General features: G+C 55.8%; 3 protein-coding genes and 1 long non-coding RNA gene across 12 annotated transcripts; 2 read left to right on the top strand and 2 right to left on the bottom strand.

The window, feature by feature from the left end:
* Nucleotides 1-13,047: 13,047 nt before the first annotated feature.
* On the bottom strand, nucleotides 13,048-34,256 carry LOC138822837 (large neutral amino acids transporter small subunit 1). The gene is made up of 10 exons (XM_070015784.1): nucleotides 33,653-34,256; nucleotides 23,621-23,746; nucleotides 19,367-19,472; nucleotides 19,233-19,277; nucleotides 18,488-18,611; nucleotides 17,780-17,883; nucleotides 17,379-17,475; nucleotides 16,523-16,672; nucleotides 15,353-15,530; nucleotides 13,048-14,516 (listed from the first exon to the last, which is right to left on the bottom strand). The coding sequence occupies exons 1-10, from the start codon at nucleotides 34,191-34,193 to the stop codon at nucleotides 14,461-14,463; spliced, it is 1,527 nt and encodes a 508-aa protein (XP_069871885.1). The 5' UTR covers nucleotides 34,194-34,256; the 3' UTR covers nucleotides 13,048-14,460.
* Nucleotides 34,257-34,876: 620 nt separating this feature from the next.
* LOC138822800 (uncharacterized) lies at nucleotides 34,877-40,281 on the top strand. The gene is made up of 4 exons (XR_011370632.1): nucleotides 34,877-35,083; nucleotides 36,346-36,418; nucleotides 37,882-38,583; nucleotides 39,104-40,281. It is a non-coding gene; the product is annotated as an uncharacterized lncRNA (long non-coding RNA).
* A 2,639-nt stretch (nucleotides 40,282-42,920) lies between these two features.
* On the bottom strand, nucleotides 42,921-61,711 carry LOC138822836 (carbonic anhydrase 5A, mitochondrial-like). Of its 4 annotated transcripts, none has more exons than XM_070015779.1 (7): nucleotides 61,373-61,708; nucleotides 56,902-57,108; nucleotides 49,778-49,923; nucleotides 48,923-49,018; nucleotides 48,732-48,794; nucleotides 45,819-45,974; nucleotides 42,921-44,687 (listed from the first exon to the last, which is right to left on the bottom strand). In XM_070015779.1, the coding sequence occupies exons 1-7, from the start codon at nucleotides 61,527-61,529 to the stop codon at nucleotides 44,517-44,519; spliced, it is 996 nt and encodes a 331-aa protein (XP_069871880.1). In that variant the 5' UTR covers nucleotides 61,530-61,708; the 3' UTR covers nucleotides 42,921-44,516. The 4 variants fall into 4 exon arrangements, with proteins under 4 accessions (XP_069871880.1, XP_069871881.1, XP_069871883.1 ...); XM_070015780.1 differs by having other exon boundaries at nucleotides 49,778-49,896; nucleotides 61,373-61,703; XM_070015782.1 differs by having other exon boundaries at nucleotides 44,538-44,650; nucleotides 61,373-61,710.
* A 2,448-nt stretch (nucleotides 61,712-64,159) lies between these two features.
* On the top strand, nucleotides 64,160-121,989 carry LOC138822835 (protein BANP). Of its 6 annotated transcripts, XM_070015776.1 has the most exons (14): nucleotides 64,160-64,250; nucleotides 81,315-81,440; nucleotides 85,221-85,312; nucleotides 86,575-86,774; nucleotides 93,062-93,178; nucleotides 94,710-94,885; nucleotides 100,126-100,365; nucleotides 106,817-106,990; nucleotides 110,947-111,077; nucleotides 112,732-112,803; nucleotides 113,489-113,527; nucleotides 119,708-119,851; nucleotides 121,010-121,077; nucleotides 121,445-121,989. In XM_070015776.1, exons 2-13 carry the CDS (start codon nucleotides 81,371-81,373, stop codon nucleotides 121,046-121,048), a joined length of 1,494 nt encoding a protein of 497 aa, XP_069871877.1. In that variant the 5' UTR covers nucleotides 64,160-64,250; nucleotides 81,315-81,370; the 3' UTR covers nucleotides 121,049-121,077; nucleotides 121,445-121,989. The 6 variants fall into 6 exon arrangements, with proteins under 6 accessions (XP_069871877.1, XP_069871876.1, XP_069871874.1 ...); XM_070015775.1 differs by lacking the exon at nucleotides 121,010-121,077 and having other exon boundaries at nucleotides 112,741-112,803; XM_070015773.1 differs by lacking the exon at nucleotides 121,010-121,077.
* Nucleotides 121,990-129,122: the final 7,133 nt, after the last annotated feature.

The raw sequence follows: 129,122 nt of genomic DNA, 5'->3' as shown, positions 1-129,122 counted from the left end.
GAGGGGCGGGGGGCGCAGGGCTACGGGCGGCTCCCCCCTCCATGCACCTGGGCCCCGCGCGGGAGGGGGGCTCTGCAGCTGCCTGGACCCATCATCAGAAAGGATGGTCAGCAACCATGGGGCAAAAAAAAGCAGACGCTTTCCAGGTGCCCCAATGTTATGACAAACTGACCGAGAGGAGCAGCAGGCGGCCTCTCCTGCAGGAGTTCACTTTGCGGAGGGCACGGTGTGGGGAGGGATCCTGAGATCTCTGCTCACAGCCCGAGCTGCCCAGTGGGACGGTTTCTGACGCTGAGCAAACAGTCCCCCCCCCCCGCCGTGTGCCCCAGAAAGGCCTGGCTCCCATCCCATCGGCCACACGGGCCCGGGGGACGCTCACTGGCCTCCCTTTGCCATTCTGCCAGGCTGCTTGCTTGCGGCGGGGTCCTGGCCACCGCGCAGCCATCTCCTGCCCAGCGGCGGGGTCTCTGGAGGCCTGCATCCTGCCTTGCGCTCCCGTGCTGGTCCGCAGGCAGGCCACAGCCCCCACCCCCGGCGGGGCATTCCACTCTGGGCCTGGCCAAGGACACCGCCCCTCATCCCAAGAGACCATGGCTCATTTTTATCATCTGTTTCCTTGTTAAGCCCTACATAAGCCCACCCCCAAATCAAGACCCTGGCACGACCTCCAAACCCGCAGGAAGGTCTGTACCCCTCGCTGTTCCTCAAGCAACAGTCCTTGCCTGGGGGAGATCGAGTCTGGCCTAGTCCTTTTCCATTCTCCTCCGTGTTCCCAACAGTCTCCCTGGCCTAGAGGAAACCCCAGGCCTCCCCCACGACTCTTGGAATGGGGCGTTGGGGGCGTTCAGGTAGGGTTGGAGGACCCGCAGTTAGGGCAGGAATCCAAGCCCCGACCAGGAGCCAAGAGACTCCGTGCGGAGTCTCCAATGGCAATGGCCACACCCAGGCCAAAGCGGGCTCCAGCGCACGGGTGCAGGCTGAGACACCTGCACCCCTCTGCCCGAGGCCGAGCCCTTCGGGAAAGGCCAGGAAGTGTGACCCTCACTTCCTTGTCGGTCTTTATCCCAGGCCTCCAGGCACGGGAAGGCCCTCATGCTTCTGCGGTGTCCAGACTTGTCCAGATGGTTGGCCCCCAGCGGCCCTCCTCACCCCTGGAGGTGCAATTCCACCGAGCTGAGGAATCTCGCCTTGCTCGCGGCCTGTTCTTCAAGGTGTTTTGTCATATCCGGGACAGAGTCCTAACCTTAGGCTCTGTCCACTAACTGAGGAGCACTAGACCTCCCCAATGTGACAGCTGCAGAGCACATTCTGGGGTTCACCCTGCACCCTCCAGGAGGTCCTGAGGTAGGGGAGTAAAGGGTCCACTCTGGGAGCCAGGCAGGGACTCAGCGCAGAAGCGGAACAGACAGAGCACCAGGCCAGGAAATCATAAAAACCCCAGCTCTCTCCACAAAGGGCCGAAGGGCGCGGCTCGGTAGTTAAAACCAGGAAGTCAAGTGCAAAAGCAGTTATGCTCCCCGGGTTTTCCTCATTTTTAAGGCTAAATGACCAGATTGGGCGCTGCAGGGGGGGTGTCTAAAATGCCATCTCCTTTCAAATGTTAAAAACCTGGAAAAGCCCTAGAACTGGCAGAGAAAGAAAGGATTGCCTGACAAAAGGCAGTCGAGAGGCTCACCCGTGTGGGGCTCCCCTCCCCCACACCGCCGCCTGAGGCTTCGCAGTGGCTGGCGACCTGCCCCAGCCACAGGTGCGAAATCCACGGGTAAGAAGGGCCATTTCAGTCTTTAACTTCCATTTCCTGCTTCTGCTCCCCTTTCACGGCATTTCTCCTGCTTTTACCCTGTGATACTGAAATAAATAAATTTTGGCTAAAATGTGAGACCCCTTTTTGAAAACTGCTTTTCCTGAGTGCATCTCACGGACCTGAGACTTTGTGTGGGCGCCTCACCTCCGGTGACCAGCGGCAGCCCTGGCTGCCAGCTTTGGCTGAGCTTTGGCTGGAATGTCCTCCATTCCAGCCCTGCTGGCCCGGGCAGGTGAAGACCTGGATGATGACAGAGAGCTCGATGTTCACGGAAAGGCGTGCGAGACCCGGAGCCAGCCCGCGCAGCCCCGCCCCAGCCCCGCCCACCTTCCAGTGGCCTTCCTAAGCCATTCAGCTTCAGGCCGATGTGTTGGCCGCCAATCACTGGTGGTCTGGTGGGGACTAAAACAGGTCCTGCTAGGGCACAGGTGGTTACGGGCACCCGCAGAAGGGGTCTCCAGAGGACACGGCCTGTGTGGGAGCTGGACTTGGACGGGGCCAGGCCAGGCGCCCAGGAAGCCCGTTGGTGTCTGACAGAACATTCCAGGCCCTGGAGGGGGTTGGGCAACCTCTGTGGCTCATGGTGCCATCTTGGGCACTGACCACTCTCAGGGCTTCCCTCAGCCTCCTGGGCCCCAGAAAGCTCAGGGCCAGGCCCTGAGCGCCCGCTGTGCCCCTTCCAGCCCCGCCCCAGCCCGCCAGGCCCCTCCCCTGCCCACAGGGACCAGACCCCCGGAGGGAGGATGGGGGGCATCGGAGAACCCAGCCTAGCCGCTCGTCCCCAGTGATGAAATCTGCGCGGCTCTCCTAACTCCATGTTGCTCTCCAGACTTGGCCCACCACCCTCCCTGCCTTCCTAAAATTGTCCAGCCTGGAGCACTACTCTAAGTGTGAAAGCTACTCCCTGCCCCCTGCCCCCCAGCCCTCCCCAGCCCCCATCCGTCCCACGCCTGAGTTCCTCCAGTCAGGCTGTAACCACCTGTTCAGGCCAGTACCACCATGAGCAATCCCACAAGGCTGTTTGCTCTCCAGCTGCCTCCCACCCACCCCCACCCCACCTGGAACCCCTGTCACCAGTGTGCCTCACCTCTGTCTCCTGACACCCCCCCGCCCCCCCCCCCCGTCACCTTGTCCCCCTTTGACCTTCCGAGTTTGCATTCTGCCCTTTCCTTATTTGAATACGGCATGCGGCTTCCTTTGGCTCACTTTCCTAGCCCCGCCCCCACAGAGCCACAGGTGTCCCCCAACCTCCCTGTGCTTGGCCCTGGGCTGTGTGGTCCTGCCTCTGACTCTTCTCTTTTTTTTGGTCTGTTGTGGGTGTTAGGAAAATGGAGGAGGAGAACAGAAAAGAAAATAGACCGGACAGTAGGCTGAGACTGCTTACTGCCAGCAAGTGGCAGACCTTTGGGGGCTGGGGTCATTCTCCTGGGAGCCCAGGGCCGTGTCCTTGGCCGGGCCCGCAGTGGAATGCCGAATGCCGTGCCTGGGGTGATTGGGACTTCCTGCAGCTGAGGTGGGGGGGGCAGCAGATGAGCATGTGCCCGGTGCTCTGCTTGACCTGGAGGAAGAAGGCCGGGGTCCGTCCTTCAGTGGGGCTTGAACTCTGGGCCTGGGCGCTGTCCCTGAGCTCTTCAGCTCATGGCTAGTGCTCTACCATGTTGAACCCCAGCAACACTTCCGGTTTTCTGGTGGTTCATTGGAGAAGAATCTCACGGACTTTCCTGCCCAGGCTGGCTTTGAACCGCGATCCTCAGATCTCAGACTCCTGAGTAGTTGGGATGACACCAGTGCCCGGCCCCAAGGGAATCTTTCTCAGCACCCCTCGTCCAGGCCTTGATGATTTCCCAGTCACCAGGCCCAGGATGGGAGCTTCCCATTGCCTGCTCCCCCTGACGTACCCCGTTTTCGGACACCCCCGCACAGACCACCGGAGGCCACGGTCGAGCAAACAGCAGAGAGTCGTTTATTGCCAGCTGGAGCTTGGTCCTCCGTGCACTCGGCAACCGGTGACGCTAAGAGGCCCCGAGCACAGAATCAACACAGTTTCTACATAAGAAATTACATGATTGGTTAACATTTAAAGCAAGCTAAGCTGGGCAAATATGATTGGTTGACCTTTACAGAAAAATGTCCTTGGTCCATAGCTTGACCAAAAACAGTTATGAGTCACACCAGGACCAACAGAATGCATGGCATGTCTCGCCCTGGGCTCTGAAGAACCGGTTGGTCAAAAACTCTTAGTCCTAGGTGGCTGGGGGGCAACACCACTTGGGGGCTAACACCTGTCTTAAGCAGACGCCATCTATGGCTCCAAGAATTGTGCATGGCTTTCTGTCATAAATCCCTAGGATTGGGGCTAAAGTGGGCCACGAGTCAAGTCGCAGAACTGAGATGGAGTGTTAAATAAGAATGGGGTTGCTTAGGTTTCTCACCCCGTTCTGTCCTGGGGCTGTGTGCTATGCGGCTGCTGCTGCTGGGGGCGGGGGGGGGGATGAGAGACCTGACAGAGAGTCCTACCCAGGACTTCCAGCTTGTCACTGTCTCAGAAAGAATCCAAAGTAAGGACTAAGACGCTGAGGGAGCTGCACTGTAGCACAAAGGGGTGCAGCTTTTCCGCAGAGAGGGTCACTCAGATTCTGGTGAGGCTCAGGATGCTGAGAGACCATCACAATGAGGTAAACTGTTAGCACTTGTGGGCGGGGGGGGGCAGTTCGGGTGGTCTTGTTTTTCCACCTGTGAGTGTCACGTGACATCCCGCTGCCCCTCGGCTCGGTGGTGTGTGCGCAGCCTGGCAGCCGCCTGGGCTTTCCTGGGTGGAGCAGAGTCCCCCTCACCACAGCTCCAGGCAAACCCTTTCTCAGGCCTGCTGAGGATGGACACTTGTGTCCGTGTCTCACGGGGCATCAGGAGTGGAGAGGGCTCAGGACAGGGCTGCCACAGCGCAGGCCCGGCTCTGTGGCCCCACGCTGCTCATCCATCATGGCAGGAGCCCCTGGACCCCTCTGTCTACTCCTGGATTGGCGCCTGTGCGCCTGGAGATGAGTGCTGCCCGAACATGCTGTTCTTCCCTGGCCAGGACAAAGCTCCGAGTCGCACCCGGGGCCGGGGGGGCGGGTGAAGCTGCTCCCTGCTCCTCCTCGGTGACGCACCCAGTGCCATCCTTCCGCCCTTAACCCTCGAGGTGCTTGGAGCCAGTCCCCCTCTGCTTGTGGTGGGGCAGGATGGAGGTACCGGAAGGGGGAGACATTTTCGGTTATCACAGTTCCCTGGGTGGAGGCCAGAGGTGCTGCTGAAGGTCCAAGTGTGCGACCACAATCAATCACAGCAATCAATCAAGTCACAACAGAAGCGGCCGGCCGGAGAAACCTGAACTTAAAGCAAGAGTGCTGTCATTGATTGGTCATTCCTGTCACGGATAGGGGAGAGCCACAGTGCACATCTGTCCATCTGCAATCCCAGTCCTGCTGGTCCAGCACCAGCAAGGAGAAAGAAAGAAGAGATGGTTCTAGCCTCTGGCCTTTCCACACACACTACCTGCCATGCTGTCTCCTCCAGGAGGCTGAGGAGAGGAGGGCAGGGAAGGGAGGGGAGGGAAGAGGAGAGGAGAGGAGAGAGAGGAGAGGGGAGGGGAGGGGAGGGGAGAGGAGGGGAGGAGAGGAGAGGAGAAGAGAGGGGAGGGGAGGAGAGGGGAGGGCCTTTACTTCAGGTTGCTTTCTTTTTTCTTTTTCCCATTCCAATTCACATTTATTAACATGTGTGTGTGGTGTGTGGTGTGTGTGTGTGTGTGTGTGTGTGTGTGTGTGTGTGTGTGTGTGTGGTAAAAAATATTTTAATTACTGACATTTTACCAACTACTACCCGTCTTTCTGGAGGGGATTCTGACATGAGTCACAAGGTAGGATTTCACCCTGGAGACAAATGAATGAGTCTGGGCATCTCACACGTCCTGGGAGTCCGGAGAGGGAGAGGGTTGGAGGAGACAAAGCACACAGCCAGGCCCCTCCCTGGCCGCGGCTGGGCACTCTGCTCACCCCCGGTGCTGCGGAGGTGCAGCCTCGCATTGCTTAGCCTTTGGATTTTGTGGCTGCTGGTGGTGGTGTTATTGGCTTGAGGCCGGCAGAGTATCTCTAACCAGGAACTCTCACTCCTCTGGGCTTGCCTCCTCAGGCTGGGCTGCAGTGCTGCACCACCACACTGTTAGGTTTTTAAAAGAGGTAGCCGAGTAAGAACTGCACCACGCACGTGGTATTCAGGTGAGGGGTAGGTTTATTCAGTAGACCTGCTGGGACCAGGCAAGGGTGGCACTCCACGCGGCTGGGAAAGGCCTGGGAATGAGAGAGAGCTGGGAAGAGAGGAAAGAGCTAGAGCAGAAAGAGCTAGAAAAGAGCAGAGAGAGAGGTAAGAACAGAGCCGCAAGAGCCTGGGTCGGTGCTAGGCCTTATCTAGGGTAGGGCGGAGAAAGGTGTGGCCACATCAAATTCAGATGTGACCTCAGTGGATGCGGATGTGACCTCTTCCAGGTGTCCCAGTTGCCTAGGTAACGCAGGTACTGGGCGAGGTCTGTTTGCCGTCCAGGAATGGACCTTACACACGCCAGATGTTTTGCTTGTCTATTTCGGGGGGGTGGGGGCAGGGGTTGAACTCAGGGCCTGAGTGTTATCGCTAAGCTTTTTTGTTCAAGGCTACCACTTGAGCCACAGCTCCACTCCCAGCTTTTTGGTGACTCATTCATTGGACTTCAAACCAGCCTCCTGAGTAGCTAGGATGACAGGCATGAGCCACCGGCACCCAGCAATATTTGCTTCTTTAAATGTGACAAGTCACAATTTTTGAATGTCAGCGTAAAGTGTTTTTAAGTGCTCAGTGGGGAGAAAGGGGCTCTGTGGGTCCAGACCTGCTGGCATTGGGCAGTCTCTGGTCCAGGTATGGCCAGTGGAGGCCCAGCCGCCCACTGACCCCAGACATCTCAGCGGCAGAGACACATTGAGCCCAGAGGATGGCAAACCTCAGCTGCCCGGCTGCCCCAGGCGCACAGCCGGAGCAGGACGCTGACTTTCAGGGCAGGAGCCTTCCAGGCAGGAGGGAGCAGAGAGGGAGGGGCGAGGAGCCCATGGCTCTCAGGCTGGACCCAGTCCATACCTGCCGCCCTTTAAGACAGTCTGAGCTTGCCCAACGCCCACCACCCTGGGATGTGTGTGGTTCTGTACGAATCTTTTTTTTTTTTTAATGTTCTTTATCTTGGGTGGGGGTTGAGTTGCCAAGTGTGAGCATGTGTCACCACTCACCAAGTAGTTGCTGATGGGGACAGTGGAGATAGGAATGATTTAGGGATGATAAAAATGTTCTAGATAGAGGTCATGGGTGCCTGATCTTGAGAATGTACCAAATATACCACTTTACAATTGTTAATATATGTGTGTGCATATGTATATATATACTGCCAGTCCTGGGGCTTGAGCTCAGGGCCTGGGCGCTGTCCCTCAGCTCTTCAGCTTAAGGCTAGCGCTCTACCACTTGAGCCACAGCACCACTTCCGGCTTTTTCTGTGTATGTGGTGCTGAGGAATGGAACCCAGGGCTTCATGCATGCTAGGCAAGCACTCTACCACTCAGCCATGTTCCCAGCCCAACATATTTTTTATATTTTTATTTTACTTTCATTGTACAGAGGGGTTACTGTTACACAAGTAAGGTAATGAGTGTACATTTCTTTTCGAGCAGTGTTACCTGCTCCCTTGTTTTCTCTCCCCCATAAAGTGGTTAGTTTTGTGTTATGTGAATTACACCTCATGTTTGAAAAAAACCTCCTTTATTGTTATTATTTTATGTATTTGTTAGCTTTTTGGTGGTACTGGGGTTGAACTCAGAGCTTTGCTTCTGCTAGGCTGGAGCTCTACTGCTTTGAGCCACACTTTCAATCCTTTTTGCCCAGGCCAACTTGGGCTGTGATTTTATTTATGTCTCCTTAATGCCTTTATTTATGTTTCCTTAATGATGGGTGTGAAGCACCATGCCCAGTTTTTATTGGTTGAAATGGGAGGTCTTTTTGGGGGGGGAGTCAGTTGTGAGTCTTGAGCTCAGGGCCTGGGCACTGTCCCTGAGCTTTTGTGCTCAACCCTAGCACTCTACCACTTTGAGCCCCAGTCCAGTTCTCTGGTGGTTCATTGGAGGTGAGAGTCTCACAGCTTCTCCTTCCTGGGCTGGCAGCCCCCTGAATAGCCGGGATTACAGGCGCGAGACATCAGCTCCCAGAGGGAGGGTCTGGTGAATTTCCCCCCAAGACTAGCCTAGACCGGTGATCCCTCGGCTCTCAGCCTCTCATTAGCTAAGATTTCAGATGTGAGCTCCTACACCCGGAGCCTTTAAAAAATATGTGTGTATGTACGCATGTATGTATGTATGGTCTTGGGGCTTGAACTCAGGTCCTGGGCTCTCTATCCCTGATCTTTTTGCTCAAGGCTAGCACTCTACCACATGACCCACAGCGCCATTTCAGAGTTCTTTTTGGTAGTTCAGTGATGATAAGAATCTCACAGACTTTCCTGACTGGGCTGACTTCTTGCAATCCTCCTGAATAACCAGGATGACAGACAGACAGACGTGAGCTTCTACACTCAGCTGATCCTTTTTTTTTTTTTTTTTTTTTTTTTAGAGGAAACTAGGAGGGAAGATTCTGGAATGTTTTAGCCCTCCCAGCTGAGACTGGTGAAGGGCAGCAATGTGGAGCAGAAGTCTTACGATGTTTGGCAATGGGGTGCGGGCACAGACAGGCCGAGAAGAGAGGGGAGCCCGGGGCAGGTGACGAAAGGCTCCCCCAGCCCAGGTCAAGCACCTGGTCAGGAACTGCCTTGGGCCGCTCACCTGTTCCCAGGCCCAGGGCTCCTTGGCCAGGGCTCCAGCTGTGGGCAAACAATGGACCGCGTGGGGAGGCTGCCCTGAGAGCCTGCCTGTGACATCCGCAGACATGGGCTGTTGCCAAACCCTGATACCCAGGGGTGATGTGCCCTGTGCCGGCCGGGACGCCCCTGCAGGCAGGACTTCAGCCCCTCCCCCACTGGAGGAGCCATCGCCAGAAGGGTCCTCCCACCCAGGGCCCAGGGCTGCAGGCCGGCAGGGTGGGGCCTGGACTCAGACCCCAGCACAGGCCGCGGGCGCCCGGGCTCACGCGGTGCAGCCGGAGGCCTTGGGAGCTCCAGAAGGGAGTGGCCGGGCTCACCTTGGGGTTCTGGCGTGGCGCCCGAGCGCCCAGGTCTCAGAATCGGGCAGGGCCGGGCACAGGCAGGGGAGGCCGCAGCTCCCAGCGCTGCCCCTCCCTCTTGTGTGGGGCTTCACTTTCCAAACATTATGACTCTTGCCAGCCCCACTGCAGGCATGGTGACCCCCAGAGGGGACCTCGCAGGAGCCAGCGCCTGCCTGCCCCACACCTCACGTCTGCCTTGTCACCAGAGTGTCCCATCTGGGTACCGTGGAAGTGCTGGGAATCGCCACATATAACCCTCACAGGGCTGAAGACATGCGTGATGCCCTGCATCTCCTCCCTAGTAACACATACACACACACACACACACACACACCATATACACACATACCATACCACACACACACATACACACATACACCATATACACACATACCATACCATACACACACCATATTATACCACACACACATACCACACCATGCCACACCACACACACACCATATACACACATACCATACCATACCACACACAAACACCACACCACACATACATATACACACTATATACACACATACCACACCACACACACACACACACACACACACACACACCCCATACACTTACACAGGCTAGGAATGTGGCCAAGTAGTAGAGTGCTTGCATGAAGCCCTGGGTTTGATTCCTCAGTACCACATACACAGAAAAATCCAGAAGTGGTGCTGTGGCTCAAGTGGTAGAGTGCTAGCTTTGAGCAAAAGATCAGGGACAGTGTCCAGGACTGGCAACACACACACACACACACACACACACATACACACACACACACACACACACACATACACCCCCCCCACACACACCCCAACTCCCCACCCCATCACAGACACCACACAACAAGAGGGGGGGAGTGGCCCCCTTCTCACCCCAGACCCCCCATTGAGGCTGGGGCTGTTGGGGTGAAGGGACTTTGTAGCCACTGGCCAAGGGTGGGGTGGCTGTGGGCAGCCAGGGCTGCGTGTGAGAACCGGGAGGGATGGCAGAGGCCTCGTGAGCACTTGCCTGGCCATAAAGGGCCAGAGCTCTCTTTGAGGTAAAGCCCAGGCAGACCTCCACTCCGCCCTACAGAGGTGGAGTCAGAAGAAACTTCTGGAACCTTCTGCCACCCATTTGATCCAGGGAGGACCCAGTCTGCAATGAAACAGGCAGAGACCAGTCTGGGAAGGGTCTGTCTGCCTGGGCCCTGAGAGTTTGAAGCTGTCTTTTGTCATGTTGGTTGAGTTGCTACTTGCAGGATTTAATCACTCTCTAGCTTCAAGAAAAGCCCTGGATCCTGTTGGAACTGGACCTGGAGAAGTGAAGACCGGGGCTGTGCTTTGCAAGGGCCTTGCACAAACAAGCAACGGCAGGAGGGCACAGCCTGGAGCAGTGCGTGGGAGAGCCCTGGGGGGACTGGTCTGCTTTCCCTGGAGGCTGCAGCAGTGACTGGCGGGCCGCGGCCGGGCTGGGGAAGAGCCAGGCCTCAGGGAAGGCCGCTCCTGTGGGGAGCCGGGCCTGGGCCCCGCAGCTGCAGAGGTGCGGGGTCCCCTCCTCGCTGCCCCAGCGTGCCTTGTTCCAGCTGCTCCTCCTGGCTCCTGGCTCAGGTTCCTGGGTGAGGGAACTCTGGGAGCTCAGTCTCTCCTTTGAGATGGGCAAGACCATCGCTCCCGGACGCAGCCGCCTGCCGGGGTGGACCCGCCGTCTCCAGGATGTAGAACAGACCCCCACTGGGGGAGCCAGGGCTCCCGGGACTCTGGTGGAGGGGGCCGTCTGGGGGGAGAGGCCCGAGGGAGGCAGCATCTGGGGGCTCACCCCAGGTGAGCTTCCAGAGCCCCCAGCCTGGAGGCACGGGGCAGGCAGGTTCCCCTTCACTACGATGAGGTCTCGGAGGGAGTCCAAGGGTGTATAAAGCTTTCAGAGACCAAAGCCGGGCCATGTTTGGAGATCTTGTCCAGCTCTGAGAGGCAGAGGACCCCACTAGCCCAGAACTCAGCTCACCCCCGCCCCCCCCCCCGCAGTGTTCTACACCCCTGTCTCCTTGCCTCTCCGTGGACAGGACAGCTCGTTGAACTGAGCTGGACCCGGGGATGGATAGGAGCATCTTCCCCTGAAGGGAGAGTGGAGGTGGGCAGCATGGTGCCAGGCTGGTCTGCCTGGTCACACATGTCTGGACAACAGAATAGAAGGCTGGCTGGGAGCAGCCCTGAAAACTCTGCCTAATGCTGACCCCTCACAGAGCAGAGGTCCCATGCAGCAATCCTGCAGAAAGTGGTGTGTGTGTGTGTGTGTGTGTGTGTGTGTGTGTGTGTGTGTGTGTGTGAGATGGGGCTTGGACTTGGGGCCTGGGTGCTGTCCCTCTTTGAGCCACAGCGCCACTTCCAGTTTTCTGGTGGTTCGCTGGAGGTAAGGGTTTCACAAACTTTCCTGCCTGACCGGGCTTCAAACCACAATCCTTAGACCTCAGCCTCTCCTGAGTAGCTGGGATTGCAGGCGGATGGCAGGTGAGCCGCCAGCGCCAGCCAACTGCTCGAGGTCCCCAGCCAGCTCTGCCCCAGCTCTGCACGTGCCTTTTGCTGCCTGTCCGTATCCTTCCCAGTGTCGGCGTGCCCCTCAAAGTCAGCCTGTGTCCCGGGCCAGCTGCGGGGACCCCAGGGAGCCCCGGCCTCAGCTAGACTTCTAGTGTGCTGGGAACCCTCAGGAGCCGGAAGAGCCGGCACCCGCGCACGCTGGCTCTGAGCCCAGGCAGCGGGCAGAGCCAGCAGGGAGAGTGGCAGCGTGGAGTCAGTAAGTCAGCATGGAGGGAGGACACCGCACCCAGCCGTGGGGCTGGCTTTGCCTGGCCTGGCCGGGGGCCGGGACCTGCTTGAGGCCCTGAGGAAGGTGCTTCTTTTCAGCATGTTTGTAGGACATGAAGTGGGTGCTTGTTAGCCAGACTTGTCTGAAGGTCAGCGTGGATGTCATCAGGAAGTGCTGGGGGTGGGGCGGGTGGCCACCCCTCCTCCTGAGGGTGACCAGAATGCCCATCTGGGGGGCATGGGAACGCACAGATGGCTGCCCAGAGTCGGGGCGCTTCTCAGCCCCACGTGCCGGGCTGAGAAGAGCCCAGAGGCTCCTCCTTGCTGATGCCCAGTGGGCCAGGAGCCCCAGGGCGCTTTCTGGGGCCTAGCCCGGCCTGGATATGGTGCCTGCAGCTCGCCAGCTGCCTTTTGGGACAGTCCTGGGGGCCAGGGTCAAAGGCTGACACCAGGAGGTGGTGGCGAGCAGGCCCAGAGCCCTGAGGACAGCCTGACTCCGCGGGCCGGCTCGGGAGCCCGCCTCCCCGCGTCTGGGAACAGGGTTCCCCCCTGCCTCCCCCCCCCCCCCCCCCGAACAGGGCTGAGCATGCCATCAGCCCTCACCTGCCTGCCTTTGGGTGGCACTGCTGAGGTCTGCGGCTTCCCTTCCCGATTGCAGGGACACCATCACATCCTCAAGAGGCCGCAGCAGGGGTAGGTGAGGACACAGGGTCGGGGCTCGCTCGAGTGCCCCGCCCACCCCAGCGCGTGGCTGGGCCTTCGCCCTTTCTGCAGTGGAGCTGGCTTCCAGGGAGCCGGGCCGCCCTTTCTGCAGGGGAGCTGGCTTCCGGGGAGCCGGGCCGCCCTTTCTGCAGGGGAGCTGGGTCCGGGGAGCCGGGCTTTGGGGTTTGGAGGCGGCCCTGTTAGGGTTCTGGCTGTCCCATCCCCAGGGCACTGCTGGCCCTCAGGGTCTGACCTTTGACCTCAGCTCTCTGAAGGGTGTTTCAGAAATGAAGAGAAGAGCGGCCTCCTTCCTTGCTGTGCTCCCTGCCCCCCACCTGTGCCAGGGCTGGTGTCTGTGGCTCACAATCTTTCCAGCTCACTGCTCGGCCAGGCCATGCCCCTCCCACCACAGCCCAGGGAGCACTCCAGAAGGAAGAGCACATGGTGCATGTGGTAAAGGGGTGGCCAGGCACCCTCACCCCAAACCTGATGCCAAAGAAAACACTGAAGACATTCAATTTCCAACTGCTTTTCTTTAAAAACAAAATCCCACAAAACAGAACTAGCAGAACTCTATCCCACCCTACCCTCGTGTAACAGGTTAGCCATTAACAAGAAAAGAACAATGTCATCAATGCTGGATGTCACAGTGGATGGCCCAGGATGGGGCCCGACACAGCCACACAGACCCACACCAGAGAGCCCGCAGCCTGGCCACTGGATGAACAGAAAGCGCAGTAAGACGTTAGGACAAAACAGAAAGGCAAAGGGATGGGCGCGATGCTTGTTAGGTGCCGCCAGGCCCGAAGCGGCCACGGTCTGTGCAGACGCTCCAGCAGTCCCGGCTGAGTGCGGCTGTCCAACCCCCAGGCAGGCCAGGCCCACGGGGAGTCTGTCTTGAAGGTGCTACAAGCCGCCCTGTGGCTTTCCAGGGACTTCAGGATTCGGCGTGGTTGGACGAGCTGGGCTGGCCCTGCCGGGGAGGAGGCGGCACGCAGCCAGGCAGGAGGGGTCACTTGGTTCCATCTGCTTGAAAAGCGGCTGCAGACAACCAGGCAGGAGACAGCGACACCTGGGCTAGGGGCTGCGCGGGTGATCTGTCCAGCTGGCAGAGAGCCAGGCTCATAAGCAGTGCCAGGTCCCCAGGGTCTCCAGGAATGCACAGCGCCGCGGATGGAGACCCCGGGTCTGCTGTGCCGGCTCCGCTCGGTCGGGGGAGCTGGATGTGGCCTGTGGGAGCCAGGGGTGTCCCCCCCGGCCACAGAACATGTGCACACAGGGCAGCACGGCTGTCTCCCACCTCCGGCCACTCAGGGCAGGTGCCAGCTCTTCCCGCCAAGCCATCAGCCAGTCAGCCGTGCTCTGAGATTCCTCTAGGACTTTCAGACAGACAGAAGCCCAGGGGGTCAATAGAGCGAGCCTGGCATGCAGGAAGCCCTGGGCACCATCCCCAGGACCTCAGAAGAACAAAAGCCTAGTGTTGGGGTCCAGCGGTCAGCGGAGTCCTCGGTGTGGCTGTGACTGTGGCGTCTCAGTAGTTCTGTCTCGGCAACAGTGATCTGGTCCCTGGGTGCGGGCCGAGCCGCGGGCATGCTGCCCATCTCCCGCCCCATTTCTTTTAAAAATCACCTTGGTGGCCTTAACCAAGATGCTGCGTCAGACGCAAAAACTTAAGTTAAAACAAAAACTAGAACCACAAACAAGGGCCGGGCATGACAGCGCCAGCCGGGCCGCCGGGCGCACGGCTCGCGCAAGGCCAGGGAGCTACCGCTGATGTTCCTTGTCCGAAACTCGTACCAGAACGTTCTCAGTGCCTTGAGTGCCTGGCCCGCAGGGTGGTGAGGAGAGGCCAGAGGCGCTGGCCTGTGGGCGAGGCGTCTGGGAACGGGTGCGGTGTCCTCTCCCAGCGGTGCCTGGGCCTCGGCGCTAGTTCTCCTGTGGGACCACCTGCATGAGCTTCTGACACAGGACAGTGGTGGAGACTGCAGGGAAAGAGAGAGGCGGCGAGTGAGCGAGGGGCCGTCCCCGCCACGGCCTCCTTGCAAGTGTGGCCCACAGCCCAGCTGCTGCTGGGGGAAAACTCAGACCCCCCCCGCCCCCCCACGACAGGAGTCACATGTGCCGTGGACAGCAGGTGCTCGCCCCGGACTCCCGGTCAGCTCCCCAGAAGTGCACAAGTGGCCCAGCTGCCGAGGCTGGGAGGGAGAGTGGTGAGGGGCAGGGGTGGAGCAAGCCCTGGGGCCTGGCAGCCTGCTAGTGTGGCAGCCGGGAGCCGGCGTCCTCCCCAGCCAGGCGGCGGGGACCCGGCTGGACTGCCTGCCTGCCTGCGGAGAGCTGTGCACACACATCACCCGGCCAAGAAAGCATGCGGGAGGGGGAATCGGGGCTCAGGGTGCGGCGTCTCTGCTTCAGACTCCTGGTCTATCACTGTGCGTGTGCGTACACTCTGTTACTGTGAGCACTGAGGAACCTCAATTCCCTGGAGACAAGGGCAGGGGCCTGGCCTTTTGTAGCGGGCGAGGTGGGGCCTCCCCCCTTCCCCCCGGCCGGAGCCAGGCCTGGGAAGGCCCCGCCCTCCTGGCTCAGCCTTTCTGGGTCAGGCGGCCTGTTAAGCTGGTGGCTGACGTGGGGTGTTACTTGGCAGAGGCTGCGGGGCTCTCTGCATCCCTATTCTGAGAATAGCCAGTGCCGAGCCTCATCCCTGGAACACACGGCCTGCCTGGCTGCCAACACCAGGGCCCTGGGCCTCGGAGCTGCGGCCAGGCCGGACCGGCGCTCCGTGGTGCGGGCAGGGCGGGGCAGGGCCCGGGACACTCACAGATGCCCTGCAGGAGCCACTTGGGCTTGTTTTTCCACCAGACACCGAAGTAGTAGATGGGCAGGCCGCTGAGGATGATGGCGAAGCCGATGCCGCACTCCACCGGCGTCTTCCAGAAGGACACGGCGATCAGGAACAGGCAGGCCAGGATGAAGAACACCGGGAGGGCCAGGTTCACCTGCGGCGCCACATTGGGGAGGTGACAGGTTCTCCACACTGCCGAGCGAGTGCCCGGCCACCGGCCCCGCCCCACTCTGGGCCCCTGGGGCCGCTTTCTTCCAAGACCCAGCTGCACCTCCGGGCCCTGGGGCCCCCCACCCTCCTCTCCTTCCGAGTCCACTCCTCACAGGGCCGGTGCTCTGCTTTGGAGCAGGCGGGACGGCTGTTTAACCTGGACTTGGCTGTGATGCCCAGTGTGGCAGGGAACCAGCCCAGCCGACCTGACGGCAAGGCCTTGCGAGGGCGTGGGAGCCTGGCCCTGCCAGCCCCACAGCAGCACCGGCGGTGGCCCTGCCAGCCCCACAGCAGCACCGGCGGTGGCGGCCCAGCACTTCTGGGCAGACCCTGGCCACTCCTCAGAGTCACTTGCGATGGTCCAAGCAGAAGGCCCCCGACCCCACAGCTGCGGGGTGCAGGCAGCGGCTGTGAGGGCCGGTGGGCTGGGGGCTGGGTCTGCCACTGGAGTGTCACTGTGGACGGGACTTGTCAGAGTTCGACTGCACTAACCCTGTAGACGGCCAGGCCACCCTCGGCAATGGGTCACAGGCCTGGGTTGCCAGACACCACCCCCGACCCTTCCCCAACAGCGCCACCCCTGTGCTGGTCACCATGAAGGGTGGCCCCTCCCGCCTCCTCAGGACTGGCCGACTTCACACTGGCCGTCGGAGACATGCTCTGGCTCAATGGGCAGTCTGCCCGCAGCCCCCAGAAACAAACCAGGAGCAGGGGGAGCCGGGCTGCCCTGTCATCTCCAGGCAGCCCCTGGACTCTCTGGCTGCGCACTTATACACACTGCCTCACCCAGTTCTCCCCAGAACCAGCTCAGAAGGCAAGGGCAGGACCCAGAGGCTGTGTGGGCTGCTGCTGCTCTCTATGAGCCTGATGACTTGGGACCTCGTGGCCAGGATGTCCACCGGGACCCCACAGCCAGAACATCCCCCAGACACTCACCTTGATGGGCCGCTCCAGCTCTGGCTTCTTAAAGCGAAGCCACATCATGCCAATGATGGCCAGGGCCACACAGAGCCAGTTGAAGAAGCTGAAGAAGTTGATGACGGAGAAGATGTCTTTGGAGAAGGCGTACAGCAGTGTCATGGCGCACTGGAAGCGGAGACAGGTCGGTGAGCCCGGCCCACTGTGGCTGGCCGGCCCGGGGCGGGGGGATGCACGGCCCAGAGGACGCCCAGCTGGGCGCTACCCGTCCAGCTATGTCAGCAAGTCTACCTCAGGAGCCGCAGCTAACCCTCTCCTTCAGGCACGCTGTGCAAAGACTCGACTCTAACCAAGCCAGGTGGGCACAGCGGGTGTGACCAGAGGCCAGGACCGGTCGGCATAATGCTCAGGTGAGGTGGAGACTGCTGGCCCCAGCGTGGGAGGCAACCCGTTAATCCCTGCCCAGCCCCAAAGCCACCTGCACTACAGCCTCCCGTGGGCCTGAGCTTCTGTGCAGACGAGTGACTGTTACAGTGACACAGACCTAGCACCGCATGCACACAGACGAGCTGGGAAGGAAGATGGAGCCCATCAGGAAGAACACGTGTGCAGCGGGTGACCTCAGCCAGGCACCAGAGGCCACAGCAAAGACCGTGTGAGCTGGCTCCCTGGGGAGGGTGGGGGGCGTGGCACGGCTCACAGGCTTCTGGGCTTTTTGAATTGACAGCTGTCCCTTGGTAAGGATCACATATTACATATGGAATTAAAACTGAGCAATCGTAGCCAGGCCTGGAACTGCAGCGTGTGGCCTGGGACCCCAGGTCCTGGGGCGGGGATGGTGGGGTTGCAGGTACCGGGCGTGGACCAGGCTTACCGTGAACACAAGGGAGGGCACAGGAGTCAGGAGCTTCGGGTGGATCATGGAGAGGACCGATGGCAGGTGGCCCTCCCTGGACCCCACAAAGAACAGCCTGTGGACAGAGCAGCAGGGCTTCAGCCCAGGCCTGGCCATGATACATGGCCCGGAGAGGGCAGTGGTGGGGTGAAGGCTCCTGGAGCAGAGGGGGGAGGGCAGAGTAGGGAGGGCGGGGGGAAGGGGGACGGCAGAGTGGGCAGGGCAGGAAGGGCAGAGTGGGGAGGGCCCGAGTCCCCGACCACATGGGCGGCAGGGTGGACACGTGGGAGGCCCGCTCTAGCTGCAGCTCCCTCTCAGCCACGTTCTCCAGGAGCAGAGCGCCGCCTGGCAGAGCTGGTGTGGCCTCTGCGAACACTCACCTGGAGGACGTGAACAGGGACCCGTTGACAGAGCCGAAGCAGGACAAGCCCACGAAGACCGGGATGATCCAGGACATGACTCCCAGGTGGTAGTTTCCGAAGTCCTGGGGGACACAGCAAGTCAGACTTCCCTGCCTGGCCTGTCCCCTGCGCTTCCCCAAGGGGAGGCTCTGCCTCCACTGGTCCAGAATCCTCCGCGGTGCCTAGCGAGCGGCAGCGGGCGCCTGGCTCCGCAGGGCTGGCAGTCCCCGTGTGGACGGGGCTGGGGCTCTGGGTCAACACTTGTAGACTGGTCCAGAATCCTCCGTGGTGCCTAGCGAGCGGCAGCGGGCGCCTGGCTCCGCAGGGCTGGCAGTCCCCGTGTGGACGGGGCTGGGGCTCTGGGTCAACACTTGTAGACTGGGCTGCTCCTTGGGGAAGCAGTGGCAGCCAGATCTGTGGCAGCCCCCCCCCCCCCCATGGTGCTGCCAGAACCCCCCCCGCCCCCCGTAGGCCTCTGCCCAGATGCAGGGTTTTTAAACCCAGGGCAAGGATCTTGACCACACAGCCGGCGGCCCTCTGCAGTCACTTTAGCAGAGATCCATGGCAACTATGGGGCCCCCCGAGTGAAGCAAGACTCGGGCACAGAGCAGCCTGCGGTTGGCCCCGGGCTGGGGGTACGGGCTGCCTCGGTCTCTGTGGCCAGGGGATGCTGGAGCGCTGTCTCACCACAGCCACGGCCTCAGACGCCAGCATCTGCTCGGTGGACAGGGTGGTGAAGTAGGCCAGGTTGGTCAGCACGTACACCAGCGTGACGATGGGCAGGGAAATGATGATGGCCAGGGGCAGGTTTCTGGAAGGAACGGCGGGGCCCCTCGTTCAGGAAAGCCTGGACTACTTCCCACTGCAGCCGCTCTGTCTGGGCTTCACTCCCCAGGCCAACGGTTCAGACTACCACTGGCACCGCAGGCCGCGGGACACGCGTGCATCCGGGCTGGGGGAGCTGGGTGAGCCTTCTACCCCAGGGAACAAGGGCACCTCCCAGGGGACCGCGAGCACTGGGAGCCGAGCTGCCCTGAGCTGCCCTGCCCGCTAGCTGGGCCACTGACCAGTCCCCACCGTGGAGGACTAGAGCCATAGCCCACACCCCACGGGAGCCCCTCTGACACTGTGCACGCCTACATGCACACACACGCGCGCGCACACACACACAGGCGTGTGTGCGCAGAAGGGGGAGCAGGCGGGGCCACCCATGGGCATCAGACTCAGCCTGGGGCCCCCAGGCACGTGTGGCCCACCCTCGGGTGAATCTCCTTCCAGGTCACAGTCCTAGGAACCAGTCCTGTCCGGCGCCATCCTAACCATGCCCCTGCACCCAACTCTGGAGGCGGGCTGAGCCCACCAATGGCTTCCCGTGAAGTGTCTCTTCTCATGGTAAAATGACGAAGAGCTGTCTCCGCAGGTCTCCACGTACCTGTAGGGGTTGATCATCTCCTCCGTGACAAAATTCAGGTAGTTCCTAGAATTCAGACAATTGTTTGTTATCCACCACTCCCATAGGGGTCTACGCACGTCAGGGCCACAAGATGCAGACTTTATGGAGCCTACCATCCTCCATAGGCGAAGAGGCCACTGTACAGGGCCAGCACGATGTTCCCCACGTCCAGCTTGGTGCCTTCAAAGGAGAACTTGGGGTCCAGATTGGACACATCACCTAGGAAACACCGACAGAAGAATGCTGGTTAGAGGTCATGCTGCAAGTTCTGGAATGTTCTTGGAGCAATATATTGTAACAAACAAAGGCGGTCTGAGGGCTTTTCCTTAAGGCAAGTTGCATTCACTTGGTGAGACATCTGACCACAGCCCCAGCTTCCCTGGGGCTGGGCCCCGTCCTCGTGGTCCAAGCCACCCTGAGGGTGGTGGAGCCAGCCCCTCAGCCCTGCCGGAACCCACCACAGGCCACCCCAGCCCCAGCGGATGGTGCAGAGGACAGGGAAGGAATGAGCAGCCCTGTCCCTTCCAGAACACTTCCCTAGGCCCAGAGATGTGAACATCAAGCCATATGGAGTCAGCTGGGACACCAGGGGCTCGAACTGCGGCCTCCCTGATCTGTTTGAGCTCGGGGCAGGTCTCTTGGAGGCCGGAGGCAGGCGGCCCTGTACCACGCATGTGAGAAGCAGCCCGTGAGGACAGTGGGCGAGCAGACTTGTGCACACACTTCCTGTGCAGCGTGTCACCTCAATAGCATCGCAGAGACCCCTTTCCCAAAAAGGGCTCCAGGAGATGTGACTGAGCCACGGAAGGAGGGACAGCTCTGAATGGGGTTTCAGGGAGTCACCTGTTTGCGAAGTGACCCTAGTTAGGCGCGGTGAGTCTCGCTGTTTCCTGCGTCTGAGAAGCAGGCACTGACAGACACAGGGAGGTTCCTGAGGCCGAGGGGTCACTTGGTGACTCTCGGGGACACATCCTCTCCACCATGCAAAAACACAGCGAGGAGGCCCACCCCCCCCAGGCAGCACCGGCTGTCTGGCGCCTCCACAGTGTCAGCCCAGTCCGCTTCCCCGGGCTGGGCCGGCCGGCCGCAGGCGCCGAGAGCTTCCTCGCTGGGTGTGAAGTGGCTCTCAGCGCTCACCTGGAGCCGAGGGTCCCACGACTGGCCAGCGCCCCCCTGCCGTCCCTTCCAGACACTAGCGAGTCCCAGGCAGCTCTGCACAGATACCACCCCTGCCTGCTGCTGGCTTCACCTGTGCGTGAAGCTGGGAGGAGTGGGGGTGTAAGGTGGAAAGTGGTATGCCTTTGGGGGTGCCTTCCAGAACATTCCACAGTAATGGATCAGCAGGCCAGTGATCTTGGCCATCCCGGTGACTGTCCACGGATTTGCTCTGAGACAGGGTCTTGCTATGTAGCCTCCTGAGGGCTGGGATTCTAGGCGTGAGCCACCACTCCAGACATCCCCCAACTTTGCCGCCAGGCTCTCCAGCATCTTCCATGTCCCCATGGACCCAGGGGCAGACGAAGCGGACTGAGTTGGCAGCCTACACACCATGCCTGTGGTCACGGTGGGGCCTGCTGCGCAGCGAGCGGCGTCCTGGGGGAGCCTGCGGGGCGCCTGGTGATGTTCCCCAGCCCCGCGCGGCCATGCGCCCCACGCTGCTGGGAGGGGCTGAGGCTGCCCACGCGCTTGGGAGGGAGGACAAACCTCCATGATGAACGTGGGAGGACTGTCCAATCCCCGTCCTGCCCGGGAGATTAGCGTGCTCTGCCACCGGGTGGGCAGCGCGGGCAGAAGCACAATGGGGCATTGTGTGTCCTCCTGGGGAGCGGCCCCTGCAGGCCCAGAGGAAGCCTCCCGCACCCCACTCCCACGCTGGCCTCAGAGACAAAGGCCTGGCCCACGTGTGTCTGGGAACATCCTGATCTCCCACTGTAGCCCCTGCCAGGCTCAGTGGGCGAGGGGCCAGCTGACAAGGAAGGGACGCAGCAGGCAAAGGCAGTGGGTGCCCACTCTCCATGCCTGCCCACCTGCCTGCTCCTGGCCCCCAGGCTCCGCCCCAGGAGCTGACCCTCTCCCGGCCATCCCGTTGGACGGAGCGAATCCAGACATGACTGGCCTGAAGCTCTCCATGTCCCCAGTCCCCTGTGCCAGCAGAGTGGGGGGTCCAAAGCTCCTTCAACACCGAGGGGAGAGAGACCGTCCACCAGAGCCTCGGGGCTTTTCTGGCTCAATCAGCAGCCTTCCCTTGCACGGGATCGACAGCTCCTGGAAGCCCCCGCATGACACCAGCTGTGGAGAGCAGGTCACGTCCTCTGCAGTGGGAACCACGGGGAAGCACAGTGGACAACTGTCCACAGGTGTGGACCTTCCCGAGAGGCAGGAGGTCTGCGCAAGGAAATGGCGCTGCGGACAACGGCCCCCGCCAGGCCCTCAGCATGTGCGAGGGCTGCTGCAGCCAGGGGCTCTTCTCCTCAAAGCGCCCAGGTACTGTGGGTCAGTGCCCTTGGCGTGGAGGACCCTGGCTGCCCAGACCACTGCCACGGGAGCAAGGTGCCAGCATTCCGTCACGCCCCCAGTGGGGCGTCCATCTGGACACAGGGGCCGGCCGGAGAATATCACACGGGAATTCTGCAGACGCCGCAACTGCGCACAATGCTCAGAAAGTGCTTCTGGGTATGTGTGTGGGGGGTGGGGGGGCATCCAGAGCCACTGGAATTATGCACACTGTGTATTCAAGCTGAACAGAAGCTCCTTGCCATCCCTACCGGTCTCTAGTCACAGCAGCTGCGCAGGTGCCCCGGCTCCCGTCCCCCGTGCCCCTCCTGCTGCAAGATGAGGCACAGGCGCCCCTCCCCACGGCCAGCCTCCCTGTGGCTGGGCTCCCGAGACAGCCTCACCTGGCAACCTTACCCCGAGCCTCAGAGGGCCTTGACAGCCAGGGTCCCAAAGGCTCGAGCAGGGACTGGTCTGTCTTGAACCTGAAGGCTCCTTCATCGCCCCAAGGGGGGAGAGGCGTGGCAGGCTGGAGCCAGGACTATAAGAAGGTCCTGTGCCCCACGTGACCCCGAGAGTCCCCGTGCGGACACTTATGGGACCAGGTCAGGCTCGGAGTCAGCAAGGCCACCTTCCATGGTAGCAAACGTGACTCGACTGGGCCCTTGTGCGGGCAGGGTCCAGGACCCCGCACACCACTGGGGTCCAGACTTGCCCCCCTTCCCCTGTCGTGATGACGGTGGCGTGGATGTCTGCACCTCGTGGCTCTCGAGGGAGCTTGTATCTGGGAAATGACAGGCCCAGGCAGGCAGGGCCTAGCATGCTGGGGAGGGGCTGATGACGGGGGAAGGTGTGAAGTCCCCCAGCCCCAGCCCCCACTGCCTGTGGGGCTGGCTCCGAGTCCCAGCTGCCCTAGGACGTGCACGTGTGCGCTCCTGCTCTCCCAGCCCATGCGAAGGTGGCCAGCGAGCCGCTGCCGGAGTCACACAGGAGCACACCTGAGGAGCCCAGGGCGGCTGGAACCCAGGGCCTGGTATTTGGGGGGTGGGGTGGGCTGGAACCAGTCTTGTCCGTGCTAGGCAGGGAGTCTACCGCTTGAGCGGTAGACTGGCCCCAGTCCTTTTTCTTTTTAAATCTTTTTCTTTTTCTTTTTGCTTATGTGGTACTGAGGAATCGAACCCAGGTCCTCATGCATGCAAGGCAAGCACTTTACCACTGAGCCACCTTCCCAGCCCCCCCCCCCATCAGGCTCTGTGCTGATGCCTGGCCTGGACCTTCCTACTTTAGCTTCATCGTAGTGGGCATGGCAGTCATGTACCACTGTGCCCAGCTTTAACTGCCTGAGGAGGGTCTAAACTGTTAACCCTACTTGGCCTCAGATGCTTTAACATGGCTTCCCATGGAGGACCTGCATGACCTCTTCAGGTCAAGGTCAAGGCCAAGGTCCAGAGAGCGGCGTGCTCTGTCTCGTGCGTGCAGCAGTACCTCGGGCAGACCCTGGCCCCAGCTCTGGTCCTCCCAACCCCACGTCCTGCCTGTGCGCTGGCCCAGCCACCAAAGCCACCAAGAGCCCGTTCTCTAGGTGTCTCTGGGCCTCATTCCACCGCCAGAGGGGCAGAGACAACCCCACACAGCCCCAGATGGTAAATGGTACCGTGAGGCAGCCCAGCCAGTGTGGGGGAGGAAGAGGAGCGTCCCCCACGAAGACGGGCGGGTGTGAGGCAGGAGAGGCCCACTCTGAGGCCTGCCCTGCACACACAGGACTCACCAAAGGGACAGGGAGGGGCCGCAGGCAGGAGAGGCTAGGCCTCACCCCAGGCCGTGCGTACCTGGCCGGGTGGTCCCTCCCCACGGACAGGGTCGGGCTCACTTACCCCTTCCGATCTGGACGAAGCCGAGCAGGATGATCAAGGCCAGGGCCAGCAGCTTGGCGGCGGCGAAGGCGTCCTGCACGCGGGTGGCGGCCTTCACACTGTAGCAGTTCACAGCCGTGAGCAGCACTGCAGGGAGAGGCCAGCAAGCCTGCGTCAGCCAGGCCACCCAGTGTAACGGCTCAGCACGGAGCGGGCAAGGTCAAGGGCCCCACTAATGGAAATGGTTTGCAGCCAGACAGTTTGCAGGCCCACCCATGGTTTTTCTTTTTCTTTTATTGGTCGGTTGTGGGGCCTGAACTCAGGGCCTGGGCGCTGTCCCTCAGCTCTTCAGCTCAAGGCAAGCACTCTACCACTGAGCCACCTTCCAGCCCTCCCTGAGTTTCTTTTGCTCAAGGCAAGTGGTCTACCACTTGAACCACAGTGCCACCTCTGGCCTTTTCTGCTTATGTGGGGCAGAGGAATCGAGCCCAGGGCCTCATGCACGCAAGGCGAGCGCTCTACCACTGAGCCACCTTCCCAGCCCCCCACCCATGGTTTTTCTTCTCTTTGCCAGTATTGACTTGAATTCAGCCTCATGACTGCTTATGGGCTTGCTGATGGCTGGTGTTATATCTACCACTTAAGCCATGCCCCCAGCCCAGCATTTTGCTAATTGTAGACAAAGTCTCAAAGATTTTTCTACACAGGCTAGCTCTGAACTTTGATCCTCCAGGTCTCAGTCTCCATAGCAACTAGGATTACAGATATAAGCCACCAGTGTCTGGCAAGATTTCCTTTTTAGTGACTGGATGTCAGCCTCCTAAGGGACTTTCTGTGACTACCACAGCTCCTGTGGGAGCTGGTGTCCCTGCAGAAAAGCAGCTCCCTCTGGGTCAACTTGGAGGGGGAGTGCTGCTCTGCCACTGTCCCTGCCAGCCAAAAGGCACAGCTCCTCTTGCCTAAGACAACAAGGCCGCCGGTCCCATGGGTCCATCTGGCAAGTCCAGAGCAGCGGTGAGGACCCAGGCTGTGCCGGAGAGGTGTCGGCCAGGAGGCCTGCTCCCAAGGCATAGCCAGCCTCAGTGGGCCGGGAGTGGAGGGAGACTGATACCTGCTCCCAAGGCATAGCCAGCCTCAGTGGGCCGGGAGTGGAGGGAGACAGATACGTGCCCCATTTTGTTCCTGTCTGAAATCACACGGAATGTCTCCCAGACTCCAGAGCAACTGGCACCCAGACAACCTTGAACTCTGCATCCCAGAAACAGGAGGCTCACTGAAGACTGGAGGCCAGGGCCAACAGATTTGCAGACCTGGGCCAGAGCCGGCTGTGGGAGGCTCAGGGAGCTGCGGCCCCGTAGTCCCCCCCCCCCCCCCGTTCTACTGCGGAAAATGATACAGCCCCTTCCTGTTCCACCACCTCCTAGGATTAGGGGCTGAGACTGGGGTGGGGCTGCGCTGCCAGCCTCCCCAGCTCCACTGGCCTGGTGGCCGGAATCAAACATAAACCCGTGAAGGGCACAGCGCCGTCCGGTGGACCACCACGGCTCACCCCGCCCCACCCCCCTCCGCCACACAGCCACAGCCAGCTCAGGCCGCAAGACGCCGGGCTGGACTAATTACATGTCATTTTGCTATTTGAAGAACAGACTTCAAAGAACTAAATCCACACTAATTAACTGGATGTGGCCTGACGTCCCAGGTGAAGGCCCCGGAAGGCCCCGGAGCTGGGCAGGATGCAGCCCGCCGGCTGCCCCTCTCTGATGCTGACCAGAGGTGGAGGGACAGGGGACGGAGAGCAGTTGTTCTGGCTGGTTCTCCTCCATGGGCAGGCTTCCCCAGAGCCCCAGGGTGAAGCAGGGAGGGTGGATGAACAGCGGAAGTCTCTTCCCAGGAAGAGGAAAATGTGTCTGTTAGGCACTGAGCCGAGCCAAACTGTCACCTAGCAGCCATGGCTCAGCCCCTTGGGCCCAGGCACTCTGCGGGGGGAGGGGGGGAGGGAAGGGGGGGAAGGGAAGGGGGGAAAAGCCACCTGACTGTCCCTGACTCTCACGTTTCCTGAAAGGTGAGTGTGACCACAAAGAAGCAAGCGTGTGCCAGGCTGCCCACTCCCCCGCCTCCCGGATGCAGCAAGCAGCCAGGCGATTGCATCAGTTGCCCATTTGGGCGGGTGGCAGCGGTGGAGGTGTGGCTGCCAGGCCGCCGCCACGCCCACTGGCCATGCCCACTGGCAGGTCGACTATTTCCCATCTCAACTCTGGAGGGAGAGGAGTGGTGCAGACGCTCCCGCCCCGGGTGGGAGGAGGCAGGTGCGGCCGGGCACAGCCGTGTCAGTGCAGCGGTAACCAGGGACCCTCCTCGGCCAAAAAGTTTCATGCCAGTGCCAAGGTCAGGCGTTCCGAGGAAGGTGACGGTGCCCCTCAAGAAGCCGTGTGTGCGCACACGCACTGTAAACAGCAAGGATTCCACGCCTGCTGGAAGCAGGTCCTCCCCAGGGTTACAAGCACGGCCACAGAGCAGCGAGGCCGGGTGGAGTTGGTGCCCGGCACTGGGTGCGGATAGCTGGGCAGGCCCGGCCCCCTCCCACAGGCCCCGAGCACCTCAAGTCTGTCTCCTGCTTCTAACCTTGCTCTAACATCTAAGAGCAGGGCCACCCTGCTGACTCAGAGCGGGGCCATGTTCCCTTGGTGACAGCAGGCTGGAGGGTCCTATGGCCAGGCTCCTAACAGTACGTCCCAGCCAGGCCTGCCCTCGCTCAGACGGAGACTCAGGCACTGAGGCCGGGCCCGGATGCACCGATGTCCTGTCAAATAGCCGCCTGTCTAAACAGACACCTCCCCAAAGGCATCTATTTAGAGATGGGCATGCGCTGCTGGGGGGGGTCGGGTCTCTGCCAGAGGAACGCCATGTCACAGGACTGGCGACACTCACCAGTTCTGCCACTGGCAGCACAGCCAGCTGGCTCCCCAGGGCACAGGAAAATGGCAGCCAGCGCCTAGGCGGAGCAGCGCTGGCCCACTGCATCACAGCTGGCCGGAGACCTAGGCCCAGGCCGGCCCCGGGTCCCTGCAGGTGGCCACAGCTTGATCTGAGTCCTCCCAGCACACAGGAACTGAGCTTAGAGGGTGTCCAGTGACCGTGGGGCTTCCCAAAGCTCAGTACCGCCACCCCTCCCCCACAGGCCCAGGGGTGGAGATTTGCCAATTTGGGAGGGCTGACCCACTTCCTGCCCTGCCTACACTCACTCACTCACCACCACAGGAGAGGGCACGGCCGTGCCAGCCAGCCCCGTGGCCCGCCCCTGACCCGAATCCCCAGACACTGACCCGGGCTCCCTGACCATCTCACCAGGCAGGACCACAGCGAGACCAGAAGCCTCGGGCCCCAAGTCCCCAGGCACTGGGCGCCCACTCGGAGGTAACGGCCATGGCTGGAAGCATCCTTTCCTGGCTCCAGAGGCCACAAGCCATCCCTGCCTGGACCCAACTGCCCCGGTCCCCGCTGTCCACCAAGGGGAAGATCAGAACCAGACCGGTTTGGAGACCAGGAGGTTAAGTCACGCCTGCTGGCAGTCAGCAGGGGACCCGGCCCTTCCCGGGCCAGGCTGTCCAGTGGCAGAGGCACTGCCTGTGCTGGGTGGAGGGGTATCTTACTCCTGTGCCTCCCTCGGGGGAGAAACTAGTGATGCAGAGGCTGGTGGTGTGCTTGAATTTCAGCCCTCCTGCTCCTGTCTCCGTACTTCCGTTCCGTAGGGTGTTGGCTGGAGCCCAGGCCCTGAGCGTGCCACACCATAGCTATCTCCCGTCTCCAGTCTACCCAGGGTGGCTCCTGCCTAAGCACTCAGTTCTTGCCTGCCAGGGGTAGAGGTGTCAGTGACTGGACACAGGGCTGGCCTATCTCTAAGTCACGCTATAAGAAGACAAGCTAAATAAGCCACAAGAAATCTGCCAACCCGGACACACTAGCCACCCCCTCACCAGGCTCTTCTGAAGCCAGCTCCGGGGGACCTGGACCGTCATGGGCATGCACAGCTGTTAGCTGAGTGGGGACAGGCTGTGTGGCCTTGGGCACGGTCCCTAACCCCTGAGCCTGCTTCCCCTCCAGCACTTGTAGGTGAATGGCAGGCCAGTGCGCCCTGCGGCGTCTGTCCTCAGCCCGTTCACTGCGCTCTATCTCTGGAGCACACAAGGCCCTGTGTGCACATGATAAGATGTCTCCCCCTCCAGTTCCATGCTGAGCCTTGCATGTCCCTGCCACACCAGCACCCTCATTTACAGCTGGGGTAAACAGAGCAGAGCCGGGTGAGCCTGCGCACTGTGGAAAGTCTACTGCAGGCTCTGGGGAGGGCCCCACTCCCAGGTTTCCCTAATGTATACAGGGCGGGCAGTCCAGCCAGGGGCCTCTCCTCCCTGCCCAGCCACTGACCGGGAAAAGGCTCGGAGGCCTGGGCTGAGCGAGGGAGTGGCCGACTGGAGCGGGCCGTGAGGCCACCTCAGGAGGGGCCATGCTGCAGCAGGCTGCCGGCCGCCCGGTGCTCCAGGCCCCCTCCCCAGCCTGCGCACCCTGCCCTGCTTCCAGCTGGGACACACAGGACCCAGGGGATGGCCACAGCTTGAGGGTCCACCCTGACCAGGCCCAGTCAGAACTCCTCAGCAGCCCAAGGTCCTCCTAGATAAATCCACTGATGAGTCCCACGGGAACCTGGGAGTTGTGGAAGCTGCACCACCTGACCTGGAGGCATGTCCAGACCGGTGAGCTGGATGCAGGGCCTGAGCTGGACGCAGGGCCCGAGCTGGCGATGGGCAGTTCGGGGCTGTGCTGGCCAGAGGCTCTCACACTGTTTGAGCCTGGGCAGTGACAGATGCCCGCCAGCCCAGCTCAGGTGACCTGTGAAATCAGGTTGCCAGCCCCAGGCTCTTAGCCCTGGTGGAAGTCAGAGCTACCTCTGCACATAGCTGGCAAATCCTGGCACAGGAGGGCAGGGCTGGGCACAGCCAGGGGACCGTCCCACCTGGCCATCCATCGGAGGACAGGGGTCAGGAAGACAGCTCAGGTGCTCAGCTTCCCACACATGGCTGCTTTGACACCTTCCAGAACCTCCAGAGACTTCTAGATGCAGGATCAACACGGAGCTGAGGGTACGAGTCCTCCTGCAGGGTCAGGGCAGGGGACCCGAAAGGACCATGCAGGGCAGCCCTGCAGGGCCATCCTGTAGAACGCAGGTCCTGTTGCTGCAGACAGGATGGGGGCACGGGGCAGGACGGTGTGCTCTGAGCAGCTCCCCACAGCTCTGGGAGGGAGGAGAGCACATGGGCTCCTCCCTCGGGGGGGGGGGGAGGGTCGGGGTTCATTCCCTGCCCTGTCGTGCTGGGAGTTCATTTTCACCATGGAGATGGCTGAGGCTCAGACAACTCCCTGTGGGAAATCAGCTCACACTGTGTGGGGAGCACGTCCTGTGGAGTCCAGACACAAATAAGCATCTGACCCGCAGTGTCCCTCCCTACTTTGGCTAATTGGGCTTCCTGGACATGGTATCACCTAGGCCACTCCAGACCCCTGGCAGGTGCCTGGCTCTGGGCTCCCACCTGCTCCGGCCTGGGTTTCCCTAGCTGGAGGACCAGGGTGGAACACTGATTTCAATCCTTGGGCAGAGCACGTGAGGAGAGGCGCACGGTCACGGTGCTGTGGGGGACAGGATCTCACCCTACTCCGGGCCCAAGGCGCGGCTCTGCTGCGGGGAGGCCCCTGGCAGGCACTCTGGGCAGAGATCCTGCTTGCACTAGGGCTTACCCAGGGGTCTGTGACCCAGAAAAAAAGGGGTGAGAAATGCCTGCCCCCCTCCCACCCACCTCTGCGGTCACATGCTTCGCCTTAGGCCAGGTCCCATGACTGACAAGGTCCGCTCAGGCGTGCCTCGCTTTCATGCTGCCGGAAGAGTGGGTTTTGGGGCTAATGACCAGGCTGCTGGCCATGCTGACTCAGCCCGAGATGCTGGGGGGGGAAGCGGGGGGTGGAGGGGGGCTGGGGGTGTGCTTTGAAAACACAGACCCTGACTTGTTCAGGTCCCAGCTGTGGCTGTGGGCAGGTCCAGAATCCTCTGATCTGGTTTAGGTTTCCTAAGGCCTCACTGGATGGACCCAGATGGGGGAGCAAGGCCCCTGGGGGGCAGGGGGGGGGATGGAGACCAGCTATCGGCCTGAAAACAGGGAGTGAAGACACTCCTTCACACACCATCCTCATCACTAGACAGTCAGCTGACGCCCTGGAGCCCTGTGGCCATCAAGACCCATCTCTTGCCCCAGCCCTCCAGGGAGGGGCCTGACAGTTCTCCATCCAGCCTGCCCTGTTACCTGGCCGGCTCAGGGGAAGAGAGAGCTTCTCTCCTCCTTCCCTCCTTTTGCTCGATGAGCAGGGCCAGTTCTGGGGCTGCTGCAGAGCACGGGGCCAGGTGTGTGGAGAAGGCCCGAAATGCCCGTGTTGCACATTAAATAAAATCCCCATCAACACCGGGGCAGGGCTGGGACAATCCGTTTTAGGTGTGGTGATGGAGGCTCAGAGGCCCCATGGATTTAAGAACATTATTCTTGGTTTGACAAAGGCAGAAAAGTATCTCCCCCCAGAAGTTCCTGGATGGGGAAGGCTGGTGAGCTCTGGCTCTCCGGAGCCTTGGGGAAGTGGCCACTGCCTCAAGAGCCAGCAGAGCTCATCTGCAGGAGGACCGGGTCCGTGAGCATGAACCCTCCAGAGTGGGTCCACAGGCCGGGTGCCACCCTCTGCCCAACAACCGTGTGGGTGTGAGGAACCACAGCCTGGAGGCCACAGCCCTGACACTGCAGGCCGGGTAAGTGGCACCAGGACAGCGGAGCCGGGAGCCCGGTCGGACCCCTTCTCCCAAGAGCTCCCCAGGGTGGGGAAGGAGGTGGTGTCACGCACTGGGAGCTTGGAGCTCCCCAGGAGGCTATGTCCTCCCCAGGCCAGCCTCCGCTCCTACACCACCCTCTTCACCAACCGTGAATTTAGGTAAGCTTCTGGATCAAATCCCAGCCCAGCCAGACTTGAAGCTCCAGTCTGTGACTTCCATCGAGAAGGTAAACTCTAGCACCAGCGGAGCTCCAAGGAAATATCACCAAGTTCTCGGCAATAAACAAGCCACACAAACCACTCCTGAGACCCTGCACACGGCCCTCCGGAGGGAGCTAGGTCTGCCTTTTCAGCTGAGCAGGGCTAGCAGACACACTAGCACCTGCCCATAAAGACCTCATCTTTAGACTTCCCACATCAGCGCCGCAGAGAGGCCCTCTCTCCACCCTCTGTGCCAAGGCCAAGGCACACTTCACAACACAATTTTAACAAGCAGAAGCTAGAGGCTCTGACAGAAGAACTTTGCTCTAGAATGCATGCCCTCAGGCTGAGAATGTGGCTCAGTGGCAGAGTGCTTGCCTGGCATGCACAAAGCCCTGGGCTCCATTCCTCAGTACCACCTACACAGAAAAAGCCAGAAGTGGTGCTGAGGTTCAAGTGGTAGAGCACTAGCCTTGAGCAAAAGAAGCTCAGGGATAGTGTCCAGGCCCTGAGTTCAAGCCCCAGGACGGGACGGGCAAAAAAACCAAAAAAACAAAAAAAAAAGCGTGCCCCTGTGCAGCCAAGGTTTTCCGGAGGCGTCGGGGGCACAGCACCGGGAGGGAGACTGTGCCCTTGCGTGCCAGCAGGCCACAGGACGATGGGCAACAGTGCTCTTTTCTCTCTCGAGTCATGTGGAGTCCCGCTCTATGGAGACCACAAAATGCACTAAAACTCACTCCCCAACAGCAGTGTTCACAGGCCATAGGGGCTGTCTGCCTGCCCTTCAGCGCTGTAGGCTGCTCCACCAAGGCCACATGCCCCCTCCCCTGAAAACCCCGTTCCAACAACAGCAGGATAGCAACACGCACATAAGCAGTCGGGGGAACAACTGTTGAGTGTGGAACAGCACATACGAGGCATGGCACCACTGGATGGAAGACTCTGCCCGTTCGGGGGCCACAAGGGCTGTCTGGATCCCCCATCCCTCACAGCTGGTACTCCACCACTCTTCTTTAAGAAATAAAGGAAAGGGGCTGGGAAGGTGGCACAGTGGTAGAGCACTTGCCTTGCATGCAAGAGGCCCTGAGTTCGATTCCTCAGCACCACATAAGCAGAAAAAAGTCAGAAGTGGTTCTGTGGCTCAAGTGGTAGTGTGCTAGCCTTGAGCTGAAGAGCTGAGGGACAGTGCCCAGGCCCAGAGTTCAGGCCCCATGACTGGCAAAAGAAAGAAAGAAAGGAAAAAAGGCCTATGAAGAAAGCTGTGAGCGGCAGTCAGGCACGTGATGCATATCTACACAGACAACACTTGGGGGGGGGGAGGAGGGGGCCTAAAGTAGAAAGGTCTTGAGTTCCAGGCCAGCCTGGGTTACTCACTAATACATTAAGGGGGAAAAAAAAGAAGGAGCTGGAGGCTCATGCCTGCAATCCTTAGCTACTCAGGAGGCTGAGATCTGAAGATCTCAGTTTGAAGCCAGCCCGGGAAGAAAAGTTGGCAAGACTATCTCCAATTAGCCAACAAAATGACACTTGGAAACATGGATCAAGTGGTATAGCACTAACCTGAGTGAAAAAGCCGAACAAGAGCTTGAAACCCTGAACTTAAGCCCAGGTACTGGCGCATGCATGCAACTCAGAAAAGAAAACAACAGTCTACAATCTGCGTGTCTGGCTTGGCAGAGCCTCTTGGGAAGGCGTGTGGCTAATCTTAGAACCCACACACCCTTCTGCTGTCTGGTCAAAGCACACGTGTGGAGCACATTTGCTGGGGCGTAAAGGAAGCGGTCCTGAGAGGCAGGAGCCTCTGGACCGACGTGCGAACACCGCAGTATCACTCCAGGCTTTTCAGAAAGCAGGAGAACACGCTGTATTTATGACCCAATTGAGATTGAAGAGAAAGTACTAAGAGCTGCCAGCAGAGGCTGGGGAGCACTCGGCCAGGGCCCGGAGTGAACTGTGATCCCATGCTTGCTCCACACACGTCCTGCCTGTAATTTTTCACCCCACCACGTACCTGTGTGCTACTTGGTCACTAGAAAGAGGATTAGAAAACGCTCCATCCTAGCCCATGCTGTTTGCTAAGGCAGCATTTCCCACACCTTCCAGTGCGCGCACACCACCAGAAGGCAATCTCAGCTTTCCATTCCCACAGCCAAGCACACAGGTCCTTAAAAGGCACTTTGGCTGGGTGCTGGTGGCTCACACCCATAATCCTAGCTGCTCAAGAGGCTGAGATCTGAGGACAGTGGTTCAAAGCCAGCCTGGGCAAAAAAGCCCTTGATACTTTTATCTACAATAACTACTCAGAAAATGCTGGAAGTGGCGCTGTGGCCTTGAGCACAAAGCGGCTCAGGAAGAGTGCTCAGGCCCGGGGTTGGAAGCCTAGCACCGGCTCAGCCCCCATTTCCGAGGTTGGCCTGCTACCCCGCGCGGGCGCCCACTGTAAAGGTCCGGGCAGGCTCTGGCATCAAGTCTGCTCCGACGCAAACACACGGTGTTAGATGCCGCGGCTCCTCGTAAGGACGATCCCGAGAACTGCTAGGAGCCTCGGGAACGCATCGCACGGCCGGTGCACACTCTCCCGGAAGCCTAACTTGCACCAGCGAACTGTCTCGCCAGGGGGGCGGTGGTCTCCGGGCCCGCGCCGCCGCCGGCCGGCCGCGCGTCAGCCGGCGCGCCTCCCGACAGGCCGGCTTGGAGGACGAGGCGGCGGCGATCTAGGGCGCAGCTGCCCTTTTAACGAGCAGGCGGCACAAGGAAGCTGGAGCAGGAAGCGCGCGGTGCGGCGCTCCGCGTGGCGCCGGCCGGACCCCAGGCGGGCACCGGACTTGGGTCCGGATGAGGCGGGGAAGGGGACCGCCCCGCCCGGCGGGGACGCCGTCCAGGAATGAATGGACGCGCGTGGGTTCTGGAACCAGTGATCTTGGTCCAGAACTTCGGGAAGGGTGCGGGGCTGGGGGGGTCCCGGCCGCCCCCCGCCCCCCTCCCCGCACTCACGCACGCAGAGGCAGCCCACGAGCTTGGCGGCCTCCTCGGGCACCGGGCAGCTGGGGAAGACCGGCTTGAGCAGGTAGGTGGCGAAGACGAGCGCCACGATGTACTGCGAGGAGGGCCGGATGATGAGCAGCTCGATCCAGAGCTTGAGGAAGGCGGGCAGCGAGCCGTAGACCTCCAGCATGTAGGCGTAGTCGCCGCCCGACTTGGAGATGGTGGTGCCCAGCTCGGCGTAGCAGAGCGCGCCCACGATGGAGAAGACGCCGCACGCGGCCCACACCACGAGCGCCAGCCCCGGCGAGCCCGCCTCCTTCAGCACGCCGGTGGGCGTCACGAAGATGCCCGAGCCGATGATGGTGCCCACGATGATGGCCACGCCGTTGAGCAGCGTGATGCTGCGCTGCAGGGCCACGCCCTCGTCCGCGCCCGCCGCGCCCGCGCCCGCCGCGGCCCCGCGCCGCGCCTCCAGCATCTTCTCCCGCGCCTGCCGCTCCTCCTCCGCCGGGGCGGCCGGCCCGCGCCGCTTGGCGCCGGCGCCCGCCATGCTCGCCGCTCCGGAGGCCGGGCCTGCACTCAGCGAGCGAGCGAGCGAGGAGCGCGCGGCCGGGGAACTCGGCGCGCCCGGGCCCGCTGCGTCTGGCTCCGCGCCGCCCGCGCGCCTCCTTTTATCTCCGCGCCCGCAGGCCCCGCCCCCGGCTGCCGTTAGGCGCCGCCCGGCCGCTGCCGTTGGTCCGCCTCGGAGGGCCCCGCCCCCGAGAGGCCCCGCCCGCGGCGATGGACGCTCGCCCCGCGGGCCCCGCCCCCGGCCCCGCCCTCTGGGCCAGCTCGGAGCACGTGGAGCGGCGCGCCCAGCCCGGGCGTCCCCGGACCCGCGGCCTCGGTGTCCGGGTTCGAATTCCCGGCCGAGCCGGGCCCGGGCCCCGGCCCGCCCGCCCTCCCCCAGCCCCCGCCGGCTGGGCCCGGGCGGCAGCGGGTGGCGCTGGAAGCTCAGGGAGGGGGGGTGCGGCCTGCGGTGCCCGGTGCCGCCCACCCCCCGCTGGGACCCCCGGCTTTGTCCCCAGTCCCCGGGCCCGCAAGCAGCGGTCCCCCCTCCCGAAGGCCGCCCTGCGGGGACCCGGGCGCGGGCCCCAGCCTGCCGAGCTGGAGCCAGGAACTCGTGCCTACGCTGGCCGGGTCCATGCCACGAGCGTGGCGGGTGCGAAGCGGGTGGCAGGGTAACGACAAATGTCAGGGGCAGCCGCGGGGCGAGGGGTAAGGCTGGCACGGCCACCCTGGCCTGGCCGGCACGACCACCCCAGCCTGGACGGCATGACCACTGCAGCCTGGCCGGCACGACCACCCAGCCTGGACAGCATGACCATCCCGGCCTGGACGGCATGACCACCCCGGCCTGGGCGCAGGAAGGGACAGCAGACACCTGATCTCTAGTCACAGGTCTGGGTGGGTGTGGTCACTTTGGCCTTCCTTTCTGCGCTTCTCCTCCTGGGCTCTGGGGAAAGCTCACTAGATGCTGGAGCAGGCCAAGGGGGTGGGCCACAGCTGCCCAGGGCACACCTGTGGGAATGTAGATCCCAGAGATGAACAGCAGCAATCTGCAGAGCAGATGCTTCTAGAGGTGAACTCCGGAGTTCTGATGCACAGCCATGGCAGGTAGAGGTCAGACAGCCTCCATCCCTGGACTTCTCACTGAAGCCAAGAATGGCCTGGCTGGACTTGAAGATCCATGGCAGGAATGTTCAGCCAATGACTGACCGGACCTGCCATTCCGGACCCCTCTCCTCCCTCCATCCCAGAATGCCGGTCATTCATTTGTCTGCAACAAGGAGACAAGTAGAAATGTTTGTAGCCCAAGTAGCCAGAAGCAGAGAAGAGGAAAGGTCACACAAACATTAACTCGCAGTACTGTGTAATGTGTACGTGGTGACTCAGGGAAGATTTAAAAAGCTGTCCCCTTTGTTAGACATCGGTGGCTCATGTGTGGAATCCTAGTTATCACAGGAGGCTGAGATCTGAGGATTAAGGTTCGAAGCCAGCCCGGGCAGAGAAGTCTGTGAGACTTTTACCTCCAGTTAGTCATCAAAGAGCTCGAAGTAGAGCTGTAACTCAAGTGGTAGAGCACTAACCCTGTGTGAGAAAGCCGAGGTACTGCACCCAGGCCCTGGATTCAAGTGGATGAGTGCATATACAAACGATTTCTCTGTCTTGCAGCTTGTGACTTGTCTTTACATACAACAGTCCATTTACACCCTAGCTCCTTTACCTGTGGCTTATTTACTTTTAGACCTTATTTTGGTTTCACAAGTAAGACAACTATCTATAAAGCTCAGAGGGGAGCCCCCGCAGCCACCCGCTGCAGGGGCACACGTGCATGGTGCCTCTTCCGTATAGGTGTCCATGCATGCAAACTGTGGAGGCTTTGTAAACCGAGAACACTACCAGAGACAGAGAGTCGGTCTTGGGGAGCCAGGCAGGACAGGAGGGAGAGGCAGGACCCGGCCTTCTGAGCACAGAAGCCCTGGGCAGTTGGGGGACAGTCGCAGTAGACTTGTGCAGGAAGAGGGACAGGGCCCCGAGAGAGTTCTCAGGCACCACAGCCTGCCACTGTCGATTTGCACCTACTTCTGACGGGTAAGTTCCTAGACTTATTCCTGTACATTTGCTTTGGTATATATGTACTTCTATTTCCTTACCTTAAGGTAAAACAAGTCTTGCTTGCTCCTTTCCGGACTGCTAAAATGCGAAAAGCTTTGCAAGCGGCGCCATCTAATGGTGAGTCCAGGTGTCGGTTCCTTTCAAACAGACTCCCTCCAAGCACTCTGGGCCCACTGTGTGTAGAGCACCCTCCACACCTGACTGTGGCAGACAGTTATTAAAAGTTATTAAAAAGGCTGGTGAGGACAACGACCAGACATCTCTATGGATGGAAATGGTGATTGCTATCAAAAACCTTCAAACCGTGACCCAGAGCGATCATAAGGGTATGTGTGGTGTTTTGTCTATATGGTTATTATATCTCTGAAAGACAATTACTGGAGATAAAATGCTCAGCGTATTGTTTTGGTAAAGGCTACTTTATCCACATGGAAGAATAGAGTACATGCCAGCTTTAAGTCCTCCGCTGTGGAAGTGTTGATGGGGACCATGGGTGTGCAGTTCCAAGGCACTGCTGGGGACTGGCGGGTGGTCTCACATGAGACCCCCTGACTTATGTTTTGAGGATGAGAAATGCTGTTGCTTTGGGAAGATTTTGTCCCTGGGGTAGCAGGTGTGGGTCTGGAAAAAAGGGCCTTCCAGAATCTTGAGTAGATCTGGGGGTAACTCCATGTCTGTTGTATTGGGCTACAGTTATGTCTTTAGGGACCACAGCTGCCCTTCTTTTTTTTTTGGTCAGTCGTGGGTCTTGAACTCTGGGCCTGGGTGCTGTCCCTGCACTCTTCAGCTCAAGGTGAGTGCTCTACCTCTTGAGCCACAGCGCCACTTCTGGTTTTCTAGTGGTTTATTGGAGATAAGAGTCTCACATGGGTTGGGATGTAACTCAGTGGCAAAGCGCTTGCTTAGCAAGTGCAACATCCTGGGTTCGATCCCCAGTACCAAAAGAGAAAAGAAAAGAAAAAAAAGAGTCTCACAGACTTTCCTTGCCCGGGCTGGCTTTGAACCGTGATCCTCAGATCTCAGCCTCCTGAGTAGCTAGGGTGACAGGCGTGAGCCACCAGCGCCCGCTCACGGCTGCCCTTATTGCAGAAGTAACAACAAAACAGCCAAGCAAGTCCCTGTCGCCGTGTGTGAGTGTGTGTGTGTGTGTGTAGGGGGGCTCAAGGCCCTGTGGCCTTGCATTTGAACAATGGCTGCACCTACCTGGGCACACACAGGGGGAGTGATTTCTGCCCCCACGTATAAGCTTTTTTATTGTCAAATAAACTCCAGATTCTTGACGATGAAGCTGGGCAGGAAGGAGACTTCCGGCAGTGTAATCCAGGCATAGGAGGTTGGTGTGCCCCAGGGTGACCCCGGGGTGACCTTTGCGCAGAGCTTTGGGAAGAGTCCAGCCATGTCTCACCCTGAAAGTTGGCCTCCTGCAAGACGGGAACTGATGCCGGCCAGGCTCCGGGCCCATGGGCCGGGACCAGAGTTCACAGCTTGCTCTTTGTAGACCTCTCATTGCGTCTGAACTCTTCAGCAATGTTTTTCTTTCACCTTGCTAATCACTTGTTCTTTTATATCCGTTTTTGCAGGCCCCCAAGCCTGAAGGAAAACATAGCAGTTGAGCCATGTGTGCGTTGGTGGCTGAACAGAGCAGCGGATCTCTTCACGCTTCCAGCCCCGCCTTCTGATCCCTCCTCCCCAGAGCAGCCTCTGCCACCTGCAGCCACCCCCGCACCTCTGGGCCTCTGCAGGACCGGACAGACTCCGATCCTTTCAGCCTTGGGCAAGACGAAGTGTGGTCCCCTTGCCAAGCCCGGCTGAATGGCCTTGAGGACCTTCTTATTCACTGGGACAGATTTGTTTCTGGTACTAATCCTCTGGACAGGACGGCCCCAGGTCCGGCGTGCTTCCCGAGAAGCAGGCCTGTTGTTTCTGTAAGGGGGCCTAGGCACTGGCAAAACTAAACCCTGGAGTGACTTTCCAACCAGCCTTGCAGAGGCTCGCTTGCTGGCCGGCGGCCCCCTGTCACCGCTGCCATCTTGACTAGCTTCTGCTTTCTGCTAGGGACCCGCGCTCTCTCGTGGCTCGAGGGGTCTCAGCCCTCATCACTCTGCCATACAGATCTGGCTGCAATCTCCCTGTCTTCGCAGACCTTTCTCCTCCTTTTGAGTGGTATCCTTTGCCCAGGAAATGATCTACTTGGCACACCTCGGAGCCCGGGCCTGTCCCTGCCTGCCTTCCTGTGTGAGCCCCGCTCTGCCTGTTCCCACGTGGAACTTTCAACATAGCAGGTATCCCTCCATGTGAAGCATGGTTTTCAGGGCTCGCTCCTAACTTACTCTCCAAAGCTGGTCTTTCCTGTCTGCGCCCCAGGACGAGGCTGCAGCATGGGAGGGCCCGGTACACGTGTGTCTCGAATGCCCAGGCCCGGCCTCTGCTGGGCTGGGCACCTAGGCCCCTTTGGTGGTCCTTGTTGATGGCTGAGCCCCGGGCAGGCCCAGGTGTGGCCTCCATTCCAGTGTTCTGCTGGGGCCACGTCCACCGTGCCCACCACCCAGGCTCCACCAACTCGTGGCCTCTGGCCCCTGGCAAACTTCATAACTTCACCCCTGGGTGGAAGTAACCTGCCTTTCTTGAAAAGACTCTAGGAGGTCTAAAGTTTCCTGAAGTTCCTGTGGGTAGGAAGCAGAAACAGTATCCATAGCTGAAGATAAGACCCAAGCATAAAGTTAGAGGTCATCACAGATACATTGTTTTACTTGAGTCAAAATAGGTTAAAAAAAAAAAAAAACATTTTGCCTTTGATTTCAGCCTGTGTGCGGGTCATCTGAGGTCCTCTGCTTTGTCCCCGACCTACAGCCTGTGGTCCCTCTCAGGAAAGTGAAGTTGAGCCAGGCTGAGTAAAACACAGTCCACCACCCAAGACCACACTTGGAAGAGCACGTTTCTGCCAGCTGTCAGGAAGGGCAAGTCCCAGATCCGGGAGGCAGATGGTGGGGTGGGGGAGAGGGTGGCTGACTTCTCCTGCGGTCACAGAGGCGGTGGGCTCTGATGCTGTGACCTTGGCTCTCAGCCCGATAGAGGATGGGGACCCCCACCCCAGCCCCGCCCGCCACTACCCAAGTGTATCTTCCAGGGCCAGAGGTCACCCGCCGAGTGCCTGGGCCCCTCTGGACTGGGGCTGGGTGCACGGGGACTGTGGGGGAATGGACACTGGTGGACAATGCTTCCTGCGCCTTGGTGAACAGTGAGCCTGCCCGTGCTGTCTGCGGCCGGACTCATGTTCTTTCTCATCAGTGGCCCTGGAAATGCATCTGTCTGGCTGTGCACCCCCACGCCCCCCACACTGGGTCCTGCACACACTGGACCCTTCGTGGCCTGTGGCCGTGGACGCACCCCTCTTGGGGAGGTCTCCTCCCTCCTGCAGCTGAAGTCTGGGGTGTCAAGAGCCCATCAAGGCCTATCTCCGGCCTTGGTTAACCGTCCCCAGATGTTGGACACATTGGCTCTTCTGTGAAAGGGTCGGGGGGGGGTTACCCCAAAGGCCATGAGAGACGAACCAGAAGGTGGGTTTTAGAGCCTCCAGGCTCAGTGTGGTTTCTTGGCCGGGCAGAGTGCGCCCCATGACCCGGCCCGCTGCTGCGGGTGGAGCTGCAGCTCCACCGGCACGTGGAAGACCCCTTCCAGGACCTCGGCGTGGCCACTGCAGTCAGCGGTGGACGTCAGCGGTCAGCATGAGGCCGCTTGGAGTAGTGTGACTCAGTAGCCTCAGAGGACAGTCTGAGAAGAGACCCAGAGGAGGCCGCACGGAGACAAGGACAGACACGGCCTTACTCACACGGCCGGCAACGCCAAGGCTGCTGGGAGCGGGGCAAGGCCGGAGGGTCCCCACAGCCTCTGTCCTGCTCTTACCGGGTGCCCTGATTGCTCAATAAACAGCTGTTGGGTGGTGAATTGGAATGAAGTTGCATAGTTATGAAATAAAACAAACAAAAGGTTATGTCACCTGCATGTCCTTCTGAATGGAGGCTCACCCCACCGGTGTTTGATGTCTGTTTGGTTCCTGTTTGCATTGGAGCACCTGTGTGTAGAGCGGCTCTCTCTGAATTTCCAGAATCCAGTAAAAAGGCTCTGCAAGGTTCACATTTCTTAAAAAGAACTTCTAAGTTCAGAAACTGAAGTCTGTAAGTCTGATAGACTTTCCTACCCAGGCTGGCTTTGAACCGTGACCCTCAGCTCTCAGCCTCCTGAGTAGCTAGGACTACAGGCATGAGTCACCAGTGCCCGGCTCACTTTGAGACTTCATAGCTCAGGGTTCAACTCTTAACTTTGGAACGTGCTGTGCTGAGGGTGACCACTGTCCTTCTCAAGGCCTGCTGAGAGGGCCTGGGAAAGCGAGCTGCTCCCCTGCCCTGTGTTCCCAGCTCAGGAAGAGGACTCCGGAGGTGGAGGAGGGGCAAGGGTGGGCAGCAGCAATGTGTGCAGACGGCTATGGGGGTCAAGCAACGGCAGGAGAGCCAGGGGCAGCGCTGACTGGGGTGAAGGAAGGAAACAACATAAAGGGTCCACGCTGTGTCTCAAGAACCAACGGCAAACAACAAGCAAACCAAGAAATCTTTCCCCACTCAGAGGAGGTGGATTTGGGAAGGAGGAGACGCTGGCCAGGAGGAAGGGGAAAGGCTAAGCCAGATGGCAAGGGACCCCGGCCAGACTGTGGCACAGGAAGCCACAGGAGGCCCAGCAGAAGGAGGAGATGTGGAAGAGGCCCTCACTTGGGGTTTGGTCAGCAGGACCTGCTGAAGCCATAGCACCATGACTAAGATGACGAGACCTGCAGGGCCTCCCTGAGTCTGGCGTTGGTCCAATTTAACACCTTCTACATGGAAGCGTGTTAGCAGGATGTCTAACGCCAGGCTACGCAACCCAGTCAATACTTGGGTGGACGGAAGAGTGTTTGCTTGAGAGGGCCAACAGGTGCTGGGGGGGAGGGGCGCGTGTAGAACTTGGTTCCTGCCCGTTATTGTGAGTGTGCTGGGCGTTCACGGGAGGGGGAGGGGAGGGGAGGGGAGGCAGCCACCGCATGTGCCAGGAACGAGCAGCGGTTCTCACGCATTTGTATTCTTACAAAACGAGAAAATAACATGAAAGCCAAGGGAGGAAGCCTTGAACTTCAAAAGTTGGACCAGAAATTCTCCAGGACAAAAGTGAGGTGGAGTTCCTTCACCATGGAAGCCCGCCCTCCCATTCAGGCCCGTGTGGGGGCCTCTTTCTTTTGTTTACTTAGTGTGTGTGTGTGTGTGTGTGTGTGTGTGAACGTGCGCACACACACACACACGTGCATGCACTGTTGCTTTGAGGGCTGAAACCAACAACTCTTCCTTGGGCTTCTTTGTGGTCTTGTAGCCATGTGTCCAGGCCTGGTCCACATCCTGGGAATATCTCAGGTCTCAGGGGGAACAGGTCTTGTTTTTCGCAATAATGGACAAATGAGAACGTGATTCAGGAGGCACAGAGCCCAGGGGACATCCCCAAATCAATGAAGAGATGAACAAAGCCAGTCCCCACCTCCACCTGCTCTTCCAGCCCCAGTGGGTGTGTCAGTCCACAGAGGTGTGCGGCCTCCCCTGCTGACACCTGCTCTGTCTTTCTCAGTCTCAAGTCCCTGTGGGGGTGGACGGCCAACAGAGGGGGGTCATGAGCTTCCACACTGCTTCATCCCGGCCTCAGGTCCCAGGATCTAACCCCAGCCCCATCTCCCTCCACAGCGCAACACAGCCCGCCGCTCTCGGAGCCTGGCCATCGTCTGTGGCCGGTTTCCTATCCATGCCCAGCTGCAGAGCCTTGCGAGAGCCCCTGTTCTCCCTCCCAGTCCCGAGAGGTCACGTGCTGGGGCCGGGGGCAGGGAGCAGAGGTGGGTGAGGGGAAGCACCCAGGAGCCAGGCCATGCTTGGCAGGCTGCGGTTTTAATTTCTGATCTAAAGGATCCTATTTGGAGGGCTTCAGGAAGACTTCTGTTTTGAAAACACAATCTGGAGTTGTTCTCAAGCTATCTCAAAATAATTGCCCCTGTGTATGTAAAGAAAGACCATTGGCTCTGCTGGTGGACGGTATAATCTCTGCTGATGAGCTTCTGTTCCTCCTGCAGGGCTTGAGATGCCTTTCAGGTGCCCCTGGGATCACAGCCCGCAGACCCCACTGCGGGGCAGACCTCTGCGGTGGAGTGCAGACCCCATTGCGGGGGACCTCTGTGGCGGAAAGCAGACCCCACTGCGGGGCGGACCTCTGCGGCGGAATCACAGCCCGCAGACCCCACTGCGGGGGACCTCTGCGGCGGAAAGCAGATCCCACTGCAGGGCGGACCTCTGCGGCGGAATCACAGCCCGCAGACCCCACTGCGGGGCAGACCTCTGTGGCGCAGTGCAGACCCCACTGCGGGGGGACCTCTGAGGCAGAATGCAGCTCGGCAGAGCCCGGTGCAGGGCCTGCCACGTGGCCTTGGAAAGGGCAAATCCTTGGGCCAGAGGGTGGAAGAGCCACGTGATCGGCACACACGTTTGTGAGGATGAACGTGAACACGCAGACCACCCTCAACAACATCATCGTTTTCTGTATTTTTTTTCTCTGTGTCTCAAACAAACGCTTTAGATTTTTGCTATGGGACCTTATCATTATTACACCGCATGCAATTTTTAAGAATTAAATAAAGACTTGGTAGTTCAGGGAAGTATTTCCACAGATACAACCAACCGCCATAGAGAACTAGTGAAGTGACTTGACAGGGAAGAAAAGAAAAAGAAGAAGAAAAAAGAGCGTGGAGCCCCTGCCAGCTCAGACACCGCAGCTGCGCCGTGCAATCCCGGGACGGGAGAGAAGCGAAGCCCTGCCAAAGCAAACTCGCCGCTCGCTTTGATTTTAGAGGCTATTTGTGGATCAGAGTGGTGTTTATTCTTTATCTTCCACAAAGAAATGCAGTTCATCACGGTACCTTGAGAGACACAAGTGTGTTTGCTTATTTTTCTATGCCGTTTCTCATTGTTTATCTGACGGTAAGGAAATGTTCCAAGATAACACAATCAGGTTGCTTATAGAACTTTGTCTTTACCGAGAGGGAAAATATTTTCATCCTATGAAAGTATTGATTGTGTGTGTGTGTGTGTGTGTGTGTGTGTGTGTGTGTGTGTGTGTGTATGCCAGGACTGGGGCTTGAATTTAGGGGCTTCGCGCTGTCCCTTAGCTTTTTTTTTTTTTTTTTTTGCTTAAGACCAAAGTTGTCCTACTTGAGCCAACCTTCCACGTCTGGCTTTCCACTGGTTAACTGGAGATAAGAGTCTCACAGGTTTTCTTGCCCACGCTGGCTTTGAACCTCAACCCTCAGATCTCAGCCTCCTGAAAAACCAAGCTGGTACCCAGCTTGATTGGAATATTTTTGCCCCAAGTAAATAATAAGAGAAAAGAAACCCAGACTGTCTGAGGTGAAAGGGTTCTATTGGCTTCTGTGACTGCCTGGGTAGAGCCTCAGGCAGACTCGACCCAGAGCATAGATGGTGCCTAAGCCCCATTTCCCTTTGCTTCATGATGCCACTGTGTCTTTTAGGAGGACCCAGCCCTTCGATGGAGAGAGAACTCTCAGGGCAAGGCCGCCCTGACTCCTTCACGTCATAATGTCTTCTGGGGTCCTGCTGTGTGTCAGGCTCTGTTGTTGCTGGTGGGGACACAGGCTAGGCCATCCTGGGGTGGACTGGCTCTATCCCTCGGAGCGGACATTCTAGGAGGCCAGGTGGGACGGAGCATGCTGTGTTGGATGGCGAGTCACAGGAGAGGTGCCAGAGGCGAGCAACGGAGCTGGGCTCCGGTGCCGTCAACCAGGGTGCTGGGATGGTTTGGGGAAACGAACAAGGGTCTCGAGCCTCTGAGGGCAGAGAACCGGGGCACACAGGACGCTGCACACAGGGGATCTGGAACTAGAGCAGGTGCCAGCCTGTCTCTGTGTCACCGGGAACTCCAGAGTGGGCTGGGAGGGGACAAACAGAAGACACCTTGTGCGGAGAAGGGGAGAATGGCGTGGACAGAGGCCGAGCGCATGGCCTGGGGCGAGGTGGCTTTGATGCCCCAGAGTCCCCTTGCAGCTGCCGTGGGCCGCCCGAGACACAGCCCGACGCGGTGATTGGCGTTTGCGGTTTAATCCCGGGTCCTGTGTGACTCCCCTGGGAAGCGCGCCGCCCTTTCAGTTAGTTCTCCCAGCCTGGGCGGAGCTGGTGGCCTCAGCACCCTCAGGGGTCCGGAAGGACGCACGGACCTTCCGGTCCAGCAGGGGCTGCAGCGGGCGGCGGTTGTTGGCCATCATCTCCTCTTCCCCGCCTTGGGCAGAGAACAGGAGCTTTCGGAATGCGGACAGCTACAACAGAGAACAGCCAGGGTGCTGGGCAGCGCGGGGTCACCCAGCTCCCAGGACCGAAGTCAGCTTCCAAGGCCCTGTCCCCTCCCCTCCCTCCCACGGTGACAGTGGCTCTGAGGGGCAGAAGGGACTACCACTTGAGCCAAGCCCCACTTCCGGTTTTCTGGTGGTTGGAGATAAGAGTTTCAAGGACATTCTTGCTCGGGCTGGCTTCGAGCTGCGACCCTCAGAACTCAGCCTCCTGAGTAGCTGGGATGACCGGCGTGAGCCACCTGTGCCTGGCTGTTTTCAGGTCTTTAGACCATTTGCTTTGGGGGAAGCAAGGTTCCCTGAGCTCCAGCAGCCCTGTAAAGAGGCCCGAGTGGAGGGAAACTGAGGCCAGCCAGGAGCCAGCTCACATTCACCAGCCGCTCCATCGAGTCATGGTGGGAAGAGAGTCCCCTTCTGGGGACAGTAATGGGGACTGAAGTGAGGCTACGCAGATGTTCTGCTGCTTACGCCACGTCCCAGCCTCACCGGCCTTGGTTCGTTTGAGGTCGACCCTCTCATCTTGTCCAGGCCCCCCTGGGCTTTGATCCTCCTGCATACCCTTCCCTGATAGCTGGGATGACATCGGTGCACTGCTGTGCTCAGCCACCCAGCCACCCAATTGCAGAATGAGATGGAGTCTTGAGAACTTTTTGCCCTGGCTGGCCTTAACCCATGATCCTCCAATCTCCGCCTCCCAAGCAGCTAGCGTCACAGGCTTGAGCTGCCGTGCTCAGCTCTCCCTTCTGGACTTTTACAGCATCTCATCCCCACACAACCAAGGGCCACTGCCCACTGCCTGACCGCAAGCCCTGGGACGCGCTAGCCAGGCTGGACCCTGAACCCCGATCACAGGGCGCATGCTGGGCTGGCGCCCCAGCATGTCTCCCCCACTGCCACGGTTGACATCTCCACATCAGCACAAGGGTGGGGAACGAGGGGTCCAACTCCCTGACCCCTGTGTCAGCAGAGTTCTCCCAGGAGACACAGGACCACTCAAGATGCACCAATGGTGAACTGGGGAACTGTGTGTGCCCGTCGTGGTGTCCTGCCGGGACGGTCCCTCCCAGGACCGCAGCCCCGCAGCCCCGCAGCCCCGCTCACCTGGCTGGGGGCCACTTCGATGGGCTGCTTCTGAATGATCCAGGTGACAGACTCAGCCAGCGGTGGCGTGGTGAGGGAGCCGGCGTAGGTCCAGTAGTCCCGGCAGTCGGGCAGCAGGCACGTGGGGTCAAAGGGGCCCACGGCTGACCAGGTATCCTGAGAGGGAGAAGCGCAGGGCGGTGGGTGCTGCGCAGAGTTGGGGAGAAGGGAACGGAGGAGGGTAGAGCCTCCGGCTCACGGGGACGGAGATGTGTTTTCAGGTGGTGGGCGGGCGTGTGCCCCCACCGTCCCAGGGAGAAGCAGAAGTAAGAAAAGCCCTCTAGACACCAGCCCACCTCCTCATGTGCACACGCACATGTGCGCCCACCTGCCTGTGTGGTGCTGGGGCTCGAACTCGGGGCCTCACACAGGCAAGTGCTCTACCATGTGAGCAACACCCCCGCCTGGTATTTTTCCTTCTCTGTCTGCCTTGGTGGTGGAGGTGGTACCGGGTTTACTGAGACAGAAGAGTGTATGTAGAAGTGGCCATCTTTGCCATGGTAAGTGCGAGCTTGGCGGTGACTAGGGCCATCCGCGCCCCTGTGCCTTCCTCTCCATGGCTGATGGCCTCCCACTGAGGCCTGGCACCTGCGATGTGTATTCACCCCTCAGCATTTGGGGTGCTACTATGAATAGTGCTGCGACCACAGAGGACACTGCCCCGGCTGGAGCTGCTCCCGATCTCGGGTGAGCACACCTGTGTAGCATTGTGGGTCGCTTTCCTTCTCGTGGGCGCTGGGGGGCTCACCCTGGTGAGGTGTGCCCACCGGGCTTGGCACTCCACCTGGCCCAGGTGGGTGCTCGGTGGGCACGTGAGAATGATGCTTTGTGACCTTGGAGCTCAGGGCATGGAAGGAGGCTGCATGCACCTGGCAGTTCCTGGGACATGGTTCCAGGACGCTGTGCATCACAGGGAAGCAGCCATCCTGCGCTCAGGTGCTGGAGTGACCTCAGGGAGAGGGGGCGCCTGGGTGCTCTGCCCATTGACTCTTCCACGCCCAGTGCCGGGAGAGAGCCCAGACTCAGGGCAGCCCTCCGCCGGCCGCAGGGGAGACAGTGGTGAGGGGATGGGGCTCTGGGCCCAGGCAGGCGTTCCCCGCGGCCGCACACTGGCGGAGGCGTCTGCGGTGAACCCGCTCCTGAGGAACCACCGGCCAGGTCCTCGGGGGAGCACCAGCACTGGGACTGCACGCCGAGCCCGCCCATCTGACCTGGGCCAGCTCCCACCTCGACCCCGTCCCGACACCGTCCTTCCCTGCTGCCTTCCACCAGTGATTCAGAGCCAACCAGGCACGCAGCCTCTCCCGTGGCCAGGGCCTGGCATTCTATCACATGCAAGGTGCCCAGGGTCGCAGGGCAGACGTGCATGTCTGTGAGCCCTCCTCTCATCTGTGCCATGCTGGTGCCAGGCCCAGAGGAAGGGGACCACCTATGTCCCGTTCTGTCTGAGAAGAATGACCCCGTGTCTACCACTAATGCACTGGATTCACAGAGGGGAACGGGAGGCGCTCGGAGGTGAGTCACTTGCTCAAAGCCACAAGCTCAGACCTGGTGGGTCAGAGTCGTGGATCGGGCAGGAAGGCCGAGGGGATGTCCTACACACATGCTGTGGTGGGCATGTCCTGATGTCCTAGGCTGGTGGATGGACGGAGGCTCACTGGGCACTTGAGGCTGGGGGCCTCCAGTCTCCTCTGGCCCTGGCCTGGGTAGCCCTCCAAGGCCGACTTGTTCTTTGGAGAAAATGGAGGCCCAGAGAGCAACGTCAGGACCAGACCTTACCCCGAGTGATGCTTCTTTTATGTTCCTTCTTCCCCGCCTCCTCCCCCCCTCCCTGCCTGCCACGACTCCCCTTTGCTCAGAAAATTGTTAGCTGGAGGAGGAGATGTTCCAAGGCCTTCCGGGGAAGGAGTGGGGTCAGATCCGGGCGAGCCTCACTCCAGGGTGGCTGGGGACCGCTGGGCCCCAGGTTTATTCTGGCTGTGGCCCAGTGAGGAAGGGGATGCGGCCCAGGGACACTGAGCACCTTGGCCTTGAGGTGTTCCTGAGCCCAGGACAGAATAGAGGGGGGCGATCTCTTGGTCCCGGGGGGCGGCCAGGAGGTCAACATCAAGAGAACGCGTCGCACAGATCAAAGGGCCCGCGAGCTGGCGAGGAAGCGCCGGCGGCTCTCACCATTGTCTGCCCACATCTGACGGCCACCCCCTCCCGCCGTGGGACGCTTTTGTGTGGTAGTGAATAAATAAACTCCACTTCTCCTTCGCAGCCCTTCTGGGCTGGTCTTGGAGGGAGGCGACACAGTCACGCTTGTCATGCTTCTGAGCCTCCCTCTGACCCCAAGGCGATCAAAGGCTGAAAGGCCAAGCCTGGTGGTGGCCACGCCGTGGGCAGTAGGGCGGCTTTCCCAGACAACACGTTCTCCTTGGACAGGGATGACCTTAATGCAGTTCTTCACCAAAGGGGTGCGGGGTACACTGGTCAAATCCCAAATGTTAGCAGGTACGCATTTCAATCTGTCTGAAAATAAACGTTATCTGCTGGGTGCCTATGGCTTATGCCTGCAATCCTAGCTACTCAGGAGGCTGAGATCTGAGAATCAAGGTTCAAAGCCAGCCTGGGCAGACAAATCTGAGAGATTCTTATCTCCAATGAACCACAAGAAAACCTGAAGTGGCCTGTAGTCACGTCCCAAACCTAGCTCACAGTACCCCTGGAGTACTCCTGGAGTTGGCTCCTTGTAGTTCTGTCACCAGAACCGGAGCTTCATGTTTTCTCCAAAGTTCATTCTACTAAACCATGGCATGTCCTTGCAAGTTAGCCTTTGCTCTCAGCAACTCTGCTCATCAGACAAGGCCTTGTTTTAGAGATGTCGCTCACCTTATGCTTTATCTCTGGCAAGATGTCCACCAATTTCTGCAGGGCCTGATGCCGGGCCCCGAGCTGCACAGCACAGACATGGGAGCGTTAGCGTGGGAAGGCCATGGACTGGGTGAAGGTGCGCCTTGCTCTGGGCAGACGGTGTGCAGAACCATTCCTTTGCAGGAGAGCCACGCCCAGCAAGCCGTTACCTTTAAAAACACACCGATCACAGCCAGGCCATTCTCCCCCGTCACAGCCTCCTGGTAATGTGCATATTTCACACAATTCCAGTGAACTAAATGCAGCTGAAACACAGTACAAAGAGAATGGACGTCTATCACTCTGATTTCTGTCTGGGAATTTCAATGAGCCAAGCGTGGCGGCACGGCCCCCAGGTGCCCCCTGCAGCGGTGCTCCAGGGGCACGGGGCCTCGGACCCCACCAGTACCAGCCTCTGCCATCCAGGCGGGAGAGGAAGAAGACTGCTCTGGGTCCTTGAGCCGCAGCAGGCAGTTCCATGGGGTGGTAGTCATACCACTCTGGACTGCCAGAGGGAACACAGGGTTTAGTGAAAGTGATTCCTAATACCAGGTCCCTTCCTGAGTCTGGACCTGGCCTTGGCCTCGGCCAGTGTGGGCCTGTCACTCCTCCCGACTCTCCGAGGAGTGGGTGGGAGAAAGTCACAGCAGGACTGAGCTCCCAGGAGCACAGGCCCCGGTTGAGCTGTGGTTTGGTAAAGATGTGGTGGCTTCATCTAGAAGGGGCCTTCTGCCTTAACTCTCCCCGAGCGACTGCGCACGTGGTGCGGGGCCTGCAGGGCCCCAAGAGGGGCCTCTGGAGCATGACGTCGCAAACTCAGAGGGTGTGGGACGGGAGGCGGGTGGGCGGGGGTGGGGGTATGACAGGGTCCACTGGCCCAGGGCCACCCCAGGACCAAGATGGTTCTAGCGCCCCCTTTGGACAGTGTGCGCAAGTGGTCTGGTGGTGCTGTGCGGTGTTTTTGGGCGGGGCACCGTGGCGGGGGCGGGGGGCAGGGGGGCACCGGCGCCCTGGCGTCTGCAAACCTCTGCCGGGAACATGTGGTCGTCCACCGTGTGCTCCGAGCCGCACTCGTTCCCGGCTCCCCAGTGGAAGTGGAACTGCCTGAGTCGGTAGTGGTTTTCCAAGGGTCCGCCGCTGATGCCTACGGAGGGGCAGGGAGACCAGTCGCCTGTGTGGTGCGGGGGGAGAGGGGCTGAGCTGGCTACACTGTCCACCGTCTGCGGGTGGCTGCGCAGTAGCACTGCCAAGGGAGGGTGCACTTCGAAGCGCCCAGTCATAAGGCGGCTGTGGGAAAGGCGGGGTCTCGTCTGTCCTGGTCACCTCCCCCACAGGCCTAGCTCAGTGTACCATGTGGGGTACACGGCCGGACCCTGTGTGTGTGGGGGGGGTCCCCGGAACTGCTGGACTGGAGGCAGGAGCTGATCCCTGCTGCCGCTAGGTGGCGGTAAGGACCCCGCTCCCGGCACTTCTGAGATTGTGAGAATCCTCAGAGGGTTTCCAGGGTTATGTAGGGCATGTCCTATACCTCATGCCCAAATACCGTGTGTAACAGCTCGGTGTCGACACGGCCAGGTTCTGAGACGTGCCGTGCCCGCCACCCCCTCCTCTTCTCAGCAGGAGGCAGAAATGGAGGGCCGGCATGCCTTCCCACGACCCCCCTCCCCCCCAGTGCTCCTCCGCAGCTCACACCAAGTAGGGCATCTGGCCATGAACAAGGACTTGCTTGTTTTGTAGCGGACACCCAGGACACCAAGAGGGCTCACAAAACCCCAAAAGGCTGCTGAATATGCAAACAGAAACAAGGGTGAGACGTGTTGGGCTTTCCCGGTGGCTGTGTGAACAGGCAGGGCCTCTGTCCTCTGGCCCAGGAAGGTGCTGGAGGGGCATGTGCCACCCAGACTGGACCGGGGGAGCACAGAGGGCTCCAGCCAAGCACTGCCTCTTTTTTTTTTTTGTGGCCAGCCCTGGGGCTTGAACTCAGGGCCTGGGCACTGTCCCTGAGCTTCTTTTGCTCTAGGCTAGCACTCTACCACTTGAGCCACAGTGCCACTTCTGGCTTTTTCTGGGTATGTGGTGCTGAGGAATCGAGCCAGGCTTCATGCATGTCAGGCGAGCACTCCACCACGGAGCCACATTCCCAGTCCAAGCACAGCGTCTTCATTCCAAGGTCCCTGAGACACACTGCCCAGGAGCCTGGCTGGCAGAGCCTGGCTCCGCCGTGGCCATCAAGAGCCCTGTCAAGTTGGAACGGAAGATGCGACTGTGATGTCTCACAGTGAGAGCTGTCATCAGCCAGCAAAGCGGCAAGCTACATTTTGAGCCAGGTGCTGGTGGCTCACGCCTGTCATCCAGGCTACTGAGATCTGAGGATCACAGTTTGAAGCCAGACAGGGTAGGAAAGCCTGTGAGACCCTTATCTCCAATGAACCACCAGAAAACCAGAAGTGGCCTGTGGCTCAAGGGGTAGAGCGCTCGCCTTGAGCTCAGGGACAGCACCTAGGCCCAGGGTTCAAGCTCCATGACTGAAAAAAAAAAAACAAACCCAAAACAAAAAACGACGTTTTGTGGAAAGTCATGCATTGTGGCTGTCTCCACAGGCAGCACAGTGCGGTGTCCAGGACTGGGTTAGAGTCAGGCTTGCTTTCTCTACCTGCCAAGCAGGGGGGCTCTCCTGGGATAGGGCTGCTGTAAGTGAAGTTCTCAAAACAACACGGGATCGTAGGGAGTCAGCCAAGGAACGCACGACATTGGCTCGCCATGGGCAGTCTGTATGGGATGCAGTAGCTCACGGAGGACCTAGCCATCAGCCGTGTCTCCACACCGTGGGCATACCGCCTCCTGTCCACCGGCAGCGCACATCCTTATCTGTGAGGGAGAACTCTCTGCACATGTCAGGAGTGACTGGCAAGCTAGCATTCACTGAACACCTGCTACTGGATGCAGAACTTCCATCTCGAGGAACTTGCTCCTCACCTGGGCCCCGGGCCCCGTGCAGGAGCTCAGAGGAGTTAATTCACCTGCTCTGGGTCACTCAGAGCCCAAGCCCTGCTCAGGCCTGCAAGATCCTTCGGCCCTTCAGCTACGGTAGTAAGGATCGGCTTTAAGGTTATTTATAGACTGATAAAACAATTTCAATGGACTTTTCACATAATACAGTGATAAGGTAACTTCCTCTAATTAAAAAATAGGCAGGCCCAAGTTGTGAGGAGGCCTTCCGCTAGCCAGTCCCTTGGGACTGTCAACCGCGGTTTGTCATGCATGGCGTGACCATCCATCACCTGGTGTTCCCATCCATCCCCCCTTGCTGAGCAGGTGCGGCTGAGATAGTGGCACTCGCAGAGATACAACTGCGTAATTGCATCAGTCAGAGCCGGAGCCCCCAGATAAAACAGCAGCTGTCAGTCAAGGCCGGGCCCCTGCTGGCTGTCTGGTCTCAGATAATATTGTGTCTGCTGTTCAAACAGGTCCCGGAGAACAGAACAGACACCTACACTGGCTCCAGGATGAGTGGGCTTTTGGTGGGCACGGAGGTTTTAAGGCTTAAAATTAACGTAAGAAAAGTTGGAGATGTTCCCATTGGTAGGAACTGCCAGTAACGTGGCCTCATAGAAAGTCTAGCCTGTTCCTGGCTGGTTCCTGGTGGCTCCGGAAGTAGCCAGTGTCCAAGCTGTGAAGCGCAGGGCAGAGGGCTCTCCCTTCACAGAAGGTCTTTGTAACTCTGTCCGGGCAAGCTGGAGTCCAGCAAGGTGGGCGTCTGTGCTGTTGGGGCCCCATGAGCCCAGCCCAGAACTCGGGGCCATGGAGCACCCTCTGCTTCCTGCAGGAGACGGTGTGCCTATCACATACTGGCTCTGGTTTGAAGGGTGGGTGCGCCTGAACGCAAGCCTTGATTTCACACGGAGAGGCCCTGAGTGGTTATTTCTCTCTCTGAGTCTCAGACCTGACATCTGTTCAAGGATAATGATGCAAATTTCATGGGAACAAGGCACCAATCAAACATGGCGATATTTACCAAGTGCTTCCTGAGTCAAGTCCCTGGACCTGCCCGCTGTGACTGACTACTGAGTCCCGGCGACCATCAACGCGGGAGATCCGCTGCCGTCTGACACATCTGCCATTCCTCCAAGACAGGACCCACAAGCACTGGTGGCTCATTCCTGTAATCCTAGCTACTCAGGAGGCCGAGATCTAAGGATTGTGGATTGAAGCCAGGTTGGGCAGGAAAGTCCAAGAGACTCTTATCTTCAGTTAGCCACCAAAAAGCTGTAAGCGGAGCTGTGGCTTAAGAGGTAGAGTGCTATCCTTGAGCAAAAAAGTTCAGGGACAGGGCACAGGCCCTGAGTTCAAGCCCTAGGACACAACACAAAAGACCCACAGATACAAGATCATGCAAGGCCATCACCCATTTGACTCTTCAACCCCCTTGGCTCTGATTCCAAACTCTAGCTGGCATGGATCACCGCTAATAAAGGACTACACTGCTAACAAATGCCTGGCCACTAGCAGTGAGTCTCGAGTGGCCAGCCTGTAACCTGAGCACTTACAGCTATAATTCTCTGGCCTCAAAAGCCTGGCAATGTGGTTCTAGCTTTCACTAGACAGGACAGGGAACAGTGGGCTCCTGTGTGCCCAGCCCCTAAGTATTTCACACTCAAGGGCCCAGGTTTGCCAACACTGGGGGAGCTACTCCTTAGCTACTGGTGATTTCTGCCCAATTAGACCCAAAGGACCCTCACCAGAGGACTGGTGACACGTGTACTCCTGTTCCCGCGTAGGGACTGACCGCGCAGGCTCTGCACGTGTCAGGGGCGGGGCTTGGAAAGGGACTCTGGCTTGAGAGGCCAGAGGGAGGGCTGAATTCTGGTCAACTCTAGAGATAGTCCTGGCTGGAAGAGAAAACCACCTGGTAGCAGCTTGGTTGGGATGGAAAACACTTTGGTGTTCATGCCGTGGTGTAGCCACCTGCCGACACACTCTTCGCGAAGTGATGATTTGGTGCAGGATTGCTCCCGCGTGTCTTTGTGGATAGAAGAGTCCAGGCTGCGCTCTTCCATCTCACTGGGGGGGGGGGGGGAGGGGGGCTTTGGACCGAGCTCCTGGCAATCCCACCGCGTTGAGTCTCGGGGTGCCTAGCCCACAGCCCCGCTGTAGAGTGGCCGCGCCTCCTGGAGCCTCATCATGGTCTCTCCTGGCGCCCCAGTGCCTGGCGGGGCCCCGGGAAGGCTCCTTCCTTCAGGCTCCAATCTCCCTCGGTGGCACAGAGGTTGGAGGGCTGGAGAAACAGGGCCTGCTATTGTGTTCCTGCCCTGTCTCCGGGCCATCTGTCCAGGTGAGGGCCCCACATTTTCTTGGGTGCCTATTTTATGTTGTTCTTACTGTGTCTCTGATCTGTCACCAAAGATCCCTGACAGAAATCTGTAAACTTTAAACTCCTGTCTGCCTCCTCGGCTAGGAACAAAGGTTCATTGAACTCCTGCATCTGCGCAGGGGCTGATGGGGAAAGGCCTTCCGCTGCCGGGGTGCTGGGCCTCTTGACACAGAGCCTCTTGATCCATTGCAGGCGGCTCAGAGGCCCTAGTGAGCCCTACTGATGAATTTGCGTGACTTCAAGTTGGCGTTAACGTTGGAAGCCTGGCAGTAGGCACGAACGAGGCCTCCATGTCCGCTGCTGGCCTTCAGAGCGGCCTTCGGAGGCCCGTGAGCCACTGTGCTGCCACGGGGCCCCGAGTTTCTGCGGGTCAGCCACGTGCCACAAATGCGCCACGTTCCCCCACTCAGAGGAAGCCGGAGCTGGGCCTGGGCGGCTGCGGTTTCTGTGCTTCTCTGTGCTCCTGTGGTGGGAGCACGCGGCCTGCACCCCTCAGGTGAGGTGACCCACGTCCACCACACGCCCTCCAGCAGCGCACCTGTCACCCCACGCAGGCCCCTCTTCAATTCCTCCAGTGCCCTGCACGGCCAGTACTGGTCCAGAGGACACAAGGGGTCAGAGAGGTCAGCCGGCTTTTCATGCCACTGGCAGCGGCAGAGCACCCGGGACACACAGCGGCCCCGCTCTGCTGCCTGTGGTGCCCTCCGCCGTGGACAGGTCTGTGAAGGAGGCCCCGCGCGCCGTCCGTGTGGGCGTCACTGCCGCTCTGCGTTGCGGTTTCCTCTCCTCTCCGCACGCTGGCCTCCGTCTCTCTTCCTCCCTCTGTCCTGCTCCGCCTCCTAGGCCAGTCCTTCTTCCCTGGGCCTCCAGCAGCTCACATTCCTGGAACTATTCCTCTCCCCTGCCACCCTCCCCTCCCGGACAAGCCCGGGACGCTCGTGCTGACCGGCCGAAACCTCCTCGGCCTCTTGCTCCAACTTTGCTCGTAGTGTCTGGCACCCCTCTGTTGCTGTAGCCCAGCCCCAAAGCATCATATTTTATGCAAAATTGTTTCTGTGCCACGTACCTTCTCCGCTCACTTCCTGACTTGCTTATGAGCCCTCTCCTCCTCCTCCTCCTCCTCCTTTTCTTCTTTAATTTCCTTTCCTTTATCCAGTTTTTTTTTCCTTAAACGTTTGGGAGAGTCTCCTTAGTCTTATTTTCTGGCTGAAAGCCCGTGCAGCCCTCCCCATCTTCCAGCTGTGTCTTCCAATTGATTTTTGCTCCCAGTTTCCAATGGAAGAGAATGAAGAGAACAGAAAACCTGGAAAGGGGCAACGGGAGCCGGCGGTGGAGGGTGGCCAAGCCGGGAGGGGCGCAGCGGCCGTGGCCGTGAAAGCGAGTAGGACAGATGGAAAAGGGGAACTGGCTTTCTGGGAAAACAGAGAAGAAAGTAAAACCAGATTGATCCAAAGGGACGCGAGCCACCCGGGATTAGCCAACTAATTCATATGGCAAGAGAGACACCCAGTTAATTTTTTCGGTCTGTGGCAAGGGAGGGTGCGCCCTTTGACCCAGATGGGGACGGGGAAGCCAGGTCGGGTGAGGATGAGGTCAGCGGTGGGCCTGCTGCCTGGAGGAAGCGCAAAGCCTTGAAGCACCAATCTAGGGTGAGCTCAGGGCAACGGACAAGGCCGATGTCCACAGGAGAGCACCCGGCTGGCTCTCAGCCCCTGCCTCCCCCCGGGGAGCAGCGGCCCACGGTCCTATGGAGTCCATTTACTCCCTTCTCTCTCTCCAGGGCAGCTCAGCCTCCAGCTGGCCAGGGACTGCTCCACCCAGACTGGTGGTCACCGTGGGGACACACATCAGCCAGCAAGGGGCTCTTTCTTGGTCCACCTGCTGAGAGGCCGAGCTGATTCCTGGCCTCTACTAGGGAATCTCCAGCTGAGCAAGACTCCACCGGGAAAAAGTGGAGCAAGACGGAGGAGAGGGCCCTCAGCTCCCCCTGGCATCTTCTGGAGCCCCAGCCAGTGGCGCCCTGCCCTCTGCAGGACCCGAGTGGACGCATTTCCCACGGGCGAAGCCCATCGGGGCTGGGCTTTTGTCATGCGCCACCTCAGGTCTTCCTCAGTGCAGGGGATTGTTCACTGGTGGAGTAAAGATGAGATCAGAGAGCACCGGCGGGGCGGTGCCAGAGCGGCCTGCACCGGCCCAGGGTGACCGCATGAATCCGCTCCCCTGCTGGAGCCCACTGTGCCCGAGCAGTGACACCACGCACACACTGAAGTCAGGACTGCTGTCCCTCTGCCCAGCCCCAGTCACTGGCCTCATTCCAACACTCACAGCTGTGTGTGTGTGTGTGTGTGTGTGTGTGTGTGTGTGTGCGCGCGCGCGCGTGCGTATACATACAGACCCTGGCAACCTGAGCACAGTCCCTAAGCTTTTGTGCTCAAGGCTAGCGCTCTACTACTTGAGCCACAGCTGCACTTAGGCTTTTTGGTAATTGGCTGGAGATGAGTCTCATGGACTTTCCTGCCCAGGTTGCCTTTGAACCGGGATCCTCAGACCTCAGCCTCCTGACTAGCAAGGATTACAGGTATGAGCCACTGGCACCTGGCCTTACTCACTCACAACTTTTATCAACTCATCTTCATCCTGCCCTGGGATGGAAGCTGAGGAGGGAAGGGGCTTTACGTTCCTTGTGGCTTCCCGTGTGACCGTGCCCACGCGTGTGCCTCTCCCTGCTCCCGGCCAGCGGGTGGCTTGGGGAGGGCCTCAAAAGCCGGCTCGGCTCACCTGACCTCTCCGCGGCGGCGGCAGCATCGTCGAACTCCACCTGGAAGAAGTAGCCGGTATTCCAGACATAGCGGCAGGATGCAGGGTGGTAGGAGATGCTGAGAGGCTCCAGCTGTGGGTCGTACAATGCGTCTCTCGACTGGATGTTGACAGGAGACTGCCGGGTGCCCCCAGGCACAGGGGCTGGTCCTGTCCAGAAAGGGTGCCCTGGGAACAGGGGAGACTGGGGCTGAGGCACTGGCCGGAGGTGGCCGGGGCGGGACAGAGGCCCTGAAGTACTGGGCTTGGGGGAAGTAGGCCCAGTGGGGAGCCCTGCCCCCCCCTGCTGCTTCTTCCTTGTGCACTATGCCTCCCCTTGGTGCACGCCCCGTACTGAATGTTCTGGGCCATGGGTGCTCCTTCTACTGGGCCCTTGACTTGACAGCTGTGATGCTAGTATGTGCCATTGCTGCTCCTGCTGGAGAGCAGGCCTTGCAAGACTCCCGTGGGTGTGTGTGGGGGAGGCAACTAAGCCCCAGCACAGGCCGTCTCCACCCCGAGGGCCTGGGGCCAGGCTCTAGCTTCTGAATCTTGCAGCACAGACCCCTAGCTCGTAGGGCTTGCCAGTCCAGCCCAGGCCTGGGGAAGTCACAGCCAGGGCTGCCCACCCTGGACAACCTTCTCTTCACCTACTCACAATCTCCATCGAGACAGAGCACTAGGACCCGCCCGCGGACTCCTCGGCGCTGGGCAGGGTGCCTGGCCCTGCAGAGGTGCTGCAGGGTGAGGAGGAGCTGAGGGCTGAGTTTGTGCTGGGAGGCGGCTGGCTCTGAAGGGTTCTGATTTACATCCCGCCCTGCCTGCCCAGGCCTGTTCCCTCTCCAGAAGGGTGACAAGGCTTGGGGAGCTGCCACGGAGCCCTGGAAGGCTCAGTCGCTCCTGTCTGTCTCCCAGGCCACGCGGTGCTGCTCTTCCCCGGCCTGTGCTCTGCGCGGTGGGGCGGCACACATCCAGATGACAGCAGCCAGGCGAGGATCACACCACATCCGGTCCTCCCAGCGCACGGTGCGAATTTAACACAGCTGTACCAACCTTAATTTAGACCAAACCTGGGGGCGGGGGTGAGGCACCAGACCCCCTAAGAGGCCCCTGTTCAACATGGAAGTGCAAGTCTCCCAGACTCAGAAATGTGGGTATTTTAGGATTCTGTCTGCTGTGATGATAATAAATGAGACCACCAACAGGGAGACATCTGTGCGGAGCTGGTGTCTGCCACCCCGAGAGGCCGCTGCCCACTGCTCTGGGCAGGGGAGGAGACGCCACCTGACTACTGTACCCACCGCAAACAGCTACTATTGTAGGCTGTGCCAACAAAGCGAGTCCCAGGAGGAAGTCGTGAAAATAAAACAGGATCCTCTCTCACCACTATTTAACACGTGTGCGCAGAGCGCTTGCTAAGGGGCAGTGGCCAGGAGCTGCGGGCATCCATGACACTGGTATTACTGATTTTTTGCCAGTTCTGGAGCTTGAGCTTGTAAGGTCCGCTCCTGGATGGCCAGCAGACTCCACCCTCCTCGCAGCAGTCTCCACCCAGTACCTGCATTACCTAGGCAACTGGGACACCTGGAAGAGGTCACATCTGCATCCGCTGAGGTCACATCTGAATTTGATGTGGCCACACCTTTCTCCACCCATACCCTACATAAGGGCTAGCCCAGGCCCAGACTCTCCCTTTTTTCTCTCTCTCTGTTCGTTTCTAGCTCTTGCTGTTCTTTTCTTGCTCTCTCTCTTTCCCAGCCACGTGGAGTGCCAACCTTGCCTGGTCCCAGCAGATCTACCCCTTACCTGAATACCACGTGAGTGCTACTGTTCTTACCCCTCTCTCTCTGCTCTTTTCTCTCTCTTTCCTCTCTTCCCAGCTCTCTCTCATTCCCAGGCCTTTCCCAGCCACGTGGAGTGCCACCCTTGCCTGGTCCAAGCAGGTCTACTGAATAAACCTACCCCTTATCTGAATACCACGTGCGTGCTGGTGCGGTTCTCACCTACCTCTTTTTAAAAACCTAACAGAGCTCAGGGCCTGGGCTCTGTCCTCGGCCTCTGTGCTCAAGGATAGCGCAATGCCACTTGAACCACAGTGCCACTTCTTTCTGCCCAGGCTTTTTCTGCCCAGGCTGGCTTTGAACGGCGATCCTCAGATCTCAGCATCCTGAGTAGTTAGGATAACAGGCGCGAGCCACCGGTGCGCGCTGAGATGAGGGAGAACCCCTCTCCTTACACACGTTGTCCCCTGTCTGGGGACTCCAGGATCAAGAATACTGATCCACTCCCTCCCTTCACCCCTGGGGAAGCAATCCCCACCCCACTGTCCCTGGGCCTCTGGCTTCCAGCTGCTTCCTGCTGATCAGAGGCTTGATCCTGAATACAGGGGCTTGGAACATGTTTGCACGGTGAGGAGACTGCAGTGCAGAGGGCTGCTGGTCAGGGAGGAGATCTGGACCCACCCACAGCCCAGGGCCTGGTCCAGCCAAGCCCAGCCTGGACAGAGCCAGACTAAGAAGGTCCACACAGGACTGAGCATCAAGTACCTATTACAACAATGGTCAGGAATGTGCAGCTGGGGTCCAGCCAGTATTTAATAATCGGCTCTCCCAGGCAATGAAAGTGTTTATTGTGTCTCCATTCCCATGGTTAGGTGTTCCCTATGGGATGGGGCTCACCCACCACAGGTGGGACTGGGGAGTGCGTGGGTTAAGGGGCTCTCCCACTTACTGTGCTCCTACAGAGACGGTCATTAACCAATCCCAACGTTCTGTCCTCCCAAAGCCACACCCCCAGTGCTTTCCATTGATCAAACCAATCCAAGCATTCTATCCTCCCAAAGCCACACCCCCAGCGCTTTCCATTGATCAAACCAATCCAAGCATTCTATCCTCCCAAAGCCACACCCCCAGTGCTTTCCATTGATCAAACCAATCCGAGCATTCTATCCTCCCAAAGCCACACCCCCAGCGCTTTCCATTGATCAAACCAATCCAAGCATTCTATCCTCCCAAAGCCACACCCCCAGCGCTTTCCATTGATCAAACCAATCCAAGCATTCTATCCTCCCAAAGCCACACCCCTGTGTTTTCCATTGTTAGTAGCAAACTTCTTTCCTCTAGACAAACAGTGTGCAGAATGACAATGAATAAAACACCAGAAGACAGCAATGAATAACTTGGATAAAGTCTTTCCTGCTTGGCAGAATGCACTAGGCTCATGGTGAGACTGGGAAATGCTTGGCCACCGTGCCAGTCCGGTCCCAGTGTGGAGTATGCTAGCTAAAGACTGGCTGCCACCGGATGTCACCAGCAGGGTGATGTGCAAGGAAAGGCTGGACCCTCAGTGTGGCCGCCCAGGGCCAAGTAACAGCTGGTGCTTGCTAGGGACCGTCACTGGTCTAAGCTCCTCTAGCAACGGGGACAGGTCCCGGTCACTGGTTCCAAATACTGGCAGAGTGTTGGAGCTGCCCAGCCGAAGGGTCCTGAGGGTGGTGACCCCAGCCACTGTCCCAGCCTGAGGGCCCCAATGCTCTAGGGGCAAAAGCCGCGCCTCTGGGGACTATCAAAGCTGCCCTAACCCAAGGCCATTCAGAAGCTGTAACCCAGCAGGCACCACTGGAAGGTCACAAAAGCCATTCTAGTGCTGCTGGTGGCTGCAGCCCAGAGCTGTTGGCCCCCAGGCCTTGGGAACTCAAGGGCCCAGGACTGCTAACTTCTCTTCTACCCACAGTTCCTATCTGGATAGAGTGAAAGGTCCCAGACAGCTGCTGGTAAAGCAATCACCTCATGTCATTCTCCAATAAATGCTACATGGTAAGTACTGCTATGAATCACCTTGCGCAGATGATGAAACTAGGGTCAAAGAAGTTAAGACACCTTCTAATGGACACACAGTTACAAAGTGAGGATGTGAAGATTCCAAGTGAAGTCTTGTGGCCTTGACCATCCTAAGGGTCAATGAGCACAGGGGGAGAAAGGTGTTGATGCCTCAGGAAAGAAAACAAGGCACAGAGCACCAAGACCAGGACAGGCTGCGCAGAAGGGCAGTTTGGCCAAATTCTTGTCTCTCTCCAGTGTTATTAGTGTCCACAGACAGTGGGTGTCTGTCTGGGCCTTTCCAACCGCCAAAGCCCAGGAAGTAATTAGGGTGCTGAGTTAGAACAGAACCCAGCAGCCATGCATGCAACGCCCACCCTGTTCTTACAGGGGAAGCGCTTGAGGTCAGGAAGAGGAAGGCCTGGCCCAAGGTGGCGGTGTGCATACTGCTCGCTGCCCCTGAAAACCTAACCACGGTGACTGTGAGCGGTGTTAAATGACTTGCTCAGGGCCACCAGAGATGGGCCAAAATTCAGAACCCAAGCAGCTGGCCGGCAACCGTCTCTCATCTCAAAAGGTCCTGAGAACCATCCAAGCCTGGAATCACATCGGGAGGAATCTGGGGGCCTACTTACAAGTACCACTTCCGTCTCCCAGTGTGCAGTAGTGCTGGGGACTCCATTGCCCCTGCCCTGCGGCAGGGCTTCGGGGAGACTCCCACATCTTCCTGACCAGGGAGAGGGTCCTGGGGGGCCGGCAGGCGACCCTCCCCAGCACCATGGCCCTGAGCATCTCGATCACCAAGAGGGCTACTGTCCCGCTGTCTGGTTGTGCCCAGGATAGCTGTGGTATGGGGTATACCCATCTTTCTGAAGCTCACAGAGAAACCCCTGAGCCTGGTGGTTAAATTTCAACCCTGGCCTGTCCCAGGTGTGGGACACCGTTTGGTCTGGCAGCAGGGAAGCATGTGGGACCTGTCGCCTTCACTGGGTACAGGCCTTGGGTCATTGTGACATTCCCGGATTACACCACGGCCTCTGCATAAACATTAATCATGTCCCTTTCCTGCACAAGGGTCTGTGTTGTTTGGACAATGTGCTATGTGGTCATTCTGGCGTACCCACCTGAGATCTTTGTCCTTGTGGACATCAGGTCACAGGAAGCCCTCTCTGGCCTGGGCAGCGGCTCATCCCAGTGTCTTTTCTTGGGTGACAGAGCCCATGAAGACAGGGCAGCGTTATGCTTGCAGTGATTCTTAGTTTAAGCTTTCTGTCTCTTGCCCAGAGGGACCGGCTGACTATTAGATTGTAGAATCTTAGATCTGCAACTCCAGCCCTCCTCACCGACTCTCTCAAGAGGGATGGGGACAGAGCACAAGTCAGCTGGGGTCCCTACCAACTTCCCCAGAGTGGAGACATGGGTACACACAGAGACTGCTCACCTCACCACTCACAATCACAGAAACCTACAAGCCAAGCCGGGTCCTAGTGACCCATGCCTGAAATCTGAGGAAGCTGGACCATGCATCTGCTCCACCCCCAGGCACGGTGAATCTTTCCCTGTGCCCAGCTCTGTTTAGATCAAATGGTTTGGATTTTGTTGTAATTAGGATCATGATGTTGGGGCTCATAACTCATAATGAGAAGAGTACACATCAAGATTTCATTACTTAGGGGGCCCAACATGTCAGGAATTTTGGTGCATGGGTTGGTTGCAAGGTTTACCAAGAGGAGCAAGTAGAAGTGGGGTTATTTGTTTAGGCACTGCCAAGAGTGCCAGTGGGCAGCCCAGCATGAGTGCTACTGTGTGAGGGCCTGGGAGGTTTAGCAAAGCAAAGGAAGGCCCATTTGCCAGTGGGAGACTGGACAGACTGATGGAACAACGCATTGCAGGTCCTGGTACCGGAAGCTTTTGCTGGGGTCTGCAGTGTGCAGACACCACCAGCTCGTGTGTCATTAACTCTAAGAGCCTGGGCTGTGTGTCATCAACACCTCCCACGGCCTGGGGGAGCGGTGGGGTTGCTGGGGTCGGGCTAGAGCTGTTATCTTCTGTGAGCTCCAGGGGCTGCTGTGTCACAAGTTGATCGGTGGCCATCCGCAGTCCAGTTCCAGCTGTGACTGACAGCGGGTGGCTGAGGCGTACCTGCACAGCCCAGTGTGCCCTGCTCCCCTCCGGGCGGGCGGGCGGACGGACGGGCAGGCTGCACCCAGCAGCCCCAGGGCCAGCGGTCGGCAGGACAAGCTTGTGTAGGAGGGCGTATCTGGATGGGCCACAGCGAGGCGCTGGGAGGAGGAATGGGGCTGGACGTTGCCCTCGGTGACTATTCTGGTATAGAAAGCATCCAATTGGCGCGCAAGGCAATGTGCGATTGCAAGCATTCACCCGGGACCCAAACCCTGGCTTCCCTCTACCAGCCTCGAGCCCCGCCGAGACGCTTCCCCGTCTCGGGGCGGGGCAGGTCTCCGGCGCGCGGGGCTCAGCGGGGGCTCGGTCCGGGAAGGCCCGGCGGGCGCCGCGCCGCTCCCCCGGGTCCCCCGGGCCCCCCGGCCGGCCGGGCCCCCGCGGCGAGGCCGCCCGGGGTCGCGCAGCCGGCGGCCGCACAGGGAAGTGGGCGGGCAGCGCGAATCAAGCCTCCTCCTCTCCGGAGTCCCGGTTCCAGGCGAGGAGCGACGCCGGGCCCGGCGCGGCCCAGGCGGGAGCCCCGGGATGGAGCCGCGGGGTGCAGCCCCGGGGCGGGCGGCGCCGGGGCGGCTGCACGGGCGGCGCGTCCCACCTCCACGAGGCCTTCCTCCGGCACACGCTGGTGGCCGGCATCCGCCCGGGGCAGATAAGCGACCCGGGCCGTTACGAGTCCCTTTAAGGTACGCGCCACCCCGAGACTCCGGAGCCCCAAGCCCGACGGCAGGCCAGGCGCGTGGGACTGGCTGGGGGACGCGCAGCCCACCAGCGTCTGCGGCACTACAAGTCCCAGCAGTCCTCGGGGCGGGGACGGGGCGCGAAGGCCCGAGTCTGAACCGACTACAAATCCCGGCAGGCACACCACAGACACCTCCCCCGGGACTACGGCTCCCAGAAGGCACCGCGCTGAGCGCCCAGGGCACCCTGGGAAGTGTAGTCGTCGCTTGAACGCCGACGCCTCAGAGAGGGTGTACGAGCCTCAGATGGCCCACAGAGAAGACTTTCTCTGTGTCGGCAGGCGGCGTGAGCGCACGGCCCAGGAAAGGGCACCCCGGGGAGACAACCCTCGGCCGGAGGGCACGACTCTTGCGCATGCTCGCCTGAACCGGCCGGAGGAGGCGCGCGCGTGGGGGGGGGGGAGGCGGTGCGCAAGCCCCGCCTCCTCCCCTTGGCCCCGCCCCGCTGCCGGAGCCCAGCGAGGCTGCGCAGAAGGCGGGCCGCGGGCCGCGGGGAGGCGCCGGCGACGCCTGCGCAGAGCGGCGGCTTCTCTCGCGAGGACGGACGCCATTATCGCATCTCCCCGACAAACACCACGAGAATTCCGCAGCCCACACGGTAATTGCAGCTCCCGCAGCCGGTCGCGCCTCCACTCCCCCTTCCCGCGGGGCGAGAGCGAGAGCGAGATCTCCGTCGGCCCCCGCCCCGCCCCGCCGCCCGCCAACCGCCGCCAACGGCTTCGGCCCTCACGCCGGCCGGGGCGCGCTGGGCCGGGGCGGGGCGGGGCGGGGGCCGAGCGCGCCGCGGGGCCGGGGCCGGGGCCGGGCCGGGCGCGCCTGGGCCGCCGCCCCCCGCTCCCGCCCGCCCGGAGGGGGCGCCGGACCCGCGCCCTGCCCGCCGCGCGGCCTCGGCGGCCCCAGGCGCGGCAGCGGGCCGCCCGCACCTCCGCGTCAGCCCGGACCTGCGGGAGCAACGAGGACGCGTTGTGCGGTGGCCGGTGTCACTGCGGCCCCGCGTGCGCGCCCGCAGCCCTCCCGGGCTCTGTGAGCGGCGGGGCGAGCGGCGGGCCCGGCCTCCGCGGGCCCCCCGGCCCCGCGCCCCCCGGCCCCTCGCCCCCCGGCCCCTCGCCCCCCGGCCCCGCGCCCCCCGGCCTCCGCGGGCCCCCCAGCCCCGCGCCCCCCGGCCTCCGCGGGCCCCCCGGCCCCGCGCCCGCTCCCGTCGGCGTTCGGGCTGCGGGGAGCGCCCTCCCCGCCCGCGGCGCCCCCCGCCCGGCAGCTTTTGTTTTCCCCGCAGTTGGCCCAGGCCTTTTCCCGCTGCTGCGGGCTTCCCCCGGTGCTGCGGGCCGGGGTGGCGTCCGTGCCCGCTCCGCCCGCTCCCCTGCGGGCCCGGCCGCCGGCCGTCCCCGGGGTCTCGCTCCCGATGGGATCCCGGCCGGGGCCGAGGCTGGGCTTTCCTTGGAGCATTGGAGAACCGATTGCTCTGACTTTGTCTCCCAGGACACGCGTGGATCCACCCCTCGGGTCTCTTGTCTTTATCCTTCTTGTCCCCTTTCAAACTCCCTGTTCTGGGAAAGGGGTTCAGCCTTGTTTTTTAATTTCCAGTCCCACTTCTAATTCTTCTTTACTAAGATTTGAAGTCAGAGTTTTGTGCTTGCTAGGAAGTTGCTCTACTACTTGAGCCACTACACCAGACCTTTTGCTTTAGTTATTTCTTGGATGGGGTGCTGTGGGACGCCCCCCCTCCCCTCCTCCCCCGTCTCCCCCCCCCCCGCCCCCTCTTCTTGACTGCCATCTCCTACCTGCCTGCCCATTCTCCCACCTCCCACCTACATGCTTCTGAGTATTTGGTTGGGATTACAGGCTTTTACTGTCAGCCCTGGCCCTGAAGCTCCCAATTTCTGCCTTTGTCATAGTGTTTCTTGGGAATGCATTATCACCTCCAGGCTGAGGAAGTAAGGGTTCTTTTCAATCCTCTTCTGATTTCTTCTTTACTCTAGTAAATAGTACTTTTCTTTGGTAAATGTTGGCTTCTTGCTTTGCATATTAGGACTGCCTCCAGTACTGGTAATTATTATCCTTAGAGCAAGTGAAAGCTGGTAGCTTGGGAATGGACTGGTCTTGGAAATGGCTTTCCCTCTGATGATTGGGAGTGTGTTCTTTGCACCTGGAGCAGCAGATAGAGACATTCTCTGGGCTGTTCCTCTTTAAGGAGCCCTTTTGGTCTGGGAGCTGTTCTGCTTTGTTGGGCTATGGAAATTGGTCTGCTGCTGAGGGTCCTAGTCTGCAGAGGATTAGGGTTCTCAGACTCAGTGTCCTACTTTGTGTGCTCTACCCAGGCTGCTTTTCCTTTGCCTGGATTGGATCCTTTCCGTCATCTATTAGTGAAGACTTGTCTGTGTCTGTGTTCTCTTTATAGTGGGTTTGCCGCACTCCATGAGAATTCATTTTAGTGGGATGAGTGGGCATCACTTTATGGCCACTCCCCTTGAGCAGGATTCCGGAGCTGTTCTCTTCATGCCACCAGTCTTTCCCCCTGTGGTCCTGTGTCTGCTGAGGGACAGGCTGGGTGCCAGGTCACCAGGCCATGTCCACCTTGAGCTGGCTGGTTGCTTCTGCTCTGCAGCCTTGGCAGGGCACTAGGCTTACAAGGGAAGGTGGGCCAGCCACATGCTGCCGCAGACACTTGATTTCAGACTGACTTCTTGCTGTATGCGCTACACTACCAGTCCACTACCACACCCCTGTGTGCCTGCAGACAGAGATGATGTTCTCAAGCAGACAGTCACTTGCAAGTTGTGCTCAGTGAGCATGCTAGAGGCGTGCTAGCTGAGTCCTCTCCAGCAGTCCCCTGCCCTGACCCTTGCTATCAAGTCTGCTCAGTTTATAAAAATCACCCTGCCACTTAGTAAACTTAGTTCACAAGTAAATTTGGTCTTTCCAGAAAAGGTGCAGAAATATTTAATGAGTTTCCCTATTTCTTTCCTTGGCCTCTCTAGTGTTCATAGGTAATAAAATCTTCACCTAATAGCACAGCCCTGCCAACTAAATTCTAGATCTTATTCAAATCAGTATTTCATTCCTTTTTGGGGGTGGGGTGGGGTGGGGGTACTGGTCCTGGGGCTTGAATTTAGGTCCTGGGTGTTTTTCCCAAGCATTTTTGGTTCAAAGCTAGCATTCTACCGTTTGAGCCACAGCTCCACTTTGGCTATATGCTAGTTAATTGGAGAGAAAAGTCTCACGGACTTTTCTGCTTGGCCTGCTTCAAACCTTGATCCTCAGATCTCAGTCTCCTGAGTAGGATTTTAGGTGTGAGCCACCAGTGCCTGGCACTAATGTCCTTTATATGTTTGAGAATCTCACATTGCATTTAAGTCATATCCTCTAATCTGTGATATTTACATAATTCCAAAATATCTTCCCCAGAATATTTATGAATCCCAAAGAATCATAGTTCTCAGTGGGAAAACCCATTGGGAGCTCTCTGTCGGCCACCATGAGCAGAAATGGTATCAGAGCCACATCAGGTCTTCTGGTGCTGCAGAGCGCTGTTTAATCACAGCTGAGGGAGGTCCACTCTGGTGCAGGTGTTGCCTGAACATGTCTGCAGGCCAGGTGACAGGCGACTTCTAAGGTGTAGCGACTTCTAATGCTGCTCAGTGGTAGAGTGTTTGCCTTGCATGCCTGAGGCCCTGGGTTCGATTCCTCAGCACCACATAAGCAAAAAGAAAAAAACCGGAAGTGGTGCTGTGGCTCAAGTGGTAGAGCGCTAGCCTTGAGCTGAAGAGCTGAGGGACAGCGCCCAGGCCCAGAGTTCAGGCCCCACGACTGGACCCAAAATAAAGAAAGAAAGAAATGAGCTGCCAGCCACTTCCTGTGGAGTGTGGTGATCAGGTGATGAAGAGGAGGCTCTGTGCCAGGTACATTTGCAGTCAGCTTAGTGACAACTGTCTCACAGAGTCAGAAGTGTCACCCCTAGGATCTAAATCCTGTAAGCTTTAGGCATATGACTCGTAAATTACGCGACCATTCAGGCAATTCAAAGCAGACTTGAAAATACCCATCTTACTTAAAAGTACTACTTCAGGGGCTGGGAAGGTGGCTCAGTGGTAGAGTGCTTGCCTTGTAATGCATGAGGCCCTGGGTTCAATTCCTCAGCACCACATAGGAAAAAAGCGGGAAGTGGCGCTGTGGCTCAAGTGGTAGAGCATTAGCCTTGAGCTGAAGAGCTGAGGGACAGCGCCCAGGCCCAGAGTTCAGGCCCCACAACCGGACCCAAAAAAAAAAAAAAAAAAAAAAGTACTACTTCAGCCACTTAAATCTGGAAAAAAAAAAAAAACCATTTAGTTTCAGAAGAAAAGATACCTGCGGGAGATCACATATTAAAGATCTCAACAAGAATGTCTCAGATTGAAAGCGTTAAAGTTCTCATACCTGTGGTAAATAAAGATTTTTTATGGTAAAAAAGTCCTAAAGAATTGTTCAACAGAAGTGTTCTAAAGTATTCTGGAGTGTTCCTTTGGCTTATGGGGTAGAGTTTGGGAAATAGCAATGTTGGGAGTCCCAGAGCTACAGTTTGCTTTGGATCTCACCTGGAGTTCCTGTCTGTGGGAGCCCCTCAGGGCAGAGGGGCTGTGCACGGGGCAGCTGCTCTGCCGTCCCACAGTGGACTCACAGGGAAGCTGCAGGACTGCTCCCCATGATGAGTTACGAAAGAGTAAAGTTGAGTACTGAAGTGGAAAGGGATCTGGTTTTACATCATTGGGAAAGATGGTAGGTGGAATGGAATATGTGTGCGAAAATTGCCCTGGCCCTTCTCTCAGGAGTTCCGTTCGGAATAGAGATAATGTGTAGAAGGTGAGTGGGTGGGCTGGTGCAAGCTTGAGGCCAGGTCCTGTACCGAGTAATAAAGACAGGCTTGCCACGGGTAGTGGCTCAAGCCTGGAATCCTGGCTTCTTCATAGTTCAAGGCTAGCCCAGCCATCAGAGTTTGAAAGACTGCCATCTCAGTGGCTCCATCCAGTGGTGCACGCCTGTTGCCTGTCATCCCAGCTACTGGGGAAGCACATGGCTGGGCACGGTGGCACCCATCTGCTGTCCCTAGTGACATGGGGAAGCACAAGTGGGAATGCAGCCCAGGCCAACCTGGGCATAAAGCAAGACTATCTTGAAAGTAGCCAAGGCACAAAGTGGCTGCCTTTGGCTGCAGCAGTGCTTTGTGGGTCCAGACCCTCCCTGGCTGTACTGATGTGAGCTGGACACAGACCAGAGGGGAGTTGAGGGGTGAGGGCTGGGTGGGTTCGGCGTTTGGGACCCTCTGGTGTCTGGCTGTCCATCACTGACGTATGGGCGTGGAGTGCCGACAGCCCATTTCACTGGTGAAGGCACTGAAAGTATTTTAGGGGCTTTTAGTTTATTTGGGAGACGTCATAATTGAACAGCCTCTCAGAAGTATGGTTAATTAGTCCCCATTAAACTTGGAGAACATGTCTATTGTTTTTCTGCCACTGCTTTTTTTCAGAAAAAGCCTCAACATCTTTGAGTGTGAATTGAGCTTGTTTTCAATAATTCAGGCTGAGAAATTGCAAAAAAATGCAAAGAATTATAGTTTTCTCCTGTATTTCAAGTGTCAGCAGTTTCTCCTTGTTTACCCTCTTTCTACAGCCTCTGTCCCTCTCAGCCATTGTATGCGTATTTGCTGAACATTGTAAGATGCGTGTTTCTTGATCAGCTTAGAAATAAGGGCATTCTCTATAACTGTGGTACATTTGCCACAGTCAGGAGCTTAGCATTACCACATCCCTCTTATCTAAACTCTGAATCTTATTCAGATTTGCAAAAGAAAAAGACTCCATAAAATTCTCCCTTTGACTATTTGTGTGTCACACATAATTCTAAATTAGGCACCAAATTGTTTATAAAAGACAAGTTCAGTACAATCAAAAGGCTAGGTTTCTTTCTGACAAATCATTTGGATAGCTGTTTCCTCCGGCCATTGCATTGGGAAATCCTGAGCCAGAGCGGTTGCGGGCAGAGGCCTCAGGGATGGAGTCTGCCCAGGCTGAGTGGCAAGTGGGCAGCAGCCAGAGTCAGGGCCAGAGAGAACACTGGCACACGGCATCTGCTAGGTTCAAAGGAAGGTGTGTACCTTGGGGCTTGGCTCCCGGGGTAGATCCCTGTCCGGCAAGCTGGAGACCCTGAGTTCGGACCTCAGTACCACAACGCATGTGTGCATGCACACAAGTGCGTGTCCATCGACTGACCCGGACTCTCTCAGCATGTTCTTGTTGGGCTGGGTAATGATTGATTGTCAAGGACTGATTCAGAGTTGGTTTGTTTATCAAAGTAATTTAAATATTTTGGCTTATCCAGTTAAAAGTGTGTTCATCCTATAGTAAGGTAAGAAGAACATTCCTGAAAGGCAGAGGATTAATGAATGAATCATGAGTCTTAAGTCAAATTGTTTTGTTTGAAACAAAATGAACATGGGGTCTCCCTACATAGCTCAGGCTTGCACTCCTCCTGCCTTAGCTTGGAGCGAGAAGTGTGCAACCTGGTCTTCAGCTTTAAAGGAAGCTTTACTTGGTACCTTACTTGAGTGTGATACCATCCAAATTTGTAACAGTCTTCATTGCATTTCAAATAGGTATGAGATGTCCTGCCATTTTAAGACATCTTAATATGTATGTTGGCTTCATAAAGACAACTGCGTACTTTGTAGGCCTGTGATCCCTTGAACTTTTCCTCAATCTTAGTGTCTGAACCCATCAGTCATCTTGGGGCTGCAGTGCAGTTCTGTCTTTTGCCTGTCTTCCCCAGGAGTAAGCGTGGATCACCCATTGAGTCCTGACAAGACCTGCTGAATTCAGTACTCTGAACTCAGTACTTGGCTTCTTGGTTTTGAGGTGGCCACTGGAAGGGGATGTGTTCACTGTCACTGAGCAGGCAGGAGCTATCTGCCTCGCTGCATTTCCCTGTTTTGGTTCTCCTTGGTGCGCTGCCTGGTTTCTTGTGGGTCCCAGGCAGCTGGGAGGTCGGGGTGAGCCGGCCGCGGCCTGGAGTCTGCATCGGCTCCTGCTGTCATGTCTAGTGACGGCCTGCAGTCTGCATCGGCTCCTACTGACATGTCTAGTGATTGTGCTTTGTTTTTATGTGGCCTGGCTAAGGTACAGATTTCCTTAAGGTTTTGGCACATGCCTCCCGATTGTGTGGAATTTCAGGTGGCAGCTCCCTTGAGCCCCTGGTCTTAGAACAGCTGTGTGTTTGCCTGTGGGAAGTGACTTCTATCTGGTACATTTGTTGTAAGGCTAGGGAGTGGCTCAAGTGCTAGAGCACTTGCCTAACACGCGCCAGGACCTGCGTTCCACCTCCGTTCTGCAAAAGAGAACGTTTGTAAATTGTGATAGGTTCTGTTCCTGCACAGTGTTGTAATTTTGGTGTATTGTTTATTTTCTTTATTATATTTTTTATTTTATTTTTTGTCGGTCGTGGAGCTTGAACTCTGGGCCTGGGCGCTGTCCCTCAGCTCGTCAGCTTGAGGCTAGCGCTCTACCCCTTGAGCCACAGCGCCACTTTCGGTTTTCTGGTGGTGCATTGGAGATGAGAGTCTCACAGACTTTCCTGCCCTGCCCGGGCTGGCTTTGAATCATGATCCCCAGATCTCAGCCTTCTGATAAGTAGCTAGGATTACAGGCGTGAGCCACCGGTGCCTGGCTATTTTCTTTGTTTATTTTAAGACAAGGTGTAGCTGTGTAGCTCATACTGGCCTCAAACTCACAATCCTGTCTCCTTGGTGCTGGGACTTCATGTGTATACTACTATACTGTGTCCGTTGTTTTGTACAGGAATACGTTTCAGTGAAAAATGACTTCAAAGTTTTTGTTTGTTGTTGCCAGTCCTGGGGCTTGAACTCAGGGCCTGGGCGCTGTCCCTGAGCTGCTTTTGCACAGAGTCTAGCACTTTACCACTTTAGCCACAGAGCCACTTTCAGCTTTTTCTGTTTAGGTAGTACTGAGGAATCGAACCCAGGACTTCATGCAGCAAGCCAAACACTCTACCACTAAGCTACATTCTGAGCCTGACTTTAAAGTTTTTTAGATTATCTTAAATTCATTATCTTAGTGGGAAATGAAGTGTAGTTGGACTTAATGTGTCATCAGAAGTCAACACAGCATTTGGAAACAGCTTTCTCCTTTCAAGGTGTAGGTTGTGGCCTGTCTTCCTTCAGCTCCCCCTCCCATCTCCAGATATTTGTGTTCAAATCAGGAAGAGCAGTGGCAGAAGTGGAGGAGAGGCGGCTGAGGCTCATGCGGTCTCCACACATGGCTTCCGCTGCCCTTGAATAGAGCTCTGGTGTTCTTGAACTTGTGATCTCTAGAAATTGATATTGACTTTATCAGATGCACTAGTTTCTACCCTTGGGTCTAAATCTGCTAAGGGTGCCATGGCTGGCATTAGGAAGTCCATATAATAATAATAATAATAATAATAAAAGGAGCGTGTATTGACATGGTTAAGGGACAGATGTTGATTCCCAGGACTTTTCTTCAGTGATACAGATGAACATGACTGTTACCTTCAGGTCCAGGAGGAGGTGTGTGCTGTTTGCCGATCATTGCAAATAGCATCTGACGGATCTCAGATACTTTGGAAGTAATATGTACAGTTTATTTGTAAAAACAACCCAAAAATCACATTTAAAAAACCTGTTTTAGAGGTTATGGTGTTTGCCATAGGTTAAGACTTAGTTTCTCATCCAAATAGTTTATCATCTGTGGAGATCTAACAGCCTTGCAACAGGTAATCTGCCAGGGAGCTCAGGGCCCAACCCCACAGCCTGCCATGTAGGGCTAGCTCATTGCTCAGAGTGTAAGTGTTGCAACTGTGTAGCTCACTGGCCCTGTGTTGTATCACTAGAGAAGCAGGGGCAGTGCCGCAAAGCTGGGCCTGGCTGTGTTCCACTCAAACCTTACTTGGGAACTTGAAAGTTGCCTATAATCTTCCCTTCCTGAAACATTCTTCTTCTTTTAAATTTCTTCCTCAGCTATTTTAAGGCATAAAGCCTCAGCAATGGGGTAAGCTGTATGGGTTGCAGGCCTGTTTGTCCCCCATGGCAGGCCCTGGTGCTGGCCGAAGGGCTAGAGCTGACAGAGGGGTGGAGGTCTGGGGCTGGCGATAGAGGAGGCCTTCATGGTGCTGGAGCTGGGCTCTGGGGGAGGAGCTCATTGGAAGAGCACCACTCAGAAGTTACTGATAGGCCGCGGCCGGAGGCTTGGCTCCTGTTCAGCCATGTGTTACACTTGGAGGGCTGGCAAGACACGTGGTGTCACCACACCATCAGTGGGTGTGTCACAGAGAGGTGACGGTTGTGCCCTAGAGGTGTTGGAGCCAGAGGCCTCAGCAAGAGGATGTCCAGGGGCCGCAGGTGTGAGCGGGGACGGGAACTCAGAGAGGATCCAGTGGACACTTGGTGATGATCCATACTGAAGGGGAGCAGAACAGGAGGGGCAGACCGGGCTTCTTCCCCTCGCAGCTGGGAGATGGGCGGCACCAGTTGTGACTGAAGGAGAGCCGGCTCGGCAGTGTCGTGTGGGACGCCGTGGCATGGCCGCAGCCCGCGGCGCTGGTCTAAAGACGGCCCAGGTGAAAGGCGAAGGCTGCAGATGGCGGTCAGCAGTGGTAGGAACAGCGCTCCCGGATGAAAGCGCGTGCCTGCCGTGGGGCCCGTGTGTGTTAGCTAATTATGGCCCACCGAACCCAGAGGTGGCCGGAGCCCTTTCCAGGAGGCCCGTGAGGTGGAGACAGTTTTCTTAGTGGTATTGAGAGCTCAGCAGCCTTTTTCTGTGTCACCATTTGTATATTTGATGGTCCAGGACTGGTGGTGGCTAAAGTTGAGGGAGCTCCAGCACCTTTCAAGGCCACAGCCGCAAACTCTGTGCTGTGTTTTCTGCCGCCAGGCAATGGAAAAACAGATGCCATTTTCACCCAGAAATGTTTTGATGTAGCAGTGCATTAAGTCTCAGCTCTGGAGTCCGCCTCCAGGGGCTGGCCAGTTCCCTCAGGGATGCGCCCTGGCAGGGTTAGACACGAGGTGCTGAGGCTGTACAACACAGGGTATGCGCAGGCCTGTGTATTTCAGATAACAAGTCCTTCCTAGGTGATGGGTCAAGGTCACGCATGGGTCAAAGATCCACTTAAAGTGTGAGATGGACCTGTGGGTTTTAAAGCCAAGTTCATCAGTTTCAGGCTCCACATTGCAGTTAGCCTTTGAGGAAAACTGAAGTGCCCACTGTGCCTTGGTTTTTCATTAGAGGAGAGTATCCCTGATCACATGACAAGGCCATACTCTGGCCTTGCCGCTGTTGCCGTGTGAGCCTGGGTTTTGGTCACAGTCATCAGCCAAAGCTGCCCATCTGCATGGACAGAGGCAGGAGCAGCGGGAGAGCCCAGCTGCGGCTTTAGTCTGGTGTTAAAGTTGTAAAAGTGCAGAATATCATCCCTCTTCCCCTAAGCTTCTGTTGTTTCTTTGGACTCTATAATTATTTTTCTTTAAAAATGTTTTGTATGTTACTGTGTAATACATACACTTTTTTTTTTTTTTTTGGCCAGTCATGGGGTTTGAACTCTGGGCCTGAGTGCTGTCTCTGAGCTCCTTTTGCTCAAGTCTATCACTTGAACCGTACATAGTTCCACCTTTGGCTTTTTCTGTAATTAACTGGAGATCAGAGTCTCATGGACTTGCCTGCCCAGGCTGCCTGTGAACCCCAGTCTTCAGAACTCATCCTCCTGTGTAGCTAGGGTTCCAGGCATGAGCCCCCAGAGTCCCGCTATACATTCACTTTTGTAATTAGTTAATAAGTAGCATTCAATAAATAATGTGTAATAAACATTTGAATATTTTCTGTTCTAATTTCAAAAGTATTGATAGGCATAGTTAAGGGAGCACAAATTTCCTGGGGTACTCACAAATCTTTTTTTGTTTGTTTGTTTGTTTGTTTTTTTAGTCCTGGGGCTTGAGTTCAGGGCCTGGGCACTGTCTCTGGGCTTCTTTTGCCCAGTACCACTTGGGCCACAGTACCACTTCGAGCTTTTTCTGTGTATGGCTTCATGCATGCAAGGCAAGCACTCTACCACTGAGCCACATTCCCAGCCCACAAATCTTATGGCGGTAAAGAAGATCCTAACACCAAAAAGAGTTCCTAGAAGCAGGCTAGCTATTCATTTGTCTCACCTGACTTGTGAATGCTCAGGGCTCTGTTTTAGGTACATGCTTGAAAATATGCACCTGACACTTGCCAGTGTTTGGATTTCTTAGACTGATCTGGAAATGTATTCACTTGAATCCTTGGAGCAGCGTTTGGTGTCCAGATGTGTCTGCTTTGCTGCCTACTGGTACCCCAGTCTCCATCTCTGGTGAGCCCCCCTGAGGCAGAGGCTAGCTGGCCACGTGGTTGCGGGCTGACACCCCAGTGCTACGCTTCAGTCTGTGTCCAGCCCTTCTCCTCTGGACCTCTGTGCTGAGAGGTATGAATAAAAGTGACACATGTAGAGCTGTTATATAATCCTAGCACTGAGGAGGTTGAGACCTAGAAGGTCACAGTTCAAAGTCCACCTGGGCAAAAGTCCTCCAAAACAACCAGCAAAAAGTAGAAGAGTGTAAAAGCAAGCCAAGCAAGCCAAGAGGTCATGAGTTCAAACTCTGGTAATGGAGGGGGAAAAAGGCCCATTTAGCTAAAGGTGTTACCAAATAAGAAGATAGGGGAGCTGAACAAAGGCTGGTCTGCCCTTTTCCTAATTTAAATTTAGAGTTTCTTTTGTCTTTTGTGGCTTGTGTTCTCCAAGGGTAAGCAGGGGCCCCGGGGAAGTTTTCCTTGGTTACTTTATACCTGACTAGCTGCTTATGCTCTTCTGTTTCTTCCCCATTTCACCCCAAACCGGTTTGGAGGGGAAACATAAGCTTGGTTTTTTCCACATATCTTAATTCAATAAACATTAATTTCTTTGCTGAGTGCATCTGGCTTTTTATGTATTTCGTCGGTGCGGCTGTATCCCTGGTGGACTGGATTAAATGGGGTGACTGGTCATCACCCAGACGTTTCTGGAGACTCAGCTTCAGCTGGATACTGAGCCATGTCCCTAAATACAAGTCTAGATGAAGTGGAAGTTTCTGCTTGATTTTTTTATGGTGCGGTGGACTTGCCATTCCAGCTCAGCTTGAGATAAGTTGTGTGATGGGGAGAGGTGTGGACGTGTGGATGGGGTCCTCGCCACACTTGCTGTTTTCCGGGGCTTTTTCTGTGAGCCACATCTACACACCCAGGCTTGTATTTAGGATTGTATCAGGTTTGTGATTATGAAGTGCTGCTCCCAACCAACAGGGAATTCAGTTTTCGCCTTCCTCAGGATGAGGTGGGCCCAGCAGGAGGTGGCTTCCCCACGTGTGAGGAGCATGTGGGGTGGGCGGGGTGGGTGTGCAGTGTGCCTCCAGACTAGCTGCCCTGCAGGGAGCTGGCCATGGCAAGGTGGTCCCAGTAGAGTGAGTCCCCACCCCAGGAGGCTGTGTGTCTGGACTGCATTGTCCTGTTTCCTGTGGAAATCACCTCGGCCCCACATCACACGTGGCACGAGGGCTTTCTGTGAGGGTAGACTCAAAGACAGCCCTGTAGGGAATGCCTGTCCTCAAGAAATTGATGGGAAGAATCCATTGTGTGGGAACATCCCTAGCAGAATGAACGGTGTAGATGATGTAGTGACCAAGAGAAATCTCAAGGGAAAACTTCAGCATGAAGCGCAGCGAGCCTTTGGTAGTGCTGCCATCATTACATTAGCCTTCACCACGAAAATGAAGCCTTCTGTGCAATTAAAATAGCTGGTTATCCTTTTAATTGTTTTATATTGACTTCAGTTATGGGGGGGGTCACTGTTATATCTCCACGTTTACACCATGTTCCATTCAGTCTCACCCCTCCATCACACTCCCTCGCTCCTTCCCACCAAATAGCACCCCAACAGGTTTTCTTGTTAGGTTTTCATAGTTACAAATAATCTGTTTCAAAGATAGTCAACATCCTTTATCCTCCCCATAAAATAGCTAGTCTTTATTCCTGTTTTTATGCCTTTGGTTTTACTTCATGGGTGCCCCATTTATTTAAGACATAGCAAAATTAAAATTAAAAATATATTTGCAGTTACATCACCTTTACAGTAATATATATATATATATATATGTATATATATATATATATTACTGTAAATTTTTTTTTTTTTGCCAGCCCTGGGGCTTGAACTCAGGGCCTGGGTGCTGTCCCTGGGCTTCCTTTTGTTTAAGGCTAGCTCTACCACTTGAGCCCCAGCACCTCTTCCAGCCTTTTCTGTGTATGTGGTATTGAGGAATGGATTCATGCATGCTAGGCAAACATTCTATCAGTAAGCCACCTTCCCAGCCCCCCCCCCCCAAACACACACACATCTTTGCAGTTAACTATTTCAGCTGAGAAATAGCTACTGTTGTCCATTGCTGACAGTCAATAAGCAGCCAAATCTGTCCTTACCATTAACAATGTGTAAAGTGAGCAGTTAGACTTAGTCATAGTTAATTACATAGACTTAGTGATAGTTAATTACATAGCAAACATAGACAGCAAAACACAGACACAAAAAACTGTGGAGTCCATAGTTAAAAAATTTTTAAAAAAATTTTATGTCAGTCGTGGGGCTTGAACTCTGGGCCTGGGCGCTGTCCCTCAGCTCAAGGTAGCATTCTACCACTTGAGCCACAGCACCACTTCTGGTTTTCTGTGTGATTTTTTTTTTTAGAGATAAGAGTCTCACTGACATTCCTGCCCAGGCTGGCTTTGAACCAAGATCCTCAGATCTCAGCCTCCTGAGTAGCTAGGATGACAGGCATGAGCCACCAGCGCCTGGCTTATTTCAAAACCTTCCCCTGCTTCCCTCCCCCCCCTCCCCCCTCCCCCCCCCCCCCCCCCCCCCGCATGCTAGGGTTTGAACTCAGACCTGTACTTGTTAGGTAGATGTATCACCACTTGAACTAGATCTCCAGCCCTTTTTGCTTTTGCTATGTGTTGATTAGGGTCCTGAGTTTATGCCCCATCTACATCAAACTTTGATCTTCCTGTTTATCTTGGCTAACTTGGGTGACTGGCACACACCACTATGCCCAGCATTTTGTTGGTTGGTAGGGATCTAAGCCACCTCTCCCTTTTCCCCCACTGCTGATCCTTTCTGTGAACCTCTTTACCTCCATCTCCCGAGTGTCTGGGATTAAAGGCACAAACCACAGTGCCTGGCTTTTAAATTTTATTTTGTTATTAACATATAATTTCTTAAGTTGGGATGAATATAAATATGGATGGGGTGCAGTGTGATGTTTTCACACATAGGTACCACCTCTGTTGATCATGTCAGGGTAATTAGGGTTCCTCTCTGCCCATCGTTTTTCCAGTAGAAATGCTGACATCATTCATACCTGCCCCCTTGTGTGGTTTTCGGAGGGTCTGTGGTGGGCGAATGCCTTGATTGACAGACTGGCAGTACCCACAGGTGAAAGCTGCCGTGGGGGTTCAGCTTCCAGAAGGAGAGATGGGTGCTCAAGCAAACCAAATATTTAAAATATCTAGGAAGTTGCTGGAAGAGTGCTGAGCAGTGAAGCAAGCCAGGAAGTGGGCAGGGGGTGCTGTAAGGCGTGACTTGGTGGCGCTGTGTGATTGATGGGTGCAGAGCAGGAGCTGGGTAAGGGGCCTCCTGATGTCTGGCTGTCAGAGCCCAAGCTGGGCTGGGCCCGTGGGGTTTGAGGGGGTGCGGGGAAGGGCAATGGATAGGCCCAGTGGGTGAGCAGGGAAGAGGGTCCAAGCTGCGCCACACCCAGCAGCAGCTGCCCGCAGGGAAGCCACCAGAGGCCCAGCACCAAGCCCTGGGACCCCCCAGCAGAGATGGGGGCAGTGGCCTGGGATAGCTGGTTGGAAGAGCCAAGTCCGCAGGAAGCCCAGAGAAGGGACGCGAGAGCACTGGGGCTGGAGCTGTCTTGCTGGGGCAGGGGAAGGAAGAAAGACCGTGAATGGGAAGTATGGGATGTGTGAGGAGAGCAGAGCAGAGATGACCTGAAGAGGAGCAGAATGGGGACTGGAGCGGAGGCAGAGGTAGGGAGGTAGCCCCTCACCACTCCAGATAGACTGCAGCCGAGGAGGGAACTGGGAGGCAGAGAAAGCAAGATGGCCGGTGGAACCAGGGAAGGTGAGGTAGAGAAGGGGGACTCTGGGTGGAGAGGAGTGCGGCCCGTGGAGGCTCCAGTGGTCCTGTCTGCAGCCCTACAGCCAGGTGGGCCTGGCGAGGCGGCGGGGTGGGGGAGTGCTGGCACACTCACTGTGATTTGACTCCCTTGGCCTGGCCCGCACCTGCTCACTTCTCACCAGTCTGCTCCGGAGAAGCAGCCTTACAGGCAAATCAAATAAACCAAGGCTGCTCATGGAAAAGGAGACAATCCGGGAGGGTGGGGCTCTCTGCCTTCTTCCTTGTTTGGAATGTGCCATTCCAGACCGTGCGTTTACACAGACCTACCAAGATGCATGCATGCAGTTACTAGGGAAGGAATTGGCATCAGTTATGTATGCTTCTCTGGAACTTTCCACGTGTGCTCCGTGCTGTTGGTGTATTCTGGACATCTTCCCATCGTGGTTCGTGTGATTAAACCGCTCTCATTTCATGGTGAAGACTGGTGTTTCACCACATGGCTGTTCTGGCAAGCACCAAGTCTTCTCCTGGGCTGGCTGGGTGCTCCTTGCTCCATGTGCACCCTGGGAGACACAGAGTTCTAGATGGTAATGCAGAACAAGTCTTTATTGAACATTAATGTTAGTCCAGCTGTTTTATTATATTAGGACTGGACTATCCCCAGGACTTCTGAGAAACAGCAAACTTAATTTGCCAAAATGGCAACCGCATGCTTTGCTCTGTTCCAGTTTTCTTGGGCTTGTTGCCCTAGTTTTTTCTATCGAAACCTTCACTGTTAGCAGAATTTTAAAGGGCTCTTTATCCTGGCGACAGAAGTATTTGAGTAAACAACTTGGATAACGAATGGCGGTATCCTCATTTGGAAGATGTTAGGATTCAGGGTTTTATGATGAGTTCAGGGTATTTTCTTAAGCCACTCCACAGCTTTTAGAAACCAGGAAAAAATTTGAATTTGGCATTTCAAAGCCATCCCTGTTTCCACTGGTCTCTATGAGGCAGACATTTAACGGGGAATCTGTGGCTTTGGGGGTCCTTTGGGAATGGGCTTCAGTGCCAAAATAAAGTGGTTTTAAACCAGGTGGTTGGCTATTGTTCTTTCCTATGAGGAAGTCCAGGGTGGGCAGCTTAGAGATAGTAGTTCATTAGTCTGAGGAGCTTGAGCTCTTGGCTCCTGACTCTGGGCCCTGGTCTCACCCTCTCTCATCCCAGGCCTGGCACCGGCAGATGCAGGGTATGAAGGACAAAAGGCCACAGCACAGGTCACTTCTCTTGAGGTTTCCCAAGGTTCTAAGCTGGGGGCTCCTTGGCTAGACCTTAGCCTCAGCTTTTTGTAAGGAAGGCTGGGAAGGCAAGTCTGTCTGGTGTCATCTTCCCTACACAGGGCTCTGTGCTGAGCAGAGGGTAAATACATTCTACCAGGTAGCCAGTGATGCCTAGTAGTATGCAACCTCAAAAACTACCATGTTTTGCCTGTTTCGCTTTTTCCTAGAAAACGTCTAGAATGCTTTTCCATTTGTTTGAATTATTAGGTCTGAAAACATCCTGTGACCAGATTTAATGTCTTAAAACCACCAGTGAAGAGTTCAGAGGGGCAGCATCTTCACATCAAAGACTACTGCATTTATTAAGAACTTGAGCCTTTTGTTAAAGTTCTTTTGCTTTACTTCTTGATTTGCCTGGATTTGGTGCATATGTAGCCTTGTCTTTCGCAGGATCACCCATCAGCTTGTCCTCCAGAGGTCCTGGTCAGAGGACACAGGTTAGCAGGAGCATGTCAGGCCCGGAGGCTTTTCTGTGACCCTAGGCCTGGCGTACTTCCCCAGACCAATGGTTGAGGACAGTCTCTGCATAGATCAAAGCTGGAATGGAGACATCTTTCATCACCCCTGCCCTGATGTGTTCTTGTTGAACATTCTGAAATGGTGATAAATGCAGATGATAAAAGTACACAAAAGCTAGGAAGGTGGCTTAGTGGAAGAGAGCTTGCTTAGCATGCATGAAGCCCTGGGTTCGATTCCTCAGTATCACATACACAGAAAAAGCTGGAAGTGGCGCTGTGGCTCAAGTGGTGGAATGCTAGCCTTGAGCAAAAGAAACTCAGGCACAGTGCCCAGGCCCTGAATTCAAGCCCCAGGAATGTCAAAAAGAAAAAAAAAAGGCATAATATTATTAAAAAGATGTGGGAAAACTAGAAGCTGTCAGGTGTGGGCTGGTCTAGACATTAAGGAAAATGGCCACTAGTAATACTTCTGAGTGGTTTCTTAATTATTATAGGCACTCACCTTTTAGTGGTACAAAAAGCTCTGTGTTAAAAATCTGCAGACATTTAGATCTTTCTGGATATGCAGAATTACTTAGTGTAGTAGCTCTTGTTCTTTCACGTGTCACATGCCACGTTTATGATGGCTGATTTTCCTCTTTCTTTCCTCTTGTTTTGTAGCCTCCCTGTGAACTGGATTCTTGCTTAGTAGGCCTGCCCCTCTTTTCGTTGTCTGGATGATGTCCGAGCAGGACCTGGCGGACGTGGTTCAGATTGCCGTGGAAGACCTGAGTCCTGACCATCCAGGTACAGAGCTGTGGGACAGTAGGTGAACTATTATTACTCTCTTTGTACCTTAAAACCTAAAAGCTACTACAATTGTTTTCTTTCCTTTTTGCAGAAGCAGAATGATGCCTGTTCTGTATGAAATGTGAATCATAGATTGGTTTCTTTTCTTCATCCTTCTGGCCAGGCCCTCAGATCTCTGCACAGCTGTGCAGCCGTTCGGCAGCTCCCTTCCTGGGTACCCTGGCACCTGTCAGTCATGCTCTCTGTGGTCAGAAACATATCCTCTCTCTCATGGTCCTGCATTTCTTAAATGTTATACCTTTCTAGTTTACAACCTCTCCTGTATAACACTAAATATTATGGTGGACCATGCTAATTGTCCTGTGTTCATATGGGCAAACCTAATTATATTTAGTAACTGTGTGGCATTCTATTTATAGACCTTCTCTAATTTATGGCCGTCTCTCACATGGTGGCCACGGCCATGTTTTGCACACTCTCCCACATACAGTGAGGTGATAAGGATCTTTGCACATACAGGTTGGCTTGTTTGTTGTTTTTTTGGAAACAGGGTCTCTAGTCCAGGCCGAGCTCCGCCTCCACCTCTGACTGTTGGGGTTGTAGGTGTGGGTCACCATGCCTGACTTGGTAAAGATTTTTGTAGGGTAAATTCCAAGAAGCATGTGTAACATTTTATGGATGTTTAACAAGTTGATAAGACGTTGGCGAATGTGCCAGAAACATTTCATTAACTCATTTGTCTGCTGTGCTTGGAAGCAACTTTCCCCTTCACCTCTGTTAAGGCTGGCACTTTTCTTTATGTTAAACACATAAGATATACTTTGAAACTTTAAATATTTATTTCAAGGAGACTCTTTGGAAGTAAACTTCTGAGTCTCAAAATTTCAGGAACTTCATCTGTGAAACAACTTTTTCTACATTTATTATTTTCTAACGATTTCTTAACAAGGTCTCTTTGTTTTGCTGGAGTGTCTGATTTATTGTTTGGTTCTGTGTGAATGGGAAGTGCACACAAGTCTCAGAGAATTTGGTTATTCTTTCAGGAATGGTAAAATTGAAAACAGAAGTCTCATAAGAAGCTCTAATTCTCATTTGTGTGATATCTTAGTACGTTAGCTGCAAGTGCCACATTTAGAACTTAGCTATGGTATAGAAAAGGAGAGCGACTGAAGTAATTTTGGAAGGACAGTCATAAAAAATACACAGGACCACTGTCCTTCAGTCAGTTTATGTTGCTTCCAATTTGTTTATAAGAAGTTCTGCCATTGTACATAACAATTTAAGAATGGTCTGTTCATATTTTAGTGAGTGGTTGACAATTTTTTTAGAAAACATATTGCAATGCTATAAAAGAAAACTGTTCCAACACCCTAAGTTTTAGATATTAGACATTTTACATACTAAGGTTCAGACAGAGAAGGAGAGCTGTGGTTTAGGTGCCAAGGACACACACATTGTTCCTTTCCGTAGTTATGAAGGAAGTGGTTGTGTGGCTCTGGACAAGCCACCGAGCCTCTCTGGACGGGTGTGTCCATTCTGCAAGTTGAAAGGCTAAATAGCAGTCACCAGGGCCTCTGCTTCCCCAGTTCCAGGATGGTCATCACTTTGCAAGTGGGATTAAGGAGGCCCCACAAGGGCTGGGAACCTACAACAGCCCGGCACTGTAGGCTTGGGCTTGGGTTCAGGGAGTGTGGGTGAGCAGGCTGAGGTGGGCTGAGGGGGGACCGCTGCTCCCTGGAGCTGCAGCAGAGTGCCGAGAGGCTGCGTACCTCTCCCTGTCAGACTCGCTGCAGCTGCTCAGTGTTGCATCCAGCTGCGAGGAAATGAATCATCTCACATGCTGCGCCTTTCTCTCCCCTCTGAGATCTTGTTTGGGTTGTGGCTCAGTCAGCTGCTCTGACTGAGGTGGGGCCAGAGGTCATGGCGACTGTGCACTCAGCTTCCCACAGTGTGGCTGTGTGTGGAGGAGCAGCCTGCTCTGGGGTGGTGCGGGCGGGGATTGCTGGTGGTACAGGGCAAGCACAGTGAGTTCCTGCTCTTTGGAGGAATGGCTTCTTAACCAAGATGACCTCTGGATGGGACATCTGTGTCCCCAGGGGAGGTGATTGGTGGAAAGAGGGGGGATCATGGCCAATTAGCACTGCTGGAGTCGGGGCACACCATTGGCTCGTCTCTCTGACTGCAATAGGGTGCATTTGAGAGCATGTGGAGGAATGCAAAGTGCATGGCTCTGTAGGTTGCTGGTCTTGTCCTACCCAGAATACTAGAGTAAACATACTTGTGTTCCTACAGACATACTTAATACACTTGTTGCCTATATGTGCCTATGTAACGTGTTCCTGCATCCTGCCATGTGCTAGTATTAAAAGTGAGTGAAAGCCATTAACCTATGAATAGCTGAGGGAGGAGGAATGGTGCAGACAGACTTGCCCGAGGGTTAGGTGGCCTGTTGTACCCTCTCCTGGCAAGCCTGTAACGTGTTAGGTAGAAATTGTAGAACAAGGAAGGAGAAGAGCACCAGGTAGAGAGAGTCAGGGATCCAGGCAAGGAGCTGAAGTGAAGTGAAAAAGTGTCAATGACTCAGCAGCGCCACCCCTCCGCAGTTGCAAGGGTGTAAGTTTGTAAAGACAAAGGAGGGATGGGAAGGGTGGGACTGGCACACACAAAACTGGGCTTTGCAGCCGTGAGATGGCCGTGGGCAACGTTGATCTCTGGCTCTTTTTTATCTTTTTTTCTGTCAAAGACTGGGCCTTGAATTCGGTGTCTGGTGCTGGCTTTCACTCATTGGCTGGTGCTCTCTGACGTGAGCCAAGCGTTCGACCTCCCTGTGATCTTTGGATCCTGGTTTGGAGTCGATTGTAGATGAGAGAAGGAAGTTGGGATGGGATCATGGCAGGCCTGGAATACGGGTTGCTTTGCTTCTCTGGGGGCAGGCCATGAAGGTCTGCGGAATCTTCCAGCGGGAATCTGCTGACCGCAGCTGAGCTGTGAGGCAGCTTCTGCAGAACTCACTCTGCATGTTGAGGCTGAGCCCTTTGGATTACCCACACCTGAACACATGTGGCATGCAGAGGGTGCTATCTTCCCACGTGTGCTGGGGGTGAACACTGGATCTGGCACTAGCAAGGGTTCTACCACTTGGCTACTTCCCAAGCTACAGGGCAGCTTTGATTTCAAGTTGGGGGGTGAGGCTCTGCCGCGACGTGCAACGTGCTCATTAAAACATGCGTTGGCCTGGGGACACATGTTTGAGTGTTAACGAAATGAAATAAGAGATAGATTGCACCTCTCTCATTCAATACTCATTGTCTTACTTGCTGTCTTAAAAAATATTATTTATTTAAGTAGCTTTCAAAGGAGTTACTAGTCAAGAGATCAGTTTATAAGTATATTGCCTTGTGGTTAATATCATTCCATTCATCATGCTCCCCCATCCCTCCCAATCCAACCCTTCTCCTCAGTTTTCTTAGTTTCATAGGATATGCATTGAAGATTGTGACTTCATTCCCTTCCCCTTCCTGTCTTTATTCTCTCCTCCCCTCTGCTTGACCCATACCTTTCAAGTACCAGCTTCCTGGTATTCATTTTGTTGGACTGTGAGTTTTTCTAAGGAGTTATACCATTTGAATTCTCCCCTGCAAATACTATATTTTGGTTAATTCATTTGTGTATTGCACACAATCCTGAATGTGTTTATTTGCTGCCTTAATGGTAGAAGAATTCAGAGAAAGTTTTCAGGTTAAACTCTAATTTTCTGTCTCTACTATTGGTTTTCAGTTGTTTTAGAGAATCATGTAGTGACAGATGAAGATGAACCTGCTTTGAAACGTCAGCGCCTAGAAATCAATTGTCAGGACCCCTCTATAAAGGTAATACGATGAAGGCATGTGTTCTGTAGCTGAGTTTTCTCCCATGGACTGGGGGGCTGCTCTGAGGGCAATAGAAAGTTACTCACCAGCTGTTCTAGAGGTTGGAACTCCAAAGTCCAGGCGTGACTGTGCTGTGGGCCTTCCCCCGCCCCCAACACTGCAGTCTGTGTCCAGGCCTGGGCGACCTGACCAAGTACCTCTGCAAAAGAGTTTCTCTAGGTAGTGATAGGGTGAGGTGCTGCAAATGGGGTGTCTTCCTATGGTTGCACAGGCCCTCCATAGTTGGGAAGAAGGTGAGTGGTCACCTGTTGCCCACTACTGTGAACTGTTTCAGGCTAATCCTGAAGTTTGCTAGCTGGGGTTCTCAGACTCAGTCAGTCATTGGGTTATTTTCAGACCTTTTATTTGTTTGTTTGGTTCCAGTGTCTGTAGAGTCAGAGATAAACACCAGCACAGGAGGAGTTGATAAGAGCAGCACAAATGGAGCTCACTCACTTCCTGTGCATCCTCTGCTCACACAGTGTGTCTGTTAGTGCCATCTGGGTCACTGCAATGTGAGCTCAAGTGAGTGGCTATAAACGCTATGCACCAGCATACTTGTATGTGCTAATGAAAATCTTACATATGTGTCTCATGACACAGCAGAATTCCTTCCTGATTCATGGGTCTCCCCATGTGTTCCCAGTTTTTCCTGGCACGAATGCGATTGAGGGAATGGGCCAGGGTCTTTTCTTGGGTTTGAGTTGTGCACATGGCTGTTGACTCCAAGTTGGCCATTGGGCTGGACTAGGCAATGATGATCAAACAGGAAGACACTCCTCCTGACAGCCACTAGGTGGCATGGTGGCGATTCAGAAGTTCCACTGGAAGGTCATTACAGATTTCAAAGTCAAGGCATCTTTTCAGGGCAGCTGGGCATGGTGAGAATATGCAGAACCTTTGGTTTTTCGGCTGTTTAGCTGTTACGTGTAATCTGTTTTCATCATTGGAAGTATTATGTAGCTTTGTGTAAATTTGCTGATTGACACCATAGCATATTAATAGATAATAGAAGCTGATGTGGATAAGCCTAACTGAGGCTCGCCCCTGCGTGTCGATGGGGCCTGGAGGGAGGCTTCTGGTTGTTACTGATGAGCCGGCACAGAGTAGGGACCTCTCTGCATGAGAGGAGTCGTTGAAGCTAAGGACCAGCTGCTCGCCCTCCTCAGAATTGTCTCCCTGCAGTGGAAGACACTTGGTGATACTTTTCTCTTTTCTTGCAGTCTTTCCTCTACTCCATTAACCAGACGATATGTCTGCGGTTGGATGGCATTGAGGCCAAGCTGCAAGCTCTGGAGGCAACTTGCAAGTCCTTGGAAGAGAAGCTGGACCTAGTGACCAACAAACAGCACAGCCCCATCCAGGTCCCCATGGTGGCAGGTTCCCCACTTGGCGCCACTCAGACCTGCAACAAAGTGCGATGGTAAGGACAGAGGAGCCCCAGTTCTCAGAGGAGCCTTTAGAAAAAGCGCCCCAGGCTGGCTCAGGCCCTGCTGTGATGGATCGGCCATGGACATCGGCTTTCTGCCCCTGTGGTTCCATGGCAGGCTCCAGTTAGACTGAAACCAAACACAGGCTCCCTGCTGGAAGGACTTGAGTTGTTTCCACTTTCTATTTGACATGAGCCAGACCGAGGCATCTTTCCCATGCACCTGACCAAGTCTTGGCAGATTGCACTTGCTCCTTTTCTTTTTCCACCTCTCTTTGGCTGGTCTTCAGATATTTTTTTCCTTAAAATTTACTTGAGTATATCAGACTTTCCATTCAAGTCTGTAGCTTCTACTGTGCCCCCTTGAAACGTAGAGAGGTCTTGTAGCTTCCACACTGAGTGGAAGCTTTGTGAACTGTTGGACTGGAGCAGGGCCTCTGAAGGCCTTGGCCGGAGTGTTCATTCTACAGGCCAAGGCAGCCTGCTGTGGGCGTGCTCAGGCTCAGGCTTGGGCGGCGAACGCAGGTCTGTCAAGAGGTCATCTCTGTGGCAGGGGGCAAGTCTGTGCATCTGAGGAGAGCTTGAAGCCCTTCTGCCAAGGGCTATTCTCTTGAGTTCCCTGCAAGCCCTGGCCAACAGCCCTGTGCGACTGGAGGAGCGGTATGGTGTGCGAGCAGTGAGTGCCACCTCAGGCCAAAGGGACTGCAGTGACCTTACTGCCAACAGTGGCCACTGGGGGCCACCCTGCCATGTGTGCTGGTGGCCAGAGCAGCACTGGGTGTTTAGTAGACTTTCAGGGCATTATGGGAAAGGGGAGTAGGAGTCCCTAGGGGATCTTGTGGATGCCGAGGGGCCATCTGTCCTGCTGTGTCTGGGACAGCTTCCTGCAATGTCTGCTGTGCTGGTGCAGTTCACAGAACCTCCCTTAGGACTTATAAGCACACTGGGATGTTGGTGACTGCCTGGTCCTACTGTCACCTTCAGAGGGGAGGCGCAGGGAGGGGATCATCTGGGTGGAGGAGGTGGGCACCGGTCCCGTGCTCTGTATCTGTTCTGTGCTGTGCACCTCCCACTCCCACCCCTGGGCCAGACACTTGTCAATATGTGTTCGGGGCAGGCTTTCTAGTAAGCTTGCAGACATACCCACCAATTGCTTTCATTAGGACAATTGCTTTTAAATACTCCCTATCCTAAAATGTAATATTTAGAGGGTGGTCTAACAGTGATGGAGAGGAGAGGTAAAGGGAGAGTAGTGTGCGATACCATGCTGTGCCTCAGCATGCAAGGGAGCCGCGTGCCAGTGGTTCACCCCTGTGACCCTGTCTACCCAGGACATTGAGGGTGGTAGTTCAAAGCCAGCCTGGGCAGAGAAGTCTGTTAGATTTCATCTCCAAAATAGCCAGCCAAAGGCCGTGCTGGAAGCATGGCTCAAGTAGTAGTGCCAGCTCAGTTAGCAAGCCAAGTGCAAAGCCCTGCATTCAAATTCCAATGCTTCCCATAAAACTGAAAAAACCAAGACCAAAACAACAAGCAAACTCCTGCAAAACTTGCAGGGGTCAGCAGAGACTGAGCTCACGTGTTATTTCCTGGTGCAGGCTGACCAGGCATGGCTTGGGCTGCAGGTTTCTGCTGGTTGGTGGAGTGTTGAATGGTGAGCAGGTCTTTGTGTAGTTTCAAGGGAAGAAAAGTACAATTTTTTCCTAGACATTCCTGGAAAATTCAAACTGCAAGTTTAAACTACAAGAATGTTTTATATATTAATATCATATGGAGTAAGGTTCGGAGTTCAGGACTTGGAAGCATTCTTTTCACTCCAGTGGATGCTGGTACTTTGGACATCTGTGAGGAAGGCTGTGTTAGCTGTGATTCTCAACTTTGATCATTGCCTTGAGCTCCTGGGTCTGCAGACTGTTAGCACTCAGCCAGGTTTTTCCAAGTTAGTTCTCCAGGCCCTCCCACTGAGGATGATGCTCTTTGTTCTGCGAGCGGCTACCTCACCCTTTGTTGCATCTCTGCTGTGTTTGGGACAGGCTGTTTGGAGGAGCGGGCCTCGTGGACAGCTCTTCTCACTTGGGCCTCTGGTGATCCTATGCTGGGTCTGCCGGGGTCTGGTGAGGTAGAGGTGACCGTGTCTAGGTTCCCTCTGTGTGGGAGCACAGGTCTCCAGCATCTCTGGCATCCGGGCTGGATCTGAGGCCAAGCCTCGCATCATTTCAGGCATACACGAAAGGTGAAGAGGAGGAGAGGATGACTGGGTGTGTGACTCTCCGGTGGTTAGGTGCGTGGGGAGCTGTGCACAGGCGCCTTCGGAAAGTAGAGGCTTCGGCCTCATTCCAGGACTGCAGAGAGAGCAGTGTGATGTAAGAGCACAGAGTCTTTGCTGTGTAAACACACGGAGAGTGGGAAGTGTGCGTCTTGTCGTAAGAAAATCTGTAGTAATATTCTGAATGGTTCTGAGTGATTCGGTACTTAATTACATAAAAGAAAAGGGATATGTGAGCCAGAGACTGCTTTGTATCCAAATCATGTGCTCCTAAAAATCACTTCAGTGATGAGGGTGTGGCTTAATTAGTAAATTACCTACTTAGAAGCCCAAGGCCCTGAGTTCAAACCCCAGTACTGCAAAAAACAAAACAAAACCCCACTGTAGATGGGTTGAATCTGCCTTTTAGTGATGGTGAGAAGTGTAGTGTCATCTGACAGGATGAAGGAGACGCTGCTGTTCTTTGGATTGTAAAGCTGTTCCCTGAGGGCCACCACCTGCGGTCTGAAGGACCACCGACATTTGGCCTGGAGTGTCCGTGCTGACTGAGCTCCTTGGAACACAGAGGACTGGACTCAGGCCAGCCCCAGCTGGCATCGTGGATCGAGATTTTTAGATTCTGCACCTGAATGAGATGCTTTAAATAATTTCATGGACAGAAAAGAAAGGCAGATCTATTTTCTTTGAGGCCAAAGCTTAATCTCTGTCACAAAAATGCTCGTGAGATTGCTCAGATGGGGTTTTGTTCACAACAGTGCTCTACTTCAGGGCCAGGAAAATGGTGTCCCCTCCCCCCGCCCCAGGTGTGCGATGGATTTGGATCTTGTGCAGTTGCCAATATGGGGAATGGCACGAGGTTTGACTTGGGAGATGTTTGGAAGAAGTATTGGGAGCTGTAGATATGTGTGGGGGACCGTTTTCTGCCACAGGCTGTTTGAGTATTATAACACCATTTGTGGGCCATAGGAAATTATCAATGCAGGTAGATGGCTGCCGGCAGCCGACCAGACACTTATGTGACTGTCCATGTACCAAATGATTTTGTGAGCCTTGAATCACCTGTGGGATAGATGTTCTCCACTCTTTGGAGGGATCAGAGAGGGTCAGTGTTCAATTACCTGGGTTAAAGGCATCGAGTGAGTACATGGGCACATTTATGCAGATAATGTGAAAGCCAGATGCTGCACCTAGAAGCTAGGCATGGACAGTTGAAGGCAGTTCATTGTGAACCGAGCACCGGCTAAGCTTGGGTCTGGTGCCGTGCAGAACTGGCAGGCCAGTGTCTGCGTGCAGTGCTGGGGAGCGTGAGGGGGCACTGCACCTCCAGTGGCATCTGTCGAGTCAGCAAGTTGAATTCAGGGTTTCTGCTGTATTTGTGTTGATCAGCACATGTGAACTAGAAGCTGCAGCGAATGGGATGGTGCGGAGCCGGTGCTCTGTGTTCCATGTACTTCCATGTGCTGAGAGGTGCCGCTCACCTCATAAGCCCGCAGCACTGCAGGCCTCGCCCCGCACGGTGTCTGCAGGACCAATAGATGAGCGTCTCAGGCTGTCCTCTGGGCCTTGTGTTCCGCACTCTGTCCTGTTCACTGTTTCCAGATGTTTCTCTTCTGATACATGGATCAGCAGCACCAGGACCCTGGCATTCAGAGGCATCCAACTTGGTGCAAGTTCACACGGTTCACGAGCACTTCTGATAGGTATTCTCAGGGGCTTGGGATATCCCCGCCTATGTGGGAAACAGGTGGCCAAGAGTGATGAGTTTCACAGAGAAGCAGCCATTGAGGAAGCATGAGAGCAGAGGTGTATCTCTGTACAGGGTCCTGTGTGCAAAGATGTAACTTGGTGGTTGTTATTTAGTGTTAGAAGCCAGAGGTACACTTGAGAATTACCCAGGGGACTTGTGAAAGTTAAACAAAAAAGTCCCAGGTTCCCTTCATAGGGCCTGCACAGTGGTGATGGGCACAGGGGTCTGGTGCAAGATCCAGCTCCCCAGAAGGACACCCGGCCCTGCACATTGGTTCAGGGCGCTGCCTTGGCTGTGGAGTGAGGGCTTGTCGGTGCCTTCACGGGTGAGGCAGAGGGGAAGGACTCACCAGACTCCAGGTGCCATTGGTTCCAGAGCTACCTGTGACTCTGTGATTATTCCAAAATCTGAGTTTGGACTTAGCAGGGCAGAGTTGGAGGGGCTGTATATGTCTGCACGTACATATGGGTGTGTATGTGTGTGCATGTATTTGTGTATCAGAGTGAGAGAAGGAGGCAAAGAGAAAGGAAATACAGAGAAACACACACACAGAAAGAGAGAAGGAAATACATAGAAAAACAGAGAGAGAGAGAGAGAAATAGAGAAACAAACAGAGAAACAAACAGAGAAACAGGCAGTCTTCAAGAGATTTACTTCCAGGGACTGGCTAACATTGTGTGGGGCTGATGAGCAAGTGTCACATTGGTTGGCAGGGGCAGGAGGGAGCTGTAGTAGGCTGGACCGCGGGCAGGCGCTCTGGAGGGAGTCTTCACCACCTCTGCAGGGCCCCACAGAGGTCGGGCCCCCCCAGGATCACTACCTCTTGATAGACTTAGGTGACGATTTGTAAGAGCATCTGTGAAACATCCTCCTGTAGTACTTGGTTTTGTGTGTGGCCGAGTCACTGGTACTGTAGCTCAGCCCAGGCACCCTGGAAAGTCACAAGCAAAATGCCGTAGCACTCAGCCTGTATGTGCACACTTGAAAGAAATAGCGTGTTCAGAAAGTTCAAATCCTACAGGAAGTGAAAGCATCTTTGTCATTTCCCATCTCATTTCTTAAGATGCTTCCAGAAACATTTGCTTGCACACTGGAGCCCATTGGCTGGCACACGCCAGACAAGTGCTCTGCCACCAAGCTGAGCCATGCACAACTAACTTCATTCTTGATTGTGATGCTGAAGCTCCATACTTTTTGAAAAACTATGCTTGATTTCATTTGCGGTTGGTACATATGATCATGTATATGCCAAACCTACCGAAGCTGTTTTTGATTCCTGTTTTGCATATAGGAAGCTGTATAGCTGTGTAGCTGCTGGGTTTCCACCGATTGTAGTAAATAGCTTCTCGTAGTTTGGTGGGCATCATAGGTGTCAGCAAAGGACAAGTAGAATGGCAGAGAAGTGACGAGACATTGGGGCAGCAGTCAGCTGTGGTTCTGAGAATGGGTAGCGTGGAGCCATCTCTGACACCTGTGCGGGAGCAGTTACAGTCATGTGATGGAAGGCTTGATTTTCATGTGTTCACATCACTGAAAAACAGCCCCTGCCCCCAGGAAAGGGTGATACTTTATTCTAAAATAATAAGGACTGCATTTCAAGGGCTAGTTCTTTATATTCCCCAACCTTTCACTACAAAGCATACTTTAGAGATTTTTTGTGACTGTACATTGAAAAGTGGAACGAACATGTGTCTTGAGAGTCTGCTGGGTGGACTCACCGTGAGCACGCCGACCAGTGCTGCCTCAGTCTTCACCTGGGCCTGCTTGTTCCTGGGTCATGGCTGTTCTTTTGTAGAGTTCTGTTTCCCATGGTCCACGCACTTTCCAGGAGGTCCGCAGTTGGGCCATGTGCCTCTACCAGCCAGCGTGCCGGTTGCCCTTCTTGCGTGTGGACAGGCAGCTGTGAGCCTCCAGTGGACCGGAGGCGTCTGTCTGGACTGAGATGGGAAGATGGGAAGGACAGGTGGCTTTCATGTCACGCACACCTGCTGCTGTGGGTGCATGTGAGGCGCAGCACAGCTCTTGATACCTCAGCTGGCTTTCCCTCGTCTTGTGATTTGTGTCAGCAGAGTCTCCCAGCCAGCAGGAAGTTGAGCCCTTCTAGAGTCCCCATGACAGTGTGTTCTCACATCTAAACAAAACCACCGCTGCCTGATCCCTCCTCCCCAGTGCAGGCCGCTGGGAGTGACTATGTTCAATGACTGATGTGCTCTGACAATGAATGTTGTTGTTTTAAGGTCTTCTTTTTCTTGTGATTCTTTTGTTCCATAGCGTCGTCCCCCAGACTACAGTAATACTCAACAATGATCGGCAGAACGCCATTGTAGCCAAGATGGAAGACCCCTTGAGCAGCAGGGCACCGGATTCCCTGGAAAATATCATTAGCAAGTCAGTAGCCATGCACCATCCTCCCTCCCCCTGCCACTGTGATGTCACCAAGTGAATGTCCCCAAGCCAGGGCACAGAAAACACGTGGCCATCCCTGTCCCTGGGATGGTTCCAGCAGGCTTCACCCAGTTGTGTAGGTGCTCAGGGTGGGCAGGGCAAGGCCACACACACAGGGCGAGTGGCCCGGGGACTGGCAGAGCTGACGCGTGGTGGAGGGCACGGCGGTGTTTCACAGTGGTCAGCTGATCATCACCATCTGTCATGGCGCTGTGTCAGATACACAGACTCACCTCAGAGTCTGCTGAAGGATGTGAGCATGTTGCATTGTGGCTTTTTTCTGACCCTGTATCTTTTGAAGTGTCTTGGCCAGAAGTGGGAAGGACACAGGCCCTGTCCCAGCCTCTGTCCAGTGAGTGTTGCTGTGGGGAGCCTTTAGCTCAGTGTCTGGGCTCCACTCACCTCAGGGGCTTGTCACTCTCGTTTCCCATCTGTGTCTCCACCACATCCTGTTTTTGCTTTTGCGCTCCACTCTTCTGCAGGTGTTGCTTCTTCGGCTTAGCCCCATTTTCTCAGCCTAGTGTTCTAAGAAGCAGCTGTGGTCTTGGGCCTGACACGTGGGGTGAAAGTGGGGGGGGTACCCAGAGGTGAGCCAGGCTCCCTCGGGTTAGCTCTTAGAGGTCAGCTGCTCAGGTTGATTACCGGGAACCAGGTCAGCTTAGACAGATCTCTTCAGACCCAGTTCAGAAGTGCGGCTTACAGCTTCCACCTCTGGGGTGGGAACAAGTCAAACACACCCTTTTTGACTTTGTGAACAGGGAACTAGTGCTTTCTCTCTCCAGTGCTTAGTCGGTCATGGTCTGGGCTGTTGACAGGGTTATTCAGAAAGCAGGCACAGTCTCTAAGTGGTCTTTTTGGAGCATTTCAGTGCAGCTGGCCGCCTGCCTGCTGGGCAGGGCTCTTCCGCTGCACCTTGCTCTCATTGCCGCACATCAGGGCTGTGGTGAGAAGAGCTCCTGGAGGGGTCCTGGGACGCTCTGCCCGAGGGCCGCAGCAGCCTGTTCCTGGGCTTGCCCTGGGAGTGACGGGAGTGTGAGGGCTTTCTGGAGGCTGAGCCACCCTCTGGGGTCTGACGGGGGGGGGGGTTGCTCCTGGGGCTCTGCGCCCCCGTCCTCTTCATGTAGTCTTTCTTTGGCATGGCTCTAAAACCTCTTTGGTGCAAGGCAGCATTTTGAAGGATAACCTTGATCTGAAAGCAGCCTTGCAGGCCCGAGTCCCCGTGACTTATGCTTTCATTTCTTTGGTGATGTAAATTTTTTTGTAAACATTTTTTATCCCATCTCAGCCTCTTGAGTGTTTCCATGTTAAGTTGCTTTCATCGTCATAGAGCTGTGTGGGGAGACCCCCCGGGTGCACTGGTCCCTGCTCAGTTAGGTGTTGGGAGAAGACCAGCCCAGTGCTGTCCAGGAAGTCAGGACTGACAGTGGCTGCCTTTGCTCACTCTCACACGGGTTGATGTGCTTGTTCCCACCAGTGCTGTTCCTGGGCGTCGGCAGAACACCATCGTGGTGAAGGTGCCAGGTCAAGATGACAGCCACAACGAAGATGGGGAGAGCGGGTCAGAGGCCAGCGACTCTGTGTCCAACTGTGGCCAGCCGGGGAGCCAGAACATCGGGAGCAACGTCACGCTCATCACCTTGAACTCAGAAGGTGTGTCCCCACGGCGCCTTCTCCGTTTGGCCAGCCCAGCAACAGGGACAACTTTGTACTTTTAAGCAATGTGGTACAATATAAAAATGCTGAAGGAAGTTAGAATAGCTTGAATTCCAGGAGCTGTTGCTGTCTCCTTATGTGAGTATTTGTGTGCCTGATGTCATAGAGAAGCACACGTGTCCTATGAGAATTACAGATTCCCTTTGTGTCAAGTTAGGAGCCAGTGATGATATTACAAAGGTAATTTGTTGGTGATGAAATTCATTTTGGGTAAGAAAGAAATGACAGTCAGTTGCTGGGCAGGGAACTGTAAGCCTGGTTCTTGTGCTTGCCTTTTGTTAGTGGCTGGGTCCTGGCATCTTGTTGTTATTGGGTCCTGGTATTTTGTTGGTGGTGAGTTCTGGTATCTTTAATTGGCAGCTGGGTCCTGGTGTTTTTTGTTTTGTTTTGTTTTGTTTTTGGTGGCTAGGTCCAGGAGATTTGGTGGTAGTGGTCCTGGTGTCCTTTGCTGGTGACTAGGTCCTGATGTGTTCCTGTCTTTGTGGAGCACCAAGAGTGTGGGTGATCTAATCATTCAGTGGTTAAGTTGACTGAGTTAAAGATACAAATTAACTAAAACGTGGCAGGAATGGTATCTCTTAACAGGGATTTAGAGTAACAATTAAAAGTTTAAATTCTAGTTGTTTGGGCATTTGCTAATTGCTACAAAACTTGACTAGATATAAAATGTTGCATACTTACTTGTAATGGGGAAGGATTGTACTGCAGACAAGGGTTGATCTAGAATGCTCTTGAGCTCAGCCGTGCACGTGTGCTGAGCAGAGGAGGGCTGGAGCAAAGATCAGCCACCTCATTCTAGAAAACCAGTGGAAGCTGCAGGGTGTTGATGGAACAGAAAGCCATGAAATCGATGAATGACAGTTGCTGTGTTCACTATTAACCATATACAAGCAAAGAAAGTTTCCAGAAATATTCACTGGACATTTGTTCATGTAACTTGTCTTGCTGAATTGTTCCACGTGGATTCTTGTACGTAAGCACCCTTTTGTGGTGCTTGCAAATTGGATGCTAAGAGTAGAATTGGACACAAAGCAGCAAGAGCTATCAGCAGGTCTCAGGTCTTACTGTGTCTGAAGTGGGCATTGCTGCCCAGGATGGGCATCCTGGGCACTGTGTCTGCTCAGCAGCTCAGGCTCTTTTCCATTGCAGGACGAGGCAGCTAGTTTGTAATACTTGCCCTAATCGCAATTGAGCTCGTGTCCCTGGGTTCACTGATGGCCTCCAATAAAAGACAGAGGCCCCCGTGGCCCTTGCCCCGGGACAGGAGCTGAATTATGCCTTTGCTCAGTTTGTATTCTTGTGACCAGAGCCCATTGGTACCTGCCATGGAGATGAAATCTCCTCAGAGCATCTATAGTCTAGCTGCAGGGTCCAGTGCACATGTTGACCCAAGCATGGCCTGGTCCTGGAGGAGTACCCTGACCATGATATTTTTTATGGGGCAGTAGTTGTGAATAAGCACAAGAAAGTGTTCAGTGGTCGCACAGGGAATTCATCTTTTCCACTTTGGTGGAAGACGTGAGTTATTTATAGTTGTGATTGATCCATGTGGTGGGGCTGGAAAATTTCTGAACAGTCCCATTCCATTCCTGATAACACAACGTCCCTCTCAAGCTGAGGTGCAATGTCAAATCCACACCACCATAAAAATCAAGGCAGAAATTTCCACTTCATCGAGATTTATACTTAAGGACATGACTCAGTATCCAGCTAGGAAGCTGAGTCTCTTGGGTTTGTTTGCTTGTACTGGCTGTGAACCGCGATCCTCAGATCTTAGCCTCCTGAGTAGCTAGGACTACAGGCATGTGCTCTGGCACTCGGATAAGTTTTCATTTTAATAGGTCTTCCAGACAATTTTTTTTTTTTTGAAGACTTAAATGACTGGAATAGAAAGCAGGTTTATTTTATTTTTTTTGGTACTCTAAAAATAAATTCCTAGAATCTATTGTTTCAAATGTCAAAATTGGACCAAGACATTTTAGTAAAACAAATAGATCTTTCTGGATTATCAAGAGGTACATTGCATTTCTCAGACATCTGTGTAAGTAGATTTTCTGTCTTGTTTTCTGTGGGGAGACACAATTCAGTGTCACCAGTAAGTGACACGAGTCTGTCTCCCCAGGGTCAGAAGGCATTGTGTCTGAGCATTGAGGAGGATACCACGCTGAGAGTTCTCAGGGTGTCCCCAATCACGTGGGGTCCTCCCTGCCCCACTCCGAGGATGGCAGCAGGCTCTGAGCCTCTCTGTGTCCAGCAGGGATTTCCTTCTCCAGGTGGCAGTGACTCTCACCTCTGTGGGTTAGACTTGCTGTGGCTGGTGCTCCCCCTCCTCAGCCTTCTTGATTGACAGAGGACCTCACACCCAGTATTCATAGGCTGCTACCTAAAGCAGGAACTCACCATGAGGACTGGCCACATTCACAGTGCCCTGTGTCTGAAGGGGAGGTTAGTACCCAAAGGAAAGCAACTCTTGAAAGCTTGTATGTGAACTTGTGGTTGGTGCTGAAAAGGCTCCTCTCTGGTCTGGCAGTGCCAACTTCGGGCCAGGAATCTTAGTTCTCTTTACTTCCTTCTTTTTCCTTTTCTCTTAATAGGGAATTTTAAACACATGGAAAGTTGAGTGCTCAGCAGCACTAAGCTCTTGTCCTGAGTTTACTTTAGAGTAAACATGGAGAGCGTGGCTGGACTGAATTTAGCAGTCTTCTTCCTGGGAAAGGCTACAGGGACCGTTGGCTGTTTTGAGAGCAAAGCTGAGAGGTCCTGCCCACTATTCTTTGCACCTTCCAGTGTCCTGGTGGGGGGGGGTGGCACCACACCCAATGTCTGTGGGATCAGTGGGCCACACTGGGTCCTTGTACCCCATTGTTTAATAAAAGGCTCAGCAATACTTGGTGTCACCAAATACCACCTTCTGTTTGACTAGAGGTTCTGTTGAGTTCCACTAGACTATGCTGCTCCAGCCTGGGGCAGCCCTGGCCTTCCAGCTTCTTTACTGGACACCATAGGCAGATGTGTCATTAAGATCTACACCTGACCAGCTTTGGATTCTGAGTGTACATCCATACCAGGTGCATACTTTCCAGAGTGTGTGTGTGTGTGTGTGTGTGTGTGTGTGTGTGTGTGTGTGTGTGTGTGTGTGTGTGTGTGTGTGTGTGTGTGTGTGTGTGTGTTATGTGTATTTTTATTTGTCAGCCATGGGACCTGAACTCAAGGCCTGGGTGCTCTCCCTGAGCTTTTTCTTTTTTCTTTTTTCTTTCTTTCTTTCTTATTTTTTTTTTTTTTTGCTGGTTGTGGGGACTGAACTCTGGGCCTGGGCGCTGTCCCTCAGCTCTTGAACTCAAGGTGATCGCTCTACCACTTGAGCCACAGCGCCACTTCTGGCTTTTTCTGCTTATGTGGTGCTGAGGAATCGAACCCAGGGCCTCATGCATGCAAGGCAAGCACTCTACCACTGAGCCACCGTCCCAGCCCCTCCCTGAGCTTTTTCTCTCAAGGCTAGTTCTCTACCACTTTGAGCCACCATGCCATTTCTGGTTTCCTGGTGGTTAATAGGAGGTAAGAGTCTGACTTTGAACTGCAATCTTCAGATCTCAGCCTCCTGAGTAACTAGGATTGTAGGCGTAATCCACTGGCACCTGGCTTCAGACATATTTGTAGATGCCCTTGGACTTTTCTGGGGTGAGCCCGTCTTAGACTTGCTGGAGTCATGTTGTCTTTAGGTGGAGTCTGTTGTGTTGTTATTATGTTGAGGCAGGGTCTGACTGTGGGCTCACACAGGTCTCACACTTGAGATCTTTTTGTCTCAGCCTCCAAGGGCTGGGTAATACATGATTGTAATGGTGGCTGACTGACTTTCAAGGCAGTGTCTGAGCATGTGTCCAGAGAGCCTTCTTCACTGTGAACCATTGGTGTTCCTTAGCAATGACATTCTAACTCATCACTTATTCTAAATTCTAGAAATCAGAGCTGTTAGCTATAGCTGGCTGCTCGGTTCTGGCCCCTACCTCCTGCAGAGATCGTGTCTGTGTGGACAGGGCTTGTGGACTCACCCAGATGTTTTACAGCTGTCTGCCGGAGGCATAGCATACACATGTGGTCAAGGGCCTGCAGGGAAAGCCCCTCGGGTCCCAGAGACCTGGGGGCATTCCAGGCCTGTCCTGTCCTGATGACCAGGCTTAGGGCTCTCATTCTGTTACTGGCAACCTATGAGGCAGTGAGTCAAAGTAGTGTGATTTGCAGTGTTAGAGAAATGGTGTGGCAATGAAGAGGAATGGAGTCGCCATGCTGTGAGCAGGGGGCAGAGTTGTTTCCCACAGGTCAGCTCCGAGTTCACTGCTGGGTGGTCTGAGGTGGATTGGAGGGAGCGAGATCTCGTGGGAAAGGCACACTTGTGCTGAGGGCTAGGCAGTGCTGTCGAGTTAGCGCATCCCCGGGGACGCGGCAGACGGCAGCGCACAGGCAGAGGCGAGCTCCCTGCGCCTGCCTTCTCTCCACACAGAGGACCAGTGGACACTCACTGTCCCAGAGACAGGCGTGCTTGGTGTGGCCATCAGACCCATGAGAAGGCTGCACGGAAAGTCTTGGCCTTGCTCACTCCTGTCTAAATGAGGGGCAGAGCTGACAGTGACTAGAAGCTGTGAATTTTGCTCTGAGCTCTTGACCTATGGGACTGCAGAGAGACTCTGGTGTCCGGCCCAGAGTTTGCCTGATGTCTTCCTTCCAGATGGGGCTGGCTTGAGCCTGTATGTTCTGGGCAGCCCCTTCAGGGTCCCTCAAGGCTTTTGCCACACCTGGATGCTGGTGACCATTCCTGAGCTGTGAGCAGGGCCCAGCTGGGTAGCTTTGAGATGTGTGCAAGGCTTGCTTGCGGTGTTGTTTGCTGAGGCAGAGTTGAAGGCGGTCCAGAGGTAGGAGAACAGTGTGGGTGAGGTCAGCTGCCACCTGCAGTATCTAAGATGGGTTCGCAGGAATGTAGGCTGCTGTTTCTGCTCTTCGGAGCTCAGTGCTCCCACTTCCCACAGCAGAAGGTTTCTCTGGGCTCCTGGCCTCCGTGTGGACTCTGGGAGCTGATATTGAAGCCCCTCCTGCGCTTTTGCTGCAAGTATTTGAGCCACCCACGCTGTCTCTTTGGAACGTGCCTCTGTCCCCTACTGACGAGGGAGCCTTCTCTCTTTTAGAGGACTACCCCAACGGCACGTGGCTGGGCGACGAGAACAACCCCGAGATGCGCGTGCGCTGCGCCATCATCCCCTCCGACATGCTGCACATCAGCACCAACTGCCGCACAGCCGAGAAGATGGCGCTGACGCTGCTGGACTACCTCTTCCACCGCGAGGTGCAGGCTGTGTCCAACCTGTCGGGCCAGGGCAAGCACGGGAAGAAGCAGCTCGACCCGCTCACCATCTACGGGATCCGGTGTAAGTGCACGCGTGGCTTGCCGCCGGGCTGGGCTGCTGCAGGGCATTCAGAGAGCTGAACTGAGCACGGTGCGGGGCACGGATGGGGGGGGGTGGTGGTGGCCTGGGTTGAGCGTTTCCTCTGGGCAGGCATTGTCTGCTGCCCCCAATGAGGACACTTGGGAAGGTGCTTCACGTGGACTTTAAAATTCCAGCCTCGCTTGTCCTTGGGCTGCTCTTGAGGAAGAGAGACGTGCCAGGTCTCGTACCTCCTGCTGGCCACAGCACGCGGGAGCTGTCCAGTGGCATGATTGGAGTGTTACTTGCCTCTTCCTCCCTTCTGAGAGCAGCATCTGTTTGGCCCCGTGCCATGCTCATGTCTGACCTGGTTGAGCTGGAGGCCAGTGGAACATGATCATAGTATCCGCAGAGGCCCTGAAGAGTCGCGCTTTCCCAAGCTGGCTGTGGATATACATCATTTCACTGATGGCATTTGCAAAGGATGCACACTACTCAAACTCCTTGTTAGCACTTACGGCCTGGTGACGGCCCCCTAGTGTCCATTCCAGAGCCTTCCACCTTCAGAAGCCATACAGTGTGGCTTCTGATAAACATGACATAAGGCCTTTAGCGGCCTCTGAGGATTGTGCAATCTCCTTAAACAAATACAGTGACAGAGCTCGAGCTCTCCCCGAGAGGCGGTAGCTCCTGAGGCCCCCTTGAAGCTGGAGGAGTCCTCTGCACATGGCTCAGACGGGGGAGGCCAGACAGAATAGAGTTTTCTGGGTTGCTGAGGAATGCTGATCCTTTAGTGTGGCGGGGACTCTTGTCACTCCAATGCTTTTATCCCTTCTCCAGCCCCAGGAGCTACCTGTCAGACTCGGAGAGTCATTCCGATGGATGTGTGAGGAGCTCGTACGAGCAGCTCACCTTGGCTTCTCAGGCAAGGGCGAAGGGGCTGGAGTAGGGTGTTCCCACTGGCTGGAAGAAGAGTCCTTTGCGTAAGGGCCACATGACAGGTTGTTTCTCCACTGCAAGAGCAGCTGTAGTCCAAATGTAAGCAAATAGACACAGCTGTATTCCAGTAAAGTGCTGCCTTCAGAGGCATGCAGCCCACTGCCCAGCTCTACTGTCCTGTGCAGTGTGCCAGGGAGCGCGCAGGTGGCTAGCCGAGCTCCAGTATGCAGCGCTGTGTGGGAGCTCCTGAAGTCCAGGGAGGCTGTCCTGCCCTTCCAGGGACATGATGAGGACCTGATGTGAAGCTGGAGTATGGTAGTTGGCCTTGATTTGGAGAGGCAGGCACCTTGGAACATCAGTGCTAGGACTGTGGCTTCCTGGGCACAGGTAGGACTTAAGGCTTTTGGAGGTCATGGAGAATGACCTTCAGAGTAGAAGCATATAGGAACAGGGCGTGCTGGTGCTCAGGGGTCTACGTCAGTGGTGCAGGCTGAGTGCTGGTGCTCAGGGGTCTGTGTCAGTGGTGCAGGCTGAGTGCTGGTGCTCAGGGGTCTATGTCAGTGGTGCAGGCTGAGTGCTGGTGCTCAGGGGTCTACGTCAGTGGTGCAGGCTGAGTGCTGGGGCTCAGGGGTCTATGTCAGTGGTGTAGGCTGAATGTTGGTGCTCAGGGGTCTATGTCAGTGGTGCAGGCTGAGTGCTGGTGCTCAGGGGTCTATGTCAGAGGTGCAGGCTGAGTGCTGGTGCTCAGGGGTCTATGTCAGTGGTGCAGGCCAAGTGCTGGTGCTCAGGGGTCTATGTCAGAGGTGCAGGCTGAGTGCTGGTGCTCAGGGGTCTATGTCAGTGGTGCAGGCCGAGTGCTGGTGCTCAGGGGTCTATGTCAGTGGTGTAGGCTGAGTGCTGGTGCTCAGGGGTCTATGTCAGTGGTGCAGGCCGAGTGCTGGTGCTCAGGGGTCTATGTCAGTGGTGCAGGCTGAGTGCTGGTGCTCAGGGGTCTGTGTCAGTGGTGCAGGCTGAGTGCTGGTGCTCAGGGGTCTGTGTCAGTGGTGCAGGCTGAGTGCTGGTGCTCAGGGGTCTATGTCAGTGGTGCAGGCTGGGTGCTGGTGCTCAGGGGTCTGTATCAGTGGTGCAGGCTGGGTGCTGGTGCTCAGGGGTCTGTGTCAGTGGTGCAGGCTGAGTGCTGGCTCAGGGGTCTGTGTCAGTGGTGCAGGCTGAGTGCTGGTGCTCAGGGGTCTATGTCAATGGTGTAGGCTGAATGTTGGTGCTCAGGGGTCTATGTCAGTGGTGCAGGCTGAGTGCTGGTGCTCAGGGGTCTATGTCAGTGGTGTAGGCTGAGTGCTGGTGCTCAGGGGTCTATGTCAGTGGTGCAGGCCGAGTGCTGGTGCTCAGGGGTCTATGTCAGTGGTGCAGGCTGAGTGCTGGTGCTCAGGGGTCTGTGTCAGTGGTGCAGGCTGAGTGCTGGTGCTCAGGGGTCTGTGTCAGTGGTGCAGGCTGGGTGCTGGTGCTCAGGGGTCTGTGTCAGTGGTGCAGGTTGAGTGCTGGGGCTCAGGGGTCTGTGTCAGTGGTGCAGGCTGAGTGCTGGGGCTCAGGGGTATATGTCAGTGGTGTAGGCTGAATGTTGGTGCTCAGGGGTCTATGTCAGTGGTGCAGGCTGAGTGCTGGTGCTCAGGGGTCTATGTCAGTGGTGCAGGCTGAGTGTTGGTGCTCAGGGGTCTATGTCAGTGGTGCAGGCTGAGTGCTGGTGCTCAGGGGTCTATGTCAGTGGTGCAGGCTGAGTGCTGGTGCTCAGGGGTCTATGTCAGTGGTGCAGGCTGGGTTCTGGTGCTCAGGGGGTCTGTGCCAGTTGGTAGAGGGCACTGGTCAGACACAATAGGGCAGTCCCTGTTTTCCCTGGCTCCATCAGACGGCCTGCCTGCCTGTCCTCCTCTGTGCATTTAGAAGGTGTCAGAAGATGTGGGATGCACTATGAGCCTGGCTCCTCTGCTTTCTCCAGGCCTACAGGCTGAGCTCCCTAGGCTGCTGACACAGCACCTCAGTGTCAGCTGGACCTGCCTCCCTGAGCCTCTGCGATGTCCCAGAGCACCGTCTTCCAGAGAGATTGTCTGTTAGAGCAAGTTCCTCGAAGTGTGTGCTCTTCAGTGGTGTGGTCCTGCTGTATCTGCACCCACACTGAACTCAGACCCCGGGCCAGTGCCCAGTGAGGCTTCCCCACAGCGCCCCGTGGGTGAGGTGAGGGCAGGATTGCCCTTCTAGAAATGGCGGGCTGGTAACAGGGCCAGGTGGAGGGACTGGACACCGTTAGTGCAGGCCAGGGCTGTTGCTGTGGACACAGGAGAGGACGAAATATGGGGATTCTTGAGGCACGAGCAAGGCTTGGCAAAGCGGAAACTTGATAGTTCTCCTGTTCATTGCCTATGGCAGGTCATTTGTTTTCTATGTAGCAATGACTAGTTCACTGTACAAACTCATGAGTCGCAGAAGGCCCAATGGGAGGCCTGAGATCTTACTGGGAACCTGTGGTCGTCCCCCGGGTCTTCTTGTGGCTGCTCCGTGAGAGGCGGCCTTGCTGTGCATGTGGTGTGTGAGCTGAGCACCTTGCGTGCAGCTGCTCCAGCCAGCGGCCGACTTCCTCCTTGCTTTCCAGGGGGAGGGGACCGGTACATGGGAGTGGAAGGACCTCTGACTCGGCACACTTAGGTTTACGACATACCGAGCCCCTAAGGAAGGAGGACGGATCATATGGACACCTAAAACCCAGCTACAGAGAGCTGGGAGTAGTGTTGTCCACATGGCTGTCGTCTGTGCCAGTGTAGAGGGGAGGTGGGTGAGGCGTTAGAGAGAGACGCCTGCTGAGACTAAACCGTGGCTCTGAGCTTGCAACATGCAAGTGGATTCCTGGGCTGCAGTCCTGGCAGGGGCCGTGGAAAGCTGGCAGTGGGGACAGGTGCTGCGCCTATAGCTTCTCTGTCATTGCACAGGGGATGGGACTTTACAGTAGGAAGTAGGAATACTAAGAGTAGGAAGAAATCCTGCACCTCCATCTAGAGAGCGTTGCCCTTGGGCCTTCAGTGGCTGGCTGCCGTGTGTGCCCTGCTCTGGAGCAGGCTGGTGGGCCGGCTAGGAGATGGCCTCTGGGCTCTGGTGCACACACGCTGTTCTAACCCCCTCCACTGGCTGTGCACACCAGACTTTGCAGCCAGGTGGCTGCTCTTGCTGGAGGCATCACCTTGTGGGCAGGCACAGGCTCTCAGGACTGCTCACCTGGGGCTGTGGGTCCTTCTGGCCTCCCTGTATTTGGCTTCCTTGATGTAGTAGAGGTTTTATCTGAGGTCTCTAGGCATTTGGGAGAACATTTGATTAATTTGTACAACTAAAAGGAGTTCCGGGTGTGAAGGCCCTGAAGGGCTCTGTGAGGACGGGTGATTCTCGGCATTTCCTGTCTCTTAGAGCATTGTTCCCCTTCTGTCCCCATCATCACATGGCCATCTTCTTGGAAATCACTGTCTCTTTCTCCTCCTTATAAGGACACCGGTCACTGGAGGGAGAGCCTGCTAGTATGACCTCATCTAAACTTAATTAATCACATCTGCAAAGACCTTGCTTTGCAGTGAGGTCACCTTCTGAGGCCCTGGGAAGGACATGGTTTCAACCCAGAGCACGGGACGTGGCTTGTTCTGAACTTGCGTCGTCAGATGTCAGCTCTCATCCCAGTCCTCTGCAGTCAAATGGCCATGCTGAGCAACTGGCATTTATCGGTCATGGTCCCGGCTTTGCCCAGAGAGCTGGGGGAGGGTTTGGTTCTCCTTAGCAGGGACCTGGACAGGGATCTAGACGCAGCCTTGGAGGTGGCAGAGAGCAGCTGCAGGAGTGGGGAGAACAGAACAGGGAACAGGACGGCTTTGATGTCGGCCTCTGGAGCACCAGCCAAGAGAACACATTGGCTCATTTTCCCATCAGAGGGGTTTGGATTCCTGTTGTTCCTCTGAGCCAGCCACTATCATTAAGTCTGTAATTTCAAGAAAGAAGTTGTTGGCACTTATTTCCCGCTTTACTCTCTCCTTAAACTTGAGATTACATTGGGAATGATAGTGTCTCCATTCCTTTGTGACTGATAAATCAAATATGCCACCCACTGAGGCTGTGAGACTAGACATTCTATCTATTCCCTTTTATCTGTCCCCTTCCCACAGCGGCCCTCGGGGCTCTGAGCAAGCTTGGGAACCATTGCTTGGTTGGTGCCCTCAGGGTCAGTGGTGGAGTTCTGGAAGAGGGAAGGCAGGCAGCTGTTCTGTTGGACACCCTCCACTAGCAGGCACTGCCCTGCAGCCTGCCCGGGATGGAGAGGAAGCAGGGCAGCTTCCCCCAGCCCAGAGGGCAAGTGAGCTCCCTGTGGAGCGCTTGGCCAAGAGTCAGGGCTGCAGCAGGCCTGAGCTAGCGCTGAGTTCCTTAGGTGTTCAAGGAAGAGTAGCTGGTGCTGTCTGGTCTTTGTGCCTTGAGGACTGCAGGTACCCATTGTAGGGTCAAGCTGGGGCAGCCCTGTGAGCAGAGGTCTGCAGAGGAAGCAATGTGCCTTTTCTTGCCTGGTCTCCTGGCTTGGGTGGTCAATAGAAGGTGGGAATTGAGCTGGTTCTTATGCCAGACCCATAATTTGACTTAGACTGATGATGTCTCATTTCTCTGGCTTTTGCCTGAAAATGAATGTGAAGGTAGTGACGTTCTTATTCCATGAGGTTTTTTTTTTAAAAAAAAAAAAAAACAAAAAAAAAAACCATGCTTCAAAATATAAGGTAGAGCTCAACGCTGGGCTCTGTCTGTGCTCCAAGGCCGGCAATCTGACCGTTCTGTCACAAACACTGCTGATGGCCCTGGAACTTCGTGACACCTAATGGCATCCGCAGCACATGTACAGTACTGAGCGATGACTGTGATTGTTTAGAAGTGACCTAAAAGTCTGAGTCCAGAGCTGCGGCTTCGTTTATGTCCTAGGGTGGATGGATGCTGCTGCTGCTACTGCAGAGCGCTTTCTCCTGCGCTGCCCCCAGCCTCTCTCCACTGCGCTCCGCTCCCTTAGATCACATTATCATCCTGGTCGGCCAAATGTGTCCTAAGCATATGCGCAGAAAAAGTCAAGAAGTGGCTGTCTAAAACAAAAGAAACTCGTGATACTTAATATAGCACTTAAAAAAATAAGCTCTTCTTTGGATTATTACTAGTACTTGGGTCTCAGTAGGAAAAGATATTTAGGGCTTAAGCGGTAACTTAACCCTCAGTAGCTGGTCCAAACTCAGTGTTCTTGCTAGTCAAAACAGGAAGTTTTTCAGCTTAGTCTTCTGATTATTACATTTTGAACTTCTTCCATTTATTTTGCTGTTGATGAAGTTGTGTGAGACAGCTAGACAGGCCATGGGTAGAATGAGAGCGCGTCTTATTTGTGTCTAGGTTACCCCCGGCCGGCCCAGGCCCAGGCCTAGGAAGACGCCCTGTGCTCACAGCATTTATCTGGAATATGTTCCTCCAGGTCACCTTTTCTATAAATTTGGAATCACAGAGTCTGACTGGTATCGGATCAAACAGAGCATCGACTCCAAATGCCGGACAGCATGGCGTCGGAAACAGCGAGGCCAGAGCCTGGCAGTCAAGAGCTTCTCACGCAGAACGCCATCCTCTTCCTCATCCTCATACAGCGCCACAGGTGGGCTCTGGGGTGAGCGGCTGCCTGAGTGTGCACTTGTCCCCACCTGGCTGGTGCTCTGTGACTCCCTGGGGGTTCAGTAGATAGGGGCAGTGGACCGGGCCTTGCATTCTGAGTCCAGTGGGTGCCGAGTTTGTGCAGACCTTCCTTCCTCTGCCTAGTTATTTCACGCCTGAGTGTCCCGCTGGCTTAACAGCCACGATAATGGTACCAATATTTTTGGCAGTGACTGCAGGTAAGGCTGGGGGAGCACCAGTCGCTGTGCTCTGTGTTCTGAGTTCATGGACTCACAATCTGAAGTTAGCGGGGCAGACTCTGCAGGCCTGGCCTAGAGATGCTGTTCTCCTGGAGAACTCAGTAGGATTGACAGGTGACTGCACACTGCCTCTGACGCATCACTGTTCAAGGCATTTACAAAAATTGTGGATTAAAATAATCTTTCAACTCCCACAGGAGCTCCTTGGCAGCAGCTCCTGGAACTTGAGCCTGGCGTGGGGTCGGCTCAGGTCCCGGGGCAGCGTGGGCTGGGCATGCTCTCTTCTCAGTGCAGTCTTTGTCCACGGACTTTGTTCTGGAAGCTACAGATCAGATCACCTGGAGCTCCCTCCAGTTTTCCTCCCGGTGTTTTGGTAGTTATCGGATACGCGGCCCAGCTCTAGTCGAGGTTCCCCGAGGCGAGGCCCACACAGGTTGTGCTCCTGGGGTGCTGCTTTGGGGCTGGAGTGCGGGGAGGGAGCCTTGTCCTGGCGACCTGAGCGCTCTCGGCTGGGCAGCTGACACCCGGGCCGTGCCCCGTTTCCATGACAGTTACGTGGCTGTGTGTGGAAGGTGGTTGAAAATTCAAATGTGAACATCTTAATGGTGGCTCTCTAAGTAGTAGAGTTATATGTATATATTTTTCTTTATCCCCAAGCGTTACTGTGGCTTTCACATTATTTCAAAACGCTGCACTAGTATTATAGTTATTTTTTCCCCTGGTACTGGGACTTGAACTTAAGGCCTCATATTGCTCTACTCCCCCACCCCCACTCCTGTTTTATAGTTTTCAATTTCTGTTTCCAGTTCAGGAGGAACTCTGTCATAACACAGCTGCCTTAGGAACTGGCTATGCAGCTGTTGGGGCCCAGGCATCCCTTAGAGATGAAGCAGGGGCTGCAGTTACTTGGGACTCCTCTGGAGGCACAGATTAGGACACGGAGTGAGGGGCTCCTCGCAGAGCACAGCTGTCTTAGGAGGTGAGGCAGCTTGGCCCTTGCCGAACTGGAGGCCGAGAAGGAGGTGAGGTGAGGATGAGCGCCATGTGGACCTGCGCGCCACGTGAGGTGACCTGGCAAGCCGCACGGGGCTCCAGCGCAGGTCCACGGTCAGGTTGCTCTGGGGCCCAGGGCATCAGCCCTGATAGCGGTCAGCGGGCGGTGAGCGTGGAGCTGTGCAGCGGGAGGCCGAGCCACTGCAGACCACGCTCGGTTCAGATTCCAGTTCTAGTACTGGGGAGCCAGTGGCCTGGTACACCGGGCGGCGCCTGAACTGCTGGCCCAGCCCTCCTAGAGGGCTCTAGACATGCAGGGTCATGGCCTAGGTGACCTGCACGTCTGTGGAATCACACGCGCTATTCCTCCAGCCCAGGTTGCTGTGCCCGTTCACACAGCGCATGGTCTGGTTCAGTTTTACACTCACTAGTGTTTGCTTCTCTTCCACTTACTAGCATCTTCTTTAAGCGAGTGACTCTGACAGTGATTGCACACTTTGTTTCTCGGTTTTTATAAATGTGTCAGTGCTTTCTCTGACATACGGTGGCTCCTGTGTTGCTAGCTGCTTGGGAGTCTCAATCAGCCCCTTGTGGCTGTGTGACACGCCTCCAGTGGCCCAGTCCCGGGCAGGCCCTGGGCGTGCGCTGTCTGAGGAGCCCCGGTGGCTGGTTGACAGGGTGGCTTTGATGCAGGACAGGCAAAGCATCACCTCTGTGGCTTGACTGATGGACATTTCTCAGAAGTGTGCCCTGCTGTGCCTTGGTGGCAGGGTCTGAGCATGGGGACGGTGCGCCGCCACCGCCAGCTTCTGTGCACCACATGTTTGGACAGGAGTTGAAGGTGAGCACGGTTAGGCGTTTATTTGTCTGGGAAGCACGAGCTCCATTTCTGAGCTATGATCCTGTCCCTGCCCTGCAGTGGGTCCAGCCTGTGATGGGCTGCCAGCCCGCCATATTCTCTCCAGCCCCCACACATTCTCTCCAAGGACTCCGCTTTGTAAACTCTGTCTTAATACACAGTGTTCTTGGCTAAGATTAGCTGGAGCAAAGCAGGTGGTTAGTTAGGGACTCCAGGGATTTTTGTCATTGTCCTTTGTGCATCTGCTCTTGGCTCATTAAAGCTGTTCTGGCATTTGAGGCTAGTTTGCTGACAGAAATAACCCAGGAACATGTAATTAAGCCAGAATTATGTTAATTTGGAATTAGTTGTGATTCCTGCTGGGTTCTTATGTTTACTTTTGAATTATCAACAGACTGGGAACTTCCTCATCGGTACTTTTAAGATTTAGTATCAAGGCAAGTTTATTTACTTATTGACTGACAGTGTCTATTTAGCCCAGATTGACCTTGAACTTTTGACCCTCCTGCCATTGTCTTTTCAGGGCTGGGATTACAAGGATGTCCCACTCTACCCTGAGAGGCTAGTCTATTTAAAGATGAATTAGTTACTATCCAATTGAACACAAACCACAAAATCACTAGTTTCAAGAGGATTCTTGAAAGTTAGTTTACTGTAGCATCTGTATTGTATTTCTTGTCCTTGAGTTGGAGGCAGCTGGGTTTTACAACAAGCACTGTAAGTTGGGTGGCGCAAGTGACTCATGACCGTAATACTCCTGAGGCTGAGGTTTAAGGATCTCTGTTTGAAGCCAGCCAGGCAGGAAAGTCTGTGAGACTCTTATCTCCAGTTAACCACCGAAAAAGCCAGTAGAGCTTTGCTTTAAGTGCTAACCTTGAGCAGAGAAGCTCAAGGATAGCTTCTAGGACCTGCGTTTAAGCACCAGGATTCCTGCGTGCACATGCTCACGCTCACGCACACGCACACGCACACCCGCGCATCCGTGCACAGCACTGTGAGCTTCCTGGACAGCATGTGTGCTGTGGTGGGGGCCTAAAGCACAGCGGGCTGGTTCCTGAGACCCTTGCCTGCGATTCCTCAGGATGCGACTGCTATCAGACACACTCAGTGGAGCCTGTATGTCATGGCAGCCCGACACTACAGTTAGTGATTAAAATACGTCAAAAGCCTTCTTTAGTAATTCTTTTTTAATTTTTGCATCTTACATATTTCTCCTTCCATTCGCATTAATATTCTGCTTTTCTCAGTTTTATCCTACTGCAATCTATTTATTCCTAATAATTTTTTATTGACTAGTGATCATAATTCCGTACAAAAGTATGTATATGCATTAATTTTTAAGTACTTGTGAGCCTGTAATGTTCTACGTATTTAAGAACAATTTTAAATATCATTATAGTTAAAATTAACATCAAAACAAATGTATCTCATTTTGATTAAACATAGAAAGCAAAATTTGTTGGATATATGTTTTGAGTGGATGGGGCTATTTCCTAGTTAGATTTTCCTTGGTGAAATATTATGTCCTGCTGGTGTTAAAGAGGATTTAATCCTAACATCACCTATTGTTCGTTTCCACAAATGCATGCTGTGGTCTCGTGTGCATTTGCTCAGGTCAGTGTGCATGGGAGAGGTTTGTTGGAACACTGTTGCTGAGTCCTGTACCTTCCAGGCTCTGAGATCTCACTTGCCCAGAGCTTGCACTAACCAGCTCTACAGGAAAGTGTAGGTCAGCTGACCCAAGTCAGCGTGGGAGTGGAGGGCAAGGATGAGAGAGATGAGGTGGCCTGGCGTTGCTCTGCCTGGGCCGCGCCTGAGTCGGAACGTCTGCTTTCCATGTTCCCACAGAGACCATGATGGGCACCCCGCCACCTGCCACCGAGCTCCAGCAACCACAGCCTCAGGCCCTGCACTACGCCTTGGCCAATGCACAGCAGGTGCAGATCCACCAGATCGGAGAAGACGGACAAGTCCAAGTAGTATGTACCTTCTTGCTGATGTGCCAGGGACATGGGAGGGGGTAGCATCAGGGGCTGGACATGCGTCCTTACGTTTCATAGACAGACACGAGTTGCCGCATGACCTTGTATTGAAAACCCTTTACAGGACCTCACCAGTCCCTGGTCCCCCATCCTTCTGTGCCACGTTACGTGCGCACAGCCTGTGTGAGCGCTCCTACGGGTCCACGGGTCCCTCGTCCCCCACCCCCCATCCTTCTGTGTGCGTCACAGGTGCACAGGCCGCATGAGGGTCCCTTCTGTCTGTCCTGAGACAGTTCATAACACAGGTGTCCTTTCACTGAGGGAAGAAGAAGCCATTTCTTTCCAGGAGTGGGAAAGCATGAGCAGCCTTAGTTTCTCCGTCAGCTTTCCCTGGGGTTGTGTAATGTCCAGGCCCTGAGTGACCAGTCCTGCCTCAGAGTTCCTTTATGCTGGAGTGTCTATCCTATGGCCGATATTGCAGTCAGTCCAGCTGGGAGGAGTCATGTCCCCTTACATACTCTGGGCTTTGGTGGCAGAGAAGGAAGACTTCTAGAAGCTGTGGGGGGAATGCGGAGTTTTAAGGATACCCTGAAATTTTGTGGCAGTTTTTATCACACCCGTCCACTGGCGTCTTTGAAGACATTAGTCACTATCATACGCACACCCAGGGCTATTTCACGGGGCCAGGTCCTATATTGCAAGAAAGAAATACTGCTCTCCCGGGGGATCCCGGGGCTTCTGGAAGCACAGGGTGGGCACATCTAAGATAGAGCTTGAGGTGACGCACCTGTCAGCAGTGGATTTACCAGGCTGCTGAATGTGTGTGGTCAGCACACACACGCAGCCACGTTCGACAAAGGCAGAGTTCGTTCTCAGACCCATTGTGAACAAGAGAGAACTCGAAATAAGAGGAGTATTATTTCATTTAGCCAACTTAAGATTTATAGGAGTTATTTGCCTACATCCATAAACAAATGTGTGTTTTAGCTGGATTCTTTGATTTATTAGTGTTTAAATTGTATAAGTAGTTATGTGTTTCCTTGATTTAAAAAAACAGCTTTGGTGTAGTACACACTTGACGCCCCTCCCCTTTTAACTTTCCCACCAGCATGCCACTTAGCACCACGTGTGAAGCCACGTGAGGAGGGGCTCTGTGGGGCCATGTGACGGGCAGGGGGGCAGGCTCTGGGGCCACATGAGGAGGGGGCTCTGTGGGGCCACGTGACGGGCAGGGGGCTCTGTGGAGGTCATGTGAGGAGGGGCTCTGTGGGGTCATGTGAGGAGGGGCTCTGTGGGGTCATGTAAAGAGGGGCTCTGTGGGGGTCATGTGAGGAGGGGCTCTGTGGGGCCACGTGAGGGGGGCTCTGTGGGGCCACGTGAGGGGGGCTCTGTGGGGTCACGTGAGGAGGGGCTCTGTGGGGCCACGTGAGGGGGGCTTTGTGGGGTCATGTGAGGAGGGGCTCTGTGGGGCCACGTGAGGGGGGCTTTGTGGGGTCATGTGAGGAGGGGCTCTGTGGGGCCACGTGAGGGGGGCACAGAGCACAGCTCCGTGCGCCCTGGCAGCACCCTTCCTGGGGAGTGTGCGGGAAGTGCATCTGGCTCCTCTGGTGTGTTTTCTTCTGATGCTTCTTGGTGTCTTCTCTTGTCGCGGATCCCACAGGGCCACCTCCACATTGCCCAGGTGCCTCAAGGGGAGCAGGTGCAGATTACGCAGGACAGCGAGGTGAGCTGGGGATGGGAGGGGTGCGGTGTGTGCCAGGACCACACCCAGGGCAAGGTGGCCACAGTTGGAGTGGGCTTGTGGGGCTGGGCCCCGCGCTTTCTCCGGCATCCCTCCTTCTGGCTTCCTGCTGCTTTAGGGGATGCCTTCCTCGTGTTTCAGCACAACATTCAGCAGCGTGTACCACACGCAGAAAGAACAGCTGTCTTGTGCAACAGCGGGAGCAGCTCTCCTTGTTGCCTCCCTGTATGCCGGGGCTGGCTCTTCACGACGTGTGTGTGTGTGTGTGTGTGTGTGTGTGTGCACGCGCGCGCGCGCGCACTCCTGCCATGCATTCCTGCGGTGCCTCTGCAGAGGGGTCCCTCTGGGCATCCATGCCAGGGCTTTGGTGTGTGTGTTGTCTTCTCACTAATCTAAAACTGTTTCATAAAAAGTTGAAAAAATACTCTCATTGGGGTCAGAGTAGATGAAATGGATTCACGTTGTAGGTATGTGTGTGTTTTTAATACAAGAAAAAAATGTCTACAAACTCAGCGTAAGATGTTTTAGTTTGTGGGTTATAGCTACAAAGCTTAGATTTTATAGAATTAGTGGGTTCTTAGCTATTCCTGAAAGGCATGGGGAATTTTTCACCCTGCCTACACATGTCACGGAGCTCCCCTTGATCATCCTTCTACTCATTTTGCAGGGCAACCTCCAGATTCATCATGTTGGTCAGGATGGGCAGGTAAGTGCTAGCTACCCTCACTGCACCCCTGCCCAGTGGCCCCTTCCCTCCAGCCAGCGGGGGAAGGCAGGGTGCGATGGACTGGCTTTGCTGTGGGCACACAGGTGCCTGCTGGGCTCTGGAGTCCCATTTACAGCTGTGGGATCTCATGGCAGTTTTTACCTCCTAGAGAAACCTCTCCATGCCTGTCATTGCCTTCTCTACACTTGCGTGATGTTGCTGGTAGGGTTCATAGGTAGCTGTGCGTAGGATTAGGTGGGCTTTGTTTCTGCTTCTTGATGTCAAACACAAACCCCTTTAGTTTTCCTAACCTGAGAAGAGATGAGTAGCCCTTCATTGAGCCTGATTGGAATTCTGAGCCCAGTGAGGTCCCCAACCTGTGAGCACCCAGGAGGGGTTGCTCTCCGGGAGGAGGGAGCGTGCTAGTATCTGTGAGCATCGTGCCGTGTTGGTCTTTTGAGGACAGTTTCTCTTGGAGAAACTGTTTTCATCTCTGGAAGTTTTCCAGTTTTGTAGGAAGTACTTTAGGAAATGCGCGTAAGGATCACACACCCAGAGCCCTCTCATCACTTGTCATTACCACCCAAGAAATGGTGCTTTTTCCTGCTGCATTCTCCTTTGTAAGTCCTGTGTGTCCCCATGTGTGCTGCCAGCCAAGGCCCTGCAGCTGCTGCCTCTGAGAACACCCAGGACACCAAGGGACAAGAAAATCACAGGGTTCGGGGTGAAGGGACAGAGGCGCCCTGAGCAGAGGGCTGCGGACTCTGCAGAGTCTGTTGAAGGGGAATTTCACAGACACATGTGGAGGTCAGGTGGGATGCAGCCCTGTTAGTGTGTAAATACAAGATAGTTGCTTTGGAAAGAGCCAGAGAGACACAGAACTAAAGAGGATCCACAGTTGTTTCTGCCAAGTGTGTGCTGTTGGTGACAAGGTGAGTGGGAAGTAGTTACAGCGCATTGGCTCTGTTCTTGGTGGCCTCTCTGTTTTTGATGGTTTGATGGTTCCTATTTATACTGGTGGTGGAATTTCATCATAGTTAGGATGAGCCTAGACTTCAGTGCACACGGAAAGCAAGACTCCTTACCCCTGAGAGTCACTTTCTTTCTGTATATCCTGAACGAACTTCTGCTTAGAATTTTAAAAAATCCAGTCGGGCCTGTACGCTGCATTAGTGTGAAGCTCATGCACCCTGGGTCTGATCCTTTTCCCATAAAGTTGGCCTCAGGTTGGAGACCCCAGCCCCCACCCGCAGGGCTGGCAACCCGGGAGCCGCGGCTGTGGCTGCAGACTCGCAGAAGAGCAAAGCAGGTCTTTGCTGATGTCACTGCCTCTGGAGCTGGTGGCCATGATTAACCACTAATTTATGATCCTCCTCGTTGCAAAATGTCAAATCAATCTACCACCTGATCACTTTTACCCGCAAATATCACTTTCTTCCACCACCGAGTCCCATCCTTGCTGTGTGACCTCACACCAGAGAGCACACACCAGCCAGCCCCCTCTCGCAGGACTTCAGGCCGGGCACCTGCTGCTTCAAGGAAGCTCTGCCTTCTGGCTGAAGTGAACAGTATGCATTTGCAAGAAGCTGCCTTTTTCTGGTAAATCTGTTAGCTAGTCCTCTTTTGTTTTCTGTTTGTAGACATTCTAGTTTTATCACTTGGCCTGTTTTTAAACCTACCCTGCTCATAATCATAGCTTTGCTTTCCAAACTGAGAAGATAATTGGAAAACAGAATGGTTTAAAAAACCCTTCTAGCCGGGCGCTGGTGGCTCACGCCTGTCATCCTAGCTACTCAGGAGGCTGAGATCTGAGGATCACGGTTCAAAGCCAGCCTGGTCAGGAAATTCCATGACACTATTATCTCCAGTAAACCACCAGAAAACCGGAAGTGGCGCTGTGGCTCAAGTGGTAGAGCGCTAGCCTTGAGCTGAAGAGCTGAGGGACAGCGCTCAGGCCCGGAGTTCAAGACCCACGACCGACAAAAAAATAAAAAATAAAAAAATAATAAAAATAAAAAAACCCTTCTTCCCTCAGCATTGACAGCCCAGACCTGTGCTGGGAGTGTCCCCCATCACCCCGCCCTCCCCCCACCCTCAAGAGGATGGTGCTCTTGACTCTGAGGCTCTTTCCAGCCTGATTTTGCTCCCATTTTCTTGGTCCTAGTGTGAGTGTTGATGTTTGGTTTACTGAAGACTGATGACACACACTTGTTCCAGATTTACAGGAAGAGGTTGAGTTAAAGAATGCTTCCTGGAATTACAACAGCACTTGATGATGTTTATGCCATTGCCTTTGTGAGCCGTAGATGCATTGCTCTTTGATTGCAGATGTGGGTGGGAGGTGGAGCCTGGGGAGCAGACTTCACCAAGGCCTCTGCAGGACAAGGTCAGCACGGCTCTGCACAGCAGGCACGGAGCTGTGGGTCGAGTGAGGTTGGTGCCATCTGCTCTCGGCCCTGGGCTTCCTCGCTGTGGGCTGTGACCAGCTGGGCACCCTGGTCCCCGAGCAGGGTCCCACAGAGGTAGGAGGAAGAGTGCCACGCCCACTTTGCTGCTCAGACCTGGACAGGCCAACCTAGTGGGGCGGGTCTCTTGGAGAGAACTTGGGAGGTGCTGTTGATGGCGCTGATTTATTAGGCTGCAGGCAGAGAGGTTCTGCTCCATGTCTGCTCTAAGCTGGGGGTGTGTGGGGACCGGGTGGCTGCCCTGTGCAAGGCTCGGCTGGGCTGGGCTGGCGTGCCAGGTTCTTGGTTCTCTGTGCAGGTTCCCTGTGTGGCCTACCTGGCTAAGGGGCCTCACGGCATGGTTGTGGGTTTGCTGTTTGCCTCTGGGAACGGAGCAGAGTTCTCTCCCACCTTGCGTCTGGAGGTTAAGGTCCGGGCCCATCTGTGAGGAGGAAGGAATAGGGCTTCCCGTCCCTTCGGGCCTATTCCTCACCGGCCTGGGCACACTCTTGACAGCTTGTGCTTCCTTCTGGCACAGCCAAGTGTGGCAAGCCCTGGCTAGGGTAGTCCCAGAAATTATCCTTAAAAATCACAAACCCAGCTGTATAACCCATCCCCTCGCTGAATGAGGTCGGGTGATGGCCCTGGACAGCTGTCTCTGGTCTTGCGCCTGTCTGAGGGGCCTAGAGGCCCCTCACAGGCAGAGGGAGGCCTGGGGCTTCCTCTGCCGGAGGCCGTGTGGCACAGGGGTGGTGCCGTCTGCCACAGCATGCTGTTTGGCTGCTCCTTGGCTGTTTGAGCAGGAAGAAGTTCACTTCAGGCTTGAGTGGTGATGCCTGGTCAGGGTGGTATGTGCATTTGCAGGACTCTCATTTCTGTCCCTGTTGACTTTCTTGGTACCATATTCTACAGGTTCTAACACAGAAGAAATTTTCAAGTCAGGCAGGGGCCCAGGAAAAGGTGCACATGGGTTTTGGCTACGAAGGATATTATTTTTTTTAAGCAAGAACTTGGATGAAATGATTGCTTACATTGACATTATCAGCATTTTAGTTAGTTGGAAGGCGTTTGCTGTTAGCTGAGGCTGCAGCAGCTCTAGAACAACCCGAGATACCGCTGGAGGTCCGGCCTCACTGACCGCTGGCCCCGTCTCGTGGCTCAGGCCTCTCTCTTGTGATGCAGATACCCAAGGCAGGGACGGTGGTCCCCGGGATTGGAGGGCCCCTGTTTGGCCCATTGAAAATCATCTTTAAATATAACTTTCAAAGATGAAGTAAGACCCTGTTAGAGGCAAACACTGTTGCACCAGAACCCAGTGCAGTGCCGTCCCTGGGGACACTTGTGTGAGTAGACAGGATAGCGGCGATTCAAGGTTAGCATTGAGGTAATTGAAGACACTTGGGAACATGCTTCCATTTTCAAAGCTGTTTGGGGATGGAGCCTGTGTCTACGCATGTTCACTCCTGCATCCCTTGCCCCAGCGGGCAGCAGCACAGTGTGGTGACTGCTGTGTCCCCATCCCCTGGCCCTCCAGCATCCCTCTGCTTGCCGGGAGTCAGACTTAGTTCCTGAGGCATCAGCCTGCGCTGTAGTGAAACATACTCCATCCACCTGACCCCTGGGTGTCGCCACGGAGCTGGGTCTGTCAGCTGACCCCTGGGTGTCGCATGGGAGCTGGGTCTGTCAGCTGACCCCGAGGCGGAGCTGCCTTAACCAGGAGGACGTTGTTTCTCACACTGCCTGCATGGGCAGTCCCGAAGGGGAAAATGGAGTGACTGAACATGCCGAAAAGTCACACCTGAGGCCTGCCCCGACGGCACAGTGATTTAACCTGGAGACCTTTGGGGTTCCGGTGATGTGGCCAGGGGCCCTGCACTGGCAAAGCAGGGGGCACCTTACCTGTAAGGGTGCCCTGTGTGGGCCCGCGCTGGGCCTGGGGAGGCCTGCGTCTCAGCGACGCTACTCACTGGTGAGTTTCGGAGAGTACCTCTTTTTAGGGTGCCCCGTGGGCGCCTGCTCTGCCCCCAGCATTGTGGCACACGCATGCGAATCAGTATGCATTCAGCCAGCAGAAGCCAGCAAAAAGAAAGACAGTCTTAGCCTGGAAGCTGTTTTCTATCCATAACAAAAGCTGAAGCAGAAGGAAGTCAGTGTAAGTAACTTTCCTTGTTCTAACGTCACGTGAGGTTCTTGAGGTTTCTTGGTGATGGGTTTGCTGTTTTCTAGCTAGTCTGTCACAGGCGAGCAGGGCTTTGGCCACCGGGGGCAGCAGGCCGAGGCAGGCGCAGCTGCTGGCAGGCCGGGGCAAAGCGCCTGTAAGGCCACTTCTGTGTCATTTATTTTTGTTGGCTCTGTGATCTTGGGCAAGTAACTTAGCCTCACTAGCAGCCGTAGAACTAACAATAACAAACAAAATGACAACCATGTCAAGTTCCCATCCCTGTGGCTGGCACTGACCACCTGTGTTCCTGGTGCTATTGGTCAGACACCCTGAGGCCCCTAGCTGGCCAGCCCACATAAGCCTGTCCTGTTCTCATTTCCTGCTCAGGTTCAGCCTGAGTGAAGAGTCTCCTGTGATACGAAGGTCCTTGTCTAATCCTGAGGCTGCCAGCCATTATCCTTGGCTTTGGTCCTCGCACCCCCTGGGAGCTGCCTGGGAGGGGTGTTCTCTGCATGTGTGTGATGGTGCACTCCCGACTCCATCCGTGCCCACACCACTGGCCTTAGCCAGCGGGAGGGCGTGCGTGCCACCGTCTTCCTGGCTGACCCCTGCCGCAGCTCCCTGCCCTGCAGAGAGTCTGCAGCTTTGCCAACAGTGCTGGGTACATGGCTCCAGGCTGCCCCAGTATAGGTGTAGCATCTTTTCTTCTTGCGTTGTTTTTGGTGCCAGTCCTAGGGCTAGAACTCAGGGCTTGGGCGCTGTCCTTGAGCTTCTTTTGTTCAAGGCTAATAATGCTCTACTTACTACATGAGCCAGAGCTTCATTTCTGGTTTTCTGGGGAATAGTTTTATAAATTGCAAGTAAGAGTCTCATGGACTTACCTGCCCAGGCTGGCTTTGAAAGATCTCATCCTCCTGAGCAGCTAGAATTACAGGGGTGAGTACCAGCGCCAGGCAGTTTAGCATGTTTTCTGCTGCTGTTACTTGCCTGCGACAGTGCCTGCTTTTGTCTGCTAATGGTGATTGGTCCGTGAACTCACTGAGATGGAAGTCGAGGAAGCCTGTTTGCAAGTGTGAAAGGCTTAGAGCTCATTTTATTTTGGTGTTTGTCATGCAAGCGTATGAAGAAGGTTTAGACTGACCCATCTTCCCTATGGTGAGGGGTCTGAGGGCCGCCATGGTGTTGAGTGTTTTCCCAGCACCTCGTTCTCCAGCTTCCCTGGGCCCCTCCTTGGCCTTTACCAACAGAACGCTCCCTCACATGCGCTTTGCACACACCTGTGTCTCTGCTTGTTTGAATTCACCTGTGTGTTGGAGCCAGGACTTGCCTCTGTCCTCTCTCAGGGTCCTTCCTGCCTCTGGAAAGCCAACATCTCTGTGTGCTGGCAGTGGGAGGGGCTCCTGGGGGACATAGCAGAACGCACTTGTACACTCTTGTTGGCTGTCACCAAACCACCTGTCCCTTGGCAGTGTGCCATAAGAGCCAGAACCCAAGGCCTTGCTGCTGTGGGTCCCGACAGGGCATGTTGGCCACCAGGCGGCCCTGGCAGTGCTGACCAGCCTGCTCTGTCCCCAGGTGCTGCAGGGAGCTCAGCTGATAGCCGTGGCCTCTTCCGACCCGACCGCAGCAGGGGTGGACGGCTCCTCTCTCCAGGGAAGTGACATTCAGGTGCAGTACGTCCAGCTGGCGCCCGTGAGCGACCACACAGCTGCCGCACAGGTGAGTCCTCGGGCCTCCAGGAGGACGCCCTGCGCTCCCCTCTGCACACCGAGCTTGGGGCTCGACCTCCAGGCAGGAAAGCCACCATGGAGAGGCCTGTGGGGCAGACACGCCGGGCAGGACGGGGGGAGGATTCTGTGGACTCTGCACAGGAAGGGCAGAAGTTATGTGGGCCAGACCCAGATTCCAGCCTGTCTCATAGAAATGTGTATTTGTAAACCTGGAGACAAAAAGCTCTGCCCAGGCCTCCAATTCGGAGTTGCTCTTGGCCGTGGGCCCTGGTTCCGGGAGTGCAGCCCTTCCTGTGCAGAGAGGGCGCCGGGCCAGCCTCCTGCAGCAGGGCTGCGACTCCCGTGAGACCGGGGAGTCGAGGCACCTTGCCTCTGTCCGGTGGGGAGACGGCGAAGGCCCAGCTGCACAGCCCGCGGCGCGGCCCTGGTGTCCAGGCGCTCCCCTGGGTCTTCCTGGCCTGCTTGGCGCTGGGGCTGAGCGCGCACAGCTCTGGCTTCCTGCAGCAGCCGCTGGCCTTCAGTGTCGAGGACTGGGCTTCGCTCCCAGCCCGTGTGGTCAGTGCCTCCCAGGGGCCTGTGAGGCTGCGAGGGCTTGGTGCTCCTGGAGCTTCCCAGGCAGGCACTGGGGAGTAGGCGCTGTGGACTTCCTCCTTGAAATGCCTCTGGTATTCTGGGGAAGGAACCCGGCTTGCAAGGGTACCCTGCTGCCAGCCCCGGCCGCGCCCGGTGCTGATCCCCCTGGCGTGACTCCCAGGCCACACTGGAACCCACCGTGGAGCCGCCAGCTCTGACACAAGTTCATCCTCTCATTCCTGCCTGGCTGTGCCCAGGCCTCATGGGGCAGATGATATCTGTACCACATCCTTCCTCCAAAGCCAGAATGGTCTGTCTTTTAGAGGAGCGGGTGCTGAGGGCCTGAGGCCACGTGAGAGCGGTCGTAGGCTTCTGCCTCGGTGCCTCTGGGGCTCCTCCGGCCCCCCAGCAGAGTCCCTGCCTAGCTGGCCATCCCACTCCCGGGCCACGCCAAAGCCCCGGATGATTCCTCCACTGGGGCCACACCAGTGACGGCCAAGGTGGAGGAAGAGTGATCTAGTCATAGGCGGCAATCAGGCTGAGAATATATGTGCAGTCTTTCTAATGTCCGTAGGTCATTGATTCCAACTGGGTCTTCAAGGAAGAATGGTAGCTGCCCAATGAAATGCTTTTTGGAACACTGTGAGTTTTGGGTGGAGGGTGACATGAAACCTGAGATGCTAGGTGAATGTGTCAGCTTAGGAACACGATATTAACTGACCCCATTTATTCCAGGACACCCTTAAGGTGAGGATGGAACGTTGACAGCAGAGGTGGCCACGGTGGCCCCAGTTTGCCTAGGGGATGGGTGGAGATGGGCTGGGCTTTGATCAAGTCCAGCGCGGCTGCCGAGTGCAGGGTCCCGGTGTCTCATACCAAGGCGGGGTAGCCTTGTGACCCCAGTCTGCTGTGTGCGTGGAGGTCACTGGTGGCTTTATGGCAGGTGAGTGTTCTGGATGTGTGCAGACGGGTATTTTTCTAGAAAAGTTCCTTTATCTCCCTGTTGCAGACAGCCGACGCCCTGCAGCCCACCCTACAGCCTGAAATGCAGCTTGAACACGGAGCAATCCAGATCCAATGAGACAGGTGGCCGAGCCACCAGCACCATGCTGCCTGGGCCCACGCGCCCTGTGCTCGCGCTCTGAGCCAGCCGGCGTCTGTGCGAGGTCTGCGACACGTCTGGGAGCTGCCTCCTCCTGGGGGCAGGGTCCTGGCTGCCCCAGGGCCCCGGCTCTGAGTCGTGCTGCCCATGTCCGGAGGAGAAGCGCCGAGTAGAGTACACTCAGAGAAACGAGAACCACAATATTTTGTTTAATGGCTTTTTTTTAATTTGCTATGGTGTTTATAACAAAAAAGAAAATGGGGAAAAAAAAAAACAAACGAGTGGAAATGCGGAAGCCTTTGCTGTGCTCTGTTCAGCGGCAGGAAGCAGGCGTTTGCGGAGACGGAGTGATTGTGCAGGAAAGGAAACTTACCTACTTTTCTAGGGGAGACGCTCCCACACACTGTAATTATGCATTTTTAATGAAATAAAGTTGTATTTATGACCACGTCCTTCAGTGCCATTGCACCTTGAAGACAGCCGCACACAGGCAGCTGTTCTGAGGTGGGCTGCCCAGGCCTCTGCGCAGGTGGGGCTCCTGCAGCAGGCAGGGCTGGTTCCAGCCCGGTAGGAGGTGGGGCAGAGGTATGGCCAGAGTCCTGGGGGAAGTCCTATCCAAGATCACGCCTTCACAGCTTCAGTGTTTTGAAAGGCAAGGAAAACAGTTGCAAATAGCCGCGTGGGAGGTGGTTTGAATGCGTCTGGCCCGCCGCCCCCTCCTCTTCTGCAGTCTCGTTAGTGGGTGGGGAGACTCCAACAGAGGAGCTCACTGACTGAGGGCATGGTGCCTGGTGCTTTTTCAAAGCTGCTGTCCAGAGCTCTCTGCTCCCTTCCACCCTGTCCAGCCTCCTGGCACAGCGAGGGGTAGAGGCCAGCCCTGGGCAGCTCTCCAAAGTGCCCGGCATAATGAGTTCACCGTCATCCTGGTGGGCGCCTGGCCACCTCTGAGAGTGGGTATGAGAGGAGGGGCCGGCGGCAGAGGTGGGGAGGGCTGTGGGAGGTGGGAAAAGAAGTGATGCACTTCTATTTTTATTTGGTCGGTCGTGGGGCCTGAACTCTGGGCCTGGGCGCTGTCCCTCAGCTCTTCAGCTCAAGGCAAGTGCTCTACTGCTTGAGCCACAGTGCCACTTCTGGTTTTCTTGTGGTTTTATTGGAGATAGTCTCACGTACTTTCCTGCCAGGGCTGGCTTTGAACCAAGATCCTCAGATCTCAGCCTCCTGAATAGCTAGGATTACAGGTGTGAGCCACTGGCGCCCAGCTAGTGATGCATTCTTAAACAACCTATAGGACAAATAAAGAGTGGATGTGGCTGTGTGCTGGTGCTCACACCTGTAGCCCTACTTACTCAGGAGGTTGAGATCTGAGGATCACAGTTCAAAGCCAGCCTGTGAGACTTCTATCTCCAGTTAGCCACCAGAAAGCCGGAAGTGGAGCTGTACTCAGAGTAGAGACTAGGGGCTAGAAGGTGGCTCAGTGGTAGAGCGCTTGCCTTGCATGCATGAGGCCCTGGGTTCGATTCCTCAGCACCACATATGCAAAATGAAAAAAGCCGGAAGTGGCGCTGTGGCTCAAGGGGTAGAGCGCTCGCCTTGAGCCGAAGAGCTGAGGGACAGCGCCCAGGCCCAGAGTTCAGGCCCCACGACTGGACCCCCCCCCCCCCAAAAAAAAAAGAAAAGCTCAGGGACAGTGCCCAGGCTGAGTTCAAGCCCCACGGCCTACCAACGGAAAGAAAGTGGGTGGATGCGTGTCTTTAAGGCTTATTTTTAAGTTTAGTGATACTAGCCTGATGCTTGCTAGGTGTGCACCCCGCTGCTAAGCTGTCTCTAGCCCTTTTGTAGGATGTGTGTATGTGTGCGTGCATGCTTCCTTCTACACACACACACACACACATGCACACACATCTCACACATACATCTTTTGGTAATGATGCTTAAACTTGGCCTCACACTTTTTTTTTTTTGCCAATCCTGGGCTTAAACTCTGGGTTTGGGCACTGTCCCTGAGCTTCTTTTGCTCAAAGCTAGCACTCTACCACTTGAGCCACAGCGCCACTTCCTGCTTTTTTCTTTTTGCTTATGTGGTGCTGAGGAATCCCACGCAGGGCCTCATGCCTGCCAGCAAGCGCTCTACCACTGAGCCCCCTGCCCAGCCCCACTCTTGCTTCCTTAGCTTTTTCATATGTGGCTGATGTTTGACCACTTGAGCCAGACCTCCTCTTCCAGCTTTTTGCTGATAAATTGGAGAGAAGCGTTTCCAAATCAGTATCCTCAGGTCCCAACCTTCTGAGCAGCTAGACTACAGGTGTGAGCCACTGGTGCCTGGGTTAGGTTGTTTACTTTCTAGTAGACTGTCACTTTCTGCCTGCACACATGCCTGCATTGTGATCTGCTCGCGTGGACCTCTGGTTATAGCCTGGCAGACAGGTCCACATAACCACACCCAGTTTCTTCCTTTAGATGGAGTCCCAGGGACTGTTCTGCCTGGGCTGGCCTGGAAATGCAATCCTTCCAATGTCAGCCTCTCAAGCTGCCAGGCTTATAGGTATGAGCCACTGGTGCCTCACAAACTGACATGTCAAAGCTTGTGGCCTGCATGGAACAATAAAGGTGCTTACAAGAAGCTTAGAGATAAGCGAGAGGAAAGCAATGTCAAGTACATCCAGCTGACAACACTATAGTTGACCCTTGGCAAGATGAACACAGTTGGTACAAGAAGCCAAGAAGAAACTCAGACACGCGTGAACGGAGGATGGCCACAACTCAGGAAAGCACTGCTGCTGAGCTTCCCCTGCCACCGCAGACAGAAAAGGCAGCAGGCACCAACAGGCACACCCAGCAAGACTCTGCATGGCCAGGGAGCGACCACGGTGAGCCTGCCAGTCGCCAGGGTGTAGAACACACGGCGAGAAGGGGCGTGGGCCGTGTGCACTGCAGGAGGCAGCAGCGGCCGATACGGCCTCGTGTCTGCATCGCTGTCTGGGGGCGCCAAGTCCGACCCCCGGGCTCTGGTGTCAGAACCCCACAGAGGCAGAGGTGGGGGGGTGGGAAGTGGGGGCGGCATGGTTTTGTCTAGGTCTGGTGCAGCCGCTTTGTGGGACACTGGATTGTGATTGGCATGCTGTTCTGTCATTCTTCAACCTAAAAATGTCTGCCACATGCTCGGCGGGCTGGGCTGCCCACCTGTACTAGAGAATGCTGCACCAGCCAGCTGTATGTAGGCAGAGGCCTGGGATGCAGGAGCTGCGTATGAACACACACACACACACGCATACACACGCACGCACGCACACGCACACATGCACATGCACAAGGAAATGGTGTCTCCTAAAGTTGTCACAAGTCAAAACAAGGTGCAGTCATTAGTGTGGGCCTTGCGAGGAGAGCAGTGAGCAGGGCACAGGACTGTGGCCCAGCTCTGGCCTCACCCGGTGAATGCTGGACACGGTGTGACTTCCAAGCTAGCAAAGATTACAATTAGAAGAGCCGCTGCTGGTGAGCACAGGACAAGGGGCACCGCACGGGCAGCTCTGTGGGGCAGACGGCTGGTGGAATGCTGAGGGAAAGGAACGAGAAGAACTTGGGCTGCAGAGGCTCAGGAGAGCAGGCTCTTGGTCAGGGCCGGGTGAGAACGGGGTAACGGGGAACTGGGGCGGATCACTGGTCACTGCTCAGCCAGCAGGAGATGGCTGTCCATGCCCCGCTTCTCCAGCCTGGCGTACATGGCTGGCAGTGGTGACTGGGATGGGGCCTGGGCTCTGAGGGCCCCTTCACTTTGGGCAGGGTCCTGGCAGGGCTGGGCCCTGGGTTTCTAGATCGCCCTTTAGCTTCCTCGTGTTTCTATCCTTGACACTAGGCTGACGGAGGCTCAGATGCCTGGTGTTGCAGCAAGGGAGATAAAATCACTGTAAAGACAGCATCCAGCAGACAGAAGCAATCAATCCCAAGTGAAGTCCTCCAGCCACAGAGGGCCATGGAAAGAGCACCCAAGCTGGCTCAGAGGCAGCTGTGTGGGTGCCACTCAGAGACGAGGCTGTGTGGGAACCTCAGCATGAGTCCACAGCTAGAAAATAGGATTATCAAAAACTGCACAGCTGGAAATCTAGCTGGTGAGCCAGGAAGCAAGGGAGCAGAAAACACCAGAATAACGCACACCCCACCCCGCCACCCCGCCCCAGAGGGAACTCCCTACTGGCGCAGGGCCTGCAGAAGGCAGGAGGGGGCGCGCCACTTGTGCCGTTTCAGACCCCGAGCAGGTTCAGCAGAGAAGGAAAATCGCAGCGTGGCCCAGCTCGGATAGATGGGGGTAACCATTCAAGACCACATACTATCGATCACATCTGGCAGAGCACACACTGTCTCACACACCCTGCTGAGCTGCCCCTCATGTAACAGGTTACTGCTGCAGCCATCCAAACCCTGTGGACTCTCGTCTTTACCACGTCCGCCTTGGCCTACCCATCTGGGCGCTCAGAAGTCATCTCAGCAGCAGCTTGGGGTAAAACTCCAGCATCCACTCAAAGTGTTCAGCAGAATAGAAATCAGACTGTTCACTCAACCGCAGGTTTCCCCCCAGACCTGGAGCTCCACTGAGACATCAGGGCCAGGCCCCCGCCCTGCCTGGGCACCTGTGTGCACAGAAAGAGAAGGAAATGAGCAGGAGGCCGAGTCCTAGAAAGGAAGATGCAGAACTCATTTGCCGATGTTTCTAGAAAGTTTGAAATAGCTTCCAAAGGTGCAATCTAAAGTTTCTTCCTGAGATTAATTTATTAAAGGTATTAAATCTCAGTAAAGGCTGGAGGCCCCAAAGCAATGAATAAAACATTACAGCATTTCTTTTTTTGGGGGGGGGGGGTCCAGTTGTGGGGCATGAACTCTGGGTCTGGGCGCTGTCCCTCAGCTCTTCAGCTCAAGTCTAGCGCTCTATCGCTTGAGCCACAGCACCACTTCTGGCTTTTTTCTTTTTGCTTATGTGGTGCTGAGGAATCAAACCCAGGGCCTCATGCATGCAAGGCAAGCGCTCTACCACTGAGCCACCTTCCCAGCCCGTTACTGCATTTCTAGCTAGCATCCATCATTTAAAAAAAAAAAAATCCATCAGCTGGGTACCAGTGGCTCACGCCTGTCATCCTAGCTTATCAGAAGGCTGAGATCTAACATCACAGTTCAAAGCCAGCCCAGGCAGGAAAGTCCATGACACTCTTATCTCCAGTAAACCACCAGAAACCTGATAGTGGTGCTGTGGCTCAAGTGGTAGAGTACTCGCCTTGAGCTGAAGAGTCGAGGGACAGCGCCCAGGCCCAGAGTTCAAGCCCCATGACCAGAAAAAAAAAATCCATCAATAAAGTAGCCTGAGCTGGGCATAGTGGGACATGCCTATAATCAGCGCTTGGGAAACGGAGGCAGGAGTACCTTGTTTGAGGCCCAGGAGGGTCTCACTATGTGACCCTCCTTAAAACCTATAAAATACAATGGCTTTGACCTAGATAGAAAGTGCATGCGGGGCATTAGCTTCACCCCTTTACACTGTCCCCTCCTTGCTCCACTGAACCCCCTGAGGAGTCAGGAAAGAAACGCCACACCCCTCCCACAGACATTTACCTCTGCCACGGGCCCCCCTCCACCAGCCCCTCCTGCGTATTGTGGCATAGTGCGCACAGGAAGGGAAAGAAAGCGGGCTCTCGCGCCAGGCAGTGGCGGGCAGCAGGTCAACCCTGCCGCTGGGAAGCGAGGAATGCACAGTATTGCAGGCCAGGGCTGGACAGGGAGCTGGCTGGCAGCGGTGCGGGGGCCTCGGCCGGCTCTGATCGCCATCTCTGCTTCCCTGGAGTCAGTGGCTCCTCTCTGCACCTGGCACCCAGAGGACTCAGACAGATGATGGATGCACTGTCAGCCACTGTGCCCCTGTTGGGTTTTATCTGAGACCATTGATCTAGTCACCACACAATGATGAATGGTCCCCAAATCACCAGCGAGAATGAGCTGAGACCAAAGCTGCCCAGGAGGAAGCTGGCGGCCTGTGGAGGGACGTGCGGCACGTCTGCTCTTGTGCATGGCCCTCCTGCTCTTCTGTGTGCCTCACAGTAAAATGGAGGCGCACATCTAGGCAAGAGGGGGCCTCTTCCATATTGTATCTGCTCTGGAGGGTCCACATTGTCCCCGGCTATGTCCTGGAAGACAACAGGCCACAAGCTGTTTGTTGGCAAATAATCACCGTGGTAGCACAGCTATGCATCAAGTAGAGTGAGCCAGGCACCTAGCTCTGTTCAGAGAACAGTGTAGGGTGTCTCGGCCGGGGCCCCGCATGCAGGACGGGGCGCGTCACTGTCACGGCCCCGCGTGCAGGGCCCTGAGCCTCTCACCTCAGACTCAGGCTGTGTGGCCCCTGTGCTACTCCCCTTGGGCTCATTCTGTCACGCAGCTGAGGGTCCCATCAGGCAGCCCGTGGCCTGACCCCTCCCGTGGCCTGGACCACCATGGGCCTCAGGCTACGCCTCAGCTCTGTTCTATGTTCAGGGAAACACCTACTAGGTGCTGGCTCTGGCTCTCTAGGGAGAAGCAGCCTGGTTTGGTGACTGAGCATGCGTTGGGCATGGGTTGCCCATGGCTAGGATGGAAGGGCCCACTGCTGGGACTCGGCTCAGTGACAGGACACGACCACCATCTTGAAGATCTACCAGAAGAGGGGGAAGGCAAGGGGTGCAGCAAGACAGACAGAGAGACAGACAGTGGGACAGAGACAGACAGTGGGACAGAGAGATCAAGACAAAGAGACAGACAGCAAGAGAAAGAGCACACTCCTCCTCTCCAAGCCGACCTGGGAGCTGGGAGTTGACAGTGAGCGGTGACACACTCAGCCCTGGGCCCGGGGCCTGGCTGAGCTCCCCGGGTGGCAGTTTTACCCTTTCCAGCTAGACCAGGGCAGCAGCCGCACCCACACATGCCATCTCCCCCACAGTGTGGTCAGCAGGCCCCAGAGATGCCACTGCAGGGTGCCTGACATGCTCCCCGGGGCTGGGGAGGGAGGGCCCTCCTCGGGTGGGGAAGCCTCCCACCAATGTTCACGTTGGCTGTAAAAGAAATTACTTTCAGCTGCAGCTTCTCGACCGGAATTGCCCTTGGCCGAGCCATGGCTGTGGGGAGAAGTCTCTGAGCCCCGCTCCCAGGCCGGCCGCCAGAGTGCCTTGCTTGCTCAGGCTTCGGGGCGCAAGTGTGGGAACACGGGTGTCGGGGTGCGGTGCGGCCGCGCAGCCACCCTGACCGCTGGGAACAATGGCTCTGCCTGCGGCGTCGGGCAGCCGCCACCCTGGCCTGTGTCCTGGCCCGGCAGCTCTGCCCCTCCCGGTGGAGCCACGCACAGCGCACAGCTTTGGTGGAAGTTGTTGTCGCCTACTGTTTTTTTACTCCTCGCACGGAGCCAAACTCGTGCTAAGTGCCTTCTCTGTGTGTCACCTCCTGAGTCCTGCCTGAAGGCCACCCTCACCGCAGCTGGTTGGGCCAGGAGGGGCAGGCGCCTCGGGTCCACCATCCCGGCCCACGCTGGGAATGCCACCCCCGCCCCTGGGGCAGCTGCCCGCTCCTGCCAGTT

This window comes from Dipodomys merriami, unplaced genomic scaffold, assembly GCF_024711535.1.
Source record: "Dipodomys merriami isolate MVZ:Mamm:240054 unplaced genomic scaffold, mDipMer1.0.p SCAF_116, whole genome shotgun sequence".
Taxonomy (NCBI): Eukaryota; Metazoa; Chordata; class Mammalia; order Rodentia; family Heteromyidae; genus Dipodomys; species Dipodomys merriami.
Note: the sequence above shows the minus strand (reverse complement) of the source record. Positions and strands in the feature narration are given on the sequence as shown.

Excerpts from the sequence above, each read along its gene's own strand:
- LOC138822837 (XM_070015784.1), bottom strand. The coding sequence starts at position 34,193 with ATGGCGGGCGCCGGCGCCAAGCGGCGCGGGCCGGCCGCCCCGGCGGAG. Across the intron at positions 19,278-19,366 it reads CTCTTCGCCTATGGAGGATG|GAACTACCTGAATTTTGTCA; the intron begins GTAGGCTCCATA and ends TCTGAATTCTAG. Across the intron at positions 17,884-18,487 it reads CGTCTGAGGCCGTGGCTGTG|GACTTCGGAAACTACCACCT; the intron begins GTGAGACAGCGC and ends TGTGTCCCCCAG.
- LOC138822836 (XM_070015779.1), bottom strand. The coding sequence starts at position 61,529 with ATGCTCAGGGCCATGGTGCTGGGGAGGGTCGCCTGCCGGCCCCCCAGG. Across the intron at positions 57,109-61,372 it reads GGGAGACGGAAGTGGTACTT|GGCACCCTTTCTGGACAGGA; the intron begins GTAAGTAGGCCC and ends CCCTGTTCCCAG. Across the intron at positions 49,924-56,901 it reads CGCCGCCGCGGAGAGGTCAG|GCGACTGGTCTCCCTGCCCC; the intron begins GTGAGCCGAGCC and ends CGCACCACACAG.
- LOC138822835 (XM_070015773.1), top strand. The coding sequence starts at position 81,371 with ATGATGTCCGAGCAGGACCTGGCGGACGTGGTTCAGATTGCCGTGGAA. Across the intron at positions 94,886-100,125 it reads CATCACCTTGAACTCAGAAG|AGGACTACCCCAACGGCACG; the intron begins GTGTGTCCCCAC and ends TCTCTCTTTTAG. Across the intron at positions 112,804-113,488 it reads AGATTACGCAGGACAGCGAG|GGCAACCTCCAGATTCATCA; the intron begins GTGAGCTGGGGA and ends CTCATTTTGCAG.